Below are 140,000 nucleotides of genomic sequence, written 5' to 3'. Positions count from 1 at the left end.
TAAAAATCTTTACTGTGACTTTTGAGGGAAAAATGCATCCACACTGAATAGAAGTATGAATTTCTTTATAATAAAAAATATTATCGTATTCAAACCTGTGAGTATTCGATAGATCAACCGATCAATCAAATCCAACAAATGTTTGCCATATGGGTATGGTTATGGCTTTTTTTCTATTTTTGTTAAAGATTTGAAACATAATTGGCTTGTTTTTTTTTTTACAAACAACTCTTGCAGATACACACTGAAGGTTCTGTCTGACATCGGTGAAGGGGAAATAGTCACTGACCAAATTATTATCAACTGGGTGAACAACACCTTGAAACAAGGCCATAAAGACTCGTATATTAACAGCTTTAAGGTGAATGCCATTCGACACAATGTTTTACCAGTATTCTTTTCCTACTATACCATGAACTTAATGATCTCATATTGGGATTCAAATAATATCCAACATGTCTAAGTCCGAATGAAATTGAATTATATATGATGTATTGTTTCAGGACAAATCAATCAGCACTAGCCTGCCAGTGATTGATCTGATCGACACCATCGTGCCCAAAGTCATTAAATACGAGATGGTGAAGAGCGGAGAAATGACGCCAGAGGACAAGCTAAACAATGCAAAGTAAGTTCCACCTGGGGCTCCTCATAAATTACCCTGATACGCATCTGACGCCAAATTGCCTGTTGTCTCGCCACCAGCAACCTTCTCCGTATCTCTGTTTCCCACTCACAGATACGCAATCTCGGTGGCGCGAAAAATCGGCGTCAAGGTTTACGCCCTTCCCGATGACCTTGTGGAGGTCAAACCCAAGATGGTGATGACGGTGTTTGCATGCCTTATGGGAAGGAGCTTGAAGAAAGTCGATGGATGACCTTTCTTAAGGACGTTGTAAGAAAGCACAACCATCACGTTGCACTTTTTCTTCCCCTGGATTGCCTTCTGCACCAACACATTAATGCAATTCTTGTTGTTTTTTATTAATATTTCCTCATTAATTTACCTTCTGTTTATTGCTCCGAAATACTTTACTAATCGCGTCATTTCTGCTAAATGTAGATGCAAGATCATTTAAAGATAATGTTATTTTCTTAACAATTGCGAATCCTTTAGTTCTTCATTGACTCATTTAAACTATTCTTTCAGTTGGAGACAGATTGTAAATAGCTGGATATTTTTACATTACGTAAATAAAGGTGCTCACGAGAAATATTTGAGCTGTGTAGATCTGCACATTCATTCAGTTTGTTATTTAATCAGGCTTAGATGCGGCTGGCAGCCTGTTCTGGCTTATAATCAGACGTTTTGGATGTCAGTCTAAATATTTGCTCATCCAAGGAAGCACACTGTAGAATATTTTACAGTGAATATATAGTGAGTCGAAAGCAGGAAAGATGCTACAATTGGCAGAAAAAATGATTAAACCAGCATACACATCATTGTAAGAGTGACCAGAATTGCAAACATTTTCCTGGGCTCTGTTTCCTATTTACAATTATCAATTGTCACGCCATTGTCGAATGAGTCCAGCTCACTTGAAGGGGGAGTTTCTCTCAATGTCATTGTGAAATTCCAGATGTGTTTGAGTTATTGGGAACATTTTTAGCTGAGCTGATCGTTCCCTTTTTGACAATTGTATCATCATGTAGAGGTACTCTCGGTTTCACCCAGGAAAATACAACTGGGCTCAGTGGATTCACTTAACAACGTGTCTCATTCTCTGTACAGCATTATGTACAGAGAATGTTTACAGATTTTAGTATTTTAACGAGTTTGAGGAAATATCAATATTGCTGCCCTGTTCCAGCATTAAAGGGTTTGTTCACCCAAAAATGAAATTGATGTCATTAATGACTCACCCTAATGTCGTTCCACACCCGTAAGACCTCCGTTCATCTTCAGAACACAGTTTGATATTTTATATCAAACTCCATGCCCAGAAAGCTAATAAGAACATAATCAAAGTTGTCTATATGTGACAGTTGGTTGATTAGAATCTCTTGAAGCATCGAAAATACATTTTGGTCCAAAAATATCAAAAACTATGACTTTAATCAGCATTGTCTTCTCTTCCGTGTTCCGAGTCAAACAGTCATGAATCAGTGAATCGATTAATGATTCGGATCGCCAGTATCGCCAGAAGTGTGCATAGACTGCATATGCTGTGGAACTAATATATAAAATATCTTAAACTGTTTTCCGAAAGATGAACGGAGGTCTTACGGTTGAGGAACGACATTAGGGTGAGTCATTAATACATTTCATTTTCGGGTGAACTAACCCTTTAATATGCCAATTCAAATGCTAAACTCTTGTGAAAAGGAAGTGTGCTTAATTGTACTGAATGTGCACTTGTGTACTTTAAATCTTAAAATTATTTAAAAAAAAAATGTATTTTGCAGATATATAGTACTGAAATAAAAAGCTATAATGAGAGTACACTTGCATGACTGTTTCTTAACACACTTAAAGGAAAAGTTCACCCAAAAGAAGAAAAATATATCATGATTTACCTACCTTCAAGCCATCCTAGGTGGACATGACTTTCTTCTTTCAGATGAACACAATCTGAGTTATATAAAAAAAATATCCTGGCTCTTTCGAGCTTTATAATGGCAGTGAATCGGGGAAGCTCACGCACGCAGAATCAGACCAGCTGAGGAGAGTTGTCAGTAAATGACGGCCACATAGTTCTTTCGCTAAACAAATGTATCAATGTTTCCAGCAGTTTGACCCATTGAGAGATACGTTTCAATGGTACTTATCAGAAGAAAGTGCGATGGTCGTCCCACTTTACTACCATCTGACTCAAGGGTTTTGAATGTGCTGGGACACAGTGTTTTGCAGCGTGTCTATTAATTATCGCGGCAACATTTCAGTCTTTACTTCCACATCAATATCGGAATATAACCCTCCTAAAACATCGATAAGCACATCTAGTTTTAACAACAGTAATTTGATGCGTTGTTTTCGACTTCATTCGCTAAGTAGCGCAACTCTCTAACTAACGTTAGCTGTTTGTGAAACGTCCGCTATAGTATTACACATGCAAGAGCTGAACTTACAACCTGTCGCATTCAAAATCACTACTACTGTATAAGGACCACTGGAACTTATCTCTCAATAAGTCAAACTGCTGGAAACATCAATACGTTTGTTTAGTAAAAGAACTATGCGGCCTTCATTTACTGGCAACTCTCCTCAGCTGGTCTGATTCTGCGTGCGTGAGCTTCATAGAATGTGGTGAGCTCTCAAACAATGATGTGCTGAAGCTACACAAGGACCACCCTCCTCATTTCCATGTTGCACACGGAAAAAGAAAAAGAAATTAATCAATCGATCAATAAATGTAAAAATAAATACATGAGGGAAAAATAAATGTAAAAAATAAATGAACGCATAAATATAAAAATAAAATTACAAATAAATATAAAAATAAATGTTAAATTTAATTAACAAAAAATAAAAGTTAAAAAGATATATTTTTATAAAAGCAGAAAAAAATACATTACGGGAAAGATAATACAAAATTGTATTTGATTAAAAATGAATCATATTTATTTTATCAAGTCGTTTATTCTGTTATTTATTTTCCTATTATCACATTTATTTATCTATTTATGTTTTTATTAATTTACATATGTGTATATTTATTTATTTATTAATTTATTTATTTTTAATTTGTGCAGGGTTGGTCCTCCATAATTTTGATGTGTTGACTAACATACTAAAGCACATGTAAAGTACTTAATTATAATTTAACTGCAGTGTGTTTTATATTTGATATTTTAATGAAAGTTATTATTTATTTGAAATGTACTAAATGCTAACTTCACCATTACAAATGTGTAATTACAACTATATTTAAATATATGACACACATGTTTCAATAAACTTGCATTAAAGTACATTTTTGTTTACCATAAATATTTGCCAGTACATTTAGCCGTAAACTTATTAACTCTCAAAGACAATAATATGTAATTTTAAAATGATAAATCACACTTATAGAAAGAGTACTCATGAAAATAAAACACTTAAGAATGAACTGACTACAATGTGTTTTCAGTGCACTTAACTGCATGTTATTTACAGTTGAATGAAAATAGAGTGTTTTTGATCCAGTTAAGTAGGACTGAAAGTGTTAGTTTACCCAAAAATGAAATTGATGTCATAATGACTCACCCTAGTGCCGTTCCACATCTGTAAGACCTCCGTTCATCTTCGGAACACAGTTTAAGATATTTTATATTTTAGTCTGAGAGCGTATCCAAGTGTATAACACATACTGTCAGAATAAAAACATCATCAAAGTAGTCCATATGTGACATCAGTTGGTTAATTAGAATCTCTTGAAGCATCGAAAATAGCAAAATAGCAAAAACTACGACTTTATTCAGCATTGTCTTCTCTTCCGCATTTGTTTTCAAACCTCAAATAAAGATTCAAAAGGTCATGAATCAGCGGATTGATTCATGATTCGGATCACCAATGTCACGTGATTTCAGCAGTTTGACACACGATCCGAATCATGAATCAATCCGCTGATTCATGAATGTTTGAAACTTTATTTGAGGTTTGAAAACAAACCTTTTTGAAACCTTTATTCTTGACATGGACAGTAAAGTGTGCATACACTTGGATACGCTTTTGGACTAAATATAAAATATCTTAAACTGTTTTTCCGAAGATGAACGGAGGTCTTACGGGTGTGAAACGACATTAGGGTGAGTCATTATGACATCAATTTCATTTTTGGGTTAACTAACACTTTAAGTCCTACTTAACTGGATCAAAAACACTGTATATTAACTATATCAACTGTATATTAACTGTAAATAACATGCAGTTAAGTGTCTGAAAACACATTGTAGTCAGTTCATTCTTAAGTGTTTTATTTTCATGAGTACTCTTTCTATAAGTGTGTTAAAGTGTCCTTTTTCAAAAATAAAAAAATTATCTGCGGTCTTTGAGAAGCAAATCTCAAAGCTCAGTATTCTGATAAACATAATTTTTACTACACGTACATGTCCATGTCCCAGTGACATGATATAATATAATATTATACTGTATAATACATTTACAAAATGTAGTAGTTTTCCTACATTGTGGTTGATATCACAATTAGGTAAGCATGGGGTGAATTGACGCTAGAAATTTCAAAAACGGATTAAAAATAATCCAAAATAAGATAACCATCATATATGAAAAGCTTTTAATTTAAATTTATTTTCATTTCATTAACCTTTGTTTGAATAATCAATGCTATATAATACGTTTCTGAGCTGGACAAGAGCATGGTAGTATTCAAAGTAGTTCAGATAATGCATAGCAGGAATGACACTGTAGTAACCTCGTGACATAATACCAATTTTACAGTGCATTTCTTTTTGACAACATTTCATTTTGTCATCTTCAATCTTCGTTCACTCATTACAACACTAGATAGATTAGATAAATGTCAGATTCAAAGGCCAACATGTCCACGGCTCTCGTAAATGTCACCACCCCCCAGCTACTGCAAATGACAGAGTTTGTTGTAGCGAGTGCCTTCATTTTTCCACCGTGCTCTGCAGCAGTTCAGATCTTCAGTCCTAAGTGCTTTTTACTATAATTATTTGAAAAAATATTTTGTGAGGGCGTCACTGAATATTGAATCTGAAATGTTCAAAAATATTTCAGTCTTTCAAAGCCAAGTATGACTTTCAAAATAAAATGTGCACTTAAAGTAAAAAAAAAAAATCTAAATAAAAACAAACAATTTTCAAAGGTTTTTCAAATGTTCTATTGGGGTAAATGTGCTACAGGAATGTGAAAAAGTCAGAGCAGGCAGTCCTTCATCTATGAATGTTATTAAATGCACTTACATCAAGTGTATCATATAGGTCATCATAGAAATCCAGACTTGGAGGAAGAGCCCTGTGCGCATTAACAGCGAATATTCTTCAGCACCCCAAGATCCCGTTGATTCTTGGTTTTGAAAGCCATCACAAAGTTATAAGGGGAAACAATACCCTGTCCCTGTTCATCTGTCTGTCCCATGACAATGTAGTTAAGACCTGAAAAACCAAAACAAGGGCTTGACATTAACTTTTTTGCTGACCGGCCACTGTGGCTAGTGGTTTTCCAAAGTTGCTAGCCACCCAGCATTTTCACTGGCCACAGTTTTGACATCAGTACCATAGGTAAAATTTAAGCAAACATTTAACCCAACCGCTGGGTTAAAACAACCCATACACGTGGATAAAACTTGGGTTGTTTTTAACCCAGCATTTTTTATAGTTTTTTATAATAATAATAATAATAATAATAATAATAATAATAATAATAATAATGCGTTCGATTTATATAGCGCTTTTCAAGGCACTCAAAGCGCTTTACATTGAAGAGGGGAATCTCCTCAACCACCACCAATATGCAGCACCCACCTGGATGATGCGACGGCAGCCATATTGTGCCAAAACGCTCACCACACACCAGCTTATTGTGGAGAGGAGACCGAGTGATGAAGCCAATCAGGATATGGGGATTATTAGGAGGCCATGATGGACAGAAGCCAATGGGCAAATTTGGCCCGGATGCCGGGGTACACCCTACTCTTTTTCTGAAAGATATCCTGGGATTTTAAATGACCACAGAGAGTCAGGACCTCGGTTTATTTTCTCATCCGCAAGACGGTGCTCTTTGTCAGTATAGTGTCCCCATCACTATACTGGGGTGTTAGGACCCACACAGACCACAGGGTGAGCACCCCCTGCTGGCCTCACTAACACCTCTACCAGCAGCTACCTGGTTTTCCTAGTTGGTCTCCCATCCAGGTACTGACCAGGCTCAGCCCTGCTTAGCTTCAGTGGGAAACCAATCTTGGGCTACAAGGTGATATGGCTGCTGGTTTTTATAAGGTCTACGCATGTTCATTCGAATGGGTTGTTTTCCCCCACGGAATTAACGGCTATGATGTATATCTCACGGAATTAACGGCTATGACGTTCCCAGTAATGCCGACCAAATCTATAATGTTTTTGAATTAGTAACAGAGGATTGGCCACATATTTTGAACTAGCAACTGTACATTCCAAACCCGTAGTGTAAAACATTTCAAGGGGGTGTTTAGGACATTCCTTTTCTCTTTACTTATTTATTCATTTAAGTGTAGAAGAACACAGCCATGTTAATACAAGACAAATCTATACTTTTGCCTTTGCTTTACTATAATGTGAGCCAGAGCAAATAATATTTTGTTTATTCCCTTGCTTTTCATTTCAACAGTAAAAATTCCACCGCAAATGATTCATGTTAAACCGTTCCTCTGAACTGCCAAAAACAATTCCTGCATATTTTAATGCAAATTCTTCTATGGCACATTTCTAGAAACCTCCCCCAAAACAAAACAGTTGCTTTTCAGAGTTTCTGAGCAGTGGCTTAATATTTCGACACTAAGTGAGCTGAGGTAAAGCATGGCACAATGAAGACGCATACCATCCATGTGGTTGAAGAGAATTATTATTCTAGCTGTCCATGTTTCAAGGAAACCAACTGAGAACCCTCTCCTGAGTGAGCTTAAGTTACACACCGTGACGCTGAAATGGCATATCCTGTCTGAAATATCTCAACACCACAAATGGAGCCAAAGGACTTTGGGGGAGTTCGAAATTTGCAAACTATCACCTTCCAAAATCCACCTCAATCAACTATAAACATCTGCTGGACGCGCTTGCTGCTAGCGCTGGCTGTGCTGGTTTCAATTAAAATGATTAAGGTTAGGGTTCTTTTAGATCAAGGTCAGTGTAAAGATACTCGCCTCTTCTGACCAGAGGGCATTTTTTACAGAGGATTTTGACTTTGGTGCTCATAGTCTTCCCAGCCTGTTGGATGGCTAAACTTCCTTCCTTATAAAGGTGCATGAGGGAGAAGGTGGCGAGGACGCTGTGGTCCCTCATGGCTGCTGAGATAAGGGTGGCAGTAATCACTGTGTGTGGAAAAAAAGACTGTAAATTCACAGAATCAGGGTTTCTTCTTTGAACAAATGCATAAAATTGCATGTGCATGGTAATGTATAAAGTATGTATAGTTATGCTATGCGTGCTGTGATTTTTACTGTGCTCAGCAGCTTTACTGCCACTGCAATTAAAAAAAGAGCTGAGTCTCAGTATCGGCCTGAACACATTTTCCATCTATAAGCATTATTAAAACAGAGACAGTGAATGGGAGCTTTAGTTAACTTCTAAAACCAGCACAGTGAATTATTTCTGTGAATTAAAATGCAGGACCTTCTAACCCTAATTGATGGAGTGCGCAGCTTTTCATTTCTTAAACAACCATGTAGTACAAGATCTTGACCAAAAATCGATGCACCTCTTGGTGGAAATCAATGTTGCAATGTTGTTTCCATCAAGAGGTGCATCAGTTTTTGGTCAAGATTTTGAATTGAATTCAATTCAAGAGTCCAACACTCTGTAAGGACTCCTCGAGCACATCCCAAAGACTTTCAATGAATTTAAAGTCTGGAGTCGGGATTTTTCAAGCTCCCTCCCAACAATTCTTTCACAATTTGAGCCTGATGAATCTTTGACATTGTCATCCTGGAATATGGCCATGATGGCCTAGAAATCTAGACGCACCCTAGCGGCAGCAAATCTAATCTGCCGCGAGTGTCGTCTAGCAACTCTCAATACACTTCTGAACTGTAAAAACCAAACTCTGGTCAGGCCAATCACATCGTGTATAGAGTCGGTGGGCGGGGCTTAACATAGCCCCACAGCAGAGTTGCGCTTGCGTGTTACTAGTAAACACAGAAACTGGCAAACGGGGGTGTTTCGAATCAGCTTTGACCGTGACTCTGGAAGACTTGGAGTTGAGCTTTTCTCTGAGAAAAGAACAAAGAACGGCACTGAAGTCATTCTTAAAAAGGGAAGATGTGTTCAGAGTTTTGCCGACCGGATACGGCGAAAGTTTAATCTGTCAACGAGCTCTGCTTCACGTTGTTCTGGTTGGTTGTAGCGCTATCCTATTGCGTGCAGAGGGAGTTTGAAAGACAACCGTTTATCCCGCCCCTCGGATTGAGCCCTGTCAATGGTGAGTTTCCAGACCAAACATCTTGAAGTGAGTCTGGCTTGTCAGGCTATCTTCCTACATGGTTGTTTAAGAAATGAAAAGCTACACACTCCATCAATTAGGGTTAGAAGAACTGTGTTCGAACATATAACATGCAAGAAACATCAAAATCACTGCAATAATGATACTTTTTTTTGTCAGAGCAGTGTATATTCATATTTGAATGAATAGAGGACACATACAAGTATACTACTAGTACATTTTTTTATACCTACTACATAGAGTATACTTAGATACCGAGCATTTCTATACAACATTGCTAGACTAAACAGGACAAATTTATTTTAATGCCTTTGTAAAAGTCTGATACCTGGAATTAGAAAATCAAAGAAATTCCCAGAATTCCTGATATTAATTGAGTTTGCAGAAAGCAAAAACATTTCAATTAAACAACGGCCACTTACCAAAGTTACTAGAGCAGTAATGACTTTCAATTGTTCCAGTCCTTTTGCATTTTTGCTTGCAAAGACCTTCTGAATATGTAAGGGCTTTTTGGAATAGAGAGTGAAAAGATACGTTTTAATAATGACCTTACACTTACACTAAAACACAATGTAAAACACAGCAAAAGTAGCATACATTTATTTCTGTTAAAGCACTTTAGTAACAAAATAGAAGCACATTAGTTTTCCCATGTGACCGAACTAATGTGTTCCATATGAACCAAACATAATAAATCTTCAATACATTCCAATGTCATTACCTACACAAGTTTATTCCCATAATGTACAGCAGTTTTACACCGTGCCGCTACTTGCATTTTTCATTTGAAATGAAACCTTCTGGAAAGTGGGCTGTGGACTGACCTACGGGCAGGGTGGTGGGTGGTATAGTGCTCACGGGGGTGAGAGGGGTGCTGGCTGTGCTGAGACTCCTCGTTTTAAAGCGGTAATGGCCGATGAATCCATCCGCAGTTAGACTCAGGTCTGACAGAAACATGATGAGGAGATGATTGCCATCCGAAAAAATTGGCCTACGAGACAAAATAAATAAATAATTTTTGAAATGACCATTTATCCTTTAAAATACCTCTCTAATATAAAGCTTTATCGACCATGTAGAGACACTTTATTGATGAGAAAGCATTTTTTGAGTGTGCATAAAAGAAGAAATTGCATTGAATTATAAAATGTATAGGACAAATAAGATTCTGTATTAAAGTCTAGGGGTGTGTGATATAACCAAAATCATATTTCACATTCTGAGAAATGTTATTTCATGATAACGATATGGTTAATGCAATACAGTTTTTCAGGTAAAGTAGGTTTATTTAACAAGTAGTAAGAAATTGTTCAACCAACTGTTCACATTTAGCTACTTAAGACATAACGATATACACGTACAGTATATACCTTGGCTGAATATGTTTAATTTAATGTAAGATGAATGATAAAGTTACAGTCCCTCTTAGATACTGCAGGCAGAAAACAAAAGTTAGGAAGCATCATCAGCAAAACTTAAAATGACTGAGCAATATACTGAACACAATCAAATATTGATTGTGAGCTGGTGCAAACATATACACATTTAAATGACCAGATGCTTTCTTAACTGCTGCTTTCTCACCACTGTCATTTTTTAGGTTTATTTCGTTATTGAGAGTAAAGCATGCAGCACATATTTACATATTCATCTAAACAGCACTCTTAGGACTGTGGACGGCGTTGTGGTGTTCTGAATATGTTTTTACCCCTTAGCGAAAAAATTAAAAATAACTTTTCCATTAAAATATCAGTATTGGGCGTCAGCATGCAATTATGTAGCATCAACCAATGATAAATCCATATCAGACTAAATGTAATAAAGGTCAATGTCTGTGGTGGTTTATCTGCTTAAAGAATGAATATTATATGATAAATGGTGTATTGGTGCATGTGTGATGGACTGAGGGTCTCACATGGGTGGGCTGTCTCCGCAGAACTTGCCGATTTTCCGTGAGTCATTAATTTCTCCACCATTAAACACAGCCACATGGTCATAGCGGCAGTAGCTGTCTCGCTCCAGATCAAACTTCTCAAACTTCAGCTCAATGATCTGAGAGGGGAAAGTTACTTTGCAATTTAAATTTATTCATACTCATCCTGTCAATGTGTTGTCAGTGATGCATGACTTGTAACATGATCTGAAAATTACAGAGATAAATTAACACCTGGTCTTGAGGAGCAACAATATTCCAGGAACATGACACTCCTGCTGGGTAGTCTTTATCTGGCCAGTTAGGAGTCTTAATCGTCCCAGAGGGCTTGTCTAAAAGACCCCCACAATACCGGTCACCTGCCAGGGACAATCATTGGATATCAGTCTGATGACATGGAATCAGTGCAGATGTATATGGAATATAATCTGTAGTGCATTTTCTGAAAATGTAAGTGTGCATTTACAGTATAAGAGGATTCAAAAAAATCTGAAAAAGCAAAACAAATCACAGTACTGAATTTAAATAACAGGGAAGGGCCACTTACTATATTTGGATGGTTATAAGTTGGTAGTCTTGTTACCTCTTTCATTTGGGCGAATCGCTGAATATGCAGCAAGGAAACCACTCCCAGCTGTGTTGGCGTCTGACACCATGACCACTTGCATCTTGTTTCCAGTGGTGACCAGCGCTCTGGGTTTGGCAGTACCACAGAAGCGGCCAAGACGCTGCCCGTTGATGTGGCCATTGTATACATCAACAAAATCATATCTGCAAAGACTATCACTCTCAAGATCCAGAGCCCGGAACAAGAGCGAGACGAACCTTCCCTGAGGGACCTGAAGACGGTTATATGAGAGGAGTCAACACAATCCCATGGCAATTATTTTACATTTTGTCAATTCTATACACATTTGTGCAATCTCATTCATACAATTTGCTGAATGTTACGTTTAGGGTTGGGGTTAAGGGTGCTTACTTAAAAAAATAAAGTATGTTTTCAATATGAATCAATATGCATTTTCCATACAATATAGAAATATAGAGAAACATCAACAACGAAATATAATAGTCAATTCTCAAAATCAAAATAACATGGCCGCACCTCTGTCATTTTATTAAAGATGGTTTAACAATATAGGACTGCCATTAATAATGTCCAATGTTGGGTAAGTTACTCCGAAAAAGTTATTAATTACTAATCACATCTTCAGTAGTGTATCGTAATTAGATTACTCTACAAAATACTTTCTCCACAAGTATTCAATTACTTATTATTATACTGTAAAAAATGGCCATAATTGAAAATGTTCTAGTGACTGGTCACATCTAAATTTTTCAGTTGGCCAAATTGAAATTCTGTGAATTGATACATTTTTGTGTATGTATCGAAACTGGAAAATTTAGATGTGATCAGTCACTTGAAAATGTTCAATTGGAGACCTGATTTTTTTTTTTTACATTATACTAATTACTTTCTAAATCCTATCATATATCAACCTCGACTAGTTGTTTCAAGGATATACATGAAACAGCTATTTTAATTCACTCAAATAAATAATACAAAATTGCATACATTTTTCTTATTAACTCACCCAAGTATTACAAATGTGAGAAGGATACATAAAGCATGCATTTTAAAGTTAGACTTTAAATTTTGTGTTATTTCAACTATTGTATTATATCTACATTTACATTTACATGTATGCATTTGGCAGACGCTTTTATCCAAAGCGACTTACATTGCATTCAAGGTACACATTTTTACATTATTGTAATTTCTTGCTTTCCCTGGTAATCGAGCCCATGACCTTGGTGTTGCTAGCGCCATGCTCTACTAGTTGAGCTACAGGAAAGGAAGGAAATATTTAATTGTTCTACACTCTATACACAGTAATTTCTTCAATTACATCTGACGTAACTTTAATTAAATTACAGAAGAAATAAGAGTAATCCCTTTACTCTTACCCCTAGTAACCCCTATTTTTTCAAGGGAAAAGTCATTTAATTACAGAAACAAATTACTTAGTAACTAGTTACACCCAACAATGATGATGCCACACTCAGATGGTGGTGTAATAACTTCTGCTAATTAATCAATTCAGAATCACAATTAATTTCACATTATTATAGTTAATTTAGACAACAACAAAAAAATAATAAAAAATCCAAAAGCCATTTTTATCACGTTTATATTCTGTATGCAATTGGTGGTTCATTCAGTCAAGCAGTTTTCTCCACAATATTTCTCCTAAATGCTGCTGTAACGAAGATGGCATCTGAGGACTATTAAGCTATTTTTGATTCTTGTCATTTTGGTTTGTTTGACGTTTGATTCATCAAGGGTTTCTGACTCAAGGGCTCATGTATGCATTTACGCACATGTGCACATTTCAACAGTGAAGTCCAATTTGGTTGACACTAAGGCACATTGGTGCCATATTAGCATTTCGTCCACACGGATCCGGCGTTTTGGAAGCATGAATCTGTTATTTTTTTAAATCAGGTCTCAATGTGGATAAATCTGAAAAGTACATTCTTGCGTTTTCGTGTGTACCGGCAATCCGTATATTTTGTGAAATGGTGATGTCATCACACTAGGTCTAGCACGGTGAAAGAGTTAAGGGATACAACAATGGGCACTGGGCGTGTGCACATCAATATTGCGTTACTTAATTACCATATTTGCATTATTGTAAGGCTAGGTTTAGGGTTAGGTGTAGTCGTTAATAAAACACACCTGTTAAGTAGCAAATGTATTTATTGTTCTTTTATCGTGAGATTTTGCCTCACTTCCTACCATTGCTTTATCCCATCTATCCATAACTCTTCTTCTCTTTTAGTGTATTTCTGTGGCAGAGATACAGCACCACATGCTGGCCTGGCATACACACTGCATCGTTTTGAGTCGTTTTCATTGCTATCATGTGAACGCAGATATTTCTTGAAACGACAAAAAAAAAAAAAAATTCGGATAGGGAAAGCTCTGGCTCCATGTGGACGGGGCCTAACTAGAATGAAATGAGCCAAAATATTATAGGTGAAGTGAATATCGTTGATCATCTCCTAACAAGGTCACATATTAAGTTTTGCGTATTATATGGTAAGCAAACAATCAATTCTGAGCCAAATTGTTATGGCAAGGTGAATGGGTCAGAGAACCTCTCAAAGGGCAAGGCTTGTGGGTTGCTCCCGGTCAGCAGGGGTGAGAATTTACCAGCGGTGGTCTGAGAAGGGACAAACCAAATACTGGATACTCATCAACGCACAAGGGCAATAATGAAGCTGATCCCGTCTGGTCTGAGCCAACAGAAGGCCTACTGTGGCACAAGTCACAACAAATTTTAATGATGATTATGGGGAGAATGTGCAGTTCATCGCACTCTGCTGCGAATGGGGCAGCGTAGCCGCAGACCAATTAGAGTGCCCTTGATGACCCTTGTCCACTGTCGAAAAAGCTTACAGTAGGCACTAAACCTTGGAGCAGTGGAAGAAGGTCGCCCATTCCAGTGAGTCCCATTTTATTTTACATCACGTGGACAGCTGTATATGTGTGCATCATTTAACCTGAGGAAGTAATAGCAGCAGGATGCACTGTGGGACGACGACAAGCCAGTGGAGGGAGAATTAAGCACTGGACAATGTTCTGCTAGGAAACCCTGGGTCTGGCTATTCATGTGGATGTAAATTTGACACATGCCACCTACCTAAACATTGCTGCAGACCAGTTGGTGACAATGGTGTTCCCTGGTGGAAGTATCCTCTTTCAGCAGGAAAATGCATCCTTCCACACTGAACACATTGTTCAGGAATGGTTTGAGGAACGTGATGAAGAGTTCAAGGTGTTGCCCTGATCTCCAAATTCCCCATACCTCAATGCAACTGTGCATTTGTGGGATGTTCTAGACCAACTAGTTTGATCCATGGTGGCTTCACCTTACAACCGACAGGACTTGAAGGATCTGCTGACAACATCAGCTATGGCTTTGTGCTATGGACATGAATGATACCTTAAATCGGATGACTTATTGAAGTGTTCTGCCAGTGATAGTGTTACTCTTCTAAACAAAAAGAATGACATGTTTGCCTGGTAAACAATAAAATAGACAAAAATCTATAGAATTACATTGAATAATCCCAGAATATAGATACAAATATCATAGAGGCTTGGGACACTAAGCAACCATCCAGACCACTCTGCAACTGCCTTGCAAAACCCTATATAACCAGTGTTGGGAAGGTTATAACCTAAATACATATACAATCCAAATACGTAGCGCTTTTAAGGTTCTATATAGAACCTTTTCTTCATAGAACCTTAAACACGCTACGTATTTGGAACCCCTAAAAGGTTCTCTATAGAACCCTTTTAAAGTGCCAAAATGGTTCTTTCTTGTCATTATAGAACCTTTTCAGCATAAAAGGTTATTTGAAGTTGAGTAAAGTTCTATATAGAACCCCAAATGAACCTATAAGTGTACTCAACTCCAAAGAACCTTTTATACTAAAAAAGCTTCTATAAGTGACAAGAAAGAAGGTTCTAGAACCTTTTAGGGCTTCCATATACGTAGCGCTGATAACCTTTTAAGGTTAATTTTCTTCCAAGAGTCTACATTGGAAAGTAGTGAAACTATTTCAATTACTTTATTAAAGTAATGTAACTGATTACTTTTTGAATACTTTTTTAAATTTGTAACATATTTTAACCCTGACCTCACTCGCCATGATGGCAACTCTCAGATATTTTGTAACCTAAAGCATTCTGCGGAAATTTGGTTTGATATAATAGTCAGACGTGATGTGTTGCAAATTCAAACAATATATATTTAATCAAAAGCATCAGAATAGTATTGCTTTACTAAACGACCTTTAAATTTCAGGAAGCATCGTGTAATATTCAAAAATAATACCCTACGTTATCATTAACATTTTCATAAGTAATAGTAATTTAATTACACATATTTCCTCAGCAACTGTAGTGGATTACTTTTTTTTTGTAATTAAATTTCACGTTACATGTAACTAGTTACTCCCCCCAACATTGTATAGCCTATAGCGACCAAAAAAATATGTGATAAAAACCCACTATTTTGACAGTGGGTTTTTCCTGCTATATGAAGCTTATTTGTTTGAGAGAGAGAGAGAGAGAGAGAGAGAGAGAGAGAGAGAGAGAGAGAGAGAGAGAGAGAGAGAGAGAGAGAGAGAGAGAGAGAGCATGGGAAATATTTTCTTTGACAGAAAAGACATTTAAAGATTGATATCTCCCATGCATCTGTCCTTACTGTAATTCTCCACACACATTTGTTGTTGGGTGGGTAGACACCGGGATACCCCTGACTCCCAATCAGTCCTGTGTCTCCAGTAATGTTCCCGCCACATGTAAAAACAGGTCTACAAGGAGGGAAAATGGGAAAGCACATAGTTTAGTAAACTCATAAAGACTTCAAATTAATTATGTGCTTTATTAGTAGCCTACCAAGTAAAATGAATGAACACCAGCATACTTGATATGCAATTATTCGTTATTGTAATTAATTAATAAATTCATTAATAGGTAGTACAAACCGGTCCAATTTTGGGAAGTAATATAGCCAATGTTACCAACCAAAAAGCAAAAAGTATTCAGCGTATTTTTCTTCAGTTCGATTTAAATGCTTTATTCACCCTATACAGGCATCTAAATATTTAGTTAGCAATAGATATTCCACATACCTTCGATGTCTTTGGGTAAAAATGACGCTGAACAGGAAAGCGCTCGCGATGCTCCAGATTATAATCCTCATTGTATGAGGCGCGTTTGAACAAATGTGACATTCAGAGAGAAAGAGAAGTGAAATCTCCAGAGATATTATACTGCTGACTGGCTGTCTCCTGCTCATGAATGTGCTGTTTGTTCCGCGGGAGCTGAAGGGAGCAGTTTCCCTAAATCCCTGTAAGTGAAGGCAACTCCTGTCACTTCCACGTTAAAAGTGTTGTGACTGTAGTGAAGCATGTTGCTGCTGCTGCTGTTGTAGTTTTCTTTATAAGGAGCCTTAGTATATGATTCAGTTTCTTATCAGAAATGTCGGTGTTATTGTGCTAAGCAGTTATTCTATCATATCTACGATACTTCTTTTACTTTTAAAATCCATAATAATGTGCAGCGTGTTGTTTTCCTCTGATTTACCTCATTTTACCTCACGCAGACGGAAGACCACTAGATGTCTACCTTGCACAAGATTTTATTAAACTTGATGAGTAGCCTGATTTCCTAGTGCATGGGTTTTAAAACTAGGGTCCAAGGACCCCCAGGAGTGCTTGGGGGTCCATGGATAGGATATGTTTAGAGAGAGAAAAAAAAAACATGGTTTTAAAATAAGTAAAATAAATCATACAAAAATATTAAAATAAATAAATAAATAAAACATCTAACAGTAGTGAATTACTTTTCACTTCAAGGTGACATTGTTACAGTGTAATCATATTTAAGTTCGGAGTAATATTCATTAACATTATGTACTTAAAAGTTAGGGTAGGATTAAAATTTTGCTGAGGGTTAGTTGCATGTAATTATGCATAATTCACTGTTATTACTGTGGTAAGTACATGTAATATATGTAACAAGGACACTTTAAAATTAGGTGTTATTAAACTATATTAATAATATAATTAAACTGAAAGTAAATAAAAAATAAATAAAACATTTGTTGTGGTATAAATTGGGTCTTTACATGAAAATATATATGCTAGCTGTCTTCCAAATGTAGGGATTGGAGTCTCCCGCATTAGGGTGATCAAATTTGGGGGTTCGTGGTATTTCAAAGATTGAAAACCCCTGCCGTATGTATTTTAAAAGCTGCCAAATTATGCAATGTAATGTATTAATTTGTAATGTGTAAACAGCACATCAGCAGAGCAATGGAGCACTGGTAAGGTTATAATCATGAGACCTATATGAGTCATATAATTATACACTATATTACATTTACTTTTTTACATTTACCTAATAAAATGTATTCTGGAGAAACTAAATAGAAGTCTGTTAGCTCTGTTTGTGTATATATACCTCAATTCATCTTTTTGCCATCCAGGAGAACCTGTTAAGATTTCCTCGTGATTTAACAGATTGAATCACAAGGCAAAGCATGCTTCCCTCTTGGAAAGACAACAACCCTTATCAGAGAGCAACATGTGGGAGGAATTCTTCCTTTAATCCGAATATTAGATACAGATTTGAGCAATTTCCTGCTGACCAAATGTTTGTTGATTGCCCTCTAGCATAACTTGCCCCACCGCAAAATGAGGATAAGTGATTTTTACGACGCACTTACAAGGCTTTATTTATTGTACTTGTCTCTGAGCCCTGGCACCGCCTTTGAATCGGCCTCTGGCACCACAGACAAGGGCTTCCATTTGGGCTGTAGCCATTCTGTGGATTAATATCAGGCCTAATGGAACGAGATGTGGCCATGCAGCCAAGTGGGTGACATATAATTCATTAATCCAAACTGTTGGCCCAAGGGAACGCACTGACCTAGTAATATTTACTCAAGCGTAAATTAGCATCTAATGACTCCACTACAGGTATTACGTGCAAAGACGTTGAAACTGACAGGAATCTGAGCGGGCAGCGGGGACCTTTCGCCAATCCCTCTACCTTTGAAAGAAGATCAGATTTCAGCGCTTTTCTGAAGTTTTACCCAGATGTGGGTTCTTCCAAAGTCCACTGGCAGGCTCAGAATGGGTATCAGGCTGTCTTTATGGGAAACAACTCTGTAAACAATTTACACATAAACAATTGCAGGCAAATTGAAGAAACCCTCCCCCTTGACCAGGGGAATAGAGTTTCAAATATGCACATGGAAGTCATGAAGACCATTACATGGTTTGTTTTTGTATGCAAGGGCCCAAATATCGAATGTCTGCTCATGCTTCTGCTGGAGTCTGTGTTATGGTGAAGCCAGCTTTTATTTCCCTGGATAGCTTGTGAGAGTCTGTCGTTGTGGCAGTCTTATAGAACAGCCTGGGTAAAATATTCTTGTGCCCAACCCCCCGGTAAGCTGGTTTTCATTCACACTGTTATCTGAACCCACTCCCAAAAGACACACAGTCAAGCGATGCCAGACCCTGCTTAGTGTTTGATCTACAGCTTTAATTGATTGAAAACTATCATGGTGCCTTTGAGGGAGGCTCGCAAAGGCAACGCTAGAATAGGTTCAAGGATAGAAGGAGACATGAATTTGGATGATTTAGTCCTTATACCAGCTGTTATCAATTCGGCAAAGATCTTTCAAAACAATGCAGTCTCACACTGAATAAACAGCAAATGGAAACTCAGAAGGCAGGAAAACTGATCAACAGCACTGAATCCCATCGCATGTTTAGTACCAACCGTGATGTCAGTTATTGAGTTGCACCTGTTCCGCACTGGGATTTAGTTTAATAAACTGACTGTATGTAAAAAAACAGAAATAGAAAAGGCCTTATGCCAGTTACTAGTGCTTGGGGATTTGGTTATAATGAAATCTTCTGTAAAAATCACTTTTTGGGTGATATTAAAATTAAAAAAGGCAGCTGTGTACCCATGAAAAATGAAGCAAGAAAATATTTCAGCACTTTATTAGGAAAAATGCTGTCTCGATACTTACTGTTTATGGCAAAAAACTAATCAGTCTTGGGGAAAATTATTAGCTCCGAAATATATGGGTTGGATCATTCAAAATATTTTTAATGGACAGTGTACTGAGAAACTTTTTACTCGGCTGGAACAACAAATCAAAATTAAGGAATTGGTTTTGTGCCACGTGAAATTAAATCATCCCAATAAGCATGAAACTGCTTTTAAATGTCAGTAGAGATTCAATTGCTTCCATTTTAGTAATTGGTCTAGTACATTCTGCAGTGTCTCGTCTCAATACACTGTTCAAAAGTCAGGGGTCAGTAAGATTGTGTTTTCGATTTTTTTTAAGAAACTAATACTTTTATTCAGCAAAGATGCATTAAATTGGTCAAAAGTGACTGTAAAGACTTATACATTGTTACCAAAAATCTATTTAAAATAAATGCTTTCTTTCGATTTCTATTAATCAGTAACCCGATCATATGTAAATGCGTATAAATAGTACGAGTGTGCAATGTCGTGGAATGTATATGCCAAAACTCATTTTGGCGTGCAAATGATACGCTGTTTTTCACGTTCATATGATACGCACTTCATGGCATATATACATGGAGAAAAAATGCCATGTAGATATTTTTAATATTATCTCATAATTTAGTTTAATGTATATTATGCTGCTGTTACTTTAGACATGGTGCACGGATCCATTATTCTGCTACATGTGTGTTTTCTTTCTCAGCTGTTTATGTTAACTTAAAGCTGAGCTCACGTAAATATTCACAAAGACTGCTGCTTTGACATTACGTTGTGTGTATTTGACTGTTTAAAGGGATACTTCACCGCTTTTTCATATTAAACTGTTACTCCTTTAACTAAGACGAGTTGATACATACCTCTCTCGTCTCAGTGTGTGCACTTAATCGCTCTGACTCGCAGTGACGTTCTGATAGCATTTAGCTTAGCCCACTAAGCCCAGTTCATTCACTATGGTACCAAACAGAGATCAAGTTAGAAGCGACTAAACACCTGCACGTTTTCCGTATTTAAATACAGTTACACAAATATTTGAAGGAACAAGTATAGTGACAAAATAAAACGTGGCGCTTTTCTAAGCGGATTAAAACAGAGAACTATAATGTATGGCGGAATAGCACTTCTGAGAGCACTTTGACTCGGTGCAGTAAAAAGTCACACCTGATACATCCTCCCTCACATCTTCCCCTCCCCTCTATTGACAGAAATGAGAGAGTGAGGGGAAGATATAAGGGAGGATGTTTCAGGCATGACTTTTTACGTTTTATTTTGTGTCACCATACTAGGTCGTTCAAATCATAACTGTAACTGTTTTTAAATAGGGGAAACATGGAGGTGTTTGGTCGCTTCTAACTTGATCTCTGTTCGGTACCATGGTGAATGAACTGGGCTTAGTGGGCTAAGCTAAATGCTATCAGAACGTCACCGTGAGTCAGAGAGATTAAGAGCACGCACTCAGACGAGAGAGGTATGAATCATCTCGCCTTAGTTAACGGAATAACAGTTTAATATGAAAAAGCGGGGAAGTATCCCTTTAAGCGGAATAAGCAGTGAAAAAGAACTACATTTAGGACTGTGAGGCGGCTTTATGTGCGCGCACTTTGGTTGTGAGCTCAAAATCACGCGCTATACGCTCAGTCCCGTAGAAATTCAACCACTATTATTGTTTCTTATTTTTTTAACTAATATATTCAATCTTGGTGACTTCTTTTAATAATATTTAAAAATCTTCAGATGTTATATTTTCAGTAACCATATACTGGAGTTTCACACAAATTCTGATTATTCACCGAAAAATCCTGCAGATTTAATTTAAACGTGAAGACTGCTATGAGAAGCCACAGGGATCACAGAACTCAAACCTTAATCCCACTTGAGCTTGACGAAACTTCATTCAAATTCCCACACAGGGTAGATTAGTAAAAATACAGTGTAAAAAGTGCTAAAACCCAAACATAATTTCCTCTCCACAAGGACCTACTTAATCAATGCTACGGACAAGTGCAGACAGGGGGAACACTCTCCAAATGGAAAATGAATTCTGAGTCAGCCCACTGGAGATTAAAAACGGGCTGCAAATGAATAATGGAGGAAGACCATGAAGCAAAAACAGCGTGGAAAAAAATGTGCTGAATCATCAATATACCTTATTGAGATTGTCTCCCAATGAAAAAGTACAGCTGCAAAGAAAAGAAAAAAACTCCTAATGGAAACGTTTTCAGTTCATTTTTGTTGTCTAGTTAAGAGATCCGTTCCTGAGGTAAAAAACTGGGCGATGAAGATATTCATATAATCTATCCTGGACTCATTTGTATAAAGTGTCTCAAAGTAAAAGTGCTGATATAGGATATCCGCCAAATCTCATTCCGCAGGAGAAGACCAAAACTTATCCACAATCACCACCCCTGCCTTGAAACCTGACAATTGTTTACTGGTGTGCGGCTCGCATGACAGTCCTAAGCACAGATGCCAGAGTCTGCTTGGAATCGCAGAGAAGCATGACTGAATGTAGTAACAGACTTGAAACATGAATCCATTATAATTTAAATATCCTCATTTTTCTTTCACAACCAGCTCAGTGACTTCCCAGTGATTAATATAACTCATACAGTCATACAAATGTGCACATTCTAATTAATTCATAACATTGCTTTGCAAAATTCTTAAACCCCATAGATGGAACAATGTACTTATACTTCCCTACTACACATTATGTGAAAAGAGTATCGTATGTCTAAATTCAATGTATTCATAAAACACTAGATGAGCAGTACCTGGGTGATTTACTTTTGCTGAGATTCCAAAGAGTGCATCTGATGGACACATACCCATTTTTACAGTCAAACAGTTATTTACAGAAATGGCAGAAACAATGCATACACAGGTAAGTGAAGATCATTTTATGTTTTTTGCAGATGAGATAGACTAGTATTGTTGACTTTGGGTCTTTGTCTTACAGAATCATTGGAGCACTCACACATGAGGGAAAAACATTGAGACAAGAGGTGACTGAAAGACAACTTTGATGACTGGAGATCAGCTTGGAAAAGGTAACTACAGTGCTACACTGTAAAAAAAAAAAAAAAGGAACTTTTGCAGTACACTCGACTTGATTGTTTAAGTAATTTCAACTTAAATTATGTTAAACTGACTTAAAAAATGTTTTGCATCTTGTATAACTAATAAAAAAAAGTTTAACATTTCCTAACGTATTTTGATGAGTTAAAACAAAGTAAAAACATATGTTGTCATAACTTATTGAACATATAATTTGTTTACAGTGTAGCAAGGTAGTCAGAAAAATAAAGCAGATGACATCTAATCTGCAGACTTAGATGAGGGCAGGCCATGGCTTCGTCCCAAAGCTGAAAAAGGCTTCCAAGGTAGGAAGGCACCAAGGCATGTCTGAATCCAATATTAGCTTCCTGTGTCCTGAGATGCCTTCACGGTAACTCAAACCATTTGAGGAAACCGATTGCTTCAAACCAATTAAGTTTTAAAACCATTAAGTATGAGTACTGAAAACTCATATACATTGAGTTAAATTAACTCATATTTTAGTGTTGTTTAAGTGTTAAAACTTATATTTTAGTGTTGTGTTGATCAATTATTAAGAGTAAACTGAACTTAAAGATTTTAAGTTAATTTTATTAATTCAGTTTGAATTCAGGTAACAAATCTAACTAAGTCTTTACAACTACATGGTTACTTAAATGGTTTTAGGAAACAGATTGCGGCAAATGGTTTAAGTTCATCAAACTCAAAGTGATTAAGTTACATAAGACTAAGCACAAGCTAACATTGGTACAAAATGAAGACAGAACAGGAGGGTATTTTTAAGTAATTTATTGAAATATAACATTTACATCATAAATACAGTATGCCATATGTTCACAAATATAACTAGACAAAAAATATTAGACTTTTTCACCAAATAAAACAGCACAAACATGTTTAAAAAAGTCATAACATTTAAATAACCAAACATATAAAATAAAAAAAATTATGTAAAAAGGTACGTTTCCTCAAAAAGCAAAAGCACTGTATGATCTTTAATGTACTCTAAGTGTATTGCACTGACCGAAGACTTGGCAGACATCACCACCTCATCTTTAAAGACAATCAAAGCATCCAGTGGGTTTAAAGGTAACGTTCCCTCTTCCTCCTCGACAGTAAGGATGGTGACTGTTGGCTTCTGCACCTGGTCAAGCTCCTTTTTCTATATGCATTGGAAAAAAAGTTTGTATGTCACCACATATAAAAATAACCCTTGTCAGGGCAGACACCATATTTCAATTTTCATAAATAAAAAAAACGTTGTTATAAGGAACGGGTTATTGTTGATTTAATTGGGCGTGTGCTTATTTAAAACCCTGTAGTTCAATTTTGTAAAGATGTTAAGTTGTTTGTCAGCAAGGTTTAATTGGGGGAAAAACATTTTCAGGGGTGTATCAGCCGAATGTTCTAGACCTTGAATTGAATGACGAATTGAATTGAATTCAAGCGATAATGCACACATTGCAAAACATTTGTTTTTCATGTCAGTATGTCATAAATAGAAAGAGGCAACAGTTTACTGTCAAAGATTTGTCGCTCACATCACGCCGCATCCAGTGTAGACAACATAACGGACTATAAGGGGCTCTTTTGTCCTGTCGCGCTGCTCACATCCGGTGTAGACAAAGTGAAACAAGACAGATTTGATTAACAAATTTTAAATGGATAATGGCAAGACATCCTTGGTGTAAATTACGTTCTTCTTTCAGATTAATATAATCAGAGCGGTATTAATAAATGTCCTGGTTAATCCAAGCATTATAATGGCAGTAAATGGCTGTCCAAAATTTGAAGCCAAAAAAGTGCATCTATTCATTATAAAAGTAATCCACATGACTCTGGAGGGTTAATAAAGTACTTCCGAAGTGAATCGATGGGTTTATATAAGAAAAATATCCATATTTAACTCGTTATAAAATAAGAAAATAACTAGTTTCCGGCGCAACGATGACGTCGGATATAGCGTAAAAAAGCATAACAGCCACGGCGTTGACGGCGGACGCAGCGTAAAAAACATAAATGATGTGACGATGATGTCGGGCGTTGCACAAGCGTTTTGAATCACGAGAGGATATTTTTCTTACACAAACCCATCGATTTAATTCAGAAGGCCTTTATTATTCCCCCGGAGCCGTGTGGAGCACTTTTAAAATGGATGGATGCACTTTTTTGGGCTACAAATTTTGGGCTGCCATTCACTGCCATTATAAAGCTTGGACGAGCCAGGACACGTATTAATATAACTCTGATTGTATTCGTCTGAAAGAAGAATGTCATTTACACCAAGGAGGACTTGAGGGGGGGAGTAAATCAGGGTGAACGATTCCTTTAAGTTTGAGCTGAGATTGGTTTATTATGTGTCAAATAAGCTTTTGCTGTGCTCAATGTATATGCTAATGAAAGCCTAAATTAAACGTTTTGAAGACTAGATTTTCAATGGACAGATTAATAAAATTCTTATGTGTTTGGAACAATATGAGGGTTGGTAATTTATGAATCATGACTGAATTTGTATTGGCAAGTGGACTATACATTTAAGACAACTTGAATGATCAACTATCAGTCACTGTAACCACACCATGCATTTATGCTGGTGGCAGCTGAAAGGTTAACATGTTGCTAAATAAATGTAATGTAGTTTTGACATGTGTCCTACCTTGTGTCTTGAAAACATCTCCTGACTCTTCCTTTTAAATAGTAACAGACCTGCCAGGATCGTAGTTTTTTTTATGATTCATGACAAGACTTCTTTCAACCACTGCAAATCTAGCATTGCCAATTACCTTACACCTTTACAAACCCAAGGCAACTTCAGGATAACTGCCAGTGAAAATATAACACACGAAATGTTTCTGTTTAAATTAGGAAAGCCGACTATAACAACAACTTTCAAGACTTGACCAGTATTCTCCTGAAGCAATACAACATGACTTTGAATGATAGACAGACTGGACTTTGGACTTTAAGCCTTTTAAAAAAATCATATTGCTTCAGAAGACTTACAAGTTGTGCTAAAAGACATTTATGGTCATAATTACGTTTGCAAAAATAGCAATTCATTCAAAAATTTAAATTGAAGAACAAACTTATATTTGTATGAACATTATGTAACTGTTCATAACGTTATCATTTGCATTTGCACAGTAACGTTACAAAATTCCATTGATTTGTTCAATGTTAATTCTAACTTACTTACTCATAGAATTGTAGCCACGTTGCTGCCATTGCACCTTCGTCTTTGCTCTGAAAAGATTTAAAAGCATGGCAACAATGTGTTAGTGTGAGTTTCAAATGAGAAAACGTCATGAGAAACAAATAACAGTTTAAAATTTTATCTAACGTTAGCACAACAGGATCTAAAATGCTCCTCAAGTCACTTTGTTCACCCCGGAGCTTCAGCTGCTTTAGTCAAATTAACTAGCATCACATATGATAGAGGAAACTCGAATTCGATTAACAAAACATTTAAAACGGTTGTAATATAAGGAATGCGTGAGTTTGCATTAACGTTACCTTTTGCTTTAACGTAAGTTAGTTAACGTCACTGTGGCACGAGACGAGAGACATGGAAAGATGGCCAACTGTCTCAAAAGCCAGCGTTTATCTGTCCGACTGTGAGAAAGCACAAACATATATTTTTTAATTCCCCGCTGACAAACTGCAGTGTAAAACAGCATAATTAACTCCAAACGTGTACATTACCGTTGATAACACTGGTGCAATAGCGCGTTTGCTCCTAATGTTAGATTGTTTGCTGGCTAACTTTACACACAACATTACTGAGCTGGTTAATCTTCGGATAAACATAAAAGAGGTACGAAAATAACACTGAAAACGTTCAAACATGAGCGAAATATGAATAAATAAGTTTGAAACGCTTACCTTTTGTGTTTCTTGACTGTAGCGCGAGCCGTCCTGCTGTGACTGGACTGAAGGAGGGAAAATGGTGCGGTTTTTGTTACCTCGGAAACTCACTGGGATGATACTTTGACATGACTAAATGTAATGACTTTAAAAGAGCTTAATGTAAGACTGTAGGCTTAATATGAGGTAGATTAATGTATATACTATTGTTTATTTATTTATTTTATCAGCTTTTAGTCTTTCCTGTAGCTCAATGAGTAGAGCATGGCGCTAGCAACGCAAGGTCATGGGTTCGATTCCCAGGGAAAGCAAGACTTGACAAAAATGTAAAATGTGTACCTTGAATACAATGTAAGTTGCTTTGGATAAAAGCGTCTGCCAAATGCATAAATGTAAAATGTAAATGTAGTTATTTAATTGGCCATAGATGTAAAATACTAGATTAAATAAATATCTGTAACTTAAACCATTAGAGTTAAAAAGTTTTAGTAACTTATTTAGATTGAGGTTTGCTTACAATAATACATTTTTGAGTTAACATCACACATATTTGTTAAGTTGAATTAACTTTTTTGGTAACATTAAGTAAAATGAACTTATTTCATTTAGTGAATTTCACTGTTAGGTTTTACAGTGTGGGGTGCGTTTCCCGTACAATGGTGTAACTCACTGCTTAACTACCAAAGTACGATGCATCGTTGAAGAAATCAACTAGTCCCGAAACCGTATTGTCGCAAATCTACAGTTCAATCAAGTTGGTTAATGATGTCATGCAGGTGGTGGAGTAATAACTGCTTTTAAAGCTACACTGTGTAACTTTTTTAGTTTATTCTTAGCTAAAAACACTTAGTTCTTTCAAAAATATATGTGCTCATTAATGTATATTTACTTCTTTCAAGTAGTAAAGTATTCTCATAAGTTTATAATATACCATTGAAAATACATACGGGTGAGGGGTTCGAATGCTGGTCGCCATGTTGGCCCTCCATCTTGAAAGTACATTAGCCAAAGATGGACATACCCATAAATTTAAGCTTTGCCTTTCGCGTTTTAACACTCGATGGCACCGTGTGGAATGTGAAGAGGGGAATTTACCCTGTTAATCTTGGATTAATTCGGCCACCGTAGGAGTTAAAGCGAAATCAGAATTGAGAGGAACAGAAGCTAATATTCACTGGATGGTCATATACCTTCACACCACTAGATGGGGGAAAATATCACACAGTGTAGCTTTAATTGATTGTTTTGAGATCAAATTTATGCTCAGGTTTTTTTTTGTGCTATAAATTAGGGACATGTCACCTGAGGACGTAATTTTATTTGTTCAGTTATTTTGCTTTATTTCCAGATTAAAATAGGCTTGTTCTTACAAGACCACGTCCGCACATGCGCACTCTTCAAAAACGGTGCTTTAAATCTCTTGACAAACTAAAAAACATAAATTACATTTGTATTCAAAATAAAATATATAGATTGTACTAAATGTCAGCTTGCTTATTTTGCTCAATATAAGTATTTATTAAGTACACGTCATGCAAACAAGAAACTGCTTCTAACCACAGCTCGAGAGCTGTCATTGCAACCACACAAGTTTGCGACGCTGTTTGCAAATGTTCGTTGGAACGATGTTTTTGGGAAACTTGTCGCACGACTCGTTGAACTGTGTTGATAGCGATGGAACTTGTGACCAAAGTTGTCTAACGATGCTTTTGAGAAACACACCCCAGAACGATTTTAGAAGGCCGAGTAGATGTATCCTTCAATGATTTTGATATCCCACAATCTTGTAGCCTGACAAGCCAGACCCACATCAAGATGTTTGGTCTGGAAACTCACCATAGACAGGGCTCAATCCAATTCAATCCGAGGGGCGGGATAAACGGTTGTCTTTCAAACTCCCTCTGCACGCGATAGGATAGCGCTACACCAACCGGAGCAACGACGGTGAAGGGGAGCTCGGTGACTGATTAAACATTCGCCGTATCTGGCGAATATTCGAATATCCGCCGTATTCGCTAAACTCCGAACACATCTTCCCTTTTTAAGAATGACTTCAGTGCCGCTCTTTGTTCTTTTCTCAGAGGAAAGCTTAACTCCAAGTCTTCCGGAGGCGCGGGCAGAACTGATTCGAAAGACCGCCGCCGTTCGCCAGTTTCTGTGTTTACTAGAAGACTGTGTTACTAGAAGCACGCAAACACAACTCGGCCGTCGTCATTATGGCCCCGCCCGCCGACTCTATACACGATGTGATTGGGCCGTCCAGATTGTGAGGAATACAGCTCAGATAGGAATTAAGAGTTGCTAGACCACATTTGCGGGCAAATTAAATTTGCTGCCGCTAGGGTGCGTCTAGATTTCTAGGCTAACAATCTTGTGCATTCCGTTCTTCCAAAGTAGAGCTAAAAAATAAAGATGGCTTCTGAAAGTTGAGGTTAGTGGTCAGTTTGTGTGTAAGTGTTTTTGGGACCAACATTTTAAACTTCTGATGTCATTTCTAGCAAAGAATTACTACTGTATAGGGGTGTAACGATTCATGTACTACATCGATGTATCGATTTATATTCCTATGATCCAACTACATCGATCTGTGCTCGGCAAGTTGGCCTTCCGGATGACATATATGGCTCTAATATTGTTTTAAAGGGTAATCGATCGGTTGTATCGATAATAGGAAATAACGCATTTGATTTAAGCACGTCAGACTTTATATGGATGTTTTTTCTTAGCACTGATATAGGCGTTAAACGTTACTCAGTCTGCCTATGTGAAGTCAGCCATGCGCTGACAGCAGCGCAAAGAAAACAAAACATAGCACGGACAGGATTTGTCATGACAGCGGATGACAGAGCAGAAGCCAACGAGCGAGAAATGATCAAGCCAGCATTGCGTTCCAGTGTGTGGAATCACTTTGGCTTTAGTAAAGACGAAGATGTTCTAAATAAATCGCTCGCTGTTTGTAGTAGTAGCAGGTTCAGCCACTGCTCATTTATCCTGAAGAGATGTTGGTTGCGCTTTATTTTTTATATTTATTATATTTTTATTATTTTTATGTTGAAAAACAACAGCAAAAGTAGCAGGTAAACCTACTGATAATTAAATCTGAAGAGATGTTAGTTGCACTTTATTTTTGATGTTAATATTGTAATATTTTTATTTTGAAAAACAAGCAGCCGTATCAGCAGTAGTAGTATGTTGGTTGTACTTACTGTACTTTTATTGAAAATGAGAGCAGAAAAGGTTAACTTCCTGTTAATTCAACCTAAACTGTTGGTTGCACTTTATTCAAATAAAATGTGAACACATTTTCCATTCATTGTTTACTTGTTTTATATCCATAATTATGTGATACCTGGTTCCCTTAAAAGAAACAACAGCACGTATTTATTTCAGTCACACTGATTTAAATTTTTGGCTAAAAAGTTACTGAATCGATCTCAATTCACTGAATCGTTTCGGATCGTATCGTTCTAAATCAACCAATATCGTCCTTGAATCGTATCGACAACCTCAAATCGTGATACGAATCGAATCGTTATTAAAACTAATCGAGTAAAAAATCGTTACACCCCTACTACTGTAGTAATTAAATAAAAACAAATTATTTCTCACCAAAGCTTGCTCTATTTTGCTGTAGATCATTAAATCTCGTTACGATGCCTCAGGAGTCTGTCCGAAATCAGATTTTGTGAGGTGCCTTTGTCCGCAAAACCCTGCCTGCAGAGTCTGCCCGGATGAGGGCTAGATGAGTTTCAGGTGTGCGGTTTTTAAACCCTAATCCTAAACATCAGTGGGGCGTAAGCAGATCAAATGAAAACATAGAAATAAGATCGTACAAATTGCTGCCAATTCGGCGAACCATAAAATAGTTACGAATTGCTTTGAGATGATTGATTTTACTCATTCTACAAAAATGCATACTATAGAATGTGCTTGAACTTTGTATGTTTCTAATTAAATGTATCAACGACAGAAAGCGTTTTGGCACACGGTATTCTTTTGTTAATGTTGCAGTGGCTATCTTGGACTGACACCAAGTGGTGCGGATGCATGTGATCACAACATAGTGGACCCCATGAGGTGACCAGCTGCATGTATAATAAAACAGCTTTTAGTAGGCTACTAATATGAGTTAAATCATCTAATGAGAGTGGACATCATTTTAAACATTCTATTCAATATACTTATTTTGTTATGCAATGATTTAAGGAGGCAAACAACACAGTGCTAATAGCTAAACAGCAACACAAATATCACAGCCCAGTATTTCTCAAACAGTTGAGCATTCAAATGCATGAACAGAAAATAAATAAATCAATGCAAACTGAAGTGATCCTGTTCGTCAGTGTTACTCTTGGTGGATAAAGCTAGTGGGTATAAAAATAGTGGGTATAATAAGACAAAATTGTACCTTCTGTTAGTCCATCGTTTGCTACACCCATGCTGTGTTGCATGTCACCATTTGGCATTTGGTTCTTGTCATTGGCTAGTTCCTAAATCATAATTGAGGGTCAGTGAGGCCTTGATGATCTCTACAAAGAAAGGAAAACAAAGTGTGTGATGAAAGTGTTTTGAATGGAGAGAGGAAGTGGGTCGCAGCTATATGGTCTGTTGCTTCCATAATGATCAAATGCTTAAACAAATGAAAAAATATCCATTCTCTGGTCATAGTTTGCCAAGTTCGGGGCTACAGAGAAGAGAGCAGTGACCTTTGCGACTGCATTTATCAGCTCTACACTTGGTTTCTGAGAAAGCTCAATATTCCTGTGATTCGCAGGATCAGCAGTGACAAACTGAAAGCTGTTTTCATCGCCACACCAGTCTATTGCACCCGTGTGGCCCGAGTGGTTCTATATTTCAGCAGTGTCTTGAAAGCGAGCCACAAAGGGAGAGTGCTTTATCCACCTCTGTCAGCTTACTGTATTGACTCGGCGCTTGGCCCTCCGGCACCCTCCCTCTGTTCTCCTTCATCTTTCTCTCTTCTTCCTGTCTTCTGTTCCCCGGCCAACCTCTGCCAGTGGCTAACTGTCCAAACATTAAAAAACAAGCTCCTGTTGACATCCGACACTTGAAACAGATGTGAGGACGGCCAAGAATTTGAAGTCTTTCCTACGAGAGTCGAATTTATGTAGCACATGGTGCTACTTTGATCAGTGTCTTTCCGCATTTGCTGGTGAAATTACGACTAAATCAAATGATCAGACGTTATCAAATCCCTGCGATTTAAGCATCCTCTGAACCAGGTAATATTTGCATCATCAAAGATTGTCTTACCAGAGGATCAAGCCTTTTCCCTTAAGAGTCTGAATTGTGTTCTGTTTACCGCAAATCTTTAAATGATCTCCCCTGATTTCCCAGTTACCATGATGCAATGATTCAGTTAAAGTGTAGAGTAGTACATCTGCTGGGTTGTATTTCAGTGTATGAATCGTATATTTTCCCACAGATTATATCATAGTCTTTGTTGTTGTTACAGTGATGATCACAACGATCTTCCAGCAACTTAGGTGTTAAGACCAAACAAAAAAAGGAGGAAATTTGTTTGCGTTCTTAAAATGTCTAAGAAAGTTTTTAGCAGCAACAGGGGAAAAGTGTAAAACTCACATTTTTACACAATTTTAGATGATTCCATAATGAAATGTTCAAATAAAAAAACACAATTAGCATTTATTTATCTTTGTTAATGTTCATTTAAACAGTTATTAATGCATTATCTAAATCTTGTTGACATTAGTTAATGCACTGTGAACTAACATGAACAAATCTTGAACATCTGAATTTTTATGAACTAAGATAAACAAAAATGAACTAATACAGTAACAAATGTACTGCTCATGGCTAGTTAATACATTAACTAATGACCATTCTAAAGTGTTACCCACAATTATTTAAAGCTGCCTCCTTATCTCTGCTTGAACCCTGGAATTAGTTATTTGCGGAACTATCATGTTTTGGTGTGGTTTCGGAATTATTATATGTTGTGCATCTTCATGGCTCCTCCGAGCGGTTAAATGTAATATTTTTAGGAGTAATATGTGTAGGCACCGGTGTCTTGGAAGTATGACCAAAATAAGAATTGTCAACAGAAAATGTCATCTGAACAAGCAAGTAACTTGTCTGCCATTTTTGTTCTTACCAACTGAGAAGGAAAAAAAAAAACGGTCGCTTAGCTTATATCACATCAAACCGTATTATTACCATACTTTGTTCTCAAATTGTTAATGTTAACAACATCAGCGTTGTGTGACAAAGTGTATTTAGTGTGTATCAGCGTTACTTGTAGATTTCAATTTCTGTACAGTCTAATCTTTTGCTTTTGACTTTAGGTGAATCTCCAGTTGTCACTAATAATATTGTCGTTTAACTGATTGTCGTTTGGACCTCTCTGGATTACAATCCACCTTCAAATAATACGTTTATTTATTCCAGCTGCTGTGGGAAAAGGCTACAAATGTTCCACGACCTGCAGCATCCTCTCTATTCTACTAGACCGAGTCCTTCTTTATGTATACAGACGTGACGTAATGACGCAAAGACATGCACAAATTTCATGCGGAAATCGACCAGTACCACTCAAATTATAACAGATTATTAAAATCTTAGCGTTGTGAATCGGGCTAAGGTAAGAAAACACTGGCTGGTTATGTACTAGCTCAACATTTTGAAAATATTTAACCAAATAAAGTTAAGGACTGCAGCTTTAATAAATCAATAAAAAGACAACAACTGGAACAATCCGACACTTAATGGAGTGATGTTCATTATATTATCTGACAGAAGCAAGAACTAAATCTAAACAATGCATCTAAAATGCATCGCTTTGTCATAGCTTACTCAATGCCCCCAAGTGTTTGTTTGTTTTTTACTTGAAATGCAATGCATGATACATTATATATTGTGTGGTTAATTATACATTGCTGGAATCCTTGCTTTCTGAAATGTCTTATTATTCGAAAACTACTTTTTTTTCACTTTTGTGTGTGTGTTTTTTTAAACTAATCGTACTGTTGTTTAAACAAATGTAATTGTAACTTGATGAGTGTTAATTGTTTTTTATAATGCGCTTTACATTTTTGACTTTCATGAAAACATAAGTAATCAAACAAATTATGGAAAGCATGCTCTTTCGTTTGATACTAGTGTAGCTTAAGAAATCATGTATTTAGAAGGCAAACAGACAGGACTAGCTAAAATGTTGTTGTGTATAAGTACCAGATTACATTTAAGAAGTAATATGTCCAACACTGTGCATGATATCATCAATTTACAGCTTTTTACAGTATCCCATAACCTTCCTGTCGACATGCAGCCCATTGTTTAATCAGCAGAAAGCTGGATGATGATTTTATTATTGGTGTTGGGTGGCTGTTACACAAATATCCCAGTCGTGGCCATTTGCCCAGTCACTCCCTTTTTAAATACAGAAAACCAATTCCTAAACAAACAGTGAGTGGCGCTGTGCATCAAAGAATACCCATACATTACTGATTTGCCTCAAATGGGCTTCTGATGATTCTTATGCTGTTGTTCCCTTATAAAGGCATAGGCTGTTCAATAAAATGGATACAGGTGAATTTAACACTTCTCTTAAAAAAATAAATGAAATGCATAAATAAAATAACGTGGGGGAGTACTTAGTCTGTAAGTTATTAGCGGAATCCCGCAGGGTTTTGCCTTGGGACCAATAGAGCTTTCGCCCCCCATCATTCCTCGCAACTGACACTCCTCCGTGCAGTCGCATAGAATCAACAGCTTCTTTCACACCGAGGATGAGGAGGATGCCACACATGTAGAAGAGCATGATAGACCGCGCTCACGAAAGAGATCGTCTGTGGATTCGAACAGTTGTGAATGAAAGACGTGAAGCCAAACCGAGAGGAGCTGGGCATTTTTGCCAGACTGTAATTTCTCAAGGCGTGAATTCGCTCCCCCCCAGTCTCTGTATGCTGAGAATTAACGAGACTTTCTGTCCCGGTGACATATAGACAAAACGCTATTCATGTTGCAACCTCAAGCTTCATGACAATGGATTATTCGCTGTTATTATACAGCCTTTGGGTTCCTGTTATTCTCGCTGTTGAGGGTAAGTGTAAACGCTCTTTGTTACACGGGGCTACTCGGTTTCCGAGCTGGTATTATGGTCATCAGTTGGCTATTCATTTTATAAAATATATGCAGAATATGTAATAATAAAAAAAAACTGTACAGGACTAAAGCTTGTGATTTACGTAGCCTACCGCGCGGACTGGGCTCGGAAACTTCGCGTTCGACAAAAACTTGAATGCCTTTTATCCTTCGGCCAGTTGAATATGCAAGCGGCTGCAAATATAGGCTAAAATATATCTGTGCGTTTAAAGTGAACAAATAAAAAGAGAAGAGATTGTGAGCCTTTGCTCATATTAAAACCTTAGCTTAATGTGTCAGTTTATCATCGCTAAATTTGTTTTCCATTGTTCTGAAATCCAAAGGATTCTGAGAAATGTGTAATTCTATTTCAGAAGCTTACACAGACCAGTGAGATGTTTGTGTAATGGCATGTCCGTGTATTGATAGGCTACAGACGATGCTGTTTGTCCACATGCTCCGTGCCTTTGTTGTTATGGTGTAATATGAACAAACCATAGAACCAAAGAATAAATCAATCCTATAATCTATAATCGTTGTGTTAAATAAAGACGTACTTTACACATCCAAGCATCTCTTTAATTTGCTTAGAAGTGTTGAGTCTTGTGAGGTTGTGATCGGTGTTCTGCTTTGATCATTGCTGTGTTACAAAATCCCATGTAGTTGTTATATTTTCAAATTGCTTTGTGCTGCTTGTGACACATGGTTTAGGACTGCTGAAAGCCCCCTGTTGCTCTGGTGTGACACATTTCACCCCAAAGGCTTTTACCCAGATAGTGATGATAGCAGCATCACTTCAGTGTAATTGCCACACATGTTAATTGGCTTGCATGATCACAGCTGTTCAAAGAAGATGCTAGGTGAGAAAAAGGAGTCGCTTCAAAGTAACAATGCATTTCCAAATTCAGTTGGTATTTTAAAAACAGTGGTGAGGTGAAACGTGCCAATACTGAGCCTAGGTGTGGTTTCGGAGAAGCTATTGATACCTTTGAGGTTTGTTGAATTCACAGTGTTACAAATAGGTTATCATTCCATCCGTCATATGTTCTAGTCCTCAAATGTAATACATAATATATATATATATATATATATATATATATATATATATATATATATATATATATATATATATATATATATATATATATATATATATATTTATATAAAGATGCATAAAATCAATTGTTTGCATATTTGTAAAAAAAAAAAAAAAAATGCACACTGGCAAATTAGTCTCGCTTTCTTGTAATTTAATGCTTGAGAATTTGTTATTTCATATTCAAAACAAGTTGCTGCTTGGCAAAACAGAACTGTTCCTTGTTACAAAATCACAGTCTCAAGGCAGGATTTTGTTACATATTTCTAGCACTGATACATGGATAGCTGGCATCATTACGCACCTTGGTCATGTCCCAATAATTCTTAACTACAGTTGAGCCAGATACTCCTTCACCTTGGCCTTGACTACCTCGATTCTTCATCAGTTTCCGCGTCAGGATCTTAATCGATAGTGTGTGTGTGTGTGTGTGTGTGTGTGAGAGAGAGAGAGAGAGAGAGAGAGAGAGAGAGAGAGAGAGAGAGAGAGAGAGAGAGAGAGAGAGAGAGAGAGAGAGAGAGAGAGAGAGAGAGTAGGTGTTTGACTCATAGGTCTAGTTTCTGCGCAGGTTTCTTAACAGACAACATTAGTTACACTTCCAATGGAGGTCAAGTGTGCCAGGCACCTCACGACAAGCGGAAAAGTGTAAAGCTGCATCCAGGGTCCCCTGTGTCAATTCAGTCCATCTGTCTGAAGCCTTCCAGGCACTATGATGTATAGATATAAAACAAACGATGAGTGTTTTAGCTCTTTTAGTGATTGTCATTACTGTGGATTAAAGTGAGGCGATATTTTTTCTGCTTTTGTTATTTCATTGTTATTACAAGATAATAACACAGCAATAAACAAGCGCCTTTTTTGCATTTCGTGGCGCTGCTTTCCCATTGTTTTCTATGTTAAATGAATGTGTTTGACTGTTTCCCTCGCATCTAGCATTTTTTTGCAGCCTTTTGTGCATGGCAGTTTATAAAGGGGCTTACTTTTATTTTATTTTTATACCTTGCTTTTTCCCATTCCTGCTCTGTGACATTTTTAATGCAAAAAAACTGTGAAGGGCCCCTTAATCTGTCTATCCGAGAATATGTTGCACAATGCGTGTATGAATAATTGATGCAAACTAGTAGCATAACTTGCTTGCGTTGTGTCCACTGCACATCACTTTTCTTAAGTCCAATTGTAGTCCGACTGACATGTACACATTCTGGACGATACCAAACTATCTGTCACATCTGTTTAGCGCGATTGTCCGGAGACTGGATTTTTATGATTTCAGTCACACTTAAGGCTCATTCATACCAAGAACAGTAACTATAATTATATTTTCCACACTATGTCTTGTCATATGTTTATGTTGCTGTTATTTTTGCTGTTATTATTACTTTAAATGCTCAAGTTTTAGGGTGTAAGAATTCTGATTGCCTGTCAATGTTTTTATCATTCAACAGCTGAAGAAAAAAAGTCATTTTTATCAATATCAGTGTCATTAGCGTTATAGATGTGCTGTATGGCAGTCTGATTTAATTTTTATTCATTCCCAGGATATGATTTCTTGATATTTAATTGAATTTTCACTAGTTAAAATGATAGTTCTTGATATCAGGAAGTAGATTTCTACAAGTAACATCATAGACAATTCAAAATATCAGGAATTACATTTCCACTAGTAAAAACAAATTACTTCTTTGTATCAAAAATGACATAATCACTCACAGAAATCGAATTATTGTTATCCAGAATTAAATTTCAACTCATTAGTTAACATATTCTTTATCTTTACACATTATTTGCCTTAATACACTGCTTAAATGAATACGTTGTTAGCTAGCTGTGTGATTTGTATATTTCTGAAAAACATAACTTGAACAAAGTAAATTCTGATAACAGGTCATTCTAAATTGTACTATAGACATGTGCATTTTCTGTAAAGCTGTTTTATTCAAATTCAATTGATATTAATAATTGATGTCTTAGTAGCTGAAATTCCAAGCACACACATTAGAAATACAGTTATTATAGTAAAATATTTTTTTTTAATATGGTTACTAGTAAAAATATATATATTCCTGATATCAAGAATGAATTTGTCACTAGCTGAAATGTAAATTTTGTATATGTGTTAATGTTTTTCAATGTTACATTTGTTATTTCTGTTATCTGAAAATCTATTTATGATATCAATAATTAGGAGAGTAATTTCAGACATCTAACATTGTCAGTAGTAACAATCAAATTACTAATTTCATTTTTACTAGTAGTAATATTAAGAACAGATATTTGGACTAGTAACCACATTATGATTTATTATCAAAAATGATGATTTTTACTAGTAATAATTGTATTGCTGATATGTAAAATTATAATTTCAACTAGTAAGAAAACAATTATTGATATCAACAAATGAATTTGAATGGCGGCCTATATGATGACATTTAAATAGTGAAAAGGTAATTGTTAATATCAAGAATTCAAACGAATAAAAGTCAAAATGGCTTGCCATATGTAATGTGTACCTCCTTGCTCTCATAGCATTTAACAATTATTTAAACATTATGGTTATCGTCCTTGGTGTGAAGGAGCATTTACATGACTATTGCCCTATTTCTGACTGAAAACTAATTTTTAAAGCGCATGCAAATATACGTCTTGTAATAAAACAAATAAGAGGCATTATTGTTTTCCTCCCACAAACACTGTAAAACTGCCTTTAATGGTTGTTTGCTTTTCTTTATAGTTTTGCATTCTGAAAGTCTAGTGGAGTTACAAAAGATTTCAAAGAATAATGAGGTGTTTTGTATATCTGCTGACTGTGCAATACAAAGTTTCAAAGAACATCCTGCACACTCATTTGCGTGAAACAGACTGCAATAAGCTGCTTTTGTGTAAAATTGATGAAAATCATGACGTTGTTTTCCACGATGCAGCCAAATGCACAGATGCAAAGAGCCTTGAGGACAGACTGAATGCGATCATAAGAAATTGATCAAAGCATCAAAAGATCGGCCCCCATTTTTATGAATATTTCACACAGCGAGATGCCCTTACAGCTATTTCATCACACAATTAACTCTCTCTGTGATTTACAGCACTGTTAAAGCGAGGTGTAGCTACAATCCACATACACACCATGTGTGTGTTTGCCAGCGTGCGTCACATGCACGTATTTACCGGGGCCTTAATCAGCTAAGTTGATGTTCTGCTCTAAATATTCCATGGGTTTGCTCGCAGATGTGTGCGTGTCACATTAATTTGAAGCGAGCGCTCGGCTTCATTGAACGGCGACTTACAAAGTGAATAAAACATTTGCATGTGCGGTTAATTTGCGGAAGCTGGCTCATGCAGTTTTGCTCCACTGATCGGAGTGTATTTAGAGAACAGCGAGCGCCTGGGATGCAGAATGTCACTGTGCTGCGAGCATCCCCGCGGTACGCAACAGGATCTGTTCTCAGATCAGCCACAGGCCAGATCTGGAGTGGGTAGATAAATGTGGATCGCATTATTAGTGTGCGGAGTGAAAACAGTGATTAGGCCTTCCACAGACTATGCAGGGAATTCAAATGAGTGAAGTGCTTTGATATGTTGCCGGTTAAATTACAGTTTTTAGCACGATGATGCTCTGTTGTGTATGGAATCGAGGCTGCTGTTGTCGAAGCCTCATTGATTGCCTGTTTTGCAGAGACTCTTATGGACAGCAGGTGGGCAACTACAGAGCTGGCGTGGACTACCTATCCAGAAAGCGGGGTGAGTGTTTTACAGTTTTCCTGTCTGTAAATGTCCATAAGGGTGGATATTAATCAACACATGCATTTTACTGGAAATTAGCATTTCTGTTTCCCCTATAACCACTCCAAAAATTATCCGAAAATGAGCCTGAAATATGAAATTTTCAGTCCCCCTGTAGTCAAAAATTCCATCCCTTAAAGGAACACTCTACCGTTTTTAGTGCTTCCCCATAATATAGTCCCAAGTCAATATCTGCCTAGGAAATTGCCTAGTCTTAATCTGCATCACTATTTGTACTCGTTGTGAATACGCAGACCACAATAAGTAATTAAGTGGGTGTTTTTGTTTTGGTTTTTGGATCACTTTTACTCGGGACATGCTATCTGGCAACATAGGATTCCATTCATTATGCTAAGCTATGCTAGCGCCGACCCTGCCAAACTAAATCAATGCATGCACTGAGACAAAAATGCATTTGCCCACATATCTAAATGTAGGAAAGAAGTTGAAAAATGCCCTATTTCTAAAAATGGTGGAATGTTCCTTTAAGACTCATCTTTGATCACTAAACTGACATATTTAAAACTTTTTTTTCTGTGAAAATAATGTCTTCATGGCTTAAAATAGCGTGAATGTAACTCTACACCCTTGCTTCATTTATGTGAATCTATAAATATGCTAATTAGCCCCGCCTCCACTCACTTACTCACACCAGGTCAAAGAGCCACTCAGTCAACTTTTACTCAAGTTACTTTAGTAAATGCTGCACAAAGGTATCACTCTTTACTAGGGCTGGGCGATATGATGAAATATATCGTCTGGACGATAGAAAATGTCTATCATTTTATATAAGGCTCTATCGCTTACGCCACGATAAGGCGTTTACGGCAGAATTTTACGTCAAGATGCACCTCACGCGCACCTCATGCACGCTGCAATACATAAACAAACATGGAGGAAGACGGTAGTAGACGCGGTTCAGACCAGGGTAATTCTCAGAGTAATTATGCCAGAGTGGTGGCATAAGCGCTAAAAACAAACTTCAGACACGGACGCTGCAACGGGCTTTTACACGTGGCACACCATATAGCCATATATTGAAATATTTTAATGGAAGGTGTAGGGATGGCGAAAACTAAACATTTTCTTGACCGACCACCGAGCCTCATTAGCCGGTTGAAACCGGTTAACCGATTAGTTAAAAATATGCTCCGCTATTTGAAATAACAGCCGTGAGCCGCGCTCCCTCTCCCTCTCCCTCTCTCTCTCACACACTCACTCCCACACACACACATACGCACGCACTGTCCTAGCGCTGCCGCCTCCCTTCCACTCACGTCACTTTTTTAAAATCCCCCACAACGCGAAACACGAGTCCTGCAAACGCGCCGCCGAGGAGCTTGTTTGTAATCTGAGGACAAATGGCTCCTTAGTTTTGAAATGGTTTGGGCAAGGTGATCGCGTTGAAAATAAATGCGTTTGTCCAGCGTTAGAAGCTCATTTGAAACTCATTTAAGAAAATGACAGCTCCGAAGAGACGCCGCTTTAGTTCGAGGTAGTGCTAACAATAATGCAGAAAGACGATCAACACCTTATGTGTTACCACTGAAATGTAGATGTAATATGTTTTCAAATGTATAAAGCCCATCGTAAGCAAAATGCACGCTTCATACTGTCGTCTGCCCTGGCTCTAACCTCGAGTGTAAGCCTGTTTACTTTTTGCAAACCCAAACGCTGTGACCTCGCGCCAAATGTTTTTATTGGTTTATTAAGTACAAACAGGCGAGTTATGAAAAATTGAGTGCGAGGGATATGTTCACTTCACACAAAAAATTGTAGTAGCGTTTAGTCCACTCCACTGTATAATAGCCTAATTTAGAGATCTTTTTTTTTTTTTTAACCGACAACTTTGATCGGTTAACGTTGATACGATCAACCATCGGCCAAACGGTCATCGGTTAACATCCCTAGGCAGGTGTTAACTTTACCAACAGTCTTGCTTAAAAAAGGTTCTAAATAAAATAAAAATGTAGTCCATACTACCTTTATTTGTTTTGGATATCATTTCAAACTGCATTTCCACATTGCAATTTTGTATAGACTATTCATAAACTGAATTAACAGAAAAATTCCTATATCGTTATGTATATCGTTATCAGGATATCAAATGAGCTATATCGGGATATGAAATTTTGGCCATATCGCCCAGCCCTACTCTTTACAATGTCAGACACATAACCATAATTGATATGATTAGCCTTTGGCTTGACTAAGTTATCAAACAGCTAACAATGTGTTCCTAATGTTACTCAAACCAGGCTTCCGTTCCCCATCTCAGTCTACCTTCTAAAAATCAGCATCCTTAGAAATGCTTTGAACGTCATTGACAATCAGTGGAGAAAGGCTTATAGATCATCATAACATATAAATCATATACATAATTCACCTGCAATATTGCTCAATGTACCTGATTTTTCATATCAACAGAAAAAAAAAAAAAAAAAAGCTGAGAAAATCATGTTTTTGTCAAAGACGATGTCTGGATTGGATTCAGAACGCTGCTCAAAACATGATTTAAAGGGATAGTTCACTTTGAAATTAAATTTTGATATGTTTTAGCTTACCTCATGGGCATCTGAGATGTAGGAGTATTTGTTTCCCCAGTAGTTTCAATTTTGATCATTTTAGGTCAAACCGTTCTTGTCTGTGCCTCACATAATGCAGGTCTATGGTCACCACCTCAAAGAGCATACACAGAGAAGTCCAAATTAAACAATCCCCCATCGTAAGCACACACTGATGGCCTAAGACACGAAACGAGCAGTTTGTGTGAGAAAACGAACAGTATTTATATCGTTTTTACCTCTTGTACACCACAGGAAACACGCACACGCGCCCTCGGATCAGTCGGACGTAGTGTCTTAGGCCACCAGTGTGTACTTACGATGGGGGATTGTTTAATTTGGACTTCTCTGTGTATGCTCCTTGAGGTGGTGACCATAGACCTGCATTATGTGAGGCACAGACAAGAACGGTTTGACCTAAAAGGATCAAAATTGAAACTACTGGGGAAACAAATACTCCTACATCTCAGATGCCCATGAGGTAAGCTAAAACATATCAAAATTTAATTTCAAAGTGAACTATTCCTTTAACTCAACATTCGATAGATTCCATCAACATCCCCCAAGGCTTCACAGTCCTAGCTTGTCCTGGGTCAACATTTCATTAAGAAACATTAGGCATTTATTAACATTAACATTAAACATTTTGATTTTTAATATATGCGGGCCGCAGTGGCTCAGTGGTTCATGTAGGTTGTCTACAAACCAAAAGGTTGGTGGTTCTATCCCCGGTTCCACCTGACCAAGTGTCGACGTGTCCATAAGCAAGACACCTAACCCCAGCTGCTCCCGACGAGCTGGACTGTGCCTTACATGGCTGATATCGCCGTCGGTGTATGAATGGGTGAATGTGTGGCAAGATGTATAGCGCTTTGGGTGGCTATAGGGTCTTTTAAAAGTGCTATATAAATGCAGTCCATTTATATGCTGTTTAAAGTTTGATTATAGCATTATTTTACACATGAATTTACAGAATCTCTCCATCAAAACACATGTGAAGAAGAAGCAGAAACAAGCGATAGCTTGTCCATAATCATATGATCATAATCATATGATTACATATGCTATCGCTTGTTTCTGCTTCTTCTTCAATTGTGTTTTGATGAGGATATTCTGTACTCTATAAAAAGATGCATTATAGCACCGCCTACCATATAAAAATGAAAACTTGGAAAGCCCGAAAAGTCTGTCAATGGCTGGGAAAGAGTTAATCATTATATTTATTTTCAAACATGTTTAAGGCAACAACAACAACAACAAAAAAGTAAATGTTTATTTTTTTTATTTTTTATTTTTAAAAATATCATGAATTATTAATTCATATATAGATTTTTGGGGAATTGCGCCACATGACATTTTACAACCTGAATCTTGAAGGTCAAATGACCTAATATTTTATTAAGATCAATTGATCTTAGCACACAGTCAAGAAGGTCCTCTCTATGATATGTTGTTAATGGCCACCTTCGTTTGTCTTAAGACAAATGAAGGAAGGCCATTAACAAGAATAATCACTCTCAACCGCTCTTGTTTGCAAGAAAGTACTTATGTATGCTGGAGACCCACAGCAGCAGTTTATTTTACACGTGACTGATGAAGAAATTAACCACAGCGATTCTGACCTTAAGCCTGACACCCAGCACCCAAATCCACTCGCTCCCGTACTATGATTTGTCTTTGGAATGTGCATGTGAAGTCAGTCAATGGAAATGATGGGTTGCCATGGCAACAATCTTAAGCAGCTCAGCCCTTTCCGCAGTCTTGTGCTCGATGTCTGGCATCTCAAAAGGCATGCATCATCATAAGTAATGTGTTCCTTCACACCTGGAGATAAACACATGCTACCACTCGCTGCGATGCCTCTTAATTGTGTTGTGAGGAGTTCAGGGAACCCAAATGTCACTTTTGAGAAAGCATTTCTATTTAGCCTAACCACCGACATGAATTTAATTGAGCATTTGAGTCGTTCATTATTCCTACTTCCATTTAGTCCTGCTTCGAGGCACAACTTAAAAGTATCAATCAATAGATCTGGATTTTGTGATTTTTATGTTTTGTTTGACCGATTCAGATATGTCACAACACTTTTCCAGTGAGAATTTGTTGGTCCATATTGAATGTCAAAATGTGATGTGATTTCACAGCCAATCCCAAAATATGAGAGGTTTATTATATGGATCAATAATGAAGATTGTGACTATTTTATAATATTTTCAAGAAAAGTTTAAATTTAAAACAGGCATTTGACTTCAAGTAAAAATGATTATTTTCCTAACACTTTGAACTCATCTGAGAGTACACATCTTAATCAATATTTTCATTTTTAAAAATGTGTAAGGATTTTTCTTTTTACAAATATTATTAATTATTAATTCATTCATATACATATTTGGGGAGTTGCACCACATGACATTTTATTACCTTGTAGGTAAAATTATTAAATATTTTATATGATCAATTGATCTTGATACACATTGAAGAAAGGTATGATGTTTCCTGTTTTGATGTTTGTTTGTTTTTTGTTGCATATTTTTTGCATGCTGGTTGCACCACATGTCAACGTTTTTTTTTAAACATTAAAAAGCAATGAAGCAAAAAATTTCCTAAGAAGTAATAATACCTTAAAAAAGCATTTTTTCATTATGATATAAGGACAGTTGTATCATCCTGACATTTGTAAAAAAAATATATATATATCAAAATTAATTATAATTCAGAAATTACAGCATGGTCATAAAATAAAATAGTCATGACCTGCAATTATTTTTGTATAAATTAATAGATTCAGGGGCGAAAAATATGTATTATGTCATTGAGCAATACAATTATGTGGAGAAAGATTGTGGGCCAATGAGATTTCACTGTGGGTGGGGCTTACCTAGTGTAGTAATTCAAACCAAGCAAGTGACTTTCCTGTCACAGCTGATTGGTACAAAAAGTTAATATTAACCTTCTTATTATTCCTCAATCAATTCATTGCAAACAATATAACAAGGGATATAAAAGAATGCCTGTTTTCCAATTCACTTTTTGTAAAAATGTTACAGGGTCGCAAATGATCTGAGATGTGTAGCAGTGCATTTCTTCTGCACAACAATAATTGAATCTTTGATGAATAAGTGAAATTCAATTCAATGTCTGATACACAATGATGAAGTGATGTCTCCTCATAGTTACCGCAGGCAGAAAACAAAAGAAAAGGAAGAATTATCCATAAAACTTGAAATGGCTCAGCGATTTACTGCATACCAAGTACCAAACACAGTCAAATATTAGTGTCTTTGTCACTTGATGGTGGATCTAGTGAAGAAGCTGTCAGCGATCAAATTATTGATTTTAAAGATGCTGAAAATTATCGTTTTAAGAATATGTTTGAGATGGCGAATATAAGCCAGATACTGAATGTACTGGGAAATGAGCTCTGGCGAGGACAGTGGTGATGGTATTAAACATCTGCTCAATTTGAACTCTTCCAAGCTCCAAAAGGTAACAAAATATGTAATATTTAATATGCATATAATTGTTAGTGTAATATCAGGTAAGTTTTATATTATCGCGACAGGTAGAGATACAACCTTGTTAGATATAGATCAGGGTAATAATGATTTGGAAAACATTCATGCATTTAAGGGTTTAAAATATTTGTATAATATGTATCTTTATTACATTGCGCTTGGTCAGGACACATTCAATAGAGACTATTATATAAACAGGGATTTCATTATAAAGAGTGAGGAAGGTCACAAGTTATAGCCTCGCTACGTTCCAAGTTTTGCTTGTTTCGTTGGAAGGAGCCAACGCTGTATGACCTTAAATGATAAATTACACTACACTGGATGCAGTTGCATTTCAAGAAAGTTTATTGTGCAGTCAGTGACTGTATTTTATGTCCTTCTCAGTGGGAGGAAGTGAGTGGATATGATGACCACTTGAGCCCCATCAGGACATACCAGGTCTGTAACGTACTGGAGCCCAATCAGAACAACTGGCTCCGGACAGACTTCATCCCCCGTCGAGGAGTCCTTCGAGTCTATGTGGAGCTCAAGTTCTCTGTGCGGGACTGCGGCAGTATCCCCAATATTCCCGGTTCCTGTAAGGAGACCTTTAATCTGTTCTACTATGAATCGGATGGAGACATGGCCACAGCAAGCAGCCCACCTTGGAGGGAGAATCCCTACGTCAAGGTTAGCCAGAATGATGACTTCTTTTAATTTTAAATGTTGTGTAATGATATATTTAGCAATTTTTTATTTTTATTTTTGTGAATAGTGGCATTTTCACAATTTACTTGGGAATATAATACATATATTTAGGGATAGTTTGGCAGCAAAAAAAAAAATAATAATAATAATAATATATATATATATATATATATATATATATATATATATATATATATATATATATATATATATATATATATATATATATTTATATATATATATTATTTATATATATATATATATATATATATATAGTTTACTCACCCTCATGCCAACCTGTATGACTTTCTATCTTTAAGGTGTTGTCATTATCATTGTTCAGTAAATTTTCACAAGAGAAATCCAGCATTTTCAAATGAAATCACAAAATAGAGAATTCCGTAAGAAGATGAGCTAATGTGACCACAGTTTTGGAAAGACTTTAGAAATAAATCCTGACGGAATTTGTGGGTCCCCTCCAGATATAAATAGAAACACACGTCCAATTGAATGTCTTTACCTAATCTGTTGTCTTTTGTCCCAGGTGGACACCATTGCCCCCGACGAGAGCTTCTCATTGCTGGAATCGGGAATCGTCAACACCAAAGTACGGAGCTTCGGTCCTCTTTCCAAAGCTGGTTTCTACCTGGCCTTCCAGGACCTGGGTGCCTGCATGTCCCTCATCTCCGCCAGGGTCTTCTTTAAAAAGTGCTCCACCACCATTGCCAACTTCGCTGTCTTCCCTGAGACGGCCACTGGTGCCGAAGCCACCTCTCTGGTCATCGCCGCCGGAGCCTGTGTGCCAAACGCCGCTGAGGAATCTGTCCCTCTAAAGCTGTACTGTAACGGAGATGGAGAATGGATGGTTCCTGTGGGAGCGTGCACCTGCATGCCGGGCTTTGAGCCGGCCAAGAAAGACACTCAGTGCCAGGGTAAGTGTTTGGCTTCTTTAAATCTGGGGAAAAGCGGATTCTGGTTTTGAGCTTTTGAGTGTATGCTGGCAGATGCTACAATAAGGATTATAAAATGTGCATGGAAGCATTTCAAAGGTTACTTGCAGGTCAGAGAGGTTTTATTATCCTATTATTTTTATACAGTCACTGGCAATGCAAAAAAAGTCTGATACTGCTCCATTGGGCTGTGATTATGGGGCGTGTTTCAACCGAACCAGGAAAGACCTCAATTGGATTGAGCTACAACCAATCAGTCCACGTTTTTTTCCACTGGTTATTTTCTTTACCCGCGGGTTGAAGCGACTATTATCTGACATATAGACCCATGAGTGCGAATTTTAGAAGGCAACCTTCCCAAAATAACACACATTTTACCCCCAAACACCCCCCCCCCCCCCCCCCCAAGAAGCTATTGTTTTGGACTAGTAGTTGGCAGGTTTTGTTGTAAAAACTTGCCAACCCTGTCTGCACACACGCTGAAATAAACGATCTTTGCCGGTGTTGTAAAAAAATAAAAGAATTTAATGATACACAGAGTACTTACCCAACATGATCACCATTTTTGAGAGAAATTGTGAAGGTTGAAACAAGCTCTCCATTTAGGATTCGAACAAATATAATCCAAGCCCCTTTGATGAGCACTTTGAATTGCCATTGTGTATAAAATGTGCTATATAAATAAACTTGCCTTGCCTTGCCTTGCCTTGATGATGTACATGATTACGTTGCTGTTTATCATCTGTCCGTCATCGTCTAAAGCCCGCCCTGATGATTTTATTGGTCCGAACAGTTTCTGTTCGGATATAATTACTCCTCTATGGAGCGAGGCCAGACCGAACCGCCCGACCTAAAAATGTTGTGGCCGGGGCTAAGTTCGGCTGGCATCCAGGCTACTTAAAACATATACCTCCCACTGAATATATTTGTTGCTACATTTTTCGCATGGAATTGTCTTTTCTTAACATTCAAAGATGATGCGAACTAGTTATTTGATGAATGTCCCATTTAAGGCCAGATCTACTAACAGCTTGCGCCAGTGCAAATGCTCTTTTGGCGATAAAAAACTACTGTCAGGATTTACTAAAGGCACGCAGTGAAACACTTGTGCTGAAAAGTCATGGACAGGGTTATTTTTGTGGCTGATCTTATTGCATATGCATTTGTAGGTGTTTCCCTTTCAGATGCAAAATTTATGGTAGGAGAGTATTTAAATGAATCATGCAAGAATTTACTAAGGTTTGTGCTAGTCAATTTACTTGTGTTTGCGCCATTATTTACCACACCAAAAAAGCATGTATTAAACCAGACACTAACTGGTAGATTGTGCTGGTCATTATGGAAATGATCCGGCTGTGTCTGTGTTCTTTAATTTGTATTTCGTCAGAACTTTTCACTCCCATCTGCACTTTTTGGGGAATTGCGCTCTCATGCTAATTTGCTCTGTTTAGTCAATCTGGACCACAGTGCTTTGCTATTTTTATATTAAAAATAATATTAACACCCTAGTTTACATATGTGACTCAATAAGCATCGTGTGACTCAAAACTGGAGTATTTTTTTTATTTTGAATATTCATCTTTGACATTACATTAATATTTTTTTTTATTATATTACAATAGAAAACAGTTCTATAATACTTCACAGTATTACTGGCACAATATGAAACCTTGATGTGCATAAGATACTTCTTTCAAAAAGTTAAAAAAAAATCTTTAAAACAGACGTGTATACAGTATACAGTTATTTTGTGTTCAGCAGAAGACAGAAACTCATAAAGGAACGATATTAGGTTGAGAAAGTAATAACAAACTATCCCTTTATAACACACATACACGACTGAAACCATGTTCACCCAAAAATGTAAATAAATGTACTATTTTCCATTTAATAAATGTAAATGGGAATTAATTTGTGACCCTCGACCACAAAACCAGTCATAAGTTTTTTTTTTGTTTTTTTTTAGATTTAAAAAGATGAATTAATAAGCTTACATTGATGCATGCTTTGTTAGGGTAGAACGATATTTAGCCGATATAACTATTTGAAAATCTAGAATCTGAAAAAAATCTAAATATTAAGAAAATCGCCTTGAAATTTGTCCAAATGTAGTCCTTAGCAATGCATATTACTACTACTAATCATTTTTTAAATATATTTACTGTAGGAAATGTATTAAATATATTCATGGAATATGATCTTTACTTAATATCCTAATGCTTTTTGGCATAAAGAAAAATCGATAATCTTGACCCATTCAGTGTATTGTTGGCTATTGTTGCTATAAATATACCTATGGCAATATGTACAAAACGTATGACCCTGGTACAGGGTCACATTTGTGAGTAGTCCCATTAATAGCTTTTATGAAACATTTATGGTGCTTTTTTTGCCATTTTGGAGCTCTACGCCCCATATCCCTATTCACTTTTATTAAATGCCAGTACATTCTCTATTTGTATTCAATAGAAAAAAGAAAGTCATGGGTTTGACAAAAGAAGTGTTAAAAAACTATTCACTAATTGGATTCCTCTTTGCATTCTGGGGTTAAAAGGCCAAAACTGCTAATAGGATTTTTAGGTGAATATGAAAAGGCCAGAATTTAGGAGCTCAACAAGACTAGTACTGCCTCCCAGTCCAGAATCCGGAGTCTCGAGCAGTGAGAACAATGCGAGGATTCGTCCGTACTGATCCAATGTCTCTCCGCAGACCTTATCTGGGCTGAACACAGAGGAGAGAAAGTCTCAGTAATGGGTGGAGGACTGCAGTGGTGTCAGAGAACAAAGCTGCCAACAGCGCAGCCCACAGCTTCCATTGACACATCTGATAGGGTCCTAACAGAGCGATATACCAGAGACGGATGGTGCGGCAGAAGGCGAGACCAATTCTCAAAATCGAGTCTGGGAGAGTAATGGGGAAAATTAAAAGATAGACTATAGAGAGAGAGAGAGCATGCAGGGGAGGAGAGAGGGAGTGCTAGCGAATGATGAGGTGGGCTCAGAGTAATAAAATGTGAATTGGACGGGCCTCCTGGACTGTTCTCTGGGAAGGAACTGGTGGACAGAGGGGAACTTCCTTTGAGATTGCCAGTATGTGGCGGCTCATTTGTTTCCATCTGGTTGTTCAAGGTTAAGAGCTTGCTTTAAAGGACTGATAAACGACTCTCCCGGGCCGTGCTATACAGCCGTGAGATGCGCCGTGGCCAATGGAGAGTGCGTCTAATTTCCTTTATCACCTTCCAGCATTAATCTGCACACACACAGAAGGGAAACAGCCAAGCCCAGTTAACATTTATCTGTCAGGTTGGGCATGTTCTCACTTTTTTTCTTCTCTCTCTCTTTCTCAAAGCTCTTCCAATCTCATTCTCGCGCTCGGCCTGAATGCGGAACGCCACGCATGTTAAGGTTGAGAGCAGGGGCCACTCGCTCGGATTTTCCACTGTCTTATTTCACTAGCCGTGAAGCAAAATGTGTCATGGAAGGAATACTGAAGACGTTTTTTTTTCTGTATGTGCTATAATTCACTGCCGGTGATACAAGCAGGACACATTTCTCAGCATGGTCCCCATTAACTGCAGCCTTTTGTGTGGAGATACGGGCGTGGTGGCTTGTTTACAGGAAAAAACTGAGCTTTGTGAAAGCTGCAGATTCCTCAGCTAGACTGTAACATCAGCCATTTTCTTTCAAAAGAAACGGACTGACTTTAGTGCGTCATTACAGCACAATCTGTCCTCGGCAGTGCGGTTAGCAAACTAACTTTATCTTAGCTTGGGTGATTTGTTATTATTAAAAATGTGCCAAATTTTGAAGTGTCATTTTTGCAATGGAAAAACAAAAATATTCCAGTGATCTGCAGCTGGTTCATGATCCAGAGTTTACTTTGGATACATGTGGTTATGTTGTACCCTATAAAAAGTGGTAATCTTAAAGGAATGTTATGAAAGAAGTGTATTTCAATTAATCATAAAATGGCCCTGATATGTCACTAGACATTAAGAAATCATGTTAATTTCAAATACTTATATCACTGACAACAATAGTCCGGCCAGGAGTATCGTCATTTAAAGGGTAAGTTCACCCCAAAATTAAAATTTGATGTTTATCTGCTTACCCCTAGTGCATCCAGCATGTAGGTGTCTTTGTTTCTTCAGTAGAATACAAATGAAGATTTTTAACTCCAACCGTTGCTATGTGCCAGTCATATAATGGTGTGAATAGGTAACAATTCTATCAGGAGCAGATAAACATCAAATTTTCATTTTTGGGTGAACTAACCCTTTAAAAGTTGTTGTTGCAGCCCTCAACTGATGTTGATGTTGACGTGTTTTGGCCTGAAGCGCCACCCTCTATCTACTAGGGGTGTCCATGGTTAACCGATTAACTGATTAACCGTTAAAAATTGCGTAACCGAGTGAAACATTTTGCTCGTTTAAGTGGCGACAATGACATGCTTTGGATGTCACCACTAGAGACTGCCAGAGTGCTCCCAGACATTTGTAATATCCACAAGAAGAAGTCATGACCAGCTTTCTAACATGAAGCAGGCAAAGAAAAGTACAACCATGGGAGCACTTTAAAATTGAAAGTGACGGGGCAAAATGCAAGTATTGCAATGCAATGCTTACCGCATTTTTCAGGCTATAAGTCGCTCCGGAGTATAAGTCGCATCAGTCAAAAAATGCGTCATGAAGAGCAAAATAACATAAGTCGCTCTGGACTATAAGTCGCATATAGGGCCGAAGAAGAGCGGGAGCCGCACGCGCTGTGCATAACGGAGCAGAAGAAAGAAAGTTTGAAGTGAGAAACTTGTGAGGGACTAGCGAAAAGCAGAGGTTACTTTAACTGTAATGAAGAAAACAAAAAAAGCTAATCGCGGACTGAAAGCAAGATGGCCAGAGCTGAAGGAACGAGTCCACAGATGCTTGAACTCTCTGCCGGGAGAGGCTCAGCCGCACGAGTCAAACGCTGTGTGAATCATTCTCGGCTGCATATTTTACTACATGCCCTAATCATGCAGGCGCCCTCGGGATAGGGATTGCAGTACCAGTTTTGGCCACAATCTTACATACACTTCCTTTAAATGAATAGTCAAGGTTTAAGCTCATTTGACAACATTTGTCATGTTGATTTCTACAATAAAAAATAAAAATAAAAAAGGCAAAAATCGAAGTCTTTGCGTCACCATTTTACAATGGAAGTAAACAGGGGAGCTTTTTTTGAGCTTGTACAGTTGTTCTTCTTTTTTGTGTGTGTTTTTTAAGGTTTTAAGCGTTATCGTTTTCAGTTACAGTGAGGCAATTTTCTAGCCTAGAAATCTAGACGCACCCTAGCGGCAGCAAATCTAATCTTCCCGCGAGTGTCGTCTAGCAACTCTCAGTACACTTCTGAGCTGTAATCCCCTAACTCTTGCCGGGCCAATGACATCGTGTATAGAGTCGGTGTGCGGGGCCATAATGACGACGGCCGAGTTGCGTTTGCGTGCTTCTAGTAAACACAGAAACTGGCGAATGGCGGTCTGTCGAATCAGCTTTGACCGCGACTCTGAAAGACTTGAAGTTAAGCTTTTCTCTGAGAACAGCACTGAAGTCATTCTTAAAAAGGGAAGATGTGTTTGGAGTTTTGCCGTCCAGATACGGCGAATGTTTAATCTATCAACAAGCTCTGCTTCACGTTGTTCTGGTTGGTTGTAGCGCTATCCTATTGCGTGCAGAGACTAAACATCTTGATGTGGTTCTGGCTTGTCAGCCTAGCAATTTTCTGGAGGATTCAAGAACAGAAATGTGATGCGTATGATATGAAAACACATGAATGATTCTATTAAAACTAGTTTATCATTTGAGCTGTAATGTTGTTATTGTCATTTTAATGGCTGGTTAGGGTTTTAGGCTTTCCTTTGTCTTGACAATACACTTATGGTGTGGCACTTACAATGGAAGTGAATGGGGCCAATTTTTAGATGATTTAAACAGATAAAGGCCTATTCACACCAAGAACGATAACTATACAGAAAACTATAAATATCTGCAGCTTTATATGTTCAAGCTCATTACAGCAGGATGGATTTCAATTGGCTGTCAATGTTTTAAGCGTTCATCAGCTGGATAAAATCGTGCACTCTTTTCTCTTTGATTTCAATGGTATTGTTTCTCTGTGCCGTTATCGTGTTAACTATAGCCCCGTTTCCACCAAAATTACCCGGAACAATTTGTACCAGGAACTTTTTTTACAGGAACTTTCCCCCCCCCCCAGACCTGCAGCTGTCTGCGTTTCGACCGCGATAAAGTTCCGAGAAGATTAGGCAAATTAGTCCGGTGATGTAGGACTGCGCGCGACTGCTCCTCCAAATCAGTGAAGGACAGTAATCATTTTTAAGTGTACCGATTGAAAGATTTAGTGGACTGTTTACATGAGACGTTATCTAAACCGATCTGGTGTTTACATGTGATGACTTTCAATCGCAATCATTTTGTCACATGCAGTTTGTCTGCCGCATCAAAAATGTCGCCGCTGTTTTCTCCAGCAGCTGAATGTGTTAACTTTAGCCATAGCAACTCTTAACGGCCACCAGGACTAATACAGTATTATTTATAGCTATTTGTTGTAAAGTGTAATAATCATCTCAGAAAAAAAAATCTTCTGTCAGGCGCAGTTAAAGTAAAAACTGCCCGGGGCAATATACGCTGTGTCATTACTCCAACATTATCTTCATAACTTACGAAATAAAAAGTTTACCCCTCAGAAAAATTAGCTTTCTTCTCTTGTCAACATGAGCGCGGCGCGCGCCGTCACGTCATGTAAGGACACACACTTAAAAGTAATCGGTCAGGTCGTTTACATGGTGAAAACAAATTAATAACGAGTATGGAAGAGATTCAAGCTGTGCCGCTTTTGCTGGTTATGTATAGGTTTACTAAAGAGGTAATTAACAACGACAGAAAAGAGCACTAATATGCAGATTCAGCAGCATGCAGCATATTCAGAAAGCTTGTAAAGCTAGATTTAAAATGACAATGTATATTATTATCAGCTATTACGGACATTGAACGCGAGATAGCTGAGACGAACGCGCGCCATCAGACAGAGAGCAAGACTGATATTTACTGAACGCAGAACGAACCTCGCAAAAGACTTTTAAAAATGCCGGTTGAACTAAAATGCTGCGTGAGCTCAACCAATCAGCATGTTCAGCGCCCAAGTCCCGCCCTCGAAAGTTCCTGAACTTTGAAAAAGTACTACCTCGCGAGCAGGGCCGTTTGGAGGGGGAAATATTTACCCGGAACTTCATTTAGACACTGGTTCCTGCGGTCTAAAAACACGAAGTACCACCCAAAGTTCCTAGTTCCTGGGTAAAGTTCCTGTGGTGGAAACGGGGCTTATGCTATTCTTTAATACCGAGAAGGTTTTTTTTATTTAGTTTTTTTTACTATTTCTTTATAGTTATCGTCCTTGGTGTTAACAGGCTTAAAGCTTATAATATAAACAACACTAGCTTCCAATCTAGTATTATTGGAGTTGTAAAGTTGTTCTTTTTACTTTTTTAGGGTTTTAGCAATGAGGTGAACTGGATATAACTTGACATAGCTTTCATATATTGTGTTTAGTTGTTTCCTAAGTGGTTTCACAATTAAATCATTTTTTAAAATCTCTTTTAGAAGATAAGTAAGGACTTGTTGAAAAAAGGGTGCAGTATCCAGCATTATGCAACGAATGCTGTGAATTGAATCTTGAATGGTCCCTTAATGAGCTACATGTTTAGGTTTGGGGGGGGGGGACCCACATTTTGGGTTAACCTTTTTTTTATTGTACTAAATAAAATTTCACTTGTATTTCACTTTGCATAGTAGTTTTGCAGTTCATTTTTTAAATGTCATGGCATAACACCTTTTTTCTTCCTTTAGCGTGCACCCCAGGGACCTTCAAATCCAAACAAGGCGAGGGTTCTTGTATGCCGTGCCCTTCCAACAGCCGGGCCAGCTCTAGGGCATCCAGCATGTGCCCTTGTCAAAACGGCTACTACCGGGCTGACAGCGACCCCCCTGACACAGCCTGCACTAGTAAGTGATGACCATCAGTGGTGCTTGTTAAATTAAGATAGTTCTCACATTGTGCTAATTGTATGTTGAAAAGGTCTGCTCTATGCATTCGCCCCCTTTGATGTGGCGCCTAATGACACGGAAAAGCGCGTTGATAAAAAGGTCACGATCGCTAATGTAAGTCCGTCGGTTCTCAGCATCTAACGCATAAAGAGTGCGATTATAACTAGTTAGCTTCAGCACTGTTGAGTCTTGACACATGGGTTTAATTGGAAAATCACATGAATTCACACATTGATGCAATGTGCTGCAAAAGCCCCCAGCTGGAGAGGAGGTTGCAGTGGAGGTCTTTCGAAACATTTTCAGAAAGCCTGAATGTTGTTTATAATTTATGTATATATAAAAAAAAAATTAAAAAAAAATGGATTGTGCTGGAGGTATGCAAAATAAGAGGGAATTCTTTCCTTTTCAATAATTGAAGCTTCCAGTTCCTTAGGCAGTTGTGTTTTGAAAATCCAGCTTCTGGATTTAATTAGTTTACATCATGAGTCACTGAGCAAGATTCATTGGTTATAGATTTGACCCTGACAAGTTTACTACGGAGTGTATCGTAAATTCCAGTTGTACATTTTTTAGAACAAATATGCAATAATAATTAGAAAATGTAATCAATGACTCCATGAATTTAAGCATCCTGATTTTTTAAATTAGTGCTGAATTTCTGTGTAACGATCTACAAAAATGAAGGTCTTTTTTATTCCTGACTAAACATACTGTAGGATATGTGCAGAAAATATTTCCCTCCAGGACATTGTATTTAATTATACATATTCCACAATTATAACACTTTACGGTTGTCTTGCTAGGTGTTCCCTCGGCTCCTTTAAACGTGATCTCCAGTGTAAACGAGACGTCTGTGTCACTGGAGTGGTCCGAGCCACGGGATTTAGGCGGGCGAAGGGATGTGGTGTATAATGTGGTGTGTAAAAAGTGCCTGCACGATGGCGGGTCCTGTGCGCGGTGTGACGATAACGTGGAGGTGTCGCCACGGCGACTGGGTCTGGCCGAGAGGCAGGCGGCGGTGAGGAATCTACAGGCACACACCCATTACAGCTTTGAGATCCAGGCTGTGAATGGGGTGTCCCCCAAGAATCCAGCCTCCCCGCAATATGCCACTGTCAATATCACCACCAATCAAGCAGGTGAGAGATTAATTTTTCAATTGACAAATAAACCAGTAAACCACAGAAGACTGTGCTTTTACTCCCAGAAACAGGTGAAATCACAGTAAAGCACAGCCTCAAGAGGATTATAGAGTTTATTAAAGTGGGGCACAAGTGTCAATGACAAATAACATCTACAAATAAGAAAAGGAGAAATAAAAGCAAAATTAAAAAATGCTCTTTTTGTAATCATGTTGGTTTGGAAAAATGATGTGTTTCAAATTTTTCAAGAAACATTTCAATTTAGTGACTAAAATGTGATGAAAGTAACATTTCAAACATTTTTTCCCTATACATTTAATATTTTTACATTTTTAGAAATATCATAAATTATTAATCTATGAATATCATCATATTTTTGGGGAGCCGCACGTCTGAACTAAGATTGCCTTTTTCTGATTTTTTAAGAGAATTATTAACACAGTCATGAGGGTCTGCAGGGGTCCTCTCTATGAGATATAATTTCCTGTTTATGTTTTTTTTATGAATCTTTTTTTGCTCGCACCACGTCTGTTATGCTTTTTTTCCGCCGCAGAATAAAAATAAAAATATGTGATATAAATTCACAAGTGCAAGATATAAACTCCTAAGCATTGGAATTACAAGTTTAAATCTTGCAATTCTGACTTCTTTTCTCAAAATGTTGAGATATAAACCCGGAATTGACAGTCAGCCAGTCAAAATTAATATTTTACAATTCTAACTTTATTTTTCACATTTGTTAGATAAAAAGTCGCAATTATCTTTTAAATTGTTTTACTTTGTGGCGGAAACAAGTAATTATTTAAGAAATAATTATTAAAGACTGTTAAACTACTTCACAACTAGTACTTATCATCTTTCTTTTTTTAATGAGGCTTTTTTTCTTTTTTCTTCATTAACATATCAGGATAGTTTTATCATCCTGACCTTTTTATACAACCCCCCCCCCCCCCACACACACACACACACCCACACACACACCAACACCTTTTTTTTTTGGGTTTCAAAATTTCAAGATTTCATCACAGAAGAGGTGTCGACCACTGACCCACAAGCAATATGATCAAAGGTCATATCAAAGAATGTTCGATAAATATTTAATGTAATTTTAAATATTTTTACCCCTAAAATGTGATGAGAATTAAAAATATATATATTCTGTTTATTATGCATAAGAATCAAAATATTAAAAATATTTATTATAAATTTGCAGAATTGTGTTCATTTAGCCAATCAGGCTAAAACACAGTAGAGGTCGATATGCGTCTGCTATGCAAAAGTGTTTTCTCTTCAGTTTTTAGTAAAATTTCACTATTTGCATGTCCCATTTTATTTCCCTGCTGTCCGTGCACTCAGAACAGACTAGCAACCCATTTTTGGGTCACGAGCCACCAGTTAAAAGTCACTGCCTTAAACAATCTGATGTTTTTCTAATAAAGTTATTCAACTTTTTTCTCTCTCCATCTCTTAACACTTCCAGCTCCATCCGCGGTCCCCACTGTCCACTTAATGCGGGCCACAGCTGGCACTCTCAGCCTCTCCTGGCTGCCCCCAGAGCGGCCCAATGGCGTGATCCTGGATTATGAGATCAAGTACCAGGAGAGGGTGAGGAACTGCTGTGCATCTAAATCACCCCTGACTGAAGAACTCTTGAACCTGAGCCAGATGACATTACACCAGGCACCCAGCATGGGTTTAACTGGCGTGAGCTCAAAGTAACCCTGGCTCGACTTAAAGTGGAGTACAATGGAACAACAGATGGCCACTGGTCAAAACCCAATGGCTAATGCTAAAAAGAGTGGAGCTTAATTCGTCTATAGGATTTACTTGCTGCCGCGTGTTTGGATCACAGTTTTAGCCCTGGAATGTCTTTTCAAACACTTTTGATCCGCTAATTGCAGTGAAAACCGTTAGCTAAACATTCACTTTAAGCATTGAATGACTAGTCTAGTTATAGACGTTCAGTGTGTGTGTTTTTCTTTTTCTCAGGGAGAGTCGTTCTCGCACACGGTCACCGCCCAGCACACCTCGGCCAAAGTGGAGGGTTTAAAGGCTGGCACGGTGTACGTCGTGCAGGTACGTGCTCGGACGGTTGCTGGGTACGGACGTTATAGCAGCCCGGTGGACTTCAATACAAGTCTGTATGGTAAGGACAGAGACGTTTTATTTCATTTGCATATCAATTGCAATGATGGTGAGGGTGCTTTCACACTAGCACTTTGGGTGCGCACCCGGGTTCGATTGACGTCAGAGTTCGGTTCGTTTGGATGATGTGAACGCGGTCTTCCAAACTCGGGCGCTCCCACGAACCACACCCAAATACGCTTAAGTTTGCAAACGAACCCCGGTATAAATATAATATGAACACAGTCCAGCAGGGGGAGGGGCGAGCAATTGAACTCAGGTTCGGTCCAGTCAATCGAACCAAGTGTGAAAGCACCCTGAGTAGCCAAGTGCATTTTTATAGGACAAGCCATTTAAACCTACCCATAGAAATGGCTTATCATAAATCCGAAAATCCGAATTGTTTTTCCTATAAAGATGCATTTTGGTCAATCGGATCACAAGTGGAAAATGCTTAATACAGGTGTAAACAGGGTCAAAAATGCTTTGACTTTCAAGCCCTTCCAGAGGTAGTCAAAAACGCATTTGACCGGATTGCTTTAATAGCGTAAACGCTCATGTGGTAAAATGCGTTCGAACAGCCACAAAAGCACCTACTCTCCACCTACTGACCTAATGCGTAAACATTATGGGAAGCGCACTAGCTAGATGGGATTTAAACTTTGTTGGTTTGGGTGAAGACAAAAAGCACACCAAGCACAATGTTCTCTCACCATTCCTGATTTCTAACACACTTACAGCGTTCAGCGTGATCTTGTGGATGTCAGAGCAGAAACGAACACTAATACTCTGTCTTTTTTTTCGGTTGCCTCCAGATGCATTCATTATGTAAATTGCGTGATCTTATTTTACCCATTAGATCAAAATATCTTAAAAATCTTGTAGTATACATTTACCCACCCATAGACCCTCCCCATGAAGAAATCAGGACAGAAGTGGTTAAAAGTGGACAAAAAAGACCAGGAATTAACGTGCATGTGTCTCCCTGGTCTACTTGTGATCCGATCAACCAAAATGCATCTTAATACCACACTGTAAAAAAGTCTGTAAAAATAGGACACAATGTACTGTATAAATATGAAGGAATTTTCCGTACTTTTACAGGTGTTTTACCTGTATTTTGAAATTCACATTGCATTAGTTTGTATTTTAAGGGTTAACGGACATTTCCATGAAATTACTGGATAATGTACTGGCAGAAAATTTCCAGTACATTTTCCGTTTTCATTTTTTACAGTGCAGGTGTAAACAGGGCCTCAGTGGCCAAGTGCATTTTTATAGGACAAACCCTGTCAACCTACCCAGAGGAGAAGATTATCACAAATGAGATCTCTGTCATATCCGAATAGTTTCTCCTAGACAGCACTGAGCTTAAATCTCCTGCTTCTCATATATTTCTCCTGAGAAAAAGACCCCAGCAATGTTGCATACGTCAAAGTCAAATATTTCAGTATGAAACATTTCCCACTGAATTCCTCCAAGACTAAATGATCTGAGCTTTGTCATCCATATTCATTTTATAGTTCAGTACTCTTACCGTACGTCAGCATTAATGTCTGTTTTTATTGTTCCTGATGGATCTCATATGAAGCCTATTTTACCATTATTTGGTCTTCTAAGTGACTTTGAATTCATCTGACAGATGACCCAGAGCGGTCAGTACAGGACCTGTTGCCGCTCATTGTGGGCTCTGCCTCGGCTGGATTTGTGGTCATTCTTGCCATGGTGGTCATTGCTGTCGTTTGCCTTAGGTAAGTTGTATCAATGAACACCCATACTGTACATGACTTGGGGATAGGTCTGTCATCATTAACTCATCTTCATGTTGTTCCAAACCTGTGTGAATTTCTATATATGGTATTGCATGCACTGATGAATTATGCACATTAAAGTGCAGCCACATTTACTGTTGTTTGGATTTTTTTTTTTGTATGCAAAATCCAGCCACAGACCCTTTTCCAAACTGTGATGTTTTGCTTCCACATAGATTTTTAAATTATCATTTAAAAAAAAAAGTACATTTACAACACTATACTTTGTGTTATCAATTAAAGCTACACTAGTCCAAGATTAACATGACAATCCCCCTCTTCACATTCGACACGGTGCCATTGAGTGTTAAAATGCAAAAGGCGAAGCTTGAATTTATGGGTATGTCCCTCTTTGGCTAATGTACTGTCAAGATGGAGGGCCAACATGGCGACCAGCATTCGAACCCCTCACCCGTATGTATTTTCAATGGCATATTATAAACTTATGAGAATACTTTATTACTTGAAAGAATTAAATATACATTAATGAGCATATATGTTTTTGAAAGAACTAAGTGTTTTTAGCTAAGAATAAACTAAAAAAGTTACACAGTGTAGCTTTAAAACTAGTTAACCTTCCTGCGTTTCTATTACAACCGCTGAGGGATTGAAGGGAAATTTCATAAAATTTCAAAAGTCTATCTCTCATCTGACCAACATAATCAATCTCTCATTACTTTTCCTCTTTTGTAAAGTCAGAGAAGCACAATTGTGATTTTTTTTTTCTTTTTTTTCGGAGTGTTAGACTTAGTGCAAACAGCCTGGCTTGGCAAAAAGTTTTGATGTATATCAACCCGAGTTGGAATCCGCCTTTTGTCGAACTGGCTCTACTCCCCATCACATATCAGTTTGGAAATGCATTTATTTGTAATAAAAATTAAGAACATATTTGAAAAGTGGAAATGCGTGTTTTTAATAATAAAGTGTTTATCTGTTGGGGTAGGGAGGGCTTTATTGTCCCAATAAGGCAGCACCCATTTAATAATTTTAATAAATATAATAATTTGCACTATGGGCCCTATTTTAACGATCTAAGCACATGGTCTGAAGCTCATGCTGCTGGTGCACTTAGCAAAAGTGGTTCAAATCCACTTTTGCTAATTTAACAATGGAAAAAAATGGTTGGCGTGCCAAGCACATGGTCCAAACGGGTCATACTTCGTCTCTTAATAAATAATGGTTGTGTGTTTTTGGGAATAAAGTGCAATAAACCAATCAGAGTCTCACCTCTCTTTCCCTTTATAAGCCAGTTGCACCATGGTGGATTCGCTATTTTCATGGCAGAATTTTCAGGTGAAAAGACTGAGCACTTCTCTAGAGAGGGATATTTTTATTACTAATATTTGAAAAAAGGTTTGTGTGCTGCTGCGCATCCCTGTGTGTGTAATAAGCAGAGTGTATGTGCGTTGTTCACCCACCTATAGGCGCATATTACTAACACACCCTTTAAATAACATAAAAAAACAGCACTATTGACTTTAGATTGACTTTAGCTGGTTAATGGCGCAGTCGTTTTCAGTTGCCGCAAATTAGCAACGTGTCAACAACGTGCCTGAACACACCTCGTTTTCAGACCAGCATGCGAACAGATGGACGCAAGTGCTTTTGCTATTTAAACTACGTGGTACTTTAATGTAAAAATTCTTACTGCATCAGGCTGAAAATACCAAAAAACACTTGCGTCGCACAGGGTATTGCATTGCGCCCGGTGTATGAAAAGCTCTTATATGTTATTATTGCACACCGTTTAATGTACAACAACACTGAGGTGCAAATAGTATCTGCCACTATTTATAAGTATAAATAGCATCTAACTACTAGTACTACTCACACATATTGTAAATAAAATACAGCTTTTTTTACATTGTGTAAATGGAATCTATTGGAGCAAATGCGAAAGGCAAATTATATTTGCTGTCATCTCCCATTGACCACTATAGATGATGTTTATTCGAATATGACAACTTACGCTTCTGAGAAGCCCTGAAATGTGCCAAGAGTCCATTCCAGTAGGAATCCACACATTTGGGAATTTCACATGAGTGCGAAAGATTTCCAAATGAAACCTATAAGTTGCTTCGTTGCGTTGACCAACAGAAAGCTGCTTGTTTTGAAAGCGACTTCTAAACTGTGCTTCATACATCGCTACGCTATTGACAAGAGACAACAGACCTTTTCCGCTTGTGAAATCTTCCCGCAGTTTTGCTAATGCGACCGCCCCTTTAGAACAGGAACTTGTGGTAAGACAGTAAGAAAGTAAACAGGGTCCTTTTAAATTTCATGTTGACTTAGCAAAGGGCTATTTTTATTGTTTATCATGTCAATGCCTCAGTACTTGGTGTCAAACAAACTCAATAGGCACTGCAAAACAGACTTCAAAGTGCGTCTGACGTCGGATATTTATGAGGCTCTCACAAGATGCTCATTTGAGGCCACTTCGCCCAGATCCGAGCGAAGACTGGGACGTTGCCAATCACTCCAGAGACGGCAGACTGCCACTGTGTCTATTTGACACATTCTTCTTGACTGTGACCGCCTTGTTGTGCCAAAGCGTCTCCTCCTCTCCGCTTCAAGCTCTTTCTTCTCTCTCATTCATGCCCTCTGCGCTAGTATCCTAATGTTTTCTTTGTGTGTGTGTGCGCTGAAGCGTCATTCTTTTCCTTCTGACATTTAAATTGGAGATGAGATGCTAATTAGCAGCAGGCGTCATTGTTAGCACAGGTCAAGAGACAAAAGGAATCCCACAGATGGTGAATTCCAATAGGCCCCTTTGCTCCCGTTTTCTTTTTAAACGCGCTACTTATGCAGAGTTAGTGAAACAAAGAGATCTTAATGAGAAGGCTGAGATTTAAATACACTGTTCACTGTCTTCAGACACTTGATACAGGCATGAACCGAGCACAGATTAGCATGTATGTCCTGGGCCTGGTTATTGTTTCGCGCTTAAGGATTCAACCTATGATTTGCTGTTAATTGACTTACTGTTTTTAGAGTATAGCCTACAGTTTGTCTCCTCTGAACCGTGTAATGGAGGAGTTCTGGTTAGAGGCGATGACAAGACAGCCTTGACGGTTGATCTTTCGTGCTGCTTGTTGTGGTGACCCGGCCTTTGAATCCTGCATGTTCCATATTGCAATTAGGCGCAAATGACGAGAAATGACGAGCAATGGCTCAAAAGGCGTAGATCGGGCATTTAGGGAGTGAATCCTTCTCATAAGTTTAGATTGATAAAAACTAGCTTTTTTTGTTCAATTTGAGGGACATAATTTATGATTGAAGCATATGAAATACCTAAAGCACTCAAATGTTCTCTTTCACAATATGCCCCAGTTACATTTTTTTTGTGCCTTCATGTAGTGTGTAAATCCAGTCTTAAGCCAGACTCTCAGTGTGTGTATAATCTGGTTACAGACGGCAGCGTACTGGATCTGAGCTGGAGTATACTGAAAAACTGCAGCAGTACGGTGAGTGGAACTGCACCATGCTTCCCATATATTTCTATACATATTTACTGATGTGGCAAGAGAAAGCTTTTGAAGATGGTGCAGATATAACGTATTTAAAAAAGATATTAAATTAAATTATAATTTCACAGCCATGAGCTGGTGGATAGCTCTAGTATCAAGCTAAATTTTGAGTTTCACACTGTAAAAATGTGCACAATTTTGGTACCACTTTACAATAAGGTCTCATTTGTTAACATTAGTTAACTAACAATGAGCAATATATTTGTTACAGTGTTTATTATAAATTATGTTTATTATACAGTGTTTATTATACAAATCTAGCTTTTTATTGTTTGTTTATGTTAGTTCACAGTGCAATAACTAATTTTAACAAATACAACATTTAATTTGAATAATTTATTAGTAAATGTTGAAATTAACAAGTTAAGATGAATAAATGCTGTAGAAGTATTGTTAGTTCTTCATATAAACTAAAGTAGTTAACTAATGAACCGTTATTGTAAAGTGTTACCACATTTTAATGGGTAAATAATGTAAAAATACTTAAAATCTGTCAATTGATTTAAATATAAATATATAAAATGAAAAATATATTACAATAGGCAAAATTGTTTTGTTTTTGTTTTTACTGTAAAAATGTGTTTTTGGAAGTAGAAAGTATGAATTGCCATATAATTTAGTGTGAAAAATATAGATGTATTCATCGTGACATGTATTTTTACAGTAAACATTTGTCAATTTTTGTTATAATAAAAAAGTTACCTTATTTATGAATTTTTATTTTATTGTTTTATGTCATGTCCCTATGTAACACATTGAGTTTGAATAATATTTTAATAAAACATTTTATTTAGTTTTTTTTATTGGTACATTGGGATGTTTTGTGTTTTATGTAAAAAAAAAAAACTGATTGTTTACAGTGTACCTATAAAAAAAAAATAATATTAAAAAAAACACTACTTCTTTTCTTTTTAGTATCACCGGGTGTAAAAGTTTACATCGACCCTTTTACATATGAAGACCCGAACGAGGCAGTTCACGAGTTTGCCCGAGAGATTGACATCTCATGTGTGAAGATAGAGGAAGTCATTGGAGCAGGTAAACCATATATATATATATATATATATATATATATATATATATATATATATATATATATATATATATATATATATTCTGATTCTGACTTTTCTGATTAATGGCTATTATGAAGAATATGTGTTTCCCAGCATGCCTTAGATCAGTGGTTTTAAACAGTTTTTTGCTTCAGGACTTTATAATATTTCTGAAAGAATACTGCTGCTCATCAAGGCTGCATTTATCTCATTCAAAATAAAGTAAAAATAGTAATATGGTAAATTGTTACCATTTAAAATAACTTTTTTCTATTTTAATTGGCTACATTTTACAATGTAATTTGCATGAAAATACTGTATAGTTTAATTGGACTTTTCCAGCCTTTTCCCCTCCCTTTTAATGAGCCTGTTTGGGGGCATAACTATGATTAGTTGCATTTAATAAATGACATTCAGTGTTTTTCTATGTCCATAGCCTCTGTTTGAAAACAGCAGTTGGAAACGACTGCCTTGGAAAAAATATTTAAAGTTTTAAAATATTAATTTATAACAATAGCTATTAAGTACATAGCTTAAAGAGGTAGTTCATCCAAAAATCCTCAAGTTGTTCCAAAAATGTTCTTTCTTTCTTCTGCTGAACACAGAAGCTATTTTAAAGGATGTGTGGACCAAACAGTTGTTGGTAGCCATTTACATAATATTTTTGTTCTATACTAAATGAAAGTCAATAGCTACTGTCAGCTCCTCTGTGTTCAGCAGCAGAAAGAAAACTCTGTCAAGTTTGGAACAACTTGAGGGTGAGTAAATGATGAGAACTACCCCATTAAAAAAAAATACAATTCATGAAAAATAACATAGAGTTATTCTATAACTAACCAAATGCATGCCGCTTGCTGCCTTTACCTATGTGTTTGTTTTTTTGTTATGTTGTTCTTATATTTGTTTATCCCTGTGCTTGTGCTTGGCCAATCTCATGTTTTACAATCTGAATCACTTTCCTCCACCTCATTTCAAACCTTCACATCCAGAGTCCAGGCCCAAAACCCCCACAACCCTTAAATTCCTCTCTCCTCCCTCTCCACAGCCTGTCCCTAAACTCCTCTCTCACCCTCTCTCTCCATCCGTCCCCTGCCTATTCAAACTCTAAACTGTTGCCATCCGCTCTTTTCTCTCTCTCTCTCTCCCTCTCACTCAATTTCCTTGGTCTTTCAGCGGTACATCATTTCTTCCCTCGAATGATTTTTTTTATCCTGAGCTCAAACCAATAATCCTCCCTCTCCCTCACGCCCCCACCCCACCCCACCCCACCCCCTCTCCCCCTCTCTCCTCTTCCTCTCCGTTCCATTCATTCAGGAGAGTTTGGGGAGGTGTGTCGAGGCCGACTCAAGCAGCCCGGCAGAAAGGAAGCAACCGTGGCCATCAAGACGCTGAAGGCAGGCTACACAGAGCGCCAGAGACGGGACTTCCTCAGCGAGGCCAGTATCATGGGCCAGTTTGACCATCCCAACGTCATCCACTTGGAAGGAGTTCTGACTAGGAGTTGTCCGGTGCTTATCGTCACAGAGTTCATGGAGAACGGAGCGCTCGACTCCTTCCTCAGAGTAAGATTGAGATCATATTTGATGCAAAAGCATTTTACTGCATTCGCCTTATTTACTTTACATTAAAAGACATTCTTGTTCTTATAGTGTTAGATTCCTCAGCATCAGGAACTGAGCATTATCTAGGTTAACGTGTTTCTAACCCTGTTAAATTTGCCCACTGGTACATTTCACACTCTTTTTTTCATGCTTCCATTATGTTTTATAATGCATAACACACTCTCTCCTGGAGCTAATGAAAATCCACATTCATCTATTTAAACATGCTTATATTCACTTTAAAATAGTAATAGTAATGTTAATAGTAAATAAAATAAATCATTTTATTAATTTACATTAATAAGGTAATAAATAAATAAATAAATAAATAAATAAATAAATATATAAATAAATACATCTTTTCCAGCTCATTTTAAATGTCCCGTTCTTTGCGTGTTTTTGAAGCTTTGATTATGTTTACAGTGTGCAATATAACATGAGTTCATGTTTCGCGTGTAAAAAAACAGTATTTTTCACACAATTTACTTGTCTGTATAGCGCTGTTTCCTCTGTCCTAAAAACGGCCTGATGATTTCCTTGTTCTATGAAGTCCCTCCTTCAAAAATACGTAACGAGTTCTGATTGGGCCAGCGCTTCCCGTGTTGTGATTGTACAGCAGCTTAGCACACTTTGCCCAGAAAGGTCCCGCCTCTTACCATAACGCGCTCAATGTTATTGCATAAATGTCTATATTGCCTTATCAATTTGAGCCGGAATCAGACCCGGAGAATATCGGAGAGGATCGATTACAACCTGGCCAGGAAAGACTTTTGCTGGATGTTTCAGAATGGTAAGCTGTCTATTCAGTAGTTTAAACTGATCATTACAAACACCAACAATCGATGGTGTCTGAATGAATTACTACACTTTTATATGCTACGTTTTTCGGATTAGTTTCAATTACCATCTAACGTTAGTTAACAAAGCTAAACAGCGTTGCACTTTGTGTCATGAGTTACATAAACTGTTAAACGGACCAACTTAAATAATAAAATACACTTACCGCTTGTGCACCATAAACAACGCCTTCTCCAGACAAAGAGGGAACTGCGTCATCTTTAAGAATAATCTTTCTGCGAATCCGGCATTAAACTGATTGAGATTGAGGAAGCAGTCCTCAGCAAAATGTGCTGCACATAGTTTCATTGATCTCTACGTACATCATCCGTGGGAAGGCCAAACAAAGGTGATTTGACTCCGGGATGAAAATAACAGCGTTTCAATGGCATGGCGACAAACACACTCTACAAAAAAACGCTTCCTATTCTCGACCTGCGAGAGCAAAAGGACAACGCCCCTGAATTTGCGTGTTCTTGTGGGCGGAGGGTTCAACAAACGGTTTTAGTTGCGTTATTAAAGCAGGAAGTGCAGCGGTGTAGTCCAAACCGGCCGTTCGCTGTAGTCTTTGAAAGGGAACTTCTGTTAAATAAAATATCTCGCTTGGTATTTAACTTTGAGCTTTATAATTTTACAGGTATAATTTATGCTCAAACAGCAACATTACACACGAACTAAAGTTTGAAAGATGGAATCGCAAAGAATGTGACCTTTAAAGATCTAGTTATGATTATTTTGTTTGTTTTGCTCAGTATGAGGGGAAAAAAAGGAAGTAAAATCTCACACATTAATAAGGTAAATGTGTGCTTTTTAAAACTGTATTTTAAAACATTAGTTTTTCACAAAACGTGGATATTATAAACCACAATTGGAATATTTTTATGTTAAAGGCCCATTAAAGTGGCTTGAAATGCACAGCTTTTTGTTTCGTCATTATTTCCATTGAAACAGGAAGACAGGGCGGGACATATTGAACAGCTCCTCTCCTTTAAAGGGTTGGTTGCATGCAATCACTTTTTTTTTTACTTTAGTTAGTGAGTAATGTTGCTGCTTGAGCATAAACAGTATTTGAAAAGTTACAGTACTGGAAGTTCAATGCAAATGGAGATATTGTTATGTTAAAGTTATGGCAGTTTATTGCCTACAAAAACGGCCGGTTTGGACTACAACGAGCTTCTTCCTGGGTTGGTGACATCATAAACCCTTGCTAGTCACCGCAGATGTGACTTCTGCCCGTAATGGTAAGGGGCGTGGCATTTCTGGGAACCTGTTCTAGGCACTTCAGCCAATAAAAATACATGAAACTACATTTGGCCATCTACCCCAGCTGCCGCTAGGGTATGTCTAGATTTCTAGGCTAATTGATCCATGTTTGCGACTGTAAGTTTTGAACACTTGCGTATACATCTTCTAAATGCATTTTTTTTTATTGATTTGGAGCACACTAGCTTATAGATACCAGTAAGGCTAACATATTCAAACTAAAATCCCCAAAAACGTACATTTGAAATTATGATTGTGTGCGTGCGTGCATGTGTGTGTGTGTGTATATATATATTTTTGTATGATTTCCTGTAGTTCAAACAGTTGAGTCAGTGCAAATAGTGCAAAACATTTTTGCAGGTCAAATTTAATACATAATACATCAATCAAACTTATTAAATCAGTATTAATGCATCCTGCCTTATATTCATCTGGTGGACACTTGGGCACATTTGCGAAATCACGTTTTAACAATGTAATCTTTCTTTGTACCTGTCCTTGGTGCCATTATTGCTGTGAGTGTGTGACTCAAAAAGTATCGTGTTCACTGCTATCGACGTAATGTGATGAACTAAAGCACTGCCATTATAATGAAAGAATCTGTTGAGTCGTGCTACGTTGCTCACTCGATAGGGTGTTCAAATACATCAATCGCATATTAAATCAAGTGCCATTGCAATGAAAATTGCTGCAGTGCATAGATTAAAAACTAAACAAAAAAACAAGCTGGAAAGAACAAACGCAGCTTTTGGAAAACCTTCAGGGCTTCGTCTACTCACACCCCTGGTGCTAAGAAAAAAGTTTGGCTTCACAATCTTTCATCAAAATCTAATAACTTGTTCAATCAATTCCCGATGGATAAAATCAAGTCCCATTGAATATTCTGTTTCAGTCTGAAATACGTCATTTTATAAAACTTCCCTTGCATAAATCCTGTCAGTATGAACTTCTTTCGTGTTGACAGGGGAATTTGATAACCCCTCAGCATTAAACAGTTATTCATGGTTCTTCAGACAGAAACCTTACTTCACCTTTAACTTGTGTCAACATCTGGCTTTTCAAACCCTTTAAAATATAAAGTAATCTAAAGTCTTTATGTAATCCCTGAGAAACAGTCTGAACTCCAGAACCTTACCAAGTAGTCAATGCAGAACTCTGAGAGCTAGACATCCAGAGGTGGGATGGTCTTGCTCTGTCTGAACACCAGCCGATGACACAACTTAAAGCCCGGCATCTCCCGGCATCTTCCTACGGCACAGCTTGTACTCACACAGAGTCCAGCCAGGGACACAAGCGCACTCTTTCCACGCATACGCACAAACACGCTTCTAAAAATATCCATAGGAACAAGCTTTGGCATGATTCATCTTCAACTTTAGAAGAAAAAAAAGCATCAACATCAAAATCTTGTAGCAGAATGTTTATCGTCATTGAAGCCAAAACCAAGTGAGAATGCCTACAGACGTGATGATGTCCTTTTGCTTCAGGCTTAACATGAACCATGTGCTATTTGTGAACAGTAGACTTGTGAATTTCCCCTCAGAGGTTTCTTCAGCAGCAAAACCTGGGCTGTAGCATTGCATTTTAGTATCAAGATCAAGGAATTTTTTTGTACAAAAGTGTTGTGTGTGTTTGTGTGAGTGTGTGTGTGTGTGTGTGTGTGTGTGTGTGTGTGTGTGTGTGTGTGTGTGTGTGTGTGTGTGTGTGTGTGTGTGTGTGTGTGTGTGTGTGTGTGTGTGTGTGTGTGTGTGTGAGCGAGCCTGTTTATGTGGTTTATGAGGACACAAATTTGTATAACTACATGGGTATTACACTGGTATTATACTATAAATGTGGTTTATGAGGACATATCAAATGTCCTCATAAATCAAATGGCCTTATAAACATACTAAATGATGTTTTTTTGAGAAAGTAAAAATGCAGAATGTTTCCTGTGATGGGTAGGTTTAGGGGCAGGGGCAGTGTAAGGGGATAGAAAATACGGTTTGTACAGTATAAAATCCATTACGCCTATGGAAAGTCCCTGTAAACCACATAGGCCAACGTGTGTGTGTGTGTGTGTGTGTGTGTGTGTGTGTGTGTGTGTGTGTGTGTGTGTGTGTGTGTGTGTGTGTGTGTGTGTGTGTGTGTGTGTGTGTGTGTGTGTGTGTGTGTGTGTGCGTGTGTGTGTGTGTGTGTGTGTGTGAGTTTTTTTTAGAAGGTAAAAATGCAGAATGTGTGGCTAGGTGTAGATTTAGGGGTAGGGGCAGTGTAAGGGGATAGAAAATACAGTTTGTACAAAAAACCATTACGCCTATGGAATCTACTCACAAAAACAAATGTGTGTGTGCGTGCGTGCATGCGGCCTGGTAAACCCTACGTTATGGGGACAAAATGTCCCCACAAAGATGGCAATATCCGAAATCCTTGTCCTTGGGGGGATATTTTTAGGTCCCCATGAGGAAAACATCTTATAAATCACACAGAAGGATTTTTTTTCGAGAAAGTAAAAATGTGGAATGTTTCCTGTGATGGGTAGGTTTAGGGGCAGGGGCAGTGTTGTACAGTGTGAAATCCATTACGCCTATGGAAAGTCCCCATTAAACATGGAAACATGACATGTGCGTGTGTGTGTGTACTGCCTGGCCAAAGAAAAATAAAACATTGGATTAAAATAGGCAAATGCTTGAGAGTCAATCATTGCAGTGATTTTTATGTTTCTAGCATTTTTATGTTCGGCAACAGTTCTTCTTACCCTAACTGATGGAGTTTTTTGCCTTAAACAAAAATTTAGGAAGACACGTCACAGTCATATTCCAGGATGACAATGTCACTATTCATCAGGCTCAAATTGGGAAAGAATAGTTGTGAGGGTGCATGAAGAATCATTTCCCACATGAATCGGCATTTGGCACCACTAAGTCCAGACCTTAAATTCATTGAAAGTCTTTTGGATGTGCTGGAATAGACTTTACAGAGTGTTGGACTCACAACATGCATCCATTTTTGGTCAATATCTTGTACTTGTCTCAGTTAGGGTTAGAAGAACTGTTTCCAAACAAATATAACATGCTAGAAACATAATAATCACTGCAATAATGATCCAATCCTAGACTCTTAAGTATTTGCCTATTTAAGTCCAAACATTGGTATTTAATGATAAAATGTAATGTATTTTTGTGATGTCAAACCTGACTTTGGCATCATTACTTCATTACTTCATTATCATATGCTGAATTGCTGCTCAAGGAACATTTATTATTATCAAACAGTTGTGCTGCTTAATATTGTTGTGGAAGCCATTATACCGTTTCCCAGCTTTCTTTGATGATTGGAAAGTTCAGCATTCATTTAAAATAGTAACCTTTTGTAACAATTCAATTGTCTTAATTGCCATTTAATGCATCATTAGTCAATAATAATAAAAATCATACTAACCCTGGTAGTGTATATTCATTTATTACTAGTTTCTAAATGTCTGTTAAACACTGTACAAATCATCTTTGTTGCATGCGAAGCTGTAGTCAATGTTGTTTGGGTCATGTTCTAATTTTTTTCCAGAAAAGAGTGGTGTTTTATTTGATGCACAGCCGTTGATTTGATGTTGTTGAAAAGACTGTTTATTTTACTGTACAATCTATGTACAATAATGGGGTTATTTTGCTTTTATAATTAGCATTACTGTTTGGTCACTCTGTAGATTAGGATCCAATTCTCCCAATTAACTACAACCTTTGAGTCAATAAACTCCTAATGACTGCTTATTATTAGTTAGTTAGGTAGTTGTTAAGTTTAGGCTTTGGGTAGGATTAATGATGTAGAATAAAGCATTTATATGTGTTTTATACGTACTAATAAACAGCCAATATCCTAGTAATATGCATGTTTATAAGCAACTAGTTAATAGTAAGAATTAGACCTTAAACTAAAGTGTTACCCACTGTTTAATCCTGGCTGTCTGGGTTCCTATCAGAACAGACTGTGACCCACCAGAGAACCACTGCTTCAACGTTTTCTCTATTCAGAATATGAAAATGAAAACATGTGGTTTTGATATTCTATGTGAAGTGTGCAATTGAATTATGCTTTCAAGTACTCAGCACAATTGCAAAGGAAATTCCTCCATAAGGATTAGCTTTTGTGGAGTTCTGTCTTCATAGCATTGGCATCCTGATACTATGAAGAAGATTACGGGCTGCTGCGAGTGGAATTAGTCCGACGGCCCTGTCAAAGTCAGGCTGATTAGAACAAGTAGAAATGGGGCGGTGTCATGTTTACATCTGTTAATGTCAATCTCCCTCTTTTATTTCACTGTTCCCGCTCAGCTGAACGATGGCAGGTTTACCGTCACGCAGCTGGTTGGCATGTTGAGGGGGATCGCAGCTGGCATGAAGTACCTGTCCGACATGAACTATGTCCATCGTGACCTGGCTGCTCGCAACGTGCTCGTCAACAGCAACCTGGTGTGCAAAGTGTCCGACTTTGGCCTCTCTCGCTTTTTAGATGACAACTCCTCGGACCCGACCTACACCAGCTCATTGGTGAGTTCAGATAAGGCCATACGTGTTTGCTATTTTTATATAACAATATAATAGGCAGTAATGAAATAACCTTGTTCCAACAAATCCTTCCATTCCCACTAAGCCATTATTGTTGCTTATATCTTAAAGTACACTGTAAATTCCAACAGTTATTATAACTTACCACTTTTTGTTAACTTTACTTAATTTGAACTTAACTGTTAAAATCTAGTCATCTGTACTATTCACATACTATGCCTTTTTACTCACAAAACCCAAATTAAGATTAATTGACTGATTTGAGTACCATTTTGTCAAGCCAAAAAAAGAAACAAAGACGGGGCAACACTGAAAAAAGGTGTGTTGGATTTACATGATTTAATCATGTGCATCGGTTCCACATGATTCAATTAAGTTCAACATAATTTGTTCACATAACTTTAACATCATGGAATGAAGTCATTTTTAAGTAACCCAATTGAGTAGTCTCAAAATGATTTTAATATGGCTTCCTAACAACATGGCGTGCACAGGGGGGCTTGAGACCCTGCCTCTTTAATCAAATCACAAGCTTATTTTGTTTTTTGTATATTTTTGTGGTCACTTGACTGATTAATAAGACTGTACTAACTAGCGTTCATTCTGTTAGTCAGCAATAGCACATAATGAACATGTCAAGTACTATGAAATGCTCTTTAATGACATGAGCTGTCTCAGTCCACAGCCTAAGCAATCGCTCTGCTCTTCTCCACTATGGTAACCCAGTATAATTCAAATGATTCTAATGATTCATATTCCAACATAATTAAACATTAAACACTATTAAACAATATAAAGTCTCCCCCTTATCTAATTTTGTCCAAAAAATCACATAATATAACACTTAAGTCAAGTGTAAGCTTAAAACCAGTTAGGTGGTTCTACATCAGTATTAGGGTAAGGGCTACATTTTCAGACAAAATATGTTAAACTAGGAGCACGTTTTACTTGCAAAATCACGGGTGCTATTTATTTAGTCAGCCACCAATTGTGCACGTTCTCCCACTTAAAAAGATGAGAGAAGCCTGTAATTTTCATCATAGGTACACTTCAACTATGTGAGACAGAATGAGAAAAAAATCCAGAAATCCAAAGAGCTGTCAAAGGACACCAGAAACAAAATTGTAGACTGAATCTGCAATAGCTAAACAGCTTGGTGTGAAGAAATTGACTGTGAGAGCAATTATTAGAAAATAGAAGACATACAAGACCACTGATAATCTCCCTCGATCTGGGGCTCCACACAAGATCTCACCCCGTGGGGTCACAATAATCACAAAAAGGGTGGGCAAAAGGGACCTAGTGGATGACCTTCAGAGAGCTGTGACCAAAGTAACAAAGTTACTGTCTGAAGTTTGCTAGAGAGCATTTTGATGATCCAGAAGAGGATTAGGAGAATTTCAGATTGTCAGATGTAACCAAAATAGAACTTTTTGGTAAAAACTTACCATGTTTGGAGAAGAAAAAATGCTGAGTTGCACCATACCTACTATAAAGCATGGGGGTGGAAACATCATACTTTGGGGCTGTTTTTCTGCAAAGGGACGAGGACGACTGATCCGTGTAAAGGAATGGATGAATGGGGCCATGTATCATGAGATTTTCAGTAAAAACCTCCTTCTATCAGCAAGGGCATTGAAGATGAAACGTGGCTGGGTCGTTCAGCATGACAGTGATGCCAAACACACCGCCCGGGCAATGAAGGAGTGGCTTCGTAAGAAGCATTTCAAGGTCCTGGAGTGGCCTAGCCAGTCTCCAGATTTTAATCCCATAGAAAATCTTTGGAGGGAGTTGTAAATCTGTGTTGCCCAGCGACAGCCCCAGAACATCACTGCTCTAGAGGAGATCTGCATGGAGGAATGGACCAAACTAGCAACAGTGTGTAAAAACCTTGTGGCGACAAAGGGTATATAACAAAGTATTGATGTGATTTTCTTTTTTTCTCATTCTGTCTCTCACAGTTGAAGTGTACCTATGATGAAAATGACAAGCCTCTCATGTTTTTAAGCAGGACAACTTGCACAATTGGTGGCTGACTAAATAATTTTTGCTCCACTGTATGTTAGCATGATGCTATTCATTTGAGTAATCATTATGGTATCAATTGTCAATACCATAGTAATTTGATATACACCATGATACTGAATGGTTACCATATCGAATACCCTGTTATTTAAAGAATATAAAGTATAAAGTATATGAGAGCGTACATATATTGTGGTATTTATTTATGCACTTGATACATATCGAAAAACCATGTTAGTAGGCTACTGTTTGGTATATTTGTCAATATTAACCTAAAAGTTCCCATGAAATAAATAATTGTTGTGGATTTTATTCCATGTCTGTTAGCTTTGAGGGAATTCAGAGAACATTAGATTCAGGTGCCAGGCTGAAATGTAGCGATATCTGCGCTTTACAGATACAGTGTGCATTAAGAATTGATAAGAACAGCATTGACCATCAGAATCATGAGTACAGATGGCATTCTTGATATGTGGAAGAAGCCTGTCTCTATCTCTGTCTGTTGGAAACATATGGAAGTAGTCAGTACAGTATGTGATGGCTTGTTCAATGTGTCCGACATGATAGGCGGCAGATAAGGGAATTGAAGGACTAGAATCCCATAAAATTCCTTTCAGTTTATTTTTAGACTCTATTGGCTAAAAATGTTGAGTAAATATTTGTGTTGTTATGCTACTACTCAGTATTAGTAGAAGTGAAGATTTAGCTCGTTTAGCTCGTACTTTGCTTGGATTAGTTTATTGATTAGCTTCCCCATGCACGTTGTCTGTTTCAGGGATAGATCAAACTGCTATGTTTAAAGTCGGCCATCTTATTTTGACTGGTTTTCATCTTAGATTAATGAACCCAGCGATGTACCCTGTGGGGAGAAAGCCGTGAGTTGGGGCCGAGGCTTCGCTCTAATTAGGCAGCTGAAGACTCCAGCCACGTCGTTGGTTTTAAAGTCTGTGTTGGAATTTAATGGCTTCTCTGTGTGTATGTGTGCTATCATATAGGGGGGAAAGATCCCAATCCGCTGGACTGCTCCAGAGGCGATCGCCTTCAGGAAGTTCACTTCGGCCAGTGATGTGTGGAGCTACGGCATCGTGATGTGGGAGGTCATGTCATTCGGGGAGCGGCCATATTGGGACATGAGCAATCAAGATGTATGTCTACTTTTTAATGTTACTGTCCAGATGAATCACATGTTTAAGGTAACATTTTAGAATAAAATGAATGCATACCTCAGATCTTTAGTGACCCATGCGATTAATTTTTTCTGTTTAACTTGTTAAAAATATAATTATTTTTAAAAGTTAAAAATGCAATTAACACAGTATCAGTTCTCTTTTGCGCTTGAATGGGCAAGCACACAAAAGTATGCCAACATGTCCAATTTGTCGAGTATCCTTTTAAGCACAGTCTTTTGAGTTAAAAAGTATTAAATAAACACAGTTGTGAGGATTTTCGACTTTATTTCTGTATATTTCCTAGCTGTATGTCAAATATTTTAAATATACTGTCTTTATGTGAGAGATTAAATGTGAAATTGTATATGAAATTTAATATAAAGATATATTAAAAACTTTAATGTTAGGTGTGAAAATTGTTTTAATCAATTGACAGCACTAATGTGTGTGTGTGTGCGTGTGTATGCGTGTGCGCGCGTGCGCGTGTGTGCGTGTGTGTGTGTATCATTATTATTATTATTATTATTATTATTAATTAATTTATTAAAAATTTTATTTAATGAAAAGCACATACCTTTGACCAGACGTGCTGCTGAGATAAATAATTAAAAAGAAAGGAAATAAGTATTCATGCTTTTGTTTTTGCTTAGTGTTTTTAAATTATTATTATTATTATTCTCAATGATGATTCTAAAATTTAAGCATATTTAAACAAAAAATCAAGTTGTTACAGTATTTATTACTGTTATACAGTAAAAGAAATACAATAACATCAATGTTTTATGTAAATCAATATAAATAAAGGGTATGACAACATATACCACAACTATACTAAATAAACTTCGCATTTTGAATAAGATGGTGTATAAAAATAATAAATGTTTATGGTACTTAATGTTTTAATGTCGTTTTATTTATATATATATATATATATATATATATATATATATATATATATATATATATATATATATATATTTATTTATTTATTTTTTATTTATTTTTTTTTTGTCTATATCGCAAGCACAGTGCTATATGTCTTATTCTGAGATGCTCCTATAAAGGTTCTCTTATGCCCCTATTAATCTTTATTATGGTTTAACTGTTGTAACATTCCAGACGCATACTGTACGCCTAATAAAACTCTGCATACTGCCGAGTTTGTCCTAATGCAAAAGGACAGTGTAACTGCTCTGTCTGTTGATGCTGTAGGTAATGAACGCAGTGGAGCAGGACTACAGGCTGCCTCCTCCCATGGACTGCCCCGCAGTGCTGCACCAGCTGATGCTGGAGTGCTGGGTGAAGGAGCGGAACATGAGGCCACGCTTCGGACAGATCGTCAGCACACTTGACAAGCTCCTCCGCAACGCCGCAAGCCTCAAAGTGCTTACCAGTACACACTCAGGGTGAGCAGAAAACAGACGGGTCAATTCTGGCTTTGACTTACAGGAAAAGATGGATCTTTCAGCTGAAATGTAGTTTGTGGAATTATAATTGGCAGAGCAAAAGAGTGCATTGTTACTGCTATTTCGTCAAATTTGTCATATTGTCAGAACATTAAAAATAACAAGGAAAAAAGTCACAGTTGTTAAATATAAAGTTACATTGTAGGACGAAACGTTGCAATTACAGAAAACAAACTGACAATTACAAGAATCACAATAATAAAGTTGAAGTCACAATGGCAGGATAAAATCTAATTTTGAGGTTTAAAAACACCAAGTTTTGTCATGAAAATCTAGATGGTGCAGGATGATGGGTCCTTAGCAAACTGACTTTTACAATGTTAACTGCATGGCTCAAGCTGATTGGTTCTTGTTGCATCTGCAGCCTGCTTCTTAACATTTAACCCTTAAACACATACCTCTGGTCTTTAGTGACCCGGGACGTCATTTGCTACCCTCCTACTCATATATATATATTTTTAATTAGGCATCAATCTTCTTAGTATTCCTCAACCAGTTCATTATAAACAATATAAAAAGAAAAAAAACATAATAGAAAACACTTTATTGTACAGTGTCCTTGTTACATATGTTACATGTACTTACCATAGTGATAACAGTAAATTATGCATAATTACATGCAACTAACCCTAAATCAAACCCTTATCCTAAGTACATGTAGTTAATTAATATTACCCAGTAATTAAATATATAATAATATAACTGTAATAATGACACCTTTAAATAAAGTGTAACCAAATAATACAAATATAAAAGAATGTCTGTTATCCCATGTATTTTTTTTTTTATGCTAACAACACGAGGTGTGTAACAGTGTAAGTATATTTTTTCCCTGTACAACAATAATTGAATATTTGATGACTTGAGTGAAATGTCTGATACACAATGATGAAGTGGCCTTTCACTCATAGTTACCGCAGGCAGGAAACTAAAGAATGGGAAGTATCATCAGTAAAACTTAAAATGGCACCGTGATTTACTGCAGAGCAAGTACCGAACGCAGTCAAATATTAGTGTCACTGTCACTTGATGGTGGATCTAGTGAAGAAGCTGTCAGCGATCAAAATATTGATTTTGAAAATGTTGAAAATGATCGTTTTTAGAATATGTTTGAGATGGCGAATATAAGCCAGATACTGAATGTACTGGGAAATGAGCTCTGGCGAGGACAGTGATGATGGTATAAAACATCTGCTCATACTGAACCCTTCCATGCTCCAAAAGTTCACAAAATATGCTTTATTTTATTCGTCTGTAATTGTTACTCTAATATCAGGAGAGTTTTATATTATCGCGACAGGTAGAGATCCATCCGTGTTAGATATAGATCCGGGTCGCTAAAGCCGAATAGGTAATAATGATTGCCGAAACATTCTTGCATTTGACAGTTAAATAGTTGGTGTGTGTTTGCTGTAGCAGTTTGCAGCGCACTTTCAAAGTACCTCTGAAACCCTCCATCTTCCCCAGCTCCACTTGTATAGATCTGCTACAAGCAATTTCATATGCTACATGTGCTTACATGCTCACAGCAGCGTGTCTGTGCGTGTGTATTAGCAGTAGCAAGTTTCTGTAAGCAGTACTACACCGCAGCATAGCAGATTTATTCAGCCAAGACCAAAGGTTAACATTGTTATATCCATTGCCATGCTAAACTCTTCAGAGATCTGTCATGAGAGAATAGTGGTTACTATAAATGTGTTTATAAAAGTTGTGATTGTGAGATATAAAGTTACTTTTTAAAAATAAACAAATTCCTAGCAGAAACAGACAGAAAAGAAACTGTGGCATACAGTGAGGGTAATGGGAAATGTTTGTTCATATTGGGATCTCTGACATTTGATTGATCATGGTGAATCTAAGTACAGTTTGTGCCATCGCTGAGATCTCTACATGAGGAGATGTGAGATTACTAGCGAGAAACACCTAAGAAGCAGCTCTCCATTCCATCTCATTGCAGTCTAGGAGAAATAATCAAGATATTATAAAGGGATCTCTCTTTCCTACGGGTAAAGCACGAGCTGAATTTTTAAACTGAACGTGTAGCAAAATAGCTATCACCATAGGCTAGCCCCTCCCGCGCCTCACAATGCAAACCGTTGTTTACCGTGCAGGGCTTTTCCCCCCACCCAACTCCTCACGATAAGCAGTTTCAACCACATAAATTATCCAGCAAATAAATGCAATCTATAACACTGCTGAGTCTTAGTCAAAATAAGCACGCTCATTTCACTCGCGTTTGTAAATGCACGCCGTTAGCCTAGAGCGTTTTGAACCGCACCGTCTTGGGAAACGGAGTAACGGCTGACTTACACACAGTGCAGTGCCCTTTCCTCTTCACTGGCTGCTGTGTCTGCTCGCTGGGGAAGCTGGTTCAGTTCAGACCAGGGCTAGCGGAGGTGGTGGAGAGCGCTTAATAAGGGAGATGGAGGAGATGCTAAAAGAGAGCAATGACTTTAATTAGTCAGCTAATGATCTTTTTAATGTGCCGGCAGTGGAGCCTCGTGTCCAACGGTCGAGTGTGTACGTGCGCGGGTGCGTCATGTCTCCGCGTGACGCTGCATGCTGATGGCCTGTGTATGATTCATTTATGTTTGAATCTGTATGCACGAGCAGCCCTGCTCAGGCTGTTGACATGCCATGATCCAATCTCCAGAGACAGCTGTGTGTCTGTGTGCGTGATTACTATCCTCATTTGAGGGCATACGCATTTGGCCTTTTTTATTGGAAATTTATGGAATAATGAAAAAATTAAATAGATGAAAATACTGTCATTGTTTACTCTCATGTTGTATGTGCTGTCATGGTAACACTTTATTTTATAGTGCTTGCCACGTTACAATTACTTTCTATATGAATAACATTAAATTATCCATACTTAAAAATCCATACAAACAATTTAATTAACCCTAAACCGTATAGTAATTACAGTAATACCTGTACTTGTTGGTGTAATTACACTTTTACAAGAATCTTCAAAATTCTGAATTAAGTTGAGAATGGAAATTGTAATTAAATTTCTAAATTTAAACTGAAATTGCAAACATAATTATTGAAATTTGAATTTGTTAATTAGTAAATGCGTATAAATAGTACGAGTGTGCAATGTCGTGGAATGTATACTCAATGTGAAGCTCATTTTGGCGTGCATATGCTACGCTGTTTTTCACGTGCATATGATACGCACTTTATGGCGTGTATATGACGCTCTTGGGTAGGATTAGGGTGGTGGGGTGGGGGGGTTCATACGTATAATAATACGCCATAAAGTGCGTATCATATGCAAGCAAAAAACAGCGTAGCATATACACGCCAAAATGAGTTTAGTCGTATACATTCCACAACATTGCACTCTCGTACTATTTATACGCATTTACATGTGATCGGGTTGGTCAAGAAAAGACAGACAGACAAACAGGTGATAGATAGATAGATAGATAGATAGATAGATAGATAGATAGATAGATAGATAGATAGATAGATAGATAGATAGATAGATAGATAGATAGATAGATAGATAGATAGATAGATAGATAGATAGATGATGGATGGATGGATGGATGGATGGACGGACGGACGGACGGACGGACAGACAGATAGACAGACGATAGATAGATAGATAGATAGATAGATAGATAGATAGATAGATAGATAGATAGATAGATAGATAGATAGATAGACAGACGGACGGACGGACGGACGGACAGATAGACAGACAATAGATAGATAGATAGATAGATAGATAGATAGACAGACAGACAGACAGACAGACAGACAGACAGACAGACAGACAGACAGGCGCTGATAGATAGATAGATAGATAGATAGATAGATAGATAGATAGACAGACAGACAGACAGACAGACAGACAGACAGACAGACAGACAGACAGACAGACATGCGCTGATAGATAGATAGATAGATAGATAGATAGATAGATAGATAGATAGATAGATAGATAGATAGACAGACAGACAGACAGACAGACAGACAGACAGACAGACAGACAGACAGACAGGCGCTGATAGATAGATAGATAGATAGATAGATAGATAGATAGATAGATAGATAGATAGATAGATAGACAGACAGACAGACAGACAGACAGACAGACAGACAGACAGACAGACAGACAGACAGACAGACAGACAGACAGACCAGGGTAAAACAGTTTCCCAGAATGTAGTTCCATAATCCCTTTTCCTGTCATTCATGTTCAATTTCCAATTAAACATTTGGTGGGGTGTGACCAATTCGAATCCAATTTGAATTCCTCTTTGACATTAATTAATGATAGAATTGTCATGTCATGTGAACTATCCCTTGAAATGAAAACCTTCAGTGCTGTCACATGTCAGTGTTTCCTGCATTAGCTGATTTTTGCTTTGCATTTCCCTCTCTACAGTGATCTCTGTCGAATTGGCGGGACGCTGCCGAGTCACCAAAGGAAGAGTATAGGAGATGCACAAGACATGAAAGAACAAATGAGCCAAACTCTTCCCATACGGGTTTGACTGATTAAAAAAAACACCTGCTAGCCTCCAGGCTAGCATCAAAATCCTGTTTCAAGAGCAAACCTGACTGGCACAATCCATATAAAGCCCATGGAAAATTACTGGAAATGACTTTTGCTTGAAGAGCCAATGGAAAACCTGTATACAATTTGGGACAGTGTTGCACCCCTCCCAACGAGCCTGTGGAAAACTACGCCGTGTCCAATGGAAAACTGTATCAGCCTGACGGGCAGTCTGTGTATGGAACACCTGGAGAGTGCTGGGAAAACACAGCACATGTTAATTGGAATTCTGTATGATGGCGCCTCAGGCAATCGTCTTTGTTCTTTTCCTCCCTTTTCTCATGACTGTCTCATGTTTACACTGAATTTTCATTACATGGATTAAATTGACGACATTTCTTCTTCTCAGGTTCAGTTTGCATGTGTGCATGTCTTTCTCTATTGGAAAAAAAAGATCACTCTCTTCCTTAACTCAAATCCCTTCCATTCTTCCTCTCATTTGCCGAGGCCACAAACAAAGAGACGGACTTGAGAATTATAAGCTAACTGTAATAATGTTTAAAATATGTATTAAATGTAAGCCGGGACTGTTTGATGTTGGCTTGAGGGTATTTTGCCGCTCGTTTCCCTCAAAGACTTGTTTCTTCTGATCTTTTCTTCATATTGAAGAAAGGAAGAGAGGAGTGGAACACATGAAAGTTTCAAACTGGGCAGGATGGACTCAAACTTTAACTTTCAGAAAGAGGCGAGAAAATGTTCAAAGAATGGAAAGTCCTTTAAGGGCAAGTTGACTTGAAGTGGATTGTTACGATTCAAGAGAGGTGTTTTATTTACCTCCATTGTATTTTGTCTTCCATGAAACGCTCTTGAGAGATTTCTCCACGTGGAGGACTTCGGACTGTGATTTAACAATTCCCGTTTCCTCTGCTGGTGAGCGAAGGGGAATTTTGATCTGTGTGTGTGTGTGTGTGTGTGTGTGTGTGTGTGTGTGTGTGTGTGTGTGTGTGTGTGTGTGTGTGTGTGTGTGTGTGTGTGTGTGTGTGTGTGTGTGTGTGTGTGTGTGTGTGTGTGTGTGTGTGTGTGTGTGTGTACAGTATGATTATGTGTGCTTGAGTGAGCCAGTCGAGCTCTACAGCTTTACATGCATGCCATATTCAAAACTCAAACTTATCTGAGAGGGGAGACAACAACAGGTTGACTTGAGAGCTGTTGTTTGATGAATATTCCACTTATTTTAATTCAGTCTGTTCAAATATGCATAACTGTGTAAATAAATGCCTCATAAGAACTGAAGAGTCATCGACATGATTATAATGGCTAATTCATGAGACCCATGACACCTACATGAAATGTTCCAATCTGCTACATTCAATGTTTAGTGCAAAGAAATGCTACATTGCTGTGTTTTGCTTCAAACTCTATTGCGTGCCTCCTTCAAAACACATGAACACGCAAAGCCAGAGCAGATTCTGCTAAGCAATGTGAGACGAGAAACGGTGTCATGACATTTCGGGTCCTCCCTCAAAGTCGTGTCTCCCCAAACTGTCAGTTAAAGGTGGGGTAAGTGCTTTCTGCTAACCGTTTTTGTTATTTCAAATCACCAAAACAAAAATGCCCCTACCCCCAAAAGGGTCACCCCTAGTTTGATAGCTCCGCCCCACACATACATAACCCAGGCAACGACTATGGTAGAATCTGTGTGTTACAGATCGAATATTTTTGTTCAATGAAAAATTCACCCCTTCAATCACAAAAACACAAACCGTGATGGAATTTGAAGAACACAAACACGACAGTCCAAATACAATCCAACGACATATTACAATTATGTCAAGATTAGAGTTATAGTGATCACAAAAACACAAACCATTCTCATGACAACTCAATAGTAGCCTACATGAGTGCGACAGTCCAGCTAACAACATATTACAATATGACCAGGAAACAAACATGTATTAGGAGTATATTATCTGTCGGACACATTTTGTGAGCTGACGCTTGAAACGGACAGTGAGGAGATTTAGATGCTCTATACGTGTGGAAATGAACGGGTCTTTATCATCACTGAAGTGAGCGAATATACGATCACAAATGGACAAACAAACGAACATGACACGCAAGTATATTCAAGCACAAGTCAGCATATATTAGTTCTACCAGAAAGACTCAGGAGAATTAATTCTGTAACAATAAACATTTATTTTAGCCTGGATGGCAAGCAAATTTAGCCCCGCCCACAACATTTTTAGGTCGGGCGGTTCGGTCTGGCCTTGATCCATAGAGGAGTAATTATCTCCGAACAGAAACAGTTCGGACCAATGAAATCATCAGGGGTGGGCTTTAGACGATGACGGACAGATGATAAACAGTAACGTAATCATGCACGTCATCAAAGGGGCTTGGATTATATTTGTTCGAATCTTAAACGGAGAGCTTCACCTTCACAATTTCTCTCAGAAATGGTGATTCTGTTGGGTAAGTACTCTGTGTATCATTAAAATCTTTTTTTTTTTTTTACAACACCAGCAAAGATCGTTTATTCCATTGCACGTGCAGACAGGGTTGCCAAGTTTTTACAACAAAACCCGCCAACTACTAGCCCTAAACAATAGCTTCTCAGGGGGCGTTCTCCAGAAAAAAAATGGTGTTTGGGGGTAAAATGTGTGTTATTTTGGCAAGGTTGCCTGCAAAAATTCGCACTCATGGGTCTATATCACATAATAGTCGCTTCAACCCGCGGACATAGAAAACAACCCGCGGAAAAAAATGTGGACTTGGCAACAGTGCAGTTGAGCTCTGTTGACATTTGACAACTAGCGTAATGCGCTGCTTCGTTGCTCTGATTGGTTGTAGGTCTATCCAATTGAGGTCTTTTCTGGTTCGGTTGAAATACGCCCCATAATCACAGCCCAATCGAGCAGTTTCAGACTCATTTTCCGACTAGAATTGAGTATGACCACGTCAGGCTACAATTATTTAGGAGCTCAGCAAGCAATCAAGTTCTTTGGTGTAGGCCCCGTTCGTAATTTGCATTCCGAGGGTTAGTGACGTAACGATTGAGTCTTCCTGGCAGAAGTTGCGCTAGCTTAATTTCTCAGCTAATATCCATCATTTGTGTCATCCTTTTTGAATAATGACGTGCACTGAGTGCTCTCTTCTCACCACCATTAGTAGACAAGCCCCTTAACTGCTGATTGGCTACAGATTTGTTATTGGACTCGGCCCGAGTCTGTTTTGTAAAATGGTTTTGATCTAACACCTGCCCCATCTTTAATGATTGAACGTCATTCATTTGTTTATTTATAACTGAAATATCTGGACAATTAACTCTTAATTTAATACATATTGTAATTACATTCAAGATTATTGAGAATATACTGTATGTGAGTGCAAATATTATAATTTATAATTTTATATATATATTTGTAATCAGGTGCTAAAGAGAGTTAGACTGGGTAAATCCAGCCTGATCTGATTGCGATTTTGATTTCGCCCTGCAACTCCAACAGATTCTCACACCCAACTCGTCACACATGGAAGCTTGACCCGGACCCCTTGTCGTCACTTTTCAACGAACTGGGCGTACCTTTATCGTCAATTTTCGACGCGCTGGGTGCTCCATTCATTTCAATTTCAATTCGTTCTTAGACATTCTTCTATCTAAAGGGTCGGGTGTTATTTAGGGATGTCGGAGACGAGCTTGTGTATCTACAAGCGGACACTGAGCTGAGCCAGAGCCTACACGTATCCCATCATAAGGCTTTAGCATCAGTGACAGGTGAAGTACAGACAGCAGGTTGTTCATTTATTGTAGGGCCAGGACGCTCTTATAGTCATCCTGCAGCAGTTTTGTGGAAGGTCAATTAAAGTAAGGACAATTAAGGGCACGAAAATTCTACTAACTAGCACAAAATACCATTAGTATTACTACTTCTGCCATCTCACCAGAAGTTGTACCCACGTATATATATATATATATATATATATATATATATATATATATATATATATATATATATATATATATATATATATATATATATATATATATATATATCGCTCTGGGTTTTGACCTTACTCTACGGAAGTAATGGCATTGGGAATACTAGATGAGGTTTGTCTGATATGAGGTAAAAAAAAAAAAAAAAAAAAATACTGTTTTGTGTCTTAAGACATCAATGTGTCGCCATGAACCACCGGGTATAATATGGATTCGTATGTCTATGCTTTTTTTACTCTCATAGTGGCTCTCATAGAAAACCACGCCATTGACATGCATTATCGTCTGTCTGTCTGTCTGTCTGTCTATATATATATATATATATATATATATATATATATATATATATATATATATATATATATATATATATATATATATATATATATATATATATATTTAAATTATCAATTAATATGTTGAATATACTGTAATAATGTAGACTGGATGTTGTCAACTTTTTGATACGTTTTGTTTGTGGCTTCTGCAATACTGCCAACATAACGAAATTCAATGTGCGTATTGATACCCAACATCCAATTATCCACAAGTTCGCCTGATATATAATAAAGTATAATCCCCCCGAATCGCCAGCGCTTATTTCTTTACGAGCAGACTTGGAAGGCGGTTTGTCAGTGTGATCAGAGCTTCTCTATCTCTTGTGTATCTCCCTGATTTCCCAAGTCAGATCTCCCTCCGCGGCAAAGCGCCGCATTCCCCACGATGCACAAAAGCACGTTTGATCTTTCCAATTATGCCGGCCGCTCTGTGCAAGCCTGCAGATCGGAGAGAACAGCTTGGCAGCAGAATTGGTTGCACATCAGGCTCTTTTACTAGTGGAGTTATTCGCCCAGAGGTTGAGATCCACGTATCTGCCTTTGCTGCTGCCTCATCAAAAGAAAGGAACTGTTTGGGCCAAAAGTGCAGTAATAATCACAATGCGTGAACTCTCATTAAGATGGTGGAGGGTTGTATGTGTGGGAGGTTGTGTGTTTGTGTTTATTTGTGTGTATCTGTGAAATAGGAAGGGAGAGTGTTAGTGTGGGTGGTGGAAAAACAGGAGCTTTGTTCCAAAACCTAGTGAGCCGCCTTACTGTCTACTGCCTACATAAGCAGCTACCTTAATCGTCTTCCTGGCAATCATGGAAGCTCATATGTGACCAATATGGTTACATGTTAACATGTTGCTAAGTTAAACAGCCTGAAAGACATAACCTCACAAGAAAGCATTACAGAATGCTAGGTAGCAACTCTACATGTATGCTGTACAAACAGCGGTTTCAACAGTATTCATTTCAATAGTTCATGTTAGCATGTTGCTAAGCTTAGCATCCTCATGGACATGGAACCTCATAAGTGAATGTTCTACATAGACGAGACTTGACTTGCCATTTGTTTTAATGTTTTCATGTTAGCATGTTGCTAATAAGCATAATAATACAGAAATTCATTACCACAATTTATTAATTTGAAAAAAATTACATTTTTGGTAAATTGTAGCCATGTTGTACTGATTTGCTTTCTTGTTTCCATTGGTGGTTATATACTATATAGGTAGGGTAACCTACTAATTTGAAGCCTCGCTTAAATTTAGTTAATTTTGCCTTAATCCTCACAACTATGTTCTTTTTTTTTTAGAAAGCAATGGTATCTGCGAGAATTTCCAGTCAGGATTTAGAATTTATTATACAGTAGTATACCAAGACTGACTGAGGGTTACTCTTTTTTTTTCTCTTATGATCCAATTGTGGTTGTATTTCTCTATCAACCACAACATTCTTTTGAATAGGTTTGAAAATTACATTGGCATTAGTAGAATTGCATTGTAATGATTCAAAACATTCTCATCAGACCATTATTAGTTTGTAGCAGTAAATGGAGAAATGTCCCTTACGAAAGGAAAATATATTTACCAATATATTACTTGAAATATATTATAATATATTGAAAAATACATGGAATAATATATGGATGGTATTATACAATATATTATATATTGCTGTAATATATTGCAAAATATACAAATGATTGCCGCTTTCATATATTGCAATATATTGGAGAATATAAATATTAAATCCCATATATGTGAATATATTGCCTAATGTATTACATTATATTTTCCAATATACTGCAATATATTTTTGTTTCGTAAGGGGTCATAAAGATCACAAGTTCAATGTGGAGTACCTCAAGGCTCAGTACTAGGACCATTGCTTTTCACCCTTTACACTTGGGAGATTAATCTGGATATTTTAGAAAACAGTTTTAATTACATTTTGTGTGCACAATAAGATGATTTTAGTGTGTTCTGACATTTCAGTGTGGATGAGCCACCGAAAACACATGAAAATGCTGCTGTAAATGGAGATAGCTTTAAAACCAAAATGGTATTTTCAAATGTATCAGGATTAATGTTGATGTAAGCTCAGTTAACTAAAAAGAGAGAATGGATTATTAAAATGGGATTTAATTAAAAAGAGGGAAAAATTAATAAAACATGGCCACAAATTAACAAATTCCAGCAGAGCTCCATGACCCTAAATAACTTCTTGTTTTTATCACAACACTTGCTCAAGTGCATTCTGGGATTGCTTTCTCTGTTAGAATACAAGTGATGCTACATTAGAATTTGGCCAAATTAGAAATCTAATGATGCAGCATAATTAAGACTGGAATTAAGGTTTGGAACAGTCTTCACGTCAGGAGCACATCCTTGATGCCTTAAAATGCTGCCACCATGGTTTTGGAACAGAGCACCCGTGTGAATTTGTGCGAGGGAAAGGAAGATTCAGACAGACTGTGTTAGCATCTGTGTTGTTTCAGAAAAAGATAGCAAAAGAGAGTGAATGGCGGAGTGTAACTGCACGCTGAAGACTCGGGGGGTTGTCAGAGACACATCACTGCATGCTGCAGAAGTTGCGTTGAACGTATAACTAACGTTCTCTTGGCGCGTATGTAAGTGGAAGCTGTCAAGACGTGCTTGTTGACTGTCGGCTGAAGCTCGAAACTCCAATTAGATGGACATGGCAGATTCTGCATGTATACCGGACGGAAAACAGCTCGCAGTAGTCTCGCTACAGATGTGGGAGGGTGTGCTGACCTCCTTCAATTTCCATGGGTTTTGCACTGATGGCAACTTGATTTTTCAATTTTCTGAAGGAAATGGGAGTGGGGCCCGCCGTACAAAACAAGCTGCCATGATGCTAAGCACTGCTATGCAGTTGCTAAGGTGTTTTGAGTCGTTATGCTATTGGGTATTGGTTGCTAGGCTTGTCTGGATAGTTACTAGGTGGTCTCGATGTTCTAGTCCCTGATTATGGCTTAGGTATTTTCTTCAATGTTAAATATCTTTTTCAGACATTATGTCATCTGCCAGGGGAAAATAATTTTGAATTGCTCAGAAAAGTAACAGTACACATCTACTCAATAATCTAAATGTTTTTGAGTTAGCATTCATGTCTTTATCATAAATAATGTGGAATGAGTTGCACAACGATGTTAAATACTTTTAGGGGGTTAGGGGTTTAGAACATGCTTATAAATGTATGTGCAATAATAACAGTGACATTTTTACCCTAGCAAGTACTGCTCATTACAATTCTCTGCACTGCTTCAGTGGCGCTGTGTAATTTTCTGTAGCATTGCATCTCTCTTCATGGATTAGATGATCTTGCATAGAAATCATTTTGCCCCATTGATTTCCTCCCACATACACATGGGAGCAACACTGTGACACCATCACACCATCTACTGACATCCATGCTTCTTCACAAATGTTTATCCAGCATCTACATGACAAGAGGTGTCGAAACAGGCGGAGGTGTAGATATGACACGCTGTTGGTTTGAACTTGTTTATTAAATAACCAGCAGACACAAGAATTGCATGGATGTTATCTGCCAACCATGTAAAGTTGACTACAGTGTGCCTTGTAAAAACAAAACAAAAAATGAACAGTAGTAAATGAAGTATTGCATAAATGAAAATGAAGTATTGCATTCATTTCTGTGGGTAAAAATATGGCAAGCTAGTGATGGCAATGAGACTGAATTTGAATGGCATGTTTATAGCTGTCCAACAAGCCTCTAGACAGAGCTTTAAAAATCCATGGAGACATTTATTGGATTGTAAAAATTGAAACTTATAAACAATCAGACCTGAATGTGAGTTTATAGTCAATTGTAGGTGGCACAGAGTTAGACTAAATTGTAAGTAGGTGGGAGTGTTTGAAGAATCATTTTGTCTGGGGTGCGGAAGCTTAAAAATTCTAGTTTAGTGGTTGACCGATATAATTGCCAAAAGTTTTGGGATGCCTGCATTTACATGCAAATGAACTTTAATGACATCTCATTCTTAATACGTAGGGTTTAATAGGGAGTTGGCCACCCTTTGCAGCTATAACAGGAAGAGGCCATTCTCAAAATGTTAAAGGTCTGCAGCTATTGACTCTCCAGAAAGTTGGCAACTTCTGCACACTGTGTGCCTCAGCATGTGCTGACCCCGTGTAACGGAGGCCAGCTAGTAGTAGTTGCTGTGCGAGTAAACCTCACTCCTCTGACCTCAAAAGACGCTCTAGCGACTGACGCTAGAGGTTGCAGCCTTTAGCCTCCTTGTTAGAGCGTCCGACTCCCATGCCGGCGGACCTGGATTCGAGTCCCGGCCCGAACAGTAGGGGTTACATTGGTGCCGTGACCCGGATGGGAGTGAGGTTTAAGGGGGTGAGTGTAACAGAGGCCAGCTAGTAGTAGTTGCTGTGCGAGTAAACCTCACTCCTCTGACCTCAAAAGACGCTCTAGCGACTGATGCTAGAGGTGGCAGCCTTTAGCCTCCTTGTTAGAGCGTCCGACTCTCATGCCGGCAGACCGGGGTTCGAGTCCTGGTCCGAACAGGAGGGGTTTCACCCGCTTTGTGATTTTATGTGGCTGTTGTTCCCAATTGCTTCCACTTTGTTATAATACCACTAACAGTTGTCCATGGAATATTTAGTAGTGAGGAAATTTCCTGAATTGACTTATTCAGAGGTGGCAGTCTACTACGCTTGTATTCACTGAGCTCCTGAGAGTGACCCATTCTTTCACAAATGTTTGTAGAAGCAGTCTGCATGCCTGGGTGCTTGATTTTATACACCTGTGGCCGTGGAAGTGATTGGGACACCTGAATTCCGTTATTTGGTGGGGTGTCCCAATACTTTTGGCTATATAGTGTATCAGCCAACATTTGGCTTTTATTTATTTATTTAATTGGTTTTGTTTTTTACTGCCAAGACGTTTTTTGGAAGTCTTTTATTTTGACAGTGTCATTAGCTATTGATTGACATTAATTTCCCTGCCCACACAGCCTTGATAACATCAGTGGTTGTTTGATGAAAGATTACAAATACATGTGCTGAAGAATCATACACAATACAATTAGGAACGTGCGTGAAGAATATAAATTGGGTCTATTTTGATTCCATGTTTACTTGTAGCATTCCACAACACCTGCGCATGACGGCATCACAGTAACCTTTTTTTATGAGGCACAACCTGTGTATGCCTCAACCTTTCGTCAAACACTTCTCAGACTATTAATGTAAACGTGGAGCGCACCTTTACCTGCAGGGTTTGAGTCTTCGGGGCACAGGGGGAGCTGACCTGAGACCAGGCTTTAAAGGCACATTTAATGCCTGTCATTTATATTTATAGGGCACTTTGACTTAAACACCTAGTGAAGCGCTGCAGCCTTTCACTGTCCGGCTGAATGACTGAGTGACTTTCACCTTAGAAGGGTGATATCCCTCAGCATGGACTTTTAAGTGCTAGCAGAGGGGCTTTCAGGGGCCAGATAAAGACTTTCTTACCACACTAAAGCTGAGTTGAATTTTGGAAAGCACAAAGCACAGATTAGAGTCCCTCTGTTTGCCGATGAGATTGTGGAGGTTCGGGACCCCCCAACGGTGTTCCTGCCAGCAAAGCCAGATTGTAAATCAGAGGAGAGAGGCAAAGAGAAGCAAGAATAAAGAACCAGCTGGAAGCTCATACATTATCCCTGACGTCAACATACAGTAAGGATATAGGCCTGTTGAAAGCACAGTGGGTTCTTTTTTGGTGGCCTAATAGGCACACCAGGTCTCACAGACCGGCCGAAAAGACCACCCTGCTCAATTTGTAAGAAAGTAAAGTGGCCCTCAGGAAATCGGTGGAAAATTCTGAGAAAATCCACACCACATTCCTTTGAGTTTTTCTCCTCCGCCCGCTGCATTTCTCCTCCTCATTTCGCTTGTGCTTTATTTTCTCCATCCGAGCTGCAAACTGACATTTGCCACCTGAGTCATCTAGACAGAGATGGACCAGATACTCCCTTTCGATGAAGTCATGCCAATGACCCTTGTCCCTCCCCCACCTTCCATTTGTGCTCCTATCCTCGCCTTCAGCTGAGATATAAATAGCATCCGCTCCTGCCTTAGTTTGTTTTTCGACAGTTGCAAGAATGGTCTATAATACAGAATACTGTGATATATGGTTGCTGCTTATAGGCTTTGTTCCAAAACAGTTGTGAGCTTCCCTCATAGGTAGTATCCTAATAGTCATGGAACCTCATAAGTGACTCTTTAGAACACTAAGACAGTCAAAGTTATAACGCTCAACACGGAAGATTTGATAAGGGTGACTTTAATATGTTGCTAAGCTAATGGTCCTGTGTGATAAGCATAAAATATATGTACAATATTGTAAAACATTGAAAAACATTGACCTTTAAATGATACTTTTCAGTATTATTTCTTTCCAAAAGCTATGAGCGATAAAAATATCGTAGCATTTCTTAATCCCTTAATTCACTCAAGAGCTAGCCACTACAGATGTCTTAAACGCTTGTCAATGTGGATTTCTCTAGTATTTTGTTGATGTTGCTCTGTTGTTCTATTTCTTTTTGAAACCTTGTGGACAAAGTAATTGAAAAAAAAAAATAATAATCAAAGTGCACATGACATGTGAGAATATTTAGAAATATCGGGCTGCTCGCACTTTACGCATACCCTGGCCTAGCATATCCACTTTTTTCCTGAGCGGCCAAATGAGTGCCACCAGTCTTTAAAGGAACTCGTGTTATTCCCGGCTAAATTATTAATTACAAATATTTTGAATACTACTAAGAATAAAATTAGCTCAGGGTCAAGCTGTGCTGTTCTTGGCTGGTACAACAAGAATGAAGGAATTCCTGCAAATAACTTGTTTTTGAAGTGCCAACAAAACCAAAAAAGACTGTCCATGTCTGGTGTCATATAAATTGTAATTTGTGCCAAAGACTGGTGAGAGAAAGCATGGCTTGCCGGGCTACAGTTAAAATACTCCTCAAAGAAGGTACAGCAGGGCTCTCATCATTTTGAAAAAAGCCCTTCAAACTTCCCAACAATCCAGAGCTGTATGTAGGATATAAACGCCTACCTGTTAAAAATGTAGGGGCCGTTTACACACCATTTTCAACTAAAAACTGAAATCTGAAATCTGAAACTGAAACATTTACATGACAACAGAGTTTTTTTTTTTTTTTGGGGGGGGGGGGGGGGGGCTGAAAACTTTTAAAGGGGTAATGAACTAAGAAACTTGAGAAACTTTTGATATATAAGAGATCATACTATAAAAATTGCCCAGATAATGACTCATTGTGGAATGTGCCTCTCTAGATCAATCATTTCAATAACTAGAACATCAACAACTTCATCATTGCTCCTTTGGCCCTGCCCACTGGAGTGTTAGTAAGATGAAAAGGAGACAAGAGTGACGCAGGATTACTGGAATAAAAATAACGTTACCTTCCAAAGGATCCTAATGCTAGGAATCTGATTATTTATTTTCGACAATGTGAATGTCTCAGTTGAGCATTATTTATTTGTATTCGGTACATTTCACTGTGGATTCTTTGATAAATCACTCGCAATTCTGGCACAGGCTTTGCGACCAGACTTTTACGATATGGACTCGACAGTAATGCCACAACAAGATGTAAGTAGCTTTGTTAATTTTAATGCCTGATCTGTGACCAATGATTTCTGATATGTAATGATTCATGTACAGTCAGATTTTCTTTGTCTATGTGTCAGTAAATCAAACCGGAAAATAATAGTTTTTAAACTGTGATTAAATTATGTATAGAAAGTCACCGGAGCTGTCAATCAAACAAAAAAAAAACTATTTTTTGGGGGGCAAAACCCCCGTAATAATTAACAAAACTCGTATTTACATTGTGTTTGCACTGGTAGCCATGATGAATCGGCGACAATGCTCATCACTGCAACCTTTCATGCCACATACTAAATATAATTCAACAACAATCAACACGTTTCATGATTAGTTAACCTTAAGAGATGTAATTGTAAAACTGTGCTAAATGTTTGGACCTACTTTATATTAGGTGGCCTTAACTACTATGTACTAACATTGTAATTAATCATTTGATACAATGCACTTATTGTGTACATACATGTTTTTACATTGTACTTACATTTTAAAAAATACCTGCATGTAATTACATCTGTAATTCATTTCTGTAGTTACATAATTACACAGTTGGCACTTCCCTTACACCTAACTTTACCTTTACACCTAATTTTATCATCTCTGTGTAAACAACAAATCATGCGCATGCGTACTACATGTTTAGTCTATTGTTTCTTTACAAAGTGATATCGCCAACTTTGGTCTGGCAGCAGAATACAGCGTTTTAAGTCGTTTTCGCGGATCTGTGTGAACAGGGACGTTTTGACAATGGGTGCATTTATATGCATGTTCATGAGCCGATTATGCCTAATAAGCCGACAATGAACATGGTCATGTAAACGCGGTAACCCGTTTTCTTTTATCAGAGTAAGGGCATAAGCATAAACCTGTCGAGACAGGTAGTTTTTTGCCTCTTAATCCGATTTCGCGCTGCATGTATACTCATTAACCTGCTTTCTGTCGGCTTATTAAAGTGCGCATGTGTGATAGGTGACAAAAACGCAAACATTTAAATGCATCCAGACAGAGCGAGCTAGCGTTTTGCATGAAATAAGGACATATATCACAAATGCAGACTCTTTCAAGACCCAGAGAATTGTAAAGATGTGTTCTCTTCTAATGTAATAGAAGTAGAAGAGGTTCAGTCAAAACGGAACTTCTATCTGGAACTTCATGAGGGAAAATATGAGCTGTAAATCTCCCGCTGACACGTCGCACGCTTTATTTAACATCACAACTGACGTAACATTTGAAAGAATCCGAGTCAGATACAGCCATTATTATTTTTAACGTCACTATAGGAAATAACCCGGTTTATTAATAAAGTCATGTAAAATCGGTTTACTTGCATTGTCAGTTTACTGGGTTGCATGTAAACGAGGAAAACTGATTATTTAAGCTAATTTATTTGCGTTATCAGCTTACTGGTGTGCATGTAAACGCACCCAATGTTGTCGACTATACAGTATGTGAAAAACACAAAGGACTTTTCTGTTTTTAGTATATTCTTGTTGTGTAACCGTACCCATAGTTAACCTTGTGCCACTTCATATCATCTACCCGCTAATTAATTTTTGACAGGTGAGGCACAGTCAAAGATAGTCATTGCTACAATATGACTATATGCAAAATGTCAGAACTATGGATCCATGAGCATTTAAAAAAAAAAAAAAAAGGTTTAATGTTTATATAATCAGCTAATATAAACACCAGAGACAACAATGTAAAAAAACACATACACCAATGTCAGGAAAAACGTGGATACTGTGGATTTTAAAGTGCTGCCATAGGCATGCAGCTCACTAGCTTTTGAAGCTGAATTCTGCACGTGTACCTTGCTTGTCTGCACTCGGATGAGGCTCCAGCATTATGCCCTGGTGCTCTCTAGATTCATAGACTTAATGTAGATCGGGTCATTATAAAATTGCTGTGAAATTCCACTAAAATGTAATCAGGAACGTTGGATATTTTAGAGCTGCTCTGCAATACAGGAAATACGGCGTTAAAATGAATCAGTGGCACAAATTAGTAGAGTAGACCCTAACCCAGGGTTAAATGTTTTTGAGGATGATCCAAAAAGCAATTAAGAAGCATGCGAGAGGAATGCGATGATTGATTGTTCTCCAAGGGCCGTGTTTTAAAATGCCCCTGTCCTTGCCGAATGGTTGCTATAGCAACAGGAAGAAGGAGGTGGACTTCGGGAGCGGGAGAGGATGACAGATCAGTTTTGGAGAGTATTGACCCTCTGTTCTTTTCAACTTGTCTTCCCTTTGAGGCTGTTGTGCGCAATACTGCATTTTAATCGCCCCGGTTTAAAATGGGATTCGTGGAAACGGTCCCAGCAACTGCTGAGTCACGGTTTTCATAAGACAAATGAACTTTCGCATATGAGTGGTAAATGATATGCGCATCAGCTTTGAGTGTGGACGGCGTCTGAGCTCCCGGAGATGGATTTACATGCCGTTAGCGAGTGCGTTTAATGCCGTTCGACCTCTCAGGGTTGTGACATGCGTTCATGCGGGCTGAAAATATCAGCGCACCTAAAGTCACGAATTAAAATGTTTGAGTTGATGCAATGATGACGGCTCTGACATGCTTCGAAGTACATTAAAGTCAATTAACGTGTCTACCGCTGTGACATTGAAGCAAGCGGCGGTAGGCTATGTAGATTTAAAATAATTATAGATGCAGTTAACCTTTAAAAATGACAGGAAACGAGGGAATTTGAATCTCCAGATATGCCAGTGTGTTACTGTTACCTAATCTTTTTCTTAAACTAATCATAACCAATTATGTAAATTGTAGCATTAAAAGACATCATGGCAACTCTATTGTTTAGTACTTGGCCTATCTGTCTTAATTGGACAAGCCAATCTAGAGTACCTGTCTGTCTGTCTGTCTGTCTGTCGGTCTGTTTTGTTTAAAGGTGCGATGAGGAAGTGTACTTCAATCCCATCAGAGAAGACCACCCAAACAGCAGCTGTGCTTTCTACCACCCTGAAACTGCCAACGCCGTCTTCAAAGCGATGGGACAGATGTGCCCCGAGATTAGTTTTTGGCAAACGAAGAGCGTCTGTTCAGGCGGTTGATCACACAAGGTTGAGTACACGTATTCAGATATTAACTCTTGCTTTCAAGGACCAGGTGCGTGATTGCGAAAAATAAACTGACTGCAAATGAATTCCCATTGTCCAGAAGCTGCGTCTGGCTATAACACCCAATTACTTGAACTGTGTGTCGCGGAGAACAAAAGAGAGAGACAGAGAGAGAGAGAGAGGGAGAGAGAGAGAGAGAGAGAGAGAGAGCAAAGGGAGATATGATCAGAATCGAATATTAGCACAGGATATACTCTTTATACTAGCTGCTATGTTAAAAAAATTACATTGTGGATTAATACATATATGCTACGTTGTTGTCACATGACCTCACAGAGCGCAATCCCATTCATTTTCTCCACAGAGCTTTAGCCTACTTGAATAAAGAAGCAGGCTTTTTGCTTGCATAATCGTGTAGTTACATCAAATGCTGAAACGCATTGCATTGTGGGATACAGTGTAATGTGCTCCTTTGCATACTGCACATTTCGAGGCAGTTTGGTTATTCACACAGAACATTTGCATACCATGTAGAATATAGGCGCTGCATACTGCATAAATAGAACCATGTCGCATGATATTCTGACCACAGCCGAAGAGAAATGTCAAAATAGAAGAGTGAGAGGAGGGAAAATCAGTGGGTGTATAAGATGGGGAAGACACATGATGCTTGAAATGCTGGATTTAGTGGCAACTATTGTAGCGGTATTGTGGTAAGCCTCAGACGCCACCAGAAGAAAAAATGTATGACACAAGGAGATATAAATGTTTGTGCGTCTGTCTCCTAGAGCTCACTTAAAGGAATATTTCAGGTTAATGTCACAGGGCGATACTTTTGGAAATGATAATAATTCATCTCAGACAACATAAATCGTGTGTACTGTAATGCACTTTTATTGAAATATCATGGGGTGATTGCACAGTCAGCAGCTGTTTCAAAAATTACAGATTTCGAGGTCGATATTGTATAAGGGGGATTCTATAATTGCAGATACATTTGGTATCCAAAGTCATTCTTTTTTTCAGCTTTTTTTCAAATGGTTATATTTTTTTTATTATTTTAATAATGTGTTACTCATTGTCATGGATCACAAGGTCACTAAAAATATTGTGTTACTCATTGTCATGGGTCATACAGGCCAATATAATATTTTCAGTAAAAAGTTTCTTATATAGCTTAAAATCATGAATTAGTCTGTATTAGTCTGTATTATATGCTAAACAGTTAGTTCATGTGTTTATGAGCTCAAGGCTAGATTATTGTAATGCTCTACTGGGTGGTTGCCCTGCTCGCTTAATATAGAAACTCCAACTAGTCCAAAACTCAGCAGCTCAAGTTCTTACTAGAACCAGGAAGTACGATCATATTATCCCAGTTCTGTCAAAACTGCACTGGTTTCCTATTAAACATCACACACATGTTAAAATCTTGCTTATTACTTTCAAAGCACTAAATGGTTTCGCTCCCCAGTACTTAAGCGAGCTCTTAACACATTATACTCCATCACGTCTATTGCGGCCTCTAAACTCTGGCCAGTTGATAATACCTAGAATATCGAAATCAACTGCAGGCAGTCGATCCTTTTCCTATTTAGCACCTAAACTCTGGAATAGACTTCCTAGCATTGTTCTGGAAGCAGACACACCCTGTCAGTTTAAATCTAGACTAAAAACACATTTCTTTACAATGGCATACACATAGAACATTTTTAACTTTCATTATTCAAATCAATTGACTGATTGTTAGGCTGCATTAACTAGGTCAGCCGGACCCGGGAGCACTTTCCATAACACCTGATGTACTCGTTACATCATAAAAAGAGTGGCATCTACGCTAATGTTAGTCTCTCTGTTCATCCCAAGGTTTACTGCAGTCAGCCGGATTCAGGCCGTTTCCGGATCGGATGGTGGACCTTCGCCTGGACATGACCAATGCAACCTGCAGTGTCTGCTGAGACCGTGTCAATCGGTGTCTCTTCTGAATTTGCCTCACTGGCACGTCATCCTCAATAAACCCGTCTCTGGCGCGATGACTCTGATCTTTCAAGTTTTCATATTCTTGTGTAATCAACACGTCATCTTAAATAAACCTGTCTCTTGCGTGATACCCAGAAATTTTGAATATTCGGATCTAATATGATTTCTGACCTGTAAGGTTGCCAGAATAATAATCATACACTGTTTGATAATAGGCCAGAGGAGAACTGGCACCCCGACTGAGTCTGGTTTCTCCCAAGGTTTATTTTTCTCCATCATGCCCTGATGGAGTTTTGGTTCCTTGCCACTGTCGCCTTTGGCTTGTCTTGCTCAGTTGGGGACACTAACATTATGATCCAAGTTATCCAACTAAATATACAAATAAAGTTAATTAATTAGGTCTTATTTAATTCTATAAACTATAATACTGATCTGCCAACATTGTTGCTCTATGATAAATTAAAATAAGCTGATAACATCACAGTTTTCTCCAGAATGACAGAATGACTGCAAATTTTGTTGCAATATTGTCCTGTTTAACACTGTGAAGCTGCTTTGAAACAATCGTCATTGTAAAAGCGCTATATAAATAAAGTTGATTGATTGATAGATTGATTGATTGATATTAGTCAGTGTATTATGTATCATTGTGTAATCAAAATATTTTATTTTACTTCGTTTCATTTTTCATATTTCAATATTTAATTTATTTATAATTTCCCTAATCCCACGACATTACATCGTTTAAAAATTACTTTTTCCTAAAAAAATGTGTGTCCAGTCTTGTCTCAATTCTATTATGGTACCATACTTTGCCTTTAAATTGGTGGAATTATCTCCCACAACAATGTAAAATACTGGAAACGATGTCACTTTCCCCTCACGGATGAGATCTAAAGCACTGAAAGGTTTGTGTGCTCTCTCTGAGGAAATCATTTAATTTAAAAAGTTCTTACACCAAGAGATGTCTTGCAAAATGTCAAAATTGTGACCACAATATCAAAAGGAACTTATCACTGATCACACATTGGGTTGTTTAAATGTCTTTGAATCATTATTTCATTAGTGCTTTAGCATTTATGCTAGCAAGTGGAGTTTGAAATGGTAAAATCTGTTACTGTCAAACTCTGTTACCAATGTTTTTTCTACACATTGCCTAATTTGTCTACAGAGTTGACAAACAATAAAGAAATATCTTTTTTTGGCAAGCACTAAATTATTAACGTTTTTTAAATGTAAAATGTATCTCCAATTTAAAGAATCACAATAAATTCTTTGTGGTCATTTCCCCTATTTTGCCATCAGTTAACACTTACTTAAAGTTAACCATTAAACACAATTTATTACTCAAACTGATAAATGCAATCTTTAGTACATTGTAGGAGAGATCAGAATAAAGAACAATCTCAATTGTTAAATAAAAGATATAAGACTAATAATATCAGATTTTCTTATTTTAAATCAACACAAAAAACATATGCAACATGATTGCAAGCTATTTACTTTTGCTATGGGTAAATAATTGTTCAGTGATATCTTCCGAAGATTTTTTTTTAAAGAATTTTTGCTCTATATAGTGTTGATATAGCAACTAGTTAATACACTAAATTTCATCATCCTGGCATGTGTGGAAAGTGATAAACCATGCGTGTTACAATTAACCCAGCGTTTGGTTGTGCCCCGCTCTCCCCTACATTGTGCCTATTGTTGTGCTAAATTTCCTTGGAGCATTTAAAATGAATTTTAACATTGGCCATAATGGGAATTTGGCAACATTGGTTTTGTTTCACGTTAATGTTTGTACGTTTATGTCTTTTATTTTATATTCTCAATGCCATGATTCCTGTTTGCCATGTGTTCCCCTTGCCCTTCATTGATCACGGCTGCATCTGAAACCTAGTGACTTGTTGTCTCTCTGCCTTATTGGCAATGACTTGTAAGGCAGCGTTGTGCATAAAGGCACCTCATGAAACTGATTTCAGATGGACTACTGAGGCAGTGTAACAGTTTAATGATCTACAGCAAAATAGAGCGAGCTTTGATGAGAACTAAGGGAATATTTAATTACTACAGTTATAATTTCCCTGCCAGAAATGACATCAGAACCGGAAAAACATTGGTCAAAAACATACATTTACACAGACCAGCAACCACAACTTTCAGGCGCCATTTTTTTTTTCTAGCTCAACTGTAACGCCAAATGTAACACCCAGGATTGTGGGGTATCAAAATCGGAAGGATACATCTATCGTACCTTCAAAACTCGATCAGATGAAGGTCTCTCAGAAGACAGGAAGTGAAGCTACATTGGATTCGGACGTAGCTTGATGCCTTCCTACCTTTAAATGTGTCCTCCGAAGGCAGCATTTTCCAGTTTTCAGACGCAGCCCATATCTTGGGCTTCCCTTTGTGAATGTGTCATGTTCTGATTGATTCATTGTCTTGTCATGTGGTTATGAGTTCTGGTTGTTCATTGGTTGGCTTAGTCATGTTCATGCCTCTTGTTTTCCATTTATTTGGTCATGTATTGGATTTGTAACCCTGCTGTTGGTGAGGGTTAATAGACTATAGAAAGATACTCAAATGGTGACAAGTTTCATTTTTGGGTGAGCTATTCCTTTAATTATTATTATTAATGTGAATATGTGTGCATTCCTTGGTAATCATATTCCGCTATTTATCCAAAACTACTCCCAGTTCGAAAAGGACCATTTAGGTGAGTTATACATCAAATATTGGGAAATTTTACTAAATTATTTGTGTAAGGGCTTTAAGTTCACATATCTGCTTTAAAACCCATAGTTGTCCATTGTAAGTGCATTCCTTTAAACAAGATTTTTTTCAAAGTTATTTTCTATAGTAATTGACAGCATATCATGGATGCTGCTGCTAGAGGTTGAGTTGTATTTAACCCTGAATATTCCTTTAAACAAATCACAGGGGACAGCGTGAAGTCAGTAGGCCCTTAAGGGGACTTTGATGCCCTTCAAAGCGTCAGTGCTATCGTTTAACAGCATTATATTACAAACCATTTAGAGCAACCTACTGTGGACCAACTGTGGAGTTGTAGCCCCTTGAAATGCATTGAAACGTGCCCTTGAAAAGTTTTTCCCAAGAAAGGAGGGCCTCTTACTTACAGTTAGCAAAAACAGACTGTGAAAGTGACACTGCAGCAGGTCTAAATTGGATTGATTATATGATTAATGGTGACACGCAGGTTAGCTGGAATTTTCTTTTGCTCCTGCGGTGACACTGTCATCAAAGCTCTGGCATGTAGACAAGACTGAGGTCCCTTTAATCAGATTTGCTAAAGTGAAAACTCTCCTACGCACAAAGGCACCATTGATACGCAGTGGGTGTCAACAAAGGAAGAGCTTCGACAAGGGGAACGGGGGGTAGATGGAGAAAAGAGTGGACTTGGATGGGGGGAGGAAATGAATGAATGGGTGCATCTCATTGTAAAGTTAACATTTGTATGGGCCAGATGAATCTGCTGGAGGACTGCTGAGGAGCACAACTGTCACTCATGCTCCCGCTGTACACGTCAGCAGTATCTAAAACTGCTTAAAAACATAATGCAGAAGCTACATGTCTTTAAGAATTTAGCAAGAGACCTCTGGAGGACAGTTTTTTAAGTGAATGCTTATTTGAGGTGCAGTCATTTTAGCAACATTTTGCAGGCAAAAAGGTCCATTGTCTATTGTTTGTATGGTGTAGGGATGCATAAAGCCAGCTCACAAAGAGGTCACTTTCAAACCAAGCTGCTTTCTGTTGGTCACTGTTGCCAATTTGCAAAACCAAACCTTTTTGTGAAATCTCCCTGGGGAAATAATTTGCCTTCACGTGAAATTATTGATTGCTCATTTTTTTATGCTGGGATGATAATATATATATATATATATATATATATATATATATATATATATATATATATATATATATATATATATATATATATATATATATAATAATTTTTATTATTTGTTTTATTATTATTATTTTCAAATATATATTATTTTTTTCATTTTTTTTTTATTGCACTTAAATAAACAAATAAAATAAAAAATTATGTTATACAATACATAAGAAACATTGGTAAAACTTTACATAAGTTCACACGAACCAATTATGAACAGTATTCATAAATCTTAATATTAATCTCAACATTTACTAATGCATTTTAAGATAAAATATAATATCTATTAACCTTAGTTAATGCAATGTGAAATAACATTAACAAAGGTTAATAAATGCTGCAGGAATATATTGCTCTTGCCTTACTGTAAAATGTTACTGAAATATTTAAAGGTGCAGTGTGTGGATTTTAGCGGCCTCTAGCAGTGGGGTTGTGAGTTGCAAAGCTTTCGAAGCCATGGTGGCTGACACAGGACAAAAATGTACACTCACAGCAGTGAGTGACTAGCGCTCTGTAGAGCAGTTTGTCCACATAGGGCTACTTTAGAAACATGGCAGCACAAAATGGCGATTTCATTGCAAGATTTCATAACACCTGGTTGTGTAGATAGAAATGACTTATTCTAAGGAAATAAAAACATAACGCTTCATTATGAAAGGTCTTTATATAGTGTATATGTATATTATATTGCATTTATGTCAATAGATCCTCATAAACACTACACACTGCCCATTTAACATTACATACTGTTTCTAAGCAAATTTGTGGCATTGATTTGTGGAGAACATAATCATCAGGTTTTACACAAACTTCCATGCAGATGAAGTACTGCTGTCATTAAAGCAAAACCAAAAATGAAGACATTATTATGACATTCATTTTAATTTATTTTGATCATATTTTGCAGTCCACCATACTTTGAGATCGTTAGCAAAGTGATTGCACTCCCTTAATAATCTTTGAGTTTGCTTGCAAAACTTTTGAGTTATTTGCAAGCAAACGTACGGAGCCCCTACAAGGGAAAATGCTTTTGCGTTCCCCAAAACCGCTTGTGTGCTCTCACAAAATGTTTGCGTTCCCCCAAGTAACTAAATAAAATAAAAAGATAATATCCTTTGTTGGAAGTAAAGTGAATAGTTAGGGACATGGTGATAGAAAAATGTAGCGTTCACTTACAAAATGTTTGTGTTCCCCGGAGAAACTTTGCGTTCACTGGTGAAGGACAAAATTGTTTTTTGCTAGAGAAAACAAACATTTTGCGAGCAAATGCGAAGTTTCTCCGGGGAACACAAACATTTTGTATCCCCATGTCCCTAACTATTCACTTTACTTCCTACAAAGGATATTAGCTAAATTAATTTTATACAATAAATGCATGAGCACCACTTGAATTTTTGTATGGTTAAGCAAATAAGTATTAATCAAATATTGATATATTTTAAATAGTTATGCAGACCCTAAAGGGAAAAAAATGTTTGTTTAAGTTTTTTTCACTCTCAAAACCTTTGCGTCCCCCCGAGAATCTTTGCGTTTGCTCGCAAAGAGATCGAGTCATTTTGTGAGTGAACACAATGTTTCTCAGGGGAGCGCAAAGGTTTTGCGAGCAAACGCAAAGGTTATTGGGAGGAACGCAAAGGTTTTGCGAGCAAACGCAAAGGTTATTGGGAGGAACGCAAAGGTTTTGAGAGCGAATGCAAAGTTTCATTGGGGAACGCAAAATGTTTTGCGAGCAAACACAAAGATAATCGGGGGAACGCAAAGGTTTTGGGAGCGAACGCAAAATTTATTGAGGGAACGCAAAGGTTTTGAGAGCGAATGGAAAGTTTCTCAGGGGAATGAAAAATGTTTTGCGGGCGAACACAGAGATTATCGGGGGAACGCAAAAGTTTTGTGAGCAAACGCAAAGTTTCTCATGGGAACGCAAAATGTTTCGCGACCGAACACAAAGATTCTCTGGGGAACACAAAAGGTTTTGCGAGAAAGCGCAACATTCCTTGGTGGAATGCAAAGGTTTTGTGAGCATACACAATGTTTTTTGGTGGAATGCAAAGGTTTTGCGAGCGAACACAAAGATTCTCTGGGGAACGCAAAGGTTTTGAGAGCGAATGCAAAGTTTCATAGGGGAACACAAAATGTTTTGCGAGCGAACACAAAGATTATCAGGTAAACGCAAAGGTTTTGTGAGCGAACGCAACATTTCTTGAGGGAACGCAAATGTTTTGAGAGCAAATGGAAAGTTTCTCAGGGGAATGTAAAACGTTTTGCGTGCGAACACAAAGATTATCGGGGGAACACAAAGGTTTTGTGAGAAAATGCAGCGTTTCTTGGTGGAATGCAAAGGTCTTGGGAGCGAACGCAAAGATTATCTGGGGAACGCAAAGGTTTTGCGAGCGAATGCAAAGTTTCATAGGGGAACGCAAAAGGTTTTGCGAGCGAACGCAAAGATTATCGGGGGAACGCGAAGGTTTTGAGAGCGAATGCAAAGTTTCATAGGGGAACGCAAAAGGTTTTGCGAGGGAACTCAAAGATTATCAGGGGAACGCAAAGGTTTTGAGAGCGAATGCAAAGTTTCATTGGGGAACGCAAAATGTTTTGCGAGCAAACACAAAGATTATCGGGGGAACGCAAAGGTTTTGGGAGCGAACGCAAAATTTATTGAGGGAACGCAAAGGTTTTGAGAGCGAATGGAAAGTTTCTCAGGGGAATGAAAAATGTTTTGCGGGCGAACACAAAGATTAACGGGGGAACGCAAAAGTTTTGTGAGCAAACGCAAAGGTTCTTGGTGGAACGCAAAGGTTTTGAGAGCGAATGCAAAGTTTCTCATGGGAACGCAAAATGTTTCGCGACCGAACACAAAGATTCTCTGGGGAACACAAAAGGTTTTGCGAGAAACCGCATCATTCCTTGGTGGAATGCAAAGGTTTTGCGAGCGAACACAAAGATTCTCTGGGGAACGCAAAGGTTTTGAGAGCAAATGCAAAGTTTCATAGGGGAACACAAAATGTTTTGCGAGCGAACACAAAGATTATCAGGTAAACGCAAAGGTTTTGTGAGCGAACGCGTTTCTTGGTGGAATGCAAAGGTCTTGCGAGCGAACGCAAAGATTCTCTGGGGAACACAAAGGTTTTGAGAGCGAATGCAAAGTTTCATAGGGGAACGCAAAAGGTTTTGCGAGGGAACTCAAAGATTATCGGGGGAACGCAAAGGTTTTGAGAGCGAATGCAAAGTTTCATAGGGGAACGCAGAAGGCTTTGCGAGGGAACACAAAGATTATCGGGGGACAGAAAGGTTTTGTGAGAAAACGCAACATTTCTTGGTGGAATGCAAAGGTTTTGTGAGCAAACACAAAGTTTTTTGGTGGAATGCAAAGATTCTCGGGGGAACGCAAAGGTTTTGAGAGTGAACACAAAATTTCTCAGGGCGCAAAAGCATTGACTTATTATTTTCCCTCCCATCTCATAGTTATTTTCCAACAATCATATCCCTTTAGGGGCTCTGTAGTGTCAAGCTCATTCTGCTGTCAGAAATAGGTTGTTTATGGAGAGGCTCATTAACTACAAGTTCACCTACGTGCTCTGGACTCAAATGTGGAAAACATTGCATTTGCCGGTTTCCAAAGTAAACAGCGTGTCTTGCATTATATTTCAGATCAGCTGAGAACTAGTATTCAGCACCATGGGGACTTTAATCCAATTCAGAAAGTCTGAATTCATTGCTTATTTTTCAGCCGCAGTCTCTGTCACGGTATTATGTGTGGTGGCAGGGCACACACAAGCTGGCCTTTCACAAGAAAAATCACACAAGGCTTTGGAAATGAAGTTACCATTACAGGGACAGCAGATTCAATTAGGGACAAAGCCCTGGACAACAGTGACCTTCCACTGGCCCGTTTCTCCTACACTGTATTTCCAGTTGGGTTGAATTCAGTGGGAAATATCTTTAACGTACTGTAAGTGATATCAGATGATCTGTAGCCCAGCAAAAGAACATTATACAGTTCTTCCGCCAAAAACAAAAAACTCTTGCTTGATGCATGAGATTTGGATTATTGCAAGTTCATTTTGGAATAAGTTGAGAAAATGTTCAGGATATTAATATCTAAATGTAATGATTATTTAATGATGAGGTCTGGACACTTCTAATGTACACAGATTTTCCAAGCAAAAGCAATGTGTGCAAAATCCCGGTAATGCATAAATTAGTTTTCTCAACAATACCTGGCACGTCGTCTACCACAAAAATACAGGCCCACTTTGAACAAAATAAAAGGCTTTCAAAAAACGGATATGAAAGATTTTCATCAAATTTGATTTTCAAGGTGTGTGTGAGCGTCTCAGAGACGCCAACCGCAAAGAAATGTAATTTCCACACTTGCATATTTAAAAGACACGCTCGAGTGAAGAAATAAAAGGAAGGAGAAGCTTGAAATCTTTGTGGATTCCGAAAACAAATAGATGTCTGTATTGTTGATGCGCAGTGTGGCTAGGATGACAAAGCCGTCTGCACTTCAGGTTCAGTCTTAGTGCCAAGAGGACAGCTGGAGGGCCGCCATGTTTGTGTTAAGGGAGAAATGGTGATACACAATGGCAAATTGGACTGAAGCCCCCCAGCTGAGCCATTGTGTCTCCCACTGAGCGAGAGATTCCTGAGAAAATGACCTGCGCTCACAAACGCACGCTCACGCTTGTGTGGAAAGAGGATCAGCGAGGTGTGCGTATAATAAGTCGAACACAAAACCAGACGTGCTGTGGCTTAGACATGCAGAATCCACCCCGCCCGCCTCAGCGCCGTAAGCAAAACCTGTGCTGAATTTGCATACTGCGTTCATACTACTTTTACTATTTCTGCCAAAGAATGATATGGGTGGCATCAAAAATCGCACACTTCTCCACTATATAGTAGGTGAAAAACAGGATGTGACAAAAAAAATTATGTCCGAATTCACAGTACTCATAAAAGAGGCAATGAAAAAAAAAGGATGAGCTACTACTTCCGGGGAAATTCTGAAGTGTGCATACGATGGACGATTTACTACCCGATGAGGCCACGGGAGAGGATTTGTGAATGGCAAGTGACGCAACTGACACTGGTAGATCACATGAGAATGATAACGTCCAGATTACATTCATAATATATAAAAAATGCTTGTTTTGCAGTAGTGAAGTAATTACCTATTCAAAATAAGTACCTACTTAAGAGAGTATGGAATTTCGGGCGCAGTATGTGGTTCCGAAATCAGCCCTGGTTTGGGAAAAACACCTAACTGAAATAGATTGCATTAGAACCTGCCAATCTTTTTCTTTTGGGACTTTTGGTAACACTACAATATGGGTGCACTAATAGGCATTAATTCATGTTTAGTTAATGCACAGATAATCATGAGTTAATGTATTACTAATGGTGAACTAACCCATTTATTAATGATTACTGCATCAGCAACAAATTAAGATTCTACATGATTAATAGATTAAGTAATATGCCAGTGAATGTTAATAGACAATGTATTAATTCCTTAATAACATATTATATTAACTAATAATTTAAATTAACGTGTTAATAACCACAAGAGGTCAAAGCCATGGATTTCAACTTCCAGTTGTCTGCTTTAATGAATCATTAGCTAATGATTTATAAAGGTATCATTATGATATGACTTTACTTATTGAGGCACATGACTATTAACTAATTGTTAAGTAATATGTAATTGTGGTTATGAGTTTTGAATTAACTTTGAATTAGTTAATAGTCATGTGCTCCAACAAGTAAAGTCATAACATAGTGATAACTTTATAAATCATAAGCTAATAATTCATTAAAGCAGACAACTGAAAGTTGAAATGCAAATGCAGGCTATTAACGCGTTAACTTTGACAGCCCTATTACTTATTAATCATGTAGAATCTCCATTTTATGCTGATGCAGTAATCATTAATAAATGGGTTATTTCACCAATAGTAATACATTAACTTATGATGATATGTGCATTAGTTAAAGGAAGTGTATGTAAGATTGTGGCCCAAACTGGTACTGCAGTCACTTTCAAATCCCTATCCCCTCGCCCCCTCCCCCCTGACTCGAGGTTGCCAGATAGGCTACAGGATCCAGCAGGAACGTTTGTAGCTGCAGCTGTGGTAAATAGAGCAGAGCTGGCAACCCAGACGCCCAAACACTACTGACTTTGTGATTGGTCGATAGGTGGAGGGTGGAGCTTCGGGCCAAAACACAACATGTCAACCACATGACAACTTTTAAATGACAATATCCTGGCCGGACTACTGTTGTCAGTGATATAAGTGTTTGAAATTAACATGATTTCTTAAAGGGGGAGTGAAATGCTGTTTCATGCATACTGAGCTTTTCACACTGTTAAGACTTGGATTCCCATCGTAAACAAAGTTTCAAAAACTAAGTTGGATGTTGGATGTTCAGTGTCAAAAATGCTCCCTCCGGTTTCTCACAAGTTTTGGAGAGTTTTTTTCGATTATGGGTCCGCTTGACGTCAATAGAGCGGAAGGTCCTTGTATGGGCCGTACGGGCTCTTCTCCCGGAAGGGTGCGCGCGCATGTGGCTAGAGCGAGAGAGAAAATGCACGCCCATAAACACTCGCTCAGCTGCAGATCCAGTCGTCCGTGCAACACTTCTGTCCCACCACGCTCCACTTTATTCCTATGGGTGACGTCGAGCGACTTCAACGCTTCAGCACAGCATTCCGGGAAGGCAGCGCTGCATTTGAACCGATTTGAATGCAGAAATGACGGGAAGCGGCACAACATCATGCTTCAGTCGCGTCGCAAAGTGGATCTTCACGGTCACTGCTTTCACAGGACATCACGAAATCAACAGTTACCAAAGAAGTGTGTTTTTGATGGAGCGGTGACGATAACGGTTCACAGTCGTGCTTTGGAAGCAGGTGGTGAGTAAAACTGCTTCAAATGTCCATGTTGTTGGCTATCGTCGCGTGAGTAAACATCAGTAAACAACACGATCGTGTATAACGTTAGTTAATTTATCAATGGAGCATGCGATCTATGGTGTGTGTTTAAATACATTTGTTTAGCTGACCAATATAGGTGTCAGTTTGTTTATTGTAAAACCACCCAAACATAAACCTAGCGTTCTCACAAAGCGTGCTTCGTCATTCAAATGCGCTAACGGTTACTCCATTGTTGTTCTATGTATAACGTTACACTAGTCTGACTCTGACGTGCAAAACCGTTTTGCTTGCTACTGCTAAGGTTTAGTCGCATACAATAGTCCATAAACCGAATCATATCCTAATAAACTGCGAGTAAACACACACAAATGTTGACAGGCCACTAAATACAGTACATACCACAGAACGGACGTCCTGCTGTTGTTGCTTCTCCTGTTCAATTTATTTCAGCCTCCGGATCTGATTCTGGATCATATGTGTATTAGTTGAATCTGATTGATAGCCATAGGGTAGCGTTTTCTTCTCCACGCTTGAGGACGTCACCGCTCTGTGTGCGATCGTCATTCTTTAGCTCCGCCCACACGATACGCCTCCAGGCGCTTGTTTTTTTTTCGGAAAGACTCGGTACAGCCTATATTTCTTTCATAAATATAATAAAACTAAAGACTTTTCGGATATATGAAGGATGCAATACTACTCTATAGGTACTAAGATTGACATGAGATTTTTTTGTATTGTAAAGTGTTACCAAACTTTTGCCATTCATTTTTCCCATAGGGGTTTAAAAAGGGATTTAAAACCCCTCATTAAAGGTTTATGTGTCAAAAATCAGTTTTGATTTTAAAGTTTGAGTAAATGAATGGAATTTTTGCTTCTGGAACTCAATTGTTATTACTGAGAAATATCATCAAGACCCAATGATACATTCGTTCGATTGATTTATTTGGGTGCAATAGTATACTTTAGAAGTGGACGAAAGGACCCTTTGTTTTAAACAGCCTCTGGATGGCTGACAAAAGCAGATTATGTACATTTTTTGAAGTTTACCCCCTTCGGGCTGAGACATAGCCAGTCGCTAACTGCTATCTTTGTTATTGCTGAGTAGCACACAGACTGGCTATTGTGTAAGGCAAAAGATAGGATTTGCATGCATGTTAGACAGGATTACACACTCCAGAGTCTGGGCTGGGAACCTGGACCTCACCAACCAACCATCAGTGGGCGTCTACAATGTCCCCTTGTAGGCATATATTGAAAGAAAGAGAAAAACAAAAATGAAGCTAAATATGACTAGTTTAAGTCCAAACCAGTAGAGAAATTCATCAGTCAGCCGTATAATCCAGACCCAATCTCGCAACCTTGTTTTGTAAGACTTGTTGATTCATGTTGTTATGAGCAGGACAGGACTAATCCATTAATCCCTGGTGGGTGATATACATATCAACTGCATTATAATCCCCCACCACAGGACCACGGAGCAGAACGTTCAACCGCTTGCATAATCCACTTGATTTCATGTCTGCGGTTTGCATGTACAACGGTCTGTACATGTCCATTCAGAGCTGACAGGATTGCTTTGACCGAGTCTTCTGCTCGTAGTAGGTGTGAATTTGCCAGAGTGCAGCTATTGCTTGCACACCTCACAGTGACCCGCGGCATTAAATATAAATGACGTTTTAATAATACATTGATACACAGTGGGGAAATATTGTATGCTGTGCTATCTGTATGGAGCCAGGGTGATCAGTGAAGGTGTCAGCGCAGCCATTAACTAAAATTAACAAGTGGATTTGTCGTGTGAAGTGTTACTTATGGAGAAATGAGGAATTATGCAAAGTTGCACTCTTGCAAATGCCAAGGACTGCTTGAAATAACTATTTTGGGTTTGACAGCACTTTTAATATTTTTTTTTGTGTGTGTTTTTTTGTTTTTTTTTTTTTTTGTGTTTTTTTTTATAGATAAATAAAATTAAATAATTAAAATTAAGATTTGAATTGCAGAATTTGTCATCCATTTGAACTATACGAACAAATAAGCTTAATGTGATGCATTTTTCTCAGACAGGCTAATAAATGAACCCCTTTATTATTAGTAAGAAACTGTCAAATTTCTGTAATAGTAGGCCTACTAATGAACTGATTGTGTAGGCCTACACAATAACCACACTTTTAATTTTTTTAGTGCATTCCAGGTTAATAATTGTGTTAGTTTCACAGAAATTACACATCAGGACTTCTCTTGTGCGTGCATACAGTGCATGTATTATTTAAGTACCCAGCATGCAGTGTGGCATGAATAGATTAAGCTGTGGAGTTTCTTAATTAGCGGCCAAGCACCGAAGGTGCGGAGCCCCTCTTGAAATCGTTAGCGTTCTTCTTCTTCTTCTTCTTCTTCTTCTTCTTCTTCTTCTTCTTCTTCTTCTTCTTCTTCTTCTTCTTCTTCTTCTTCTTCTTCTTCTTCCGCTCTTGAGTCTAGGCAGGCCATAGAACCATTTGTGGGAAAGTTATGAAAATTGCGACACTGATAGAGCTCATTACTAGTAGTGACCACACCAAATTTGGAGTCTCTAAACCATTCCCTCTAGCACCCCATCCGTTATGTAAATCTTCCCACCATTTTGAATTAACCGAAAACCAACTTTTTCAAACTCCTCCTAGCCTGTTTGTCTGATTTACACGAAAATTGAACCAGATCATCGTCAGACCATGCTGACAAGAAGCTATGGAATTCAAGTTGATTCGTCAAATCATTTTTAATAAACGTGCAAACAAATTTTACGTAGCGCTTGCAAAACACACACTAAAGGCAATATCTCCACAATGCTTTATCCTTCAAACAAAACTTGGTAGGCCTACCTGTCATCAGAAGCATGACTTGAGGCAAAATGCAGCGTTTCAGCGCAGCGCCACTTACTGGTCCGGAGATACAAAAAATGGCTATTTTGGCTTATAACTTCTGAACCGTTTATCCAACAATTAGTCTCATTCGATTCAGGGCATCATGCCGAGTCGACTGATATCCAATTTTACCATGTCGGCCATTTTGTCTGTCGGACATTTTGAATAATGTGCTAAAATGCTGTATTTTACGAACGCACGAACCGATCGTTACGAAACTTGGTATGGGTCATCACCACAATGCCTTGAAGTAGCCTGCAAAGTTTCAAACTGCGCCACCTAGTGGATTTTTTTTTTTCTAAACGCTTATAACTTTGGTTGTGGTTGACATTTTGACTGGAGTAACTTTTTTTGTCTTCTGAATCCTTGCCGATACGATACCAGATTTGCCAGGTTTCGATGTATGGTTTGTGCAGTGCGTTAATTAAGCGCTTATAAAACATTAGCTGATATCTTTGAAACCGCTAGTCCGATCGAGACGAAACCAGTGTCAGAAAATTGAAAACATAGGTCGATAGCTATACACCAATGCCCAAATCTCAAAATATTGATAGTAAGGGTAGTAAAATCCAATCAAAGTCATGTGTCAGTCATTTTTTATGTGTTTTTTTGTCTATAACTCAAAAACTAAATGAGATATTTTCCCCAAAATGGATACACACATCTATGGGATCACAAATTGGTATGATTGTGCCTCTTGGTGGCGCTATAATTATACAAAACATGTAATTGAGTCTATACAACTCAATATATTCATGTGGGGTTTCAATATTTTTGCTTAAAAAATTGTCTCCAAATGACTTTACTCATTTGTGCAGTTGTTCTGCTGTTAGCTTCTTTGTTTGCTTCTGTTGCGCTTTGCCCTGGTAATGGCTGCTTGCAGCTATATTTCTTTTAGTTTTTATCCGTGTTGCTAAACTTTTATTTGTGTCACTTTTAGATGTCTGTGTTGTTTATTTTCATTTTCCATCATTAAGTGATGGAAAAATAACATTTTGTGTTACAAGGTGATGTCAAAAATACTTTAAAAATTTTGCAAAGATACATTATATTTTACTGTTGTAAAATATCATTCTACAAACCGTTATGAATTTAGAATTAGATATTGGTAAATCTTTATGCTGAAATAACACAAATAATAGTATAGTTTGACTTGAAATCAGCCAATAGCTTATTATTTTATATTCTATCTCGTCATAGTTTTAACAAATGTTTTTATTTGTCAGACTTCTGACTTGGCTTATAGATCAGAACTTTTAATATACAAGGTCCAATATCTGAAGCAAATGGAACGCTGATCACCATTATGGTGACTTTAAGAGAATTACGACTAAACAATATAATTTAATACAGTTGCCTGGTTAAAGACAACATATATAATGTGCAATCACAGTAAAACAAGAGCAATAACAATAAAACAGTAATTTTACTGTTGATTAACAGTTATTTAACAGTAATGATAAATGCATTAATATCATTGTAAATTACTTCAGTTTATTGTAAAATCATACTATTTAATCCTGTAGATTTCTGGCAATTTTTACAGTAATATTTATCAGCAGTAAATTCAATTACTTTCAATATTTTACATATTAAAAAGTGAGTATTCTTTAGTCTATAGCTATATGTTTTACTTTTATAAAGGTACATTATGTAATGTTTCCCCCCAAAAATGTAAAACATTTATATTATAACAGAGTTTGAGTCTATTAAATATAGATTATGAATCCATCTTCTAATCCGTGTTTTTGTCTTATCCTGTATCACTACTTCACGCCTATAACAAGTGTTTGTATTCAGACTATTTATACATTTAATCTGCAATCTTCTTCCGCAATACACGTGAAGTTTTGTTTATTAACTGCTACAGTGCCAAAAGTTACATAGTATAAATAAACGTATGCTAATTGTTTATGCAATAATATATATATACACTGTAAAAAATTATTTAGAAAAAAAGTTACCTGGTTGCCTTAAAATTTTGAGTTCATTGAAATTCAATTTTTGAGTTAATACAATGAACATTTCTTGAGATTCGACAACCTTTATTAAAATATTATTAAAAGATTTTGTAAGAATATTTGGTAATTTTGTGTGTTTTATTTCTGATGACGCAGTGAAACATGCCAAATAGTGCTATTTTCATGATTTATCAAATTTTTTATGTGTATACAATAATATTTTCAGTTTCTATTTATTAAAAAAATTTCCTTCATTGTATCAACTCAATTTTTTATTTCAATAAACTCAAAATTTTAAGGCAACCTGGTTACTTACTTTTTTAAGTTAAACCAACAAAAACCAACAATATTTTTTTTACAGTGTAATATATATATATACATGTACATGTTGAGTACATGTTGGTCATAAAGGAATGGACATGGTCAGAAACAATGCTCAGGTAGGCTGTGGCATTTAAACTATGCCCAATCGGCACTAAGGGGCCTAAATTGTGCCAAGACAACATCTCCCTCAACATTACACCACCACCACCAGCCTGCACAGTGGTAAGGCATGATGGATCCATGTTCTCATTCTGTTTACGCCAAATTCTGCCTCTACCATCTGAATGTCTCAACAGAAATCGAGACTCATCAGACCAGGCAACATTTTCCCAGTCTTCAACGGTCCAATTTTGGTGAGCTAGTGCAAATTGTAGCCTCTTTTTCCTATTTGTAGTGGAGATGAGTGGTACCCGGTGGGGTCTTCTGCTGTTGTAGCCCATCCGCCTCAAGGTTGCTTTGCTGCATACCTCGGTTGTAACGAGTGGCTATTTCAGTCAAAGTTGCTCTTCTGTCAACTTGAATCAGTCGGCCCATTCTCCTCTGACCTCTAGCATCAACAAGGCATTTTCGACAACAGGACTGCCGCATACAGGATGTTTTTCCCTTTTCACACCATTCTTTGTAAACCCTAGAAATGGTTGTGCTTGAAAATCCCAGTAACTGAGCAGATTGTGAAATACTAAGACCGGCCCGTCTGGCACCAACAACCATGCCACGCTCAAAATTACTTAAATCACCTTTCTTTCCCATTCTGACATTCAGTTTAGAGTTCAGGAGATTGTCTTGACCAGGACCACACCCCTAAATTTATTGAAGCAACTGCCATGTGATTGGCGGATTAGATAATTGCATTAATGAGAAATTGAACAGATGTCCCTAATAATCCTATAGGTGAGTATATATATATATATATATATATATATATATATATATATATATATATATATATATATATATATATATATATATATATATATATATATATATATATATATATATATATACTCAGAAAATACACAATATTAATGTTGGTGTTTAATGTTGGTGTTTTTATAAACTTATACGTTTCACTTTACTGCCTTTAAATTCCACACAAATTGGTTCTAATCACTTTATTTCCTCACCGTAACATTGCTTGGTGCTTCTTTAAGAAAGAAAAAGAGGGATGATTCAATATTTTTGTGGTAAATCAATTTATATTCTGGTAAAAATGCTTTGCACCTTCATTATAATGCAATGAAGGTGCAAAGCATTTTTACCAGAATATAACTGATGAATTTTGAATATTGTAAAATGTGCATTTGACAACATTTAATCACAAGGACTGTCTGTTGGTCAGTCTAATGCTTTTAAATATCATCCCAATGGATTTATTTTCATGCTAACATTCGATGAAGGGAACCGTCTTACTGGTTGACTGGCTCATATTGTCATAATGACTTATCTAGGGTGGATGAAGTCCTGGGCACAAGCCCCGGCAACATGGCTGCTTGGCTCGCGATATGGCAGCGGGGATTATTAAAACTAATAGATTACCTGCCAAACAGAATGAAGACAAATGGAGGAGGCTGCATCACTTCAAGGTTGATTTTTTGTGGTGGCGTTTTTCAACTGACGCTGCATAGCTTTTGGCCTGCTGTTATCGGTGAACTAATGAAAGGTATTTTTCTCACATGTGAGCACAGGTTTGTGGTTTAGGCTCTCATGAAGGACAGCCCATGTTTTTTGTGTTTTGTTTTATTCAAGCCATCCTCTGCGTGTTTGTGTGTGAGCGGGTTCTGTGCCCTTCAAAATGATGCCATAATACGATTAGTTATCGATCTCTTGTTGACCTCCCATGAAGTCCTTATCAATTTGTAATAACTTCCATGTGCACTTCTAATGCAATCAAGATCCTCGCTGTGAGAAGCACAGCACAAGAACGTCCATTCTGATTTCCCAAAGAAACCAATCATGGCTAATCAGTAAGAAAAACAATGCTGATGACAATTTAGACACAGATCTTAGTTTTCGCTCCAGCTGACTCATCTATTGGCGGGTCAAAAGAGCTCAGCAGAGCTGGACATGTAAATCAAGATGTTTTCAGAATACTAGCAAAGACAACTGTCAATTTTAAATAATCAGTGGAAAATCATCTTTAAAATATTAGAATAAAGTATAAGGCCTTGAAGGTATGCTATAAGATGTGACAAAGAAGTGCACTTCATTGTATTGAGTAGTATATATATATATATATATATATATATATATATATATATATATATATATATATATATATTGTAGTTGCAGATAATATAATGTTAATTAAATAAAAAGCAACTTAAAGGTGCACTATGCAACATTTTTAAATGAAATATCCAAAAACCACCAGGCCAGTGTTGTATATTGTTCAATTGAGTATACTTACAATATCCCAAATGTGTCCAACTATATTTAAATCGTGAAAAAAATGCTATTTTAACCAATGAACTGGGACTTGTAAGGGAGTCGCTTGTCAATTTACCATGGCTATCAAAATCCAGTGTTCTGTATTTTGCGTATGTGAGTTTTTGTTGTTGGTGGCTACTGTAGATGGCTACTGTAGATGGCTATAAACATTTTTTTTTTTTTTTTTTTTTTTATTGTGTACTGTGCTAATTAATTGAGACTTCTTACAGCTCTTACAGGTTGCTGGCCTTGTTTGTTTCGTTGCTTATATTGCTCTCCCCTTTTTTGTAAGTTGCTTTGGATAAAAGCGTCTGCTAAATGATTAAATGTAAATGTAAATGTCAATTGCCTCATATCTGCGTTACCCTCAGTTTCCGGTTTTATTTTGTAGAAACACTTTACTGCTTTACGCTTTACTGTAGCATAATAAAAGTCCCACTGCTCAGTGCTAGGTGTATGTTGCGTTCATCTTATCATTCGCTCCAGCGGCCTTGCTCAGCTCCCACAACACTCGCCCCTGCTCTGCTTCTTACTACAATAGCGTTAATAATCGCATCCATGAACATGATTTCTGCCCGAATCCTATCCCGATTCTTTTCCACCGGCTGTGAGGTAAATACCATGTCCCAAGATTCTGAGCTCAGATTTGCCTTAATCAATCTACGCCTTTGTTTTGAATAGGCGACTGATATTGACAACATAGTGGATGTAGTATGTCTAGATTACATTAATACTAAATACATTCATAATATTTGGAACATAATTTTTAGTGGTTGTGAGTGGTAGTGCTTATTCAAAACAAGTACTTACCCAAGAGAGTATACGATTTTGTATCTTAACACACGTGTGCACTTTTAAAAAGTACACTTAGTATCAATGTCAAATTAAAGGTTTTATTTGAAATCCTTTTTATCTATCATCTTTCATCTATTAATCATCTGTTGTCATGCTTTGAAGAAGTAAATTTACATTTATGTGTCCTTCTTATTCACAACAGATAATAAAAGGCCACTTTTTACAAGTAAGTTAGAAACTGGTGTCCTGTTTAAATCACCCAACTCACTTCATTCATAAAAAATCCCTTCTGAGGGACATCTTAATTTAGGGGTCATTTACATGACATGATTTTCAACTAAAAATGTAGAACGTTTTATGCGTTTTGGCTTCTCATTTACACGACAACAGCATTTAAGGGGCTTAAAATGGCAAACTTTTGAAAGTGGGTTTCAAAGTGCACATTTTTGAAAACGGTACTGTTATCTTCTCTGTTTTAACTACAAAAATGTGAAACTGTGAAAATGATGACATCATGCACATGCGCTTTACATGTTCAGTCTGTAGGTGCATAGTGTTTCTTTATAAAAAAGTGGTATCGCCAACTGCTGGCCTGGCATGAATAATACAGCGTTTTTAGCCGTTTACGTGGATTCGACTGAACGGCGTCATTTCGACAACATTTGACAACGAAGAAAAAACCCTTTCCGTTTTTAGTACATTGTTGTTGTGTAAACGTACCATTAGGCCAAACGTGCAACCCAGTTAGCTATTGTATGCTTATTATTATAGCAAATACAAAATCACAAACGTCAGGCTTTTAAACTGTATTCAGATGACCTTAATGTTTATAATAGGAGTAAAAATTGCATATACTTAACTTTAATATAATTTTTTTAAGGTAAGCACCTAATTTAAATGGACATGATGAAGAAGAATGTTTAAAGGGGTGGTTGCATGCAAATTAAAACATTTTAACTTTAGTTAGTGTGTAATGTTCCTGCTTGAGCATAAACAGTATCTGCAAAGTTACAGTGCTGAAAGTTCAATGCAAATGGAGATATTGTCTTTTAAAGTTACGGCAGTTTATTGCCTACAAAAACGGGCGGTTTGGACGAGCATTCTTCCTGGGTTGGTGACATCATAAACCCTTGCTAGTCACCGCAGATGTGACTTCTGCCCGTAATGGTCAGGGGCGTGACGTTTCCGGACAACCTGTGCTTGGCACTTCAGCCAATAAAAATACATGAAACTACATTTGGCCATCTAACCAATCTAAGAGGATTGCGTTTTTTCGGAGGGATGGGCTTCATAGAAGAAGGAAGCAAATGAGCCGTTCAAAGTACAGTAGAGACAGCGGTGTCACGAATATGAGGCAGATGCTGATCTAACGAGCTCTGACGAGGACAGATGATGATGGTATTAAACATCTGGACAAAGTTCATAACTCTATTACTTGAGTAAAAGTAAAAGTACTACTGGTCAAATATTACTCCGTTACAAGTGAAAGTTGTAAAAACAGATTTTTACTCAAGTAAATGTACAGAACTATTTGTTTTCAAAAGTACTTAAGTATAAAAGTAAATTTCCTTTTTTATGCCAATGCATTATTTTATTATTGTTGTATAAATGCACACTGTCATCATGGTTTAAGTCATTCAGTGATGCTCCATCTGACATACTAGCATACGACTGACTTAAACTAATTTAAATACAAAAGTTACAAAGCTCTTTATAAAGCTGCTGTCACTTTAAGGCCGAATGCATGGATCCAATACACTAATACACATCTGATATTCTCCCAACTTTACTCTTCTCTTTCTCCCAGACGTTTATATTTTTAATAGTTTACAAGACATGCACCAAGTGTATGCCAACTATACTAATCTTGATGTTTTTTTTTTGTTTAAACTGAAACATACTTTCAAAATATGGCTATGGGTGCACACTCTTGTGCCTAAGAACCGTCTTCTTCCATTTTGCAATGAACAGATCAGTGTTCAAAAAAAGTTGGGGAAATTATATGACTATAAGAGTGATTTCTGATAGACTGTCTGCAATAACAACACCAAAACAACTTTTAAAGATGGAAAAAATCATCCTCTGACTTTCAGAGCTGCTACAGAAACGACTTTCAACCTAGATAGAAATATAGTGGAGTAAAAAGTACGATATTTGTCTTTCAAATGTAGTGAAGTAAAAGTCATAAGTTTCCAGAAAAAATAATACTCCAGTAAAGTCCAGATACTCCAAAAGTGTACTTAAAAGGGTTACTTCAGCGATTAGCATATGGCTTTGTATCAGTAGAAACCCTGGAGTATATTCAAATGATTGTGCTTTTCCCCCTCATATCCCCCTGAGACAAGAGATTTATGCATTTTATTTCTAGAAAAATTCTTCCTATGATGCAAATTGACGATTTTTGCATCATAGGAGGAATGTTTGCCCAAAGGCTAAAGACTACAGCCAGCAGAGGGAGCCATTTCCGCATGTTTTGAATCCGCGCATGGGGGATGGAGATCACACTCAGCTTGCAGGGAGAGCTCAGCTGGCAGATACAGGCACTCATGTAAACAGAGCTATGGTGAGAAATGTAAGTATTTTAACTTCTCAAATTAATTTCTATGAAAGTTAAGCTTGCAAAGGCATGAACTGAAACGCGCCAGACTGAACTCGCATTGTGAATGTATGCCTCAGCTCTCATCACTCGTGCAGTTAGTGCTCAGTGCTGTGATACTCGCGCGGTGACTCACTCATTATATTGAACAGACACGTTCAGTTTTTAATTGTAGTGTCTTCTATAACTCAGTCACAGTAGTCAAGTTGGTTGCGTTGGGAATGGCCTCACAGGGCAGCGAAGCATTCTGGGAATTGTAGTCTTTCATCCCCATGGGACAAAAATACATTTTCTGTCTTTTCTCATTCTAGAAGACACCAAATTCAAAAATAATTTCACATTTCTACTGCATTGATGACCCAGTTTAAATACAGATTCATCTTCCCAGCGCTGAATTACCCCTTTAAGAACAGTACTCAAGTAAATGTACTTAGTTACTGTCCAGCTCTGGCTCAAACTCAACCCTTACAAGTCCAAAAGGTAACAAAATATGTTTTATTTTATTCTTCCGTAACTGTTACTCTAACATCAGGAGTTTTATATATTATCACGACAGGTAGAGGTCTATCCATGTTAAATATGGGTAGCTAACGACCCGAATATGTAAGAATGTTTGGCGAAACAGCCATGCATTTAAGGGTTAATAAATGCAAGGAAAACAACAGACCATGACCGTGACACATAGGTGCTACTTTCATTCTGGTTTTCAGCATGGATACAACGGTTATCAACAAGCTGTCCATCTAAAACCAGTTATGACTATTTTCGAATTTTAGCTAGGCCAAACTGGTCTAAAACTGTTAATGTTTGCCACAACTCCCATGACTATAGCATTCTTTTTTTTTCACTTTTGAGATGCAAAAGCTGGTGTACCACAGTGTTAGTACGAACAATTAATTTTCACAGTGTTTGTATTGTTTTGATATGAGAGGGGAGGCTAGTCCTGGTTTGGAGGGGGTTTATGAGTGTTTGTTTTCCATTGCATTTTTGTACCGCATCGCTAGCACACGGCTAATTGCTCCACAACCCGCTGCATAAATGTGATTTAATTTATGATAATTGCTCCAAATGTGCTTCATAAACCAATCATAAACTAATTACTTACTATAATTTACCTTAAACTTGATTTACCTCCCCCACAAACAGCTTTTCACTCAATGCTATAACATGCGCAGTATATGATGAATGTTTCTTCTTTTAGGTTTTGGCAGCAACTCCTCTCTCCAGGCCCCAATTCTGTTGTAGTGCTGGCCTGAACTCTTTCTGGTTACCCTCCGCATTACGCTAAACACGTTTAACCGACATGTTTAATCCCGAGCCGCTTATGACGTCTGACATATATTTGTCAAATAGGATTTGAGAAATGTTATTCTCTGATGTTGCCGTGGCCACAACCTGCTGGTTCCAAATGACATTTTCAAACGAAGAGAGGGGAGCTGTGCTGAGATGGGCACGTAAGCCTCTTGAACGCAAATGCCAACCCACTGGCAAGCCATTATTCAGATGCCGAACATCCCGCAGGATAAAAGCTGGCATTAATTTACTAAAAAAGCCCTTGTCATTATGTTCTGATGTCCAAGGAATGTGTCTCATTAACATAAAAATAGGATGTTTTCTAGATCCCGTGACCGGTATTGTGAAGGACAGTCGCTCATAAACAATTACACAAACAGTAAAGCTATCAGGAGATACATTTTTCCCAACAGAGCTGGGCGGCTGTCGGAATGAGATGGACATCTGATGTCTGACAGGTTTATGACAGTGTCATGAATATAACTCACAATTGCTCTGAATTACAGTGATTGCTGTGTCTTCCTGCTGATCACTGCTACAGATGTGAACGAGTATGTGGGATTGGGATTATAATCTTCTTTCACACAGAACTGTTGCTGGATTATGAGATCATCTGGATTGAGGGGTGAACGGTTAAATGCTAATTCTCTGATGCTCTGCGATACATTGATTGGAATGGACTGTTTTCCCATCTTGCCGCATTTGGTAAAATGGCAGATGTTATTGCAGAAAAATGCACTATTAAAAAGAAAGCCCACCCCAAAATAATGCCATCATTCAGTCCCCCTCATGTTGTTCCAAACCTCTATGCAGTTATTTATTCTATATATATATATATATATATATATATATATATATATATATATATATATATATATATATATATATATATATATATATATATATATATATATATATATATATATATATATATATATATATATATATATATATATATATATATATATTTATATTCCCGGCATTCTTTAAAAAGTGTGTTTGCAGAAGAAAGAAATACACACAGGTGTGTTACAGCATGAGGGTGAGTGAATGATGCAAGAATATCCCTATCCCTTTAAATTTACACACTTGCACAAACTAAAGAGATAACACTCAAAAAAGCCATTTAAATGTTATCAATAACCGTCAGAATCGACTTGTTTACTAAATTAAAGCCCTGTATTACAACACAAAGTGATAGATATCACTTTTTACAGTACAGTGATAGCTATACATTAAATAATGTCCATTAAGGTAGCAAAAAAAAAAAAGTTTTGATACAATAGGTTCACCCTGATAAATTAAAGATGAAATACTGTACATTACTGAACTTTGAAAAAGGTCTGTCATGGCCACAATTCAAAATTGTAATGAAATATTTACAGTACATAAATAAAATATCAGTGATAATGTATATTTATATTATGTATAGAAAAGAAAAAAATCTGGATATATAAGCACACCCCAGAAAAGGCTGGACTATTGAATGACAGAATGGCACAGTAATGTTGTTTGATTTATTAATTTAAAGCTCCTATATTTGGTGAACACAGATTTTAATGAGTTTACAGTAATAATGTTTAAAACAATAAGCAGATTTTATGCACCAGAGGACGCATAAATATTACATTTCCCTCTGAAGATGAGTAAATATCCAAAGAAATGGCCGATAATCTGTGCAGAATAGCTGCATGAATCATTTGTTTTTGAGAAACTTAGTTTATCCCCCCCCCTCTCTCACACACACACACACACACACACACACACACACACACACACACACACACACACACACACAGTCTAGCGCGTTATATTTCTGAGGACTCGCCATAGACATAATGGTTTTTATACTGTACAAATTATATAGTCTATATACACTATAGCCCCCTACACTACCACTACCCCTAAACCTACCCGTCACACAAACATTTCAGCATTTTTTACATTTTCAAAATAACTGTATAATTCATAAGCTTTTGTACCCATGGGGACCTCAATTAAGGTCCCCCACAGTGACACGAGTGCCCATGAGTATGTGTGCATTCAGGTTGAAGTCCCCACCAGGCTATAAAAATATGTACACACACACACACACACACACACACACACACACACACACACACACACACACACACACACATTCTCATGCAAAGAGAGTCGTGCGGCTCCGTTCAATGTCAATCGCTTTAAGGCACAATAGCGCCATCATGTGTTCATTCACTTCAAATTCATACTCCTCCATATGAGCAAATGAGGGGATCCTCAAATCATATAAGACATGAACATTAGAAGAGTCATTCAGTAAATAGCCTAAACAATGCATAATGAAACCAGAATTGATAAGGACTAAATTATAAAACATTACAGAATATAAAAATCATAAGCATAAAACCAAATTGTGTCAGAATTAAGGTTGGATGTATTATATCAAATGTAAGTGTGTGTGTGCGTGCGTGCGTGCGTGCGTGCGTGTGTGTGTGTGTGTGGTGTGTGTGTGTGTGTGTGTGTGTGTGTGTGTGTGTGTGTGTGTGTGTGTGTGTGTGTGTGTGTGTGTGTGTGTGTGCCCTTCTCGCTGTTCTCGGTCTGCTAGCCCTGGCAGGGCCTCTTATCTCCCACTGTTTCAGCATCTGCTCTGTACAGCCCAACACGAGCGCTAAACTTTGGCAGACAGACCACAGAGAGAGGGGCTCTTGCTCTGTGCTGAAATATGAAAATCACACAGATAAATTCATTTACCAATGACAGCTTTTGTCATACTGCAGAGAGTGTAATTTTGTGTTATAATGTTGACTGTCGCTATAGCGGATTATAGCATTTGTTATTCGGTGGCCCACTTTAGGTTGTACATTTTGTTCTGTTTTCAGTTTAGACGTTTCTATATTGCAGTTTAAGGCTGCATGGCTGGAGTCTGTATCAGTTTAACTCTGGCAGTGCAGAAAAAAATGGAATTTCAGTCTGTTCAAATGGACAATATTTCATCCAGATTGTACACAGTGAAAACACAAATGAACACATTGATTTTCTTTCTCTTTAAAAATTAATTTTCTAACTCAATAAATTGTGTTATCAGAACATTGCTCTGAATGTTTGAACATTCTGACAAAAAAAGTTTGAACATTCTGATAGAATGACATAAGTGATGACAAAAGTGACATACGCATGACATAGGGGATGTTAAGATGGCATAAGCTGAAATAAGATGACATAAACATGACATAAGTGAGGAGCACTATAATAATATCTGGAGTATCACTATAATATTACCATGCTATCTCACCAGTAGATAATTAGCTTGCGTAAGACGCCACAGAAATATGTGATTTACAATCTGCCATCTTTGCACTCAGGCCAATAAAATCTCTTATGAACAAATGTTCTTCTATTACATTAAGGTTCATTCAAAGTTGTCTGGTCTATGTTTTGAATACGTTAGCACAAACATGCTAACATGCTAGATAACATTCAAAAATAACTTTCCTATAATGTTTGCAAAACCCTAACATGGAATGTTCCCTTAAAGGCACAGTACGTAAGTTCCGCTGCTAGAGGCCGCTTATTTAAAACAAAGGTGTAGCTTGATGTTGCTGTGAATTAGCATGGAATCATGGGAGTTGTAGTCTTGACTCTTCACCTCCACAGCCGATGGAATGGAATCTGATGGACTAGGGCAGAAATCATGTTCATGGATGAGAAAATGTATTCAAGTTTTATTAACATCATGGTGGTATGAAGCAGGACGTGCCTGGAGCCCTTTGGAGCGAATGCTAATGAGAGACACCTGCGTGAAACACCACGGGTTGGGTAACGCAGTGCGGTTTTACATGGCTAAAACAATTATACTTAATGGTATTTTGTACAAGTTAATATGATTGTCTAAATGAAAACTTTGTAATATACTTTAATTAAAAAATCTCATTATTACACTGAGTACAGTGGTACAGTGCTGTCACTGGGGCGGTGCCCTTTTACAAAAGTAAAAAGGTACATCTTTGTACCTCTGTTCTGTGGGCCGGGCGCGTGGAGCTGTTGCCCTTGACAACAGTAGAGGTGAGAGAATGACGACGAGTCTCTGAGGACGCATCAGTGCAACTCTATCAATTGGACCCGAAATTCGACAATTAAGGCTAAACAGGACATTTCTGAATGCTTGGTAAATGTAATGTCACTTTGTTCTGTTTTTATGTACTGGCAGGGTAACGTTAGCATAGTCAGATACGAATGCTATATGTTTACTGATGTGTATGTTAGTTCATTGACATATTGTTACAGCTAATACCAATAAAAAGTTTTTTTTCTGTTAATGTCGGTTTGTCAGTAATGCGTAACGTTATCAACACTAAAAACATTTTTTGTTGGTTTAACTTAAAAAGTAAGTTACCTGATTGCCATAAAATGTTTAGTTTATTTAAATAAAAAATTGAGTTGGTACAATGAAGGAAATTGGTTTAATAAATAGAAACCCAAAATACTATTGAATCTGAACCACATAAAAAATGTGATAAATCATGAAAATAACACAATTTGGCATGTTTCACTGCATCACAAATAAAACACACAATTACACAATATACTTACAAAATCTTTTAATAATATTTGAATAAAGGTAGTCGATTCTCAAAAAATGTTCATTGTATTAACTCAAATTTTTTAATTTAAATGAACTCAACATTTTAAGGCAACCAGGTAAATATTTTTTTACAGTGTAATAACTGTTACAACACAATTCTTTTTTTTCTTTTTTTTTTTACAGTAACAAACATTGTTATAAACCATCTACTCTACATAATTAAGCTTAGTGTAGTGTTACCATGTCCACGTTAACTTTAAAACCAGCATACACAGTTTGTAATAACACAATAACCATAACGCATTGTTCATTAAAAAACGTGGGATTATGAATTATATTGAGAAAGTCATGCCCTAATTTAATTTACCCACTTCAGCCGCATTCATCGTGAAGCGTGCAAGCGTTTCAAACTACACTCACTACTTCTGGAGGGGCAGCAGGAACACGAAGTGCTGTTACAGATCCGAATCCTTTATTCAAGAGCAGCTTCTGAGCAAAATCTGCTTTATTAGTTACTGACCTTCGGTTATAAAGCAGTCTGGTGAGAAATGCTTCGCGGTTTGCGCAAACATAAAAGCAATGATGAAAACAAAACTCAGCCACTGTGTCTTAAGCGGTTCGGATTTAGGAACATGAGAATGACTGCTGTGTTCAATATCACACTCAAGAACAGAACACCACAACACTTAGACGCCATTCTGCTCCAGCGTAATAGTGGACTGTGCTGATGACAGCTTGCTCAGCGCGCGGTCTGAGGCTGCTTGTCAATCAACAGTTGTAGGAGGGGTGTCTGACCGTGTGAACGGCTCGATTTGAGACAGAGGAAAATATATAATGGGATTTTTTTTTTTTAAACACCGGATGGTATCATTATAGGATGGTTGTGTACAGGCACTGCCAACACACATTTCTATACAATCAGCTTGTAAAAGTGCATGTACCATTATATGACCCCTTTAAAATATATTGTATTGTGGAGAAAGCTCTCTCTGCTTATGTTAGCAATTTGACAGAATAATGTTGTCTGAGGCATGGTGAAAACTTTACAAGCGGCGAATTAAGAAAACAAGCTAAGACTAATTGTGTTGCACTGTATAACAATTATTTATTTTCTGTTGATAAATGTATATTCAGAAAGTTGCTCATCTGTCTAATAAAATACATACTGTATTAAAGCATCTTTGGTGTTGCCATGGTTTCTATGAAAATCAAGGGTAGTGCAGATATGAGATCATTAACAGGCGTCGCAAAGACACAGTCCGTGTCCTGGTTAAAATAGCTGATTTCTTTTAATTTAAACACTGTTGGAAACGTTTGGGATAATGTAAGTACATGGGTCAACAAAATATATAACAATGTTCTAGTGGTTTTTGAATAGTAGTTTTATCTAAAAATCTTACATATTGTGCCTTTAATGTTCATATACCCAAGAAAATAAATATTTAAAAACATTTCCGAAATAATGTTTTCTAAATAACTTAATGGGAATTTTTACCAAATGGGTAACGCTTTATTTACTTACACAGTACTTTCTGGGCTGTAAACTATAGCAAATTTACAGCTTCACTTTTGGTAATTATAGTGTAACAATAAAATACTTTTGTGTAGATATAAGGGAACAGTATGTAATATTTGCTGAATAAAGGGGCAATTATCAGGAAAATTAACAAATAATTTATGCGAAGTATTTTTTTATTATTAAGGGGTAATTATTCATATAGTTACAGGGTATGTATGTATCTACAGGCTGTTAATTAAAGTAGTGCTTGTTCCCCTCTTGTTTCATGTAGTTACAGGGTAAATGCAATAAAAGACAACTACACAATCTGATAACAATATAAACGAAAAAATAAACGCATCAAACAGCACAATGACAGAAATCCATACGATCCCAACGTATGCATGAATGTTTTCTGAAGTGAAACGATAAGTGTTTGTAAGAAAAATACCAATATTTTTACATTTTTAAACTGTAACTATCGGTGACCAACAGTCATCTGTGTGTGCAACTCTGGTCACGCGGATGTTGGATGCTGTCTATTTTTTTATATAGTTTTTTTTTTTTATTGTATTATTATTATTAATGTTTACAACAGTATGCAAACAATAACATAATATCATAATAGAAATAAGAAACAAGACAGAGATGCCAGTTCTCGCAGAGATTAAATTTGTGCAAGAACGTCATAAAAGCATAAAGCTTTTTTTTCCTCATACATTGTGCTGTTAACAGTTGGTAGGATGCAAAGATCTGTAAATTATAAGAACATTTCTGGGTGTACTTTTTCTTGTAATTAATAATAATACAAAATATCAAAAGACATGGGATTCCTCTTAAGAGTGGAGATAACAAAAAAGAAGAAGACGAACAAGAGGAGGAGAAGCCAAACAAGAAAAACAACAAAAAGCACAAAATGCGCCTCTTTCTGTCAGTACATTTATTTAAAAATAAATAAAAAGTGTCATAAATCTGTTTTGAATTAAGTTGTTTTTCAAATAAATGTTTCCACGTGATATCAGATTTTGCGTGTGTTGTTTATTGTAGCCTGTAACTACATGAAACAAGAGGGGAACAAGCACCACTTACTCTGCACATATAATTACCCCTTAATAAAAAAAAATACTTACAGTATAAATCAGTTGTTAATTTTCCTGATAGTTACCCCTTTATTCCCCAAATATTACACATTGTTCCCTTATATTTACACATACATACTTTATACTTACACTATAACGACCAAAAGTTATGCTGTAAATTCACTTTACTTATGCAGCACTTTCCGGGCTGTAATCTAAAATGTTACCGCCAAATGTTCTTAGAACATTTTTGTTAGCTGAGACGAGCAATAAATGACTCTGGAGATGCAGGAAAATGACATCATGATTATCCTGATGGGCTTATGGTACCACAAACGTGCACAGCCCAAACTCCCCACTAGCACGAGACAGATTTAAAAATATAAATCTATTTTTGGCTTTTAAAAAATTGAGGCAAGATGGTGTTGTTAAAACACCCTGCAAGAGCCTCGACCGTTTGGGCTCAGCCAATGGCACGAATTTATAGTGGAACTATCTGTTGTATTTCATCTGATTATTTTTCAATTTCATATAGTCATGCTGCTGACACAGACATTACACACTTCACCAATATACAAGGTAAGTCTGTCTTACCACTGTCTCACCTGTATCCTGTAAATTGAAGGGTGGTGTCTATCCTCCATTCTCTGAGTCCTGGGCGTGCTCCACCCTGGGCGGCTCCACCAGCTTTTCATAGGACAACACCATCATGATCTGACCAGAATAAGTCACCATTAGTCTCAGCGTTAAAGGTCATGCAAAATGTGAACCGAAACAAAAGGTACAAAATGTGTCCCTCATTATTATAAATACATTGAAGATCTGACACCGAATTTTTATTGTTATAATGTGTTATAATGAACATATTTAAATTAATTTCCTTAATATGTGACAGAAAACATGGATTTTATGATTTATTTTCTTTTATCTGAATAAGTGTGTTAACCCATAACACACACACACACACACACACACACACACACACACACACACACACACACACACACATGTTGGTCTATGTGGTTTACAGGGACTCTCCATAGGCGTAATGGTTTTTATACTGTACAAACCGTATTTTCTATCCCCTTACACTGCCCCTGCCCCTAAACCTACCCATCACAGGAAACATTCTGCATTTTTACTTTCTCAAAAAAACATCATTTAGTATGTTTTTAAGGCCATTTGAATTATGAGGACATTTGATATGTCCTCATAAACCACATTTATAGTGTAATACCAGTGTAATACCCATGTAGTTATACAAATTTGTGTCCTCATAAACCACATAAACAGGCTCACACACACACACACACACACACACACACACACACACACACACACACACACACACACACACACACACACACACATATATATATATATATATGCAGTATATGCACTATTAAAAATCTACAAGCCAAGTTAGTTTCCTTTTTCCTTTTTTAATCACTTTTTTTATATTTTGCTATCTGTGTCAAAAGGGGACAATCCTAAATTGTCCACCCTGTTGCCAGTATTTTTTTTAATGTTTTTTTTTTTTTATTACAGTAGGCCTAAATAATTACTAATTCAAAATTCATGGAAGTTTCAGCATTAAATTAAATTAATTTAAATTAATATTATTTATTACTTTACTTTATTTAATACAAAATTTCTTGACGTGTTAGCACATGAATAAATAACTGTCAATCTTTTACTTTTCTGACGATACATACAAACATATTATAATGTATGTGACTTGAGATTCCACAATACAGTTTTTCAACACTTGAAGGCATTCTCTGTCTGATGAAATGTTTCCAATCTAACATTTACACTTATTTCCAAATCAACTTTTTGAAAGGAAAAGGCCAAAATGAACCTACAGTCTCCATTTAATAGATATTTTTTCAGTTGACTGGAACCATAAACGACACTGTTTGCACAAAGCAATAAATGTAAACTTAATTGAGCTGGTAAATGATGTGTGTTATGACACACTGAGAGAAATCTCTGATAATGTTACAGAATCAGCCATAATGAGTCTGTGTACGCACCATGATGAGGGTCAGTAGAAGCATCATCATACCCAGCATCACATATAGATTTCCTATTAGACCCCCTGCCCACAGGGGACCGAGAATGGTGGCAAGACCCCCGACTGAACGACGCACACCCTGACTAAAACCTGCAGACACACACACACAACAAGCAGTCATCAGATTCGTGTGTAGTTTAGAATATATAAACAGTGACAAAATGTGACACCTATACAAACATACAGTAAGTGTTACATGCTGATCTCATCTATGTATCTCTTATGTCTCTTATTGGATTCACAATGGACTTCTTTTTGTTTCTCACCTTGTGTTTTCTCAGCTGTAACCTTAGAAAAAAGGGACACCTGAGACACGGCAACGAAAGGAAGTCCCAGTAACTGCAGGAACACTCCGATGATAAACTCAATCAACTCGAACGCAAAACCACCTGAGCAAAAGAGATATCTATTGAGAATAAGAGCGAGAATACCAAAGACAGAAACAGACAGACAGACTATACAGATATAGGATGGATGGATGGATGAATGGGTGGATGGATGGATGGATGGATGGATGGATGGATGGAAGGATGGATGGATGGATGGATGGATGGATGGATGGATGGATGGATGGATGGATGGATGGATGGATGGATAAGTGGGTGGGTGGGTGGGTGGGTGTTTATGTGGGTGGATGGATGGGTGGGTGGATGGATGGATGGATGGATGGATGGATGGATGGATGGATGGATGGATGGATGGATGGATAGATAGATAGATAGATAGATAGATAGATAGATAGATAGATAGATAGATAGATAGATAGATAGATAGATAGATAGATAGATAGATAGATAGATAGATAGATAGATAGATAGATAGATCGATCGATCGATCGATCGATCGATCGATCGATCGATCGATGGATGGATGGATGGATGGATGGATGGATGGATGGATGGATGGATGGATAGATAGATAGATAGATAGATAGATAGATAGATAGATAGATAGATAGATAGATAGATAGATAGATAGATAGATAGATAGATAGATAGATAGATAGATAGATAGATCGGTGGGTGGGTGGGTGGGTGGGTCGGTGGGGTAGATAGATAGATAGATAGATAGATAGATAGATAGATAGATAGATAGATAGATAGATAGATAGATAGATAGATAGATAGATAGATAGATAGATAGATAGATAGATAGATAGATAGATAGATAGATAGATAGATAGATAGATAGATAGATAGATACTAATAGTGCATATCATCGAGCTGGCACCAAACTGGGCAGGCATATTGTGTCTGTCCATGCCCAGGTGTATGGCAGTTTCTCTGGATGTCTGCCAGGCACACACACATACACACACCCTGTGGATTGGCCAGGAAGATGAGACACCAGACACAAGCCCCGCTGCAGATGAGCAACCCCACCGCCAGCACCACCCGGTCCTCCAGCACACGGCTCAGCCAGCGCACCAGGAAGAAACCTGCAATTACCTCCACCCCACACAGGCTGTACATCACACTGTTCCCCAGCTCACCGAAGCCAAAGTACTTCTGCGTCAGAGGGGTCACCATGGTCTGGAGATGAGAGCAGGAAGCGGGTGCACAGACATAAACCACTCGCAAAACCCTAGCAACCACATAGCAACACAATTACAAAACAACTCATAATTAATACCAAGTCTTACATGAGGAAGCAACACTCACATTTTCTTCGGTCAATGTCAAGTAAATGTAAGATTATAATGTATCCAGTACATTCTTTTCATGGGGGAAAAAATTTATTTGATATGAAAGAAGAAACCTAGACATGATATATCTGAGAGGGGGAAAAGCTAATGAAAAAGAACATCCAGAACTTTATTATCAGTTTGTCGTGTATCTAGGTCAGGCAACCGGGAAGGTAAATGTGTGTCAATTTCAAATACCTGATTATATTAAATCAAAGTTGAGATTAGATTACACTAAATTAGATTTAAAGGGTCCTACTGCTGTGAGCCTAATCAATCATAATTTGTGAGACATTATTTAGTAGCTCAGATAAATTTAGGACAGTGTGGGGGGTCTGGTGACTGGCTTTCAGATTAAAGCACTTTGTCCATTTAAAGCACATTTTGAATGCAACTTCCAAAATAACATCATTATAATATTTTGAGTGTTTTTGTGATATTATAAGCTTAAAATTTCTGCTTTTAAAAATATCAAAATGCTGACCCTATTCACTTACACAGTGAAGAACCTCATTTTTTTTAACAAAATGAGGGATGACTCAAATATTTATTTGTGGTAATAAACATTTTACTACGATTACTGTTGACTGAGCTTGGCGTATTGAACCTGGAATAAGGCTTTGATTTTTTTAAATAGGCTAATTTAATTCAGTTTTTTTTTGCAGTAAAAACAAATTATCTGAGGGGTTTTTTTGGGGGGGGGGGGGGGGCATGATTACTGCTTTGTCTCACACATTATAAGTCTTTATGTCTTTATATGAAAAGAGCTTCCTTTGAATATAATTTTTGGGGGTTATCAGGTTTTAACATGAACTCTATAGCATGTTTTAACATGTTGCTAGTACATTTTATCATGTTGCAATTTTAGAACATTAAGCAAGTTTAAAAAATATATATATGCTTCCTCATTGGCCCCACGTTATATTAGGTTTCCTTAAGTACTATGTAATTACATCAAAAATAACTACAATGTACTTATTGTGTTCAAATTGTATTGCAAAGCACTTTTACTGATATTGAGGTGGGATACGGGTAGAGTTAGGGACAGGTGTGGTGGTATGGGCAAGTTTAAGAGTAGGGTTAGGTTTAAAGGAACTGTGTAATTACAAAAGTAACTACAGAAATTAATTACAGATGTAATTACATGCAGGTATTTTTTTATGTAAGTACAATGTAAAAACATTTATGTACACAATAAGTGCATTGTATCAAATTATTAATTAAAATGTTTGTACATAGTAGTTAAGACCACCTACTATATTGTGGGCCCATATCATTTACGAACTAGTTTTACCGCAAGGCTGTAACCATATTTTGCTACACTGCTAATAAATGTTGTTAACACAGTGATAACATTGTGCTAATATTGCTAGCACATTTCTAGCATATTTTAGCATGTGGCTAGCATGTTTTAACATTTAGCAAGAATACTGTTTAGCTTGATGTTACACTCTAAAAAATGCTGGGTTAAAAACAACCCAAGTTGGGTTGAAAATGCACCGACCCAACAATTGGTTTGTTTTAACCCAATGGTTGAGTTGTTCTTACCCAGCAATTGGGTTGTCTTAAGCAACATTTAACCCAACCACTGGGTTAAAACAACTCAACCACTGGGTTAAAACAACTCAACCATTGGGTTAAAACAACTCAATTGTTGGGTCGGTGCATTTTCAACCCAACTTGGGTTGTTTTTAACCCAGCATTTTTTAGAGTGTAGCATGCTGATAGCATGTTTAATGTTGCTTGCTGGTTTCCCCAGGTTTTACAGATAAGGCTTAAAACTAGTCCCTGACTAAAATGCACGTTTGAGCTGTTTTACCTCAAAGCAGCTTGCAGTGACATATCCTTTCAGGTTATGACTGTAACCCTAGTTCCCTGAGAAGGGAATGGAATGCTGCATCAATGACTCGTTGGGAAGCATGTATGTCAACTAGTCCACTGGCGAGACAGAACATGGCAGACGGGTGGGGTCATGACCAGGAAACCATAAAGGCACATCCGGAACAACTATAGCATTATAGCTTCAATTTAGCCAAAGCTAGTCGTTTACAGGGATTAAAGAAACAGCCTATGGCAAGATGATGCAGTGTCTCGTTCCCTTCTCCCTTTTGAGGGAACTGCGTCAATGACGAATTCGAAAACAAGATACCCAAACGGCGTACTTGCATGTGCCTGTCTATGTGAAATTGTGGCACAATCAAGACATAAGTACCTGTGAACCCAGAGAAGCATCCAGGTCCACACGAGGGGACCAGCCTGCCACATCACAAACGTCTTGAAGGGATACATCAAAAGTAAGGCCTTGGAGGTTGCCATACTCCTCGTAGAATGAGCTCTGACAGCCAATGGTGACTGCTCATTAGTGACCTCAAATGCAAGGGAAATAGCCTCAACTATCCACTTGCTAATAGTCTGTTTCATTGCTGGAAAGCCCTTGTTGGGTGTTTCAAAACAAACAGCTGATCTGATTTACTCCACAGGGCAGCTCTGTAGACATATGTATCCAGTGCTCTAACTGGATAAATGAGATTCAGCTTTCCTGGCCCAATGTCATGAAAGGAAGATGACAGAAAGCTTGCCACACAATAGGCCTCTGTACATTGGTCGGTACCTTAGGGACATAGCCTGGTTTAGGGTACTGAAATGCTTTGACCATCCCAGGTGCAAACTCAAGACACAAGTTTTCTCTACTTCAATGCATAAAGTTTTTCTCTTGGCTGGAGCTCTGGAGTGAAGTATGGTCTCCACATCCTTAGTTGAGAGACTCGAATCTATGAGCTGGCCCCCTCAGAGGCCACACCCACAGGTTCCATATTTCTGGACTGGGATAAAAGATCATGCCCCCTGCCTGAGATAGAAGGGTTCTACAGGGGAGAGCCAGCGAGGAGGGACACTCTAGGTCAGAGAATGCCAACCTGACTTGGCCAGTAAGGCGCTACCAGCAGTAGACTTATCGCTTCCCGGCGGACCTTCTCCAGAACCCCTGGGAGCAGGGCAACAAGGGGAAATGCGTATAGACGTAGCATTGGCTATGTCTGAACCATAGCATCCAGTCCAAGAAGAGCTGGACGCGTGAGGGAGAACCAAAGTGGACAGTGCGTTGTATTCTGAGACGCAAACAGATCCACCACCACTTGGACGTAAACCTCCCACATATGCATCACCTCCTCGAGGTGAAGTCTCCATTCCCCTGGCCTCAGTCTCTGCTTTGACAGTGCGTCTGCTCCTATATTCTATATTCTGGCTCCCAATGATGTACACTGCCCTCAGAGAGAGAGAGTACCTTGCCCTGGAACCATAAGAGGATCTAGTGCACTAGTTTGCAAAGCGGCACAAGCGCAGACTCCCTTGATGATTTATGTTAGAGACCACAGATGTGTTGTCTGTGCAGACCTGCACATTATGGCCCCTCGGGTCTGGGAGAAAATGCTTTAATGCCATGAATACTGCTAGCACATCCAGGCAATTAATGTGTCAAGAAAGATGATGGCTCCTCCACAGACCCTAAGCTGCACAGCCTTCCATTACTGCCTGTGAAAGAAGCATCTGTCATGAGAGTGACTCGATGACACTGAGCTCCTAACACATGACCCTGGTACAGGAACCAGTGCTTCCTTCATATAACCAAGGCACAGAGACACCACTGCAAAGGTCTCTTGTACAGCAGGCCAAAAGTTAGCATGTCAGAAGCTGCAGCCATCACACCTAAAAAACTGTTTCACAGTAAGTGACTGGACTAGCTTGATATTTTTTTACAAATGTGAGTATGGTAGCTACACAAGTGGGTGATATGATGGCTCACATCGTGACTGAACCCCACACCATGCCCGAAAAAGTGGTTCTCTGTGGTGGAGAAAACACAATCTTCTTTACATTCATTGATGCCAAACCATCATCTTCTCTAACTGTGTTAGGATAAGCCAGTTGTCGATGAAATTTAGAATCTGAATACCATGGAGCCTGAGCAGTGCCAGCGCTGCATCTATGCATTTTGTGAATTTGCGGGGTGACAGAGTTAGGTAGAATGGAAGGACCTGATACTGGTATGCTTCGCCCCCAAAAAGGCAAACCTCTGGGACTTCCTGTGATGCAGAAGGATGGAGACATGGAAGTATGCATCCTTAAGATCTATCGTGACAAACCAGTCCTCAATTCTGATTGGAGTCACGATCTGATTTAGAGTTAGCATCTTGAATTTGAGTTTCTTGACTGCACGATTCAGATGACGAAGATCGCAACTATCCATCCTTCCCTAGAACAAAGCAATAATGTCATCCAAATCCCTGTCGGGTGGAGGGACCCATTCTATAGCCTCCTTTGCTAAGAGAGTTTTTAATTATTGTTCCATCACCAGAGCCTGCTCGACATGCACTAATGTTAGCAGCACGATGTTGTATTGAGATAGAGGTTCACCAAACTGGATTCTTTAACTCTTCTCTACAAGATGCATTACCCATTGAGATACATTCTTGAGAAGTTTCTATTTTGCTAGAAAATCTACTAAGGGAACCAGCCTCTTGAGGCTGACCTCTGGTGTACTGGTAGCCACTACCTTCAGGGCCTGAAACCTATGTTCTCTCTCGCCATTGGACTACTTGACATACGTGCTTCAGACTCAATCACGCAGAGGCATTCCCAACGCTTCATTGACACCGTTTGAGTTCCCTCAAAAGGGAACTTAAAATATGTCAGTGCCATTGTTTTGCCTCAAGATGCACACATTATGTATTTTTTAAAGTCATGTTAAAAAAAGCTACTTAAATGTCCTAATTAAGTTAAGGCATAATCCTGGATTAATCTAAGCCATGTCGGTGAAAGCATTTTACATGTTGATAGCACATTCCCAACACACCTTTGCACATTGCTAGCATGTTTTGACACCTTGCAAGTTTGGTTTAGCATGCTTCTACAATCTTTTAACATTTAGCTAGAACACTGTTAGTGTGTTTTGGCATGATGCTAGCATGTTTTAGCTGGTTTTTACATTTTGTTTACAAGTTTAGTTCTAGTTCTAGCATATTCCCAACACTGTGCTAGCATGCTTTGACACCTTGCAAGTGTGTTTTAGCATGCTCCTAATGTTTTAATATATTTCTAACACTGCTAACATGTTTTAAAATGCTGTTCGTATGTTTTAGCCTGCTAACACATCCTAGGTAGACTTTTTTAATAGATCCATATCCTGAAGGCTCTGATCTGAGTTTAGTGGTCATTTTGAAAGATCTATGCTGCATTCATTTTAGAAATTTTGGTCTGAAAAGAAAACGAAGCTGTTTAAATAGTAGATAAACCAACACAATTACTGAAGGCTGTAATACACTGCATGATTTTTGCATAGATATTTGCTCTGATTTACAGTCTGGATGAGTTAGTTCTTGAAAGTTAGAGCCATGCAGTTTTCAGATTTTAGTTGGCATATTTTAAGGAAAATCATATAATCATGAAAATCATTAGGAGTATAATAGGCACAGATCCCAATGTTTTATCTTCACATTCTGTCCTCCATTTTGAAAACACATATTGATTTCATTTGTCCACTGTCGAAGTGCATATGTTTCATGAGTTTGAACAGTCAGCAAGTATCAAATCGGTTTACATTTTAAATGTCATGTAATGTACTCTATGTTATTAGGTTGTTTAAAGAGATTTATCCCATTTGGTCTTCAGGCAGCAAGTGAACCAGGACTGCCACTGGTGCCACCCTGAAAATGACGACTTTTACCTCGAGTGCTGTCTGATTGAAGAGAGTGATGAACTGGGCAGTAAGGAGAACCACCACCTCCTCCCTCAGAAACTCTACAGAGAGAGAGAGAGAGAGAGAGAGAGAGAGAGAGAGAGAGAGAGAGAGAGAGAGAGAGAGAGAGAGAGAGAGAGAGAGAGAGAGAGAGAGAGAGAGATTTAGGCTGCCAAGACAGGATTGAATATAATGGAGATATCTACCACACACACACACACTGCAATCAGAGAGCAGAGCAAAAACAGAATGAAGTGATCAATAAGGTGTTTTCAGACCGCTACTCTCAGATTAGCACCTCAGATGCAGCAAAGAAGGAATCAATGCCACACCAATTTAAACTGCACTGCTAAAAAAAAATCACTTTAATCTGGCATTAAACTCTGGGCTTCACCTCGACTCGCACTGAAGTTTTCAAAAGGGTCAGCGGTATCTGGAGGCGGGGAATCAGGAGGAGAAGGTGGGAATTCGGATGAGAGCTGGGTCTCGGTCTGTTCTGAATTGACCGGGCTATTTGAGTCTACTGCTGCAACCTGTCTTCATCTTCCAGACTCATGAGGGGCTCATCTTCTTCTCCTCTGACCTCTCTGAGGGGTGTGTGATGTTCAGGGAATGAGTCCAGTGGTGGGATGTCCCAGTAAAGGACCATCACTGCAAACTGCATAAGCAGCCACATCCCGCACATGAAGAGCTGGGTCAAAAAAG

General features: G+C 37.8%; 4 protein-coding genes and 1 long non-coding RNA gene across 9 annotated transcripts in view; 2 read left to right on the top strand and 3 right to left on the bottom strand.

Annotated features, from left to right (window-relative positions):
• The window catches only part of pls1 (plastin 1 (I isoform)), a 39,235-nt gene extending 36,849 nt beyond the window's left edge, over positions 1–2,386 (top strand). For all 3 annotated transcript variants that reach the window (XM_067454269.1, XM_067454271.1, XM_067454270.1), the window contains exons 14-16: positions 238–361; positions 504–628; positions 740–2,386. In XM_067454269.1, the coding sequence (XP_067310370.1) occupies positions 238–361; positions 504–628; positions 740–878 (388 nt within the window). In that variant the 3' untranslated portion in view covers positions 879–2,386. The remainder of the gene's footprint in view (positions 1–237; positions 362–503; positions 629–739) is intronic.
• Positions 2,387–5,194: 2,808 nt separating this feature from the next.
• pcolce2a (procollagen C-endopeptidase enhancer 2a) lies at positions 5,195–16,979 on the bottom strand. 3 transcript variants are annotated; one of them, XR_010907713.1, is made up of 10 exons: positions 16,746–16,979; positions 16,316–16,424; positions 11,617–11,872; positions 11,268–11,392; positions 11,016–11,152; positions 9,925–10,091; positions 9,523–9,606; positions 7,806–7,973; positions 5,872–6,063; positions 5,195–5,612 (listed from the first exon to the last, which is right to left on the bottom strand). XR_010907713.1 is itself a non-coding variant. In XM_067453174.1 (9 exons), exons 1-9 carry the CDS (start codon positions 16,910–16,912, stop codon positions 5,933–5,935), a joined length of 1,344 nt encoding a protein of 447 aa, XP_067309275.1. In that variant the 5' UTR covers positions 16,913–16,979; the 3' UTR covers positions 5,766–5,932. The 3 variants fall into 3 exon arrangements, 2 of the variants coding, with proteins under 2 accessions (XP_067309275.1, XP_067309276.1); XM_067453174.1 differs by lacking the exon at positions 5,195–5,612 and having other exon boundaries at positions 5,766–6,063; XM_067453175.1 differs by lacking the exons at positions 5,195–5,612; positions 5,872–6,063 and adding an exon at positions 8,103–8,125 and having other exon boundaries at positions 7,921–7,973.
• A 6,415-nt stretch (positions 16,980–23,394) lies between these two features.
• On the bottom strand, positions 23,395–26,428 carry LOC137089581 (uncharacterized). The gene is made up of 3 exons (XR_010907712.1): positions 26,236–26,428; positions 25,919–25,965; positions 23,395–23,884 (listed from the first exon to the last, which is right to left on the bottom strand). It is a non-coding gene; the product is annotated as an uncharacterized lncRNA (long non-coding RNA).
• A 7,724-nt stretch (positions 26,429–34,152) lies between these two features.
• Positions 34,153–83,753, top strand: ephb3a (eph receptor B3a). Its single transcript, XM_067454268.1, has 16 exons — positions 34,153–34,666; positions 39,477–39,541; positions 46,047–46,331; positions 46,894–47,281; positions 55,197–55,352; positions 56,198–56,533; positions 58,017–58,141; positions 58,526–58,682; positions 60,303–60,411; positions 63,883–63,935; positions 64,914–65,036; positions 66,368–66,615; positions 73,059–73,274; positions 76,313–76,462; positions 77,699–77,892; positions 82,355–83,753. The coding sequence occupies exons 1-16, from the start codon at positions 34,603–34,605 to the stop codon at positions 82,461–82,463; spliced, it is 2,778 nt and encodes a 925-aa protein (XP_067310369.1). The 5' UTR covers positions 34,153–34,602; the 3' UTR covers positions 82,464–83,753.
• A 41,471-nt stretch (positions 83,754–125,224) lies between these two features.
• The window catches only part of mfsd8l2 (major facilitator superfamily domain containing 8-like 2), a 17,833-nt gene continuing 3,057 nt past the window's right edge, over positions 125,225–140,000 (bottom strand). The window contains 8 exon segments of the mRNA XM_067453173.1: positions 125,225–125,356; positions 130,406–130,514; positions 131,837–131,967; positions 132,144–132,266; positions 133,196–133,409; positions 139,284–139,357; positions 139,690–139,830; positions 139,833–139,986. Coding sequence (XP_067309274.1) covers positions 130,434–130,514; positions 131,837–131,967; positions 132,144–132,266; positions 133,196–133,409; positions 139,284–139,357; positions 139,690–139,830; positions 139,833–139,986 — 918 coding nt within the window. The 3' untranslated portion in view covers positions 125,225–125,356; positions 130,406–130,433.

Source organism: Pseudorasbora parva, chromosome 9, assembly GCF_024679245.1.
Source record: "Pseudorasbora parva isolate DD20220531a chromosome 9, ASM2467924v1, whole genome shotgun sequence".
NCBI classification, from domain to species: Eukaryota; Metazoa; Chordata; class Actinopteri; order Cypriniformes; family Gobionidae; genus Pseudorasbora; species Pseudorasbora parva.
The sequence above is the reverse complement of the archived record's forward strand: the minus strand, read 5'-3'. Positions and strand labels throughout refer to the sequence as shown.

What these genes read in the sequence shown, in the direction of transcription:
- pcolce2a (XM_067453174.1), bottom strand. Translation starts at nt 16,912, where the DNA reads ATGAGCAGGAGACAGCCAGTCAGCAGTATAATATCTCTGGAGATTTCA. An exon ending in TGCGGAGACAGCCCACCCAT is followed by an intron (nt 10,092 to 11,015) that starts GTGAGACCCTCA and finishes TTTGTCTCGTAG; the next exon opens with GCCAATTTTTTCGGATGGCA. An exon ending in ACCCACCACCCTGCCCGTAG is followed by an intron (nt 9,607 to 9,924) that starts GTCAGTCCACAG and finishes TATTCCAAAAAG; the next exon opens with CCCTTACATATTCAGAAGGT.
- ephb3a (XM_067454268.1), top strand. Translation starts at nt 34,603, where the DNA reads ATGACAATGGATTATTCGCTGTTATTATACAGCCTTTGGGTTCCTGTT. An exon ending in TATCACCACCAATCAAGCAG is followed by an intron (nt 56,534 to 58,016) that starts GTGAGAGATTAA and finishes TAACACTTCCAG; the next exon opens with CTCCATCCGCGGTCCCCACT. An exon ending in CTTACCAGTACACACTCAGG is followed by an intron (nt 77,893 to 82,354) that starts GTGAGCAGAAAA and finishes CCCTCTCTACAG; the next exon opens with TGATCTCTGTCGAATTGGCG.